Genomic DNA, 144,179 nt, shown 5'->3' with positions numbered 1-144,179 from the left:
TTGAGATTCCTAGAAGATACTTTGTGGAATTGGATAAGATGGAAGTTGAACTGCTGCGAGCCTCAGGGAGAAAAAGTGTTAGCCTGCCCACTCTTAAGCGTCCTTGAAGTAAAAGAAATCTCGAAATTCCCAAGCCTGGTACTTTATCATCTTGCAGCTCCATTGCAACACATAGTGAATTGGATGGATGTCCTTGAGAATTGGGAGTGTAGATTGCTGAAGGGTACTTGTAACAACGTTCCACTGATGGAACTACTAATGATGGGTGAAAGGGTTCCAGCCTTTCCATGCCATATGTGGTCAGACAGATTTGCAGGACTTGGGAAAAAGTGGTCAGACTTGTATTGACTAAGGTGCCATTTGCATCGGGCATGAATATTCAGGCCCTACGCCCATTCTAACTTATTGTACAGTCAATGTTGATAGACAGGTAGCGGGAGGGCGGGTGGGAGACTTTGCAGGACATGTACCCAAATGATCACCTTATCATTCTGACAGATGCCATAGAATCTTTTTGATGAGAGACTGACCAATTCCTAAAGTTTTCAAAAATAGCAGCAATGTCAAGTGGAATATGTCCCTCCTTCCCAGAGGCCCCCAGGGTGTCCAAACATTGGTAACTTGGTTGAACATGGCCGAGGATCAGAGATTGATTTCACTCATCTATAGGCCACTGAGAGAGAACTCACCTTGGTAGAATGACCAACACACCCCAATTTGCATGATGTGTTGGAGGTGCCACTTTCGACCAAGGAATGGGAGGGAATCCATGACGAGGTGAAGACCATCTTTTCAATTGCGTGTTTTAAGTTATTTCACTATATTGTGGTGCATCAGGTTTATCTCACTCCTAGTATTTTCCATGGAGTTTGCTCAGCACGTCCCTCCTCCTGCCCCCGCTGTACCGGGAAGGATTCAGTTTTCATACACATGTTTTGGGGGTACCCTAAATTAGATGAATATAGGGAGGCGATATTCAAGTCCCCGAACGTAACCACTGGTTGGTCCGTTCCCAGAGATGCTGGGCAATGTCTGTTGGAATGGATTCGAATAAAGAAAAAAAAGAAACTGAGTAGGAGGTTCCTCCTTATGGGCCTAGTACTGGCCAAATGCAGGACTGCCATTAGTTGGGTGTCCGTAGTAGCACCAACACTAGCAGAATGGATGAGAGGTATGCTGCATCTCTGGGTGATGAGGAGTGTCACATGCGTAAAACATGCAGGGAAAATAAACTTGCAGATGACCTACAGGCCTGGGGGACAATGCTCACTGAGCTACTGGATCCCCTGGTACACTACCCCCTTAAGCACGATTGTAGAATGGAGTTTAAGAGAGCATGATGTTTGACTGAGGAAGGGGATGAGAAGGGTACCATTGTACTACCTATAATGAGGAATATCTACCATCGGAAGTCCTCCTACACTGTGCCTGGTATATTACATAGTGTTCAATCTTGAATTAGAGCTATTGCCAAAGTCTATAGGGAGGGGAGGGGAGGGGAAGTGGGTGTTGGGCATTGTTGTTGTAATTATATAGGCGGATATTCACTAAAGGCACTCCAGGGCTTCTCAGGCCCCCACAGACTCATATCAGCTAGGGGACTCCTTCCCCAAACGCTTTTAATGCCAGTAGGTGCACTTGCAGTAGATTCCTGAAGGGGGTGTGGCTACCCTCACAGCACTTATAACGCTCACTCCAGTTCCGCAGCGCCGGCTTCACTGGTGGTCCTCTAGGATTTCTCTGGCCCCCACGGACCCTTATCACACCAGGGGACTCCATTGCCCAATGCTCTTTGAGCCAGAAGGTACACCTGCAGCAGACTCTTTAAAGGGGCATGGCCACCCTCACCACACTTATGGTACTCTCTGCAGTCCCGCCGTGCCTGGGAAAAACCCAGGCCAAGGGCAGGCCTGTCCTGCACCTGTCAGCAACAGGAATAGGCAGGGCAGGGCCACCCCCTTGGCTCTTTCTTTAACAAGTCCTTATGCCTGCTAAGAACTGTTTCTCAACAATGTTACCCCTAGTAAATCTAAAAGTGCTGATCCCTTAAGCCGAAGGGTTACATAAACAGTTATTCAAGGACATCCCAGAAAGTGATATTGGTGGGAATGAAGGCTTGAGCCAATAGTTAGGAGCCATAAGTGCTAGGAGCAGCCTGAGCCACCCTGTGAACTTTTACTTATACTGTGATAATTTTCATTATGAATCTTAACTTAGCCTCACAAGGCATGTCCTTGTCTGTTTGCTAGCGATTAGACATTTAGATACCCACACATTTCCTACTTAGCCACTTAGGAACGGCAATGCTGCAGCAATCGCACCAGCTTGAGGCACGGGGCAACATTGACTACTGGCTTGCGCCCCCAGATTAAATAGTGTTTAAATGTGCACTGTAGTTTACCTAAGAGCCTCATTATAGTCTGTGTAAAGATCTGTGGTCAAATGAGAATATGATGAAACAAACTTCATGTGACAAATTGAATGGCCCAAGGGGCACCAGAAAGCTCCCCAGAAACTCAGCAGACAATTGTACATTGGACCAAATCGAGGAGATGATAGCAGAAATAGAGGGCCTACTATCTCTAAAACACAAGGGGGTGTGACCATCGAAGAAAGGGTGAGGGACTGCTCAGAATGGCATTAAGTCATACTTTAGTAGGCCAGAGAATGCTATTCCGTTAGTATACTCTCACAGGGCAGAACACAATTCTCCTCCAACTCTGTATAGAAAAATCTTGAAACCTCCGAGTGAGGCCCCTAAATTGAGCAATTGACAGCTCCCCCGACCCAAACAGTGGATATTGAATGCTCAAATATGTTTGCCGTATTGGGGTTCTTAGAAGATTCTCAGTGTATTGAACTTAGAGGTATTGAACCAATTCTATCTGCTGCTAATGAGGGAAAAGATGACACCAGAAAACAGCTCTGTTCTTTAAGGGAAGACATTATGAGTCTTCTCAATTGTATGGGAAAATTGACTAAGGAACTGAATGAGAAATTGCATAGTCTCTCAGCCCTGGTAGTGAATGTAAAAACCACACTAGAAGAAAACACAAAGCTGGTACCTGAAGCACATTCCAGACAATCCCAGCATTCAGGTAATAAAAACCTTGAGGTCAGTACAGCATTTTCAAGAGCCAAAAATCCAGTCAAATATGGGTAGAAGCCTTGTTGCATAAGTACCACACGTAAGGTAGTACCTTCCACTTGCTATTCCAACACTCAGGGGGCACTCCCAAATCTCCCATTTAGGCAGAAAGATACAGTCCCACACGGCAACCATAGGAAGACCTGCAGTATAGGTTCCAATGAGTATTCAATTAAGCCCCATGACATATTCATGATCAATGTTCCAAAAATTCTGCACTGTATCAGGGAAAAGCACGATTCACTCATTAGCAAAACTATGCATTGTATCAGAAAACTCAAAGTCTGTAGATCCATCATAAGGGAAGACAAACTGTACGCTACATGCCTTAGAGGCACTGCTCTACAATTTGACTGTATACGACTGAAAAAAAGGAATTGTGACCTTGTAGAAGGGGTAATAGCGCTAGAACTCAGATTTAGGCCCCCCATGAGATCACAAATCAAATTCAAGCAAAACACCCCAAATGTGTCATAGCACAACTGAGTGCTAATAACCATAAAGACATGCCCAGTCAACACCTCCCTCCCACAATATTGGAGTCCATGGATGATTTATCCAAGATCGATTGACTGCAGGAAACTCAAATAGGTCCATTGATTACCTTTGTACTTGATAGGAATGCTTCAATTAACCCCGCCAGATCAGGCCCTTCTGCTAGTGGGGGCGGAGAAGCAACCCCTCCCCATCCAGCTAACAATTCAAAATCCTAATAACAACAGAAGCTCACCACCGCAGTACAGTAGTTCATGGGGGTGGGTGGGAGGTGCTCCTGGAGGACACTATTAAACTACTATCATTGAATGTAGATGGACTGTGATCCAAGCTCACTGACCCAGAATGAAGCAACTTTATAGACCAACAACATATTATCCCACTACAGGAGACATGGGCAACTGAACAATTATTCAGGTTTGGATTTATTTCATACAGTGTTAATGCAGCACCATCTACTTTGGTAAGTGCCTCAGGGAGACGTTTGATTTGTTTGAGGCTGAGTCTCTTTCCCAGGGTAAATGTAATTCCCTCCAGCAGCATTGATTTGCTGGGCATTGAGATCAATATACCTATTCCATCAGGGTTTAAATGCATTGCTATATTGAAAATACATATCGGATCTTTCCCAGACCCAACAGTGGACCACCTACTAGACATGATAGGTACATTACACCGGGGTGCTAAAAAAATTAAAGGAAGAGCCTGCAATGTCTGTCTCTCGCATGTCCAGACAGAGCCATACCAGGTGCTCCAGCTAAATGACCTCAAGTAAGATCGAGGACAGCTCAGGGAGGGCAGCAAAATCTAACTTGCATGGCAGCTCAATTAGAGGACATGGCAGTGATTTATGGCTTAAGAATTGGTAATGGAAACACAAGATCAGAATTGTCTGCTTTGCCAGTCTTTAAAAGGGGGATGATAACTAGCAATATACACTACATATTTCTGGTCCACGCACTCTGGCCATTTCTAATTGATATGAAGATTGTGCCAATGATGGACAGTCACCACAAAGTCACCATAAGTACTATATTTCTAGCTATTCTGTTTGTGGATTATAATATGGCACTTAAAGCAAATAGCACTCTGATTGAAATCACACACACTAAAAGGAATCTAAAAGGGTCATCTGTTGCAAATAATACTATGGCCCAGACCCAAATTTATAATCACTTCATGGACAGAATGTCCCTGTTTGAATCACTGGATGTAACCAATATTAAATGTTGTTACATTGCATGAGCCTGCAGATCTCCTTTGGGTCCTGAATGCTCTACATAATGACACATATCCCAGGGAGAGGTGAAACATGGGAGGGGTTCTCACAGGAAAGATACCCATAAAACAGGGGATCAGGCAGTAATTCATGCTTGCACCTTCTCTTTCTAATCTTTACGTCAATATCCGCACAGTTGAATGACTAAAACAGTGGAAGCACAATGCACCTAAGTCTGCAGGAGTTTCTGTCCCACTTTTAATGTTTGTGGATGACACACTTCTTATTTCTAGAACCCTGATTGGTCCACAGGCAGAGCTGGACTCCTTCTCAGCTTACTGTTCAAGTAGGGATCAGGAAATAAATTCCAGCCAAATCAAAGTTTATTTTAATAAACCTTTATTTGTTATTTAGAAGCATCATGACAATAGAACAGGTTCGAAATGTTGACTGCCTAGGAGTAACGCAGGCTGGCAACTTGTCTTAGTGATCACAAGTTGGGAAAAGTAGGACTATCCTTCTCCAGAGGGCATTGGCAATTGGAAGGAAATATAGGTCCACTTCAGGGATCATTTTTATCTCCATCCCTCCGTGTATATAGAGCCACTGCTATTGTAACAGCCTACTTTGGTGCCGAGCTTTGAGGCCACACCGATACCAATGTGCTCATGCACACTGGAAATTCATTTTGTTCTCAACTTACCGCAGAGCACCCCGCTCCTACCGCTAAGACTTGACTTACCAATCAAGAGCATCCACCTTGCAATCTAAAAACCTGTGCAAAATTGTTAAGATAAATGAAATTTGGATTTCCCAACTAAACTATTTAAGGGAGTCATTCAGAAAGACAAGCATGTTTCCTGGGAATGTGTGTCTCAAAGCAGATCTGGAAAGCACAGACTGAGGGTAGCATAAGTGGGTGGTTCTTGAACCATAAATGTTTCCCCTGTTTTGAATTATACCTGGTGAAATGTCTGTATGCAAAATTCATACTGGATGTTTTACCGCTAAAATTATTTACTGAAAAATGGGAAAAAACAGGTTGCCAATCAGAAGGCTACCCACATTGTCCGTGGCGAACAGAGTCGGAGGAACACTTCCTCCCCTTTTATGGCCAAAGTACATTAGGGCCCAGACTAAATGGATTATTCGAGTATGCTGGCTGATTGACATCAGGCAATATTGGAAGCATAAATGATTATGAAAAGTGACAGGAGAGAACAGATTGTGTTTGCTACTTCTTGTTTTTTGACGTGAGCTTGGAGAATTAGAGTGAAAGAGCCACCCACTTAAAGATCTTTACTTCCCCCAAAGAAACTTTGTGGAGCTATATGTACTAAGTTGTTATATGCCACAAAGGACCCAGGTATGACAATGTTTGTGTATGTATTTGCATTTGTTTGATGCTTTTAATGTTGACACTACAACACATATGATATTGCTATCTGGCATCTTAATAATTTTATGCTGATGAATTGCACTTTATTGAAAATCTTTGAGCATAGTTTCTTGCAAAATTACTACATGTAGCTTTATTTAAATATTTAAATATTATTATATTGCATTTTTATTGATGATTTTTATTCTGTAACTATATATATTCTATTTATGTGTTTTGAAATTGGTTTTAAAATTGGTTGGATGTAATATTTGTATGGCTTCTTAGCCAAAATAAAGTAATTAACTAACTAAGTGGATTTTTTGAACTATTCTTGCATTATGCCACTATTTTTTACATTTTTTGCAAAAAATGCCAATAAAAACAATTTTTATAAAGGAAGTTTGTTGCACTCCAATGAACTCTCGACCAGCAGAAAATCACTTAATCAATGCAGTGTCCTCTTTACACATCAGGTTCCAACTAACACTAGTCTATTTTATTGTAATTACAACAATTTGTCACAGTCCCTATCTCAATTCTGCAGTTGATGATGTCGCACGATCTGCACTTCAAACCATTAGCAGGAAAAAAATACCAAAATCAACTCTTTGGTTAATTTTCTATTCCGGGATCTTAGACTACTTCTTAGTCCGAGAACTTCTTTATCTTTTTCCACAAAGGTAAATAAACATCAACAAATTGCAAGCTTATTAATTTAATTCAACATATCAATGCTTTGTCAAATTACATATCACAATTGGCAATACAAATTACGACACATGACCCTATTAATACTCACACCTCCAATTCAGCACCTGCTACAGTCTCAGAAAAAACGCACTCCATTCATTTTCGAACTCAGGCTTTGGACATATGGGCATTGGGTTTTTTATTTACCTTGGGCACTTTTCTTTTCGATTTTGCAGCTCCTCTTTCTCATTATGTAAACTGTTCTCTGCTACCAGCTTACATGGCGCAGGGGACCTTAATAAATATTTCCTTTATGATTTATACTATGTGTCTCCGCATACCAGGAAATAACGTTACTGCTTTTACTAGACTTTAAGGCTATGGATCTTTGTTGTAGGTAAATAATTATTCAGAAGCTGCACATCCCCCTTCAATTTGCATATCACAACTAAATATCAATTATTGGGAGTCAATGATGAGATTTTGGTATGTGTTTAAAGGGTTTTATTAATCTCTTTTAGTAGATATTTCTTTATTAGTCATCAATAAGTAATCAATTCATCAGTAATACTATTCAATTCAATATTTATTAAAGATTTGTATCTCCAATCAGGTCCACATAAACAATACACACAATTATTACATAATAAATATTATAAAACATAAATTAATTTCTTAGTACATTGATACATATCAAAACCCATCATTGCTAGTTTTAGATATTCCCTTACAGAACATAGATGGAAATTGTCAATTACCCTAATGAGTGAGATACAAATAAAGGCTCTCAGCATTAAGACCAATAAGTAGCAAAAAAACATCCTAAGTAAAGCCTCTACCAAAACAAATGGCACAATTTTAGGTCCATACTAAACAGTAGTAGTTTTGTGATAGATTCAGTTTAAAATAATGTACATTACATCAGTTGCTTGGTAAAAACAGAAAAAATGTCTGAAACAACTAGCGTATGTGGATGAACAATACATTTTCCTTTAACAACAAAACCTAAAAATTAAATATATTCTAAGTTTGTGCAAAAACGCATTAAATAGCAGCAACTACATATGCACATTTCTAAAACATTACACATTAGTAATACAATACAGAACAGTTGCATAAGCGCATTGTATATAAGTAGAGCCCCTATTCTAAATATAAAGATGACAAAAGTATCTTGAACCCATTAAGAGTTTGAAATCAAGAGGAGAAAGCATAACGTTTTAAGCAATTCAATAAGTAGTTCTCATAAAGAGAAGTTCAAAACAATCTGTGGTCTCAGAAAATATACTATAAATCTGGCAGAGTACAGAGAACAGGGCGTGTCTGAAAAGTTCTCCAGAGTATGGAGAATGGGAAATCTTTATTTGCCAAAGAAGCTCTCTCTCTCTAGTCTATGAACATGCACTTGTTTGGTTCCCACTTGCAGTTCATGGTTAGGTGTGTCATTTCACAAATGAAATCATCTCTATTTTACATATTCTACCTTACAAAATCTTATTAATGAATACATATTTAACTAAGTTTTAACTACATTCTATTGTATTTTATGGAGCATGATTCTATGGAAAGGTCGAAACCTACGTTTTTTTACTAGATTATTTTGTTTCAACAAATGTTATCATTGAACAATGTACTTATTCACATTACCATGAATGTTGACCAAGGTCAGCAAAAATGAAAAATAAAACAGCATTACAAAGCATTTCTAACTTGTCATGCCTGACTATGGAAGCCTAGTGTTTCTATTTGCCATTTTAAAAATGTGGCTGCTCGTTTTTGGCCTACACATTATTTCTACATGCTAATTGCACACATTTCCATTTATTAAAAATGTCCTATCAGGGTAAAAGAGCATGTGATATTGCTTCCTCTACAGTTAGCATTCCGTTGAGTCAATGTCCATGGTTCTTCTCTTCCTGTTTTCCAGCATCCATAAAAAGACACTAGCTGCTGTGTACCAGTGTTGAGCTAAGTGACACCCTTTAGGGAAGGCTTGTCAAGGTTTGTCACCTTTGTGTATTTCTCAATACACCTCAGATGTGTCACATGATATACAGTTTGCCTAGTTTTGGTGATGGTGGAATTACTAGATGGAGTATTTATCAAATTGGGAAGTATAGGGAACTGATTTCTGTTAAAAACTAAGGGCCAGATGTAGGTAAACACCATATACCGATTCTAAAATACCGAATTTTACCGATTCGGTATTTTAGAATGGGTAAATGGTATGTAGGTATTCATTCTGTAATTTTTACCGAATCGGTAAAATTCGGTAAATACCGATTCAGTATTTACCGATTCGGTATTCCACATTCATTCCTATGGGCCTGGAGGCCCTTAGAAATGAATGGGAATTACCAAATCGGTAAATACCGAATCAGTAAGAGGGGGAAGACCTACAAGGGTGGCAGGGTGTCACATTGACACCTTGTTGCACCCCTGAATAGTGCATGGGTGCACATGTGGCACACATACATGCCTTAAGGGCATGTATGTCTGCGACATGGCACTGTTAAAAAAGCACAAAACTGCTTTTTTAATGGTTTTAGTTATTTACCACCAACTTGTAGTTGGTGGTAAATAATGAATCCTTACAAGTGAAAAGCACTCACTTGAGTGCTTTCTACATTAAGGATTCGGTAAATTACCGAATCGGTATTTAAGAATTCAAAAATTTACCCATTCCTAAATTACCGATTCGGTAAATTACCGAATCCTTAAGTTAGGCCCCGACATCTCAAATGTCTAATACCAGTCGGTAATTTCAGCCGATACCGACCGGTATTAGGCTTCCTACATCTGGCCCTAAGTCACTTAATTACCGTGCCCAGAACCTCCACAGCGGGAAAGTTTCTTGGTAGTGGAAATAGTGTTGCAGATTTTCTCATCAATTGCAAAGAACATTTCTCCTTACTGCAGACATTGTACTCATTTGTTTGTAAATTGCAAGTTGGTATTTTACTTGATGTGCTTGTAGGAATGTCATCCTGAATTAAGGTTTTTACTCATATTGTTCACAATAGCATGTTGTTCTAACTTAGTGAAGCTTAGTGAAGCCTATTAGTGGGGTCAGTTTTATTTTGTCTTTTGTTTTCTAGGTGACAGGATGTGCTGTCAAAATTCCAGCCTTTAGTTTGAGATTCTCTTGTAGCCCTTTTGTGTCATGGGAAAGGCAAGTAAACATATATGTGTAGTGTCCCCAAGAAATCCAGTCAGTAGGGTAGGTAGGGACAAAGTAAACAGTGTGCCACAAACACTGAGACAAAATAGCCTTAAAGATTCCATGTTTTCTTTATTTACAGGTCAAGTGCATGTTTTCCTTTGTTATTTTGGGATGATATTTTAGTTTGTTGCTTTTTCCTTTCCCCCTTTTCCCTGGGGTTAATTATTCTTCCATAGTGCACAACTGGTGCAGCGGAGGTTAAATGGTCACTGGGTATTGTGGGGTCATGCTGTCTCAGCAGTCTTGAGAACATATAAGAACATGTTAAAATGAATAATGTACCCCCAGACCTTGCTTCCATACCATAGCTGGGAAACACATTTGGCCTGATAAATGTTTAAGAGGGCCCTCGGTGATCAGGAACCTAGCCTACACAAAAAACTAGAAACAACCAATCATTCTCTTGACACTTTGTAAGGTGTTTGGCTGTGGCATAGTTTGTATCCTTATTTTTAACAGCTCTTAAGTGTTCCAATATACGTTTCTTTAGCATGCACATAGTGCTTCCTATGTACCTTTTTCCGCATGCACATTTAATTACATAAACCACAAATTCCATTGTGCATGTGATTCTTTTTGTTATTCTTTTGACTTTTCCTTCTGGATCGGTTATCTGTTTTTTATTTGTAGCAATTTTGCAGGCTTTACAATTGGAACATTTCCTGAATCCCATTTGATGTTGTCTTAGCCATGTTTCTTTTGCTGGGGTCTGGAAGTGACTTTGGACTATCTGATCTTTCAAAGACCTTGCTTTTCTGTAGGTCACAACAAATGCACGCGGAAAAAGATAAATTGGAAGCACTACATGCATGCTAAAGAAACGTATATTGGAACACATAAGAGCTGTTAAAAATAAGGATACAAACTTTGCCACAGCCAAAAACTTTGCAAAGTGTCAAGAGAATGTTTGGAGGAAGATGGAGTTTTTCAGACTGGATACAATCTTGCCCCACGAACGCTTGGGTGATAGGAAAAAGAAACTGCGACAAATGGAGTCAAAATACATCATACGAATGCGCACAAAGACTCCGAAAGGTCTGAATAATGACAAGGAAATGTACACTCACCTATGAAGCAGAAACTGGAACAATGCGGACATACAAAATCATATAAAATATAACATAGCAAGACTGCTCTTCAAACTGCAACTCAAAGGCATTGTGTAGAATGTATGAGGGAATGGTAATGGATACTAATCCAACACTAGAATAACACAAGATATGTTATATACTATACATGCACTGTATTAATATGGAAAGTTATTTCATGTATTCTACTTTAAAAATTGATATGGTTAAAAAATACAGATGTCTCCCCATGGCATACACAAGCCTATGAAAATGTAACGAAAATATGTTTCACTGTCAGTTTGGGACATAATGCTTAAACAACTACAACACCCATAATGCAATGGGGTTGTTTTTAACAGAAAATGCTATTTAACAGATGATAATAGTAGTGTTTCCCTACCGTGACAAAGGCCGCCAGGCCGAAACGCGTCGGTTGACAGACTGGCTCTGTGGTGAAAATAAATCCTTTGGAAAAAACAAGAACTGGTGTGTGCGACAAATACTTTGCAGAAAAAAAATTATATATTGCTGGGAGGCAGAGGCTGGCTCCACTGCTGTCCTCACGATGGAGGTACAAACCCCCCGTGTGTGGCCTTTCCAAAGAGGGCAACCCTTGTTTTTTCATGTTTGGCGGCCAGTCCGGTCGCGGAGAGGCCCGTCGCTGACAAAGCGGATCCTTGGTCTTTTCACTTTGAGACCTATGTGGACCGGGGGGCACACAACTGTGAGTGACATTTTTACTGGCTGTGGTGCCATGAATTTACCCTTCAGCGAACCCACTGGGGTTAACATTGATTTGATGGGAGGCGTCCAGCGGCACCCACTTGGATTTTAATGAGCGGGACTACCAAGACCAGAGTGCAACAGTGCACACGCCTACGCGGCGAGACCTCTACGCCCACTGGGGCGGGACTTTACTTGAATAAAGAGGCGTACCTAACTCATTGCAGGTGTTCGTCCTTCTGTTGCCAGTGATCAAGGAAGTTTGTTCCGAAACATGTTTGGCGATTGCTGGGAGGTAGAGGCTGGCTCCACTGCTGTCCTCACGATGGAGGTACAAACCCCCCATGTGTGGCCTTTCCAAAGAGGGCAACCCTTGTTTTTTCATGTTTGGCGGCCAGTCCGGTCGCGGAGAGGCCCGTCGCTGACAAAGCGGATCCTTGGTCTTTTCACTTTGAGACCTATGTGGACCGGGGGGCACACAACTGTGAGTGACATTTTTACTGGCTGTGGTGCCATGAATTTACCCTTCAGCGAACCCACTGGGGTTAACATTGATTTGATGGGAGGCGTCCAGCGGCACCCACTTGGATTTTAATGAGCGGGACTACCAAGACCAGAGTGCAACAGTGCACACGCCTACTCGGCGAGACCTCTACGCCCACTGGGGCGGGACTTTACTTGAATAAAGAGGCGTACCTAACTCATTGCAGGTGTTCGTCCTTCTGTTGCCAGTGATCAAGGAAGTTTGTTCCGAAACATGTTTGGCGATTGCTGGGAGGTAGAGGCTGGCTCCACTGCTGTCCTCACGATGGAGGTACAAACCCCCCGTGTGTGGCCTTTCCAAAGAGGGCAACCCTTGTTTTTTCATATATTTATATATATATACACACATATATATATATATATATATATATATATATATATATATATATATATATATATATTACCTACTGGCGGTCGCCAGTAGGTATATATAGTTAGGATTTTTTCTCTATGGGTTTTTTGAAAATTCTATGTCTAATAACTTTGGCGTTTGTGGACGGAATTGGCTGAAATTTTCAGGAAAATGGCACATTTTGTTTCTGAGCAGCCCTTGAAAATTTGGGGGGGGTTCGTCAAGGGGGGGCCGAGAAAAAAGGGGGGTCCCAAAACGTGTTTTTAACATTGAGTTTTCCATAGGGCGGTTGGCCTCACTTTTAGCCCGAACGGCTGAATGGATTTGCACGAAACTTGGCAAAATTGTAGGGACTGGTAGCCCGATGTGCCTTTTGTAGGTCTCAATATATGTGCTCCAGTGGATTTTGAGAAATTAACGTTTAAAAAAAGATATATATCTGTAACAGCGGACCGGTTAGCGCTCTGGTTCGCGGACTTTTCGCGCAACGGAGCTTTGTGAAGCGAAGCTGATTGGTTCTCCGGCGTCTGTCAACATTCCAAACAGTCCGTAGCGGCCGCCATCTTGTCTCTCGGTAGGATCGAGAGACAAGAGGAGGTCAAAACAAAGGGGGAAATAACTATAAGGGGGCATAGTAGATCCTCGCTGACCCCCTAGGTTTGATGTGGAGGTTTTAAAAGGGCCCCGCGGGGCAAAAAAAAAAAATAAAAATAATAATTGAACGGCTGAATGGATTTGCACGAAACTTGGCAAAATATTAGGGACTGGTAGCCCGATGTGCCTTTGCTAGGTCTCAATATATGTGCTCCAGTGGATTTTGAGAAATTAACGTTCAAAAAAAGATATATATCTGTAACAGCGCTCCGCTTCGCGTAACGGAGGTTTGCGAAGCTGATTGGTCATTCTGTCACTGGGCTATAGTTGGGCTACATCTGGCTGATATTTGGGCTACATTTGTTTTTTTGTGTGTCTGGCGGCCATCTTTGGGCTACATTGGGCTACATTGGGCTTCATTGGGCTACATTCGGCTAATTAGCAAATAGCTCATCGCAAACTAGGAATGGTAAAGAATCGCTATTTATTCCTTAAAGTTCGCTATTTAGGAAATGCAAATAACTTTGATGATACATATGGCGGTTCATCTCTAACAAGATAAGAAGCATAGGGATAGATTTATGATGACTGGCGCATCACCAGGGATGTGTTAGTCATTCTGTGCCGCTGTTCCGTCACCTATGGTGTGCTGCATTTACAATGCGGCGCATCACGGGGCAAAAACAGCACAGATGCGTGATGTATCTGTGCCGTAAAGGTGGCGCATTGCTGGAGTTGTATCGCAAGTGTGATGAAGCTCCAGCAAGGGTCGGGGGTGCCCCTGTCGCAGGGTTTCTGTTCTCACACAGAACTGTGGACAGAGGATTGGAACCTCGGCGAATTAGGGTGTCCCAAAACTCACGTTAGTAATCAAAAACTATTTAGCAAGCTAGGTACAGTGTCACATTGGATATAACAAACTCTCAATGTTTAGACAATCCAGAATATGAACTTATAGTACCTCAGGATACGTGGAACTCATGAACAGTCGGTCGTTATATATTTCTTAGAAACCAGAACATGGAGTTAAGAAGAACACATGTGTATTTGAAATGTTTATTTACTAATGCCGTCTTCTCAGGCGTAGTACCTTAGATAATAAAAGTACACATATTATCAGTAGCAAAATTACCAGCATAGTTACTAGTACATAAAAAGTGAATGGTGATAGTATGTTAACATGCTGTAAATGAATAAGAGTTAGCAACACTTATAAGCAGCCGCGGGCCGTGGAGGGAGTTACGGTGAGGCATGGAGGCGGGGAGGGGGAGAAGCAGGGTGGAGAATACAAGTACACATATTATCAGTAGCAAAATTACCAGCATAGTTACTAGTACATAAAAAGCGAATGGTGACAGTATGTTAACATGCTGTAAATGAATAAGAGTTAGCAACACTTATAAGCAGCCGCGGGCCGTGGAGGGAGTTACGGTGGGGCAGGGAGGCGGGGAGGGGGAGGGGCAAGGTAGAGAGGGCTCCACCCTGCTTCTCCCCCTCCCCGCCTCCCTGCCTCACCGTAACTCCCTCCACGGCCCGCGGCTGCTTATATCTCACCCTCCCTAATACACATATTATATTATTTGCTAAGAAGGTCTCTTTGTGTTGGTTTAGGGCGTGCCCATACTTTAGTGTCTTAGATTTGAAGGAATCACATCAGCATACACCAGCTCTCTCTTCATGTGAACCGCATCAACTGTTGTGTATGTGTGTTCGGCAAAGCAATATAAAACCCGCCTCATGCCCAGAATTGGCAGAAGTTGCACTTATGTTATGAGTATGAAGTCGTGGAGATCAGACCTCATAACAATTCTGTATCGTGTTGTTCTTGAAACTTTAGCACTCGCTGTACAGATATAGTTTAACAAGCAAAGCAGATAGTAGAGCAATAACATATTATTCTCATGTAAACCACGATGAACTACTAGGTGGAAAGCTAAAGCAACAACTAAATGTCGTGTGCAGAAGTTGCAAAAAAGGAAAAATGGCGTTTAAACCGGTAATGAGCCCATGCTAACTTAACACGGTGTAAAGATATCCAGGACCTAGATGACACCTCCTCATGATCCGGAAACGAACTGAATAAGATAATAGAAGTGCCATCTCATGAGAGCAGATTGCAAGTTTATATGTGGACGGTCCGCAAGGTAAAGCATTAAAAACTAGGAAAATTCAATGCTAAAGAAAAATAAAACAGCCAAGTACTTTATCGAGTCTTAAGCCAATAGGCAAGGTAAATAATAAAAACTTGACAATTAAGTCAATGAATTGTCAATGAAATGCTAGTACTCAGCATATGAAACATGAAAAAGGTCTATGACATAACTGTGTATGCAAAATAAGCTGCAACAGCCTCCAACAGGAAGTCACCGTCTTCATCCGAAAACAGTTCAGCCATCCAATTTAAAAGCGGAAAAGAACATACGTGCTCTCCCAGCACCGGATCCTCTATCACCATCAGAGGACAGCTCGGTGGGTTTTCAAGAAAGCTGTGTTCCAAGAAAGACTGTGCTGCCGCCAGTAAATTCCAGGGACCAAGTAGTCCATGCATCAATGCCACAGCCATAATCCTTTCGCCAGGACAAATCAACTCGTGAGTAATGATAGGAGTCATCAGCTGATTAAAGTCGACGTCAGGAGAAACCGGTCCGCAGAGACACAAATCAATGGCCCAATCGAAATCACAGGTCAGGCAGTGAAATACAGGCTGGACACAGGTGAAGTAGGAGAACCGAAAAGATAATCCATATGCCGTGCTTAATATCGCCAACGGCATTGTGCCATAATATTCTAGCATGCGATTGCGGAACAGTGTCAGCAGCTGCAGGGTCGGAGGTTGCATAGGAGGGACATCCATATTTAAAAATGTAAAAAAGTACAAGAGCGTCCGCTGGTAATGCAAGTAAAAATGCAATCCACGAACCAGAGTGGAGAAAATGGAATGAAAGGGAGTAGGGATGACTCCAAAGATTTTCTCAAATGAAGTCACGAGACCACTGGTAACAACTTTAAAAAAGTGTGCCAGGGATTTTGTGGAGGATGCGTTAAAGATAGTCGGAAACATGTTGCTGAAATTGAAAGGCAAACCTGTGTACGGGTGTTCGCTATGTGAAGTACGAAAGTTTCACGGGCCGAACTCAAGGCCACCTCTCTCTGAGACAAAAGAGCTCTTATTCTTGTCATGCTGTTGAAACGTGTCCCAAGGTTGGTATTTGTGGCCAGATTGAAAACTCCCTATGTTCATGTGTGGGAGGAAATAGAACATTTCTGCAGCAAATAACCCGTTCACTTACTGTTACGATAAAAGGAATACTTTTAATTAACTCAGAACAATCTTCATTATTGAGCATCAAATAACTACCATTTTCCAACAACTTGAACGTGGGGATGATAGCAGGAACTGGCGTGCCTTGCATCACGCAAGCCATATTTGGTCGCTGTTTGTTGCATGAATCGTGTAACTGTATGTGCCTACACATTAGTGAATGATCTGGCGTCTCAGTGCATTCCTCTCCATTCAGATAAAGGTCTTGATCATCTTTGAAACATCTGTATGTGTATGGAAGCGACCAGACCTCATGAACAAAAGCACTACCTAAAGGTTCATAAAGACCTATTGGTATATATTTCATACAATTTGAAAACTTATATAAAGCAAAAGGCAGCGTTATTAAACCGTCGATAAGGCATGTTGCCAAAAAACCCGCAATCCTCTGCTGATGATGTCACTGAGCATGTCATGAATGATGTAATATGTGACATCATCAGTAGTGGATTATGGGTAATAGTATCTCTAGTTTACTCCCCTATAGCTGTCTTTCTTTTAACATAAGTGTGTGTTTCCTTCCCTTATACTTACTGTTTTTGGTTCGCTTCCAGTTCGCGTACCAGCGAGCGAACTAGGAAGCGAACTAAGAGAAATAGAGGTTGGCACAGTTCCAAATATTGTACCAATTTTTTAATAACGGGGAGGTAGTTCTGAAAAGAACTTTTTTTTTTATTTTTCTGAACTTTTTTTTACTGTAAGGTTCCCGATTCGCGAAGCGGGAACGAAGAAAAAAAAATATTTAAAAAAATAATTATTCATAAACATATAAAATATATTTTTGGATTTAAAGAAGAATAAATTTTACAGCTACAGATATTAGCTGTTAAAAAACCAATGAAATTCACTGAAAAAACCATAGGTTATAGACCATATATAGTTAGGAATTAGCATTTACAAAACCTTGAAAATTCACTGAAAAAACCATAGGTTATAGACCATATATAGTTAGGAATTAGCATTTACTAAACCTTATTTTACTCACACAAAACCATTGAAATTCCATATATAGTTAGTTGCACTAACTATATATCGCGCACCCGCAATCCACTGCTGATGATGTCACATATTACATCATTCATGACATGGTCAGTGACATCACTGATGACATCACTGATGACATCTCAAATGACATCACTGATGACATCATCTAGTGTCTGTGTGTTTTTGTAAAGTTTAAATACGTTTTACATATTGAAGAATGACTGGATGTATGGAAGACTGAGTGTGTGTGTGGCTGGCTGGGAGGTGTGTGACTCTGTGCATATCAATGTGTACTTGTATCAGTGATTGTATAAGAGAGTAAGTATGTGTTAGTATATGTGTGAAAAGTATGGTGTTCTGTGTTTAACTATAGATGAGGAAATCGAAGTGTGATTGATTCTTCACAGGACTGACTAGGTGTATGAGTGCATATGATAGTGTTCTAATAATAACTGACTGTATGTATGAGTAATTGTATGGGTGAATGAGTGAATGTGTGTGTAGACGTACGAATCAGTGAGTGCGTATGTAGTAACTGGTATTGGTGTGTCATGATGTCATCAGTGATGTCATTTGAGATGTCATCAGTGATGTCATTTCAGATGTCATTAGTGATGTCATCAGTGATGTCACTGAAGTATGGTGTTCTGTGTTTAACTGTATAGATGAAGAAATGGAAGTGTGATTGATTCTTTACAGGACTGACTTGGTGTGTGAGTAACTCCATGGATGAGTGGCAGTGTGTGACTGTCTGCATAGGTGTATGAGTGCATATGATAGTGTTGTAATAATAAGTGACTGTATGTATGAGTTATTGTATGGGTGAATGAGTGAATGTGTGTGTAGACGTAGGAATCAGTGAGTGCGTATGTAGTAACTGGTATTGGTGTGTCATGATGTCATCAGTGATGTCATTTGAGATGTCATCAGTGATGTCATCAGTGATGTCATTTGAGATGTCATCAGTGATGTCATCAGTGATGTCACTGACCATGTCATGAATGATGTAATATGTGACATCATCAGCAGTGGATTGCGGGTGCGCGATATATAGTTAGTGCAACTAACTATATATGGAATTTCAATGGTTTTGTGTGAGTAAAATAAGGTTTAGTAAATGCTAATTCCTAACTATATATGGTCTATAACCTATGGTTTTTTCAGTGAATTTTCAAGGTTTTGTAAATGCTAATTCCTAACTATATATGGTCTATAACCTATGGTTTTTTCAGTGAATATATATATATATATATATATATATATATATATATATATATATATATATATATATAAAATATATATATATATATATATATATATATATATATATATATATATATATATATATATTACCTACTGGCGGTCGCCAGTAGGTATATATAGTTAGGATTTTTTCTCTATGGGTTTTTTGAAAATTCTATGTCTAATAACTTTGGCGTTTGTGGACGGAATCGGCTGAAATTTTCAGGAAAATGGCACATTTTGTTTCTGAGCAGCCCTTGAAAATTTGGGGGGGGTTCGTCCAGTGGGGGCCGAGAAAAAAGGGGGGTCCCAAAACGTGTTTTTAACATTGAGTTTTCCATAGGGCGGTTGGCCTCACTTTTAGCCCGAACGGCTGAATGGATTTGCACGAAACTTGGCAAAATTGTAGGGACTGGTAGCCCGATGTGCCTTTTGTAGGTCTCAATATACGTGCTCCAGTGGATTTTGAGAAATTAACGTTTAAAAAAAGATATATATCTGTAACAGCGGACCGGTTAGCGCTCTGGTTCGCGGACTTTTCGCGCAACGGAGCTTTGTGAAGCGAAGCTGATTGGTTCTCCGGCGTCTGTCAACATTCCAAACAGTCCGTAGCGGCCGCCATCTTGTCTCTCGGTAGGATCGAGAGACAAGAGGAGGTCAAAACAAAGGGGGAAATAACTATAAGGGGGCATAGTAGATCCTCGCTGACCCCCTAGGTTTGATGTGGAGGTTTTAAAAGGGCCCCGCGGGGCAAAAAAAAATAATAATAATAATAATCGAACGGCTGAATGGATTTGCACGAAACTTGGCAAAATTGTAGGGACTGGTAGCCCGATGTGCCTTTGCTAGGTCTCAATATATGTGCTTCAGTGGATTTTGAGAAATTAACGTTCAAAAAAAGATATATATCTGTAACAGCGCACCGCTTCGCGTACTTTTCGCGTTACGGAGCTTTGCGAAGCGAAGCTGATTGGCTCTCCGGTGTCTGTAAACATTCCAAACAGTACGTAGCGGCCGCCATCTTGTCTCTCGGTAGGATCGAGAGACAAGAGGAGGCCAAAGCGAAGGGGCAAATGACCATAAGGGGGCATAGTAGATCCTCGCTGACCCCCTAGGTTTGATGTGGAGGTTTTAAAAGGGCCCCGCGGGGCAAAAAAAAAAAATAATAATAATAATCGAACGGCTGATGACCATAAGGGGGCATAGTAGATCCTCGCTGACCCCCTAGGTTTGATGTGGAGGTTTTAAAAGGGCCCCGCGGGGCAAAAAAAAAAAATAATAATAATAATCGAACGGCTGAATGGATTTGCACGAAACTTGGTAAAATATTAGGGACTGGTAGCCCGATGTGCCTTTGCTATGTCTCAATATATGTGCTTCAGTGCATTTTGAGAAATTAACGTTCAAAAACAAGATATATATCTGTAACAGCGCTCCGCTTCGCGGAGATAAAATTATATGTGTATTACCTAGCTGTTGCTAACACCAGTTAGCGACGGCTAGTAGGAGATAGCGACCATCTTGGGTCCCACTTTGCATGTGAGTGATATTTATCACTAATGACATGCAAAGTGGGCATGCCAAGATGTTAGCGACTGGAAACAGTCGCTAACATCGCTATCTCCTATTATCAACTTTTGGAAATATTCGAGATAAGCGCGAATATCTCCAAAAAGTAACAGCTGCCCTGAGCAGTTCTTAGCCATGTTATCCAATGGGAGGTGGATAACATGGCTAAGAGCATTAGCTCGGTAATGCATGAATATCGCGGAGTTTTCAGCGATATTAATGCATTGCGCTCGTTTTTTATCGTATTTGCAATAAACCTTGATAATAGCAAGGTTTATCTGCGATAATTTCTGACGGTAAAAAAATCTTTGCAATGCATCGTTAGGGATAAATATCGCTTAACTTTGGTAATATGCCCCAACGTCTGTTAACGTTCGATTCGAAGGAAATCAGGAATTGTTGAAAAACATTGTGTGCGCCATCTTGTCTTTTTTCAAATGCCACACTTTTGTCGTGCACGGCAGCCATTTTAGATGCCTTGACCAGATCCACTCTGTGCACGCTGTCGATCCTTAGCATGGCTCCCCACCCTCGCAAGCATCTCCCCCAGGCAGTGGTCACCCCCGCTCTCTGTTTTATGCATGGGTAATAAACCTCCCCCCATCTGCGCTGTTCTTCCCTGAGAATCACACCCTGTGCCCGCCCGACACCTCCCTTTCGCCCTATTCACTACCGCACCCTCTGACACTCCTTTTCCTCTGTGTCCGATTGTCCAGGCCGGTCCTAGGCTATCAGCTAGCCCTGCAGATGTAGTTTATGGCCACAGCTGTAAAGAATCACCCGTCTTCAAAGGAGTTATAGTAGATCAAGGCCCACACTCGATGAGATCCGTCACAGCAGAAGCGTTGCTATTATCTGAAAACCATCCTGTATTGTGATTGGGGAGGGGACCGAGCGTGAAGCGGAAGATTCCAGGGATGACTCTTTGTACATCAAAGTTTTTACAATTATGTGTCACATTAAAAATATATAGCACTCCGACAAAGTAGTAAGATTATAAAACTTTAATAATTTATAAATATATACAAGAAAACAAAAATAGTAATAACATATAAACATTTTTAGAGAAAAACAACGAAGTAGCGGTCGGCTGTGCGAATAGTCCCAACGCAGCACAACGTCCAGATTTCCGGCGTGGGGCGTCGCGGGGGGTGGGTGATCAGTAGCAAACTGTTGTGCGAATAGTTCCAAGGCAGCAGAACGCGCCGAAATCTAGATGACACGAAAGTGATGTCTAGTAAGTTGCCACCCAGCAAATAACGGCGTGGGGCGTCGCGGAGGGTGGGTCATCAGTAGCAAACTGTTGTGCGAATAGTTCCAAGGCAGCAGAACGATGGCACCAAGGTGATGTCCAGTAAGTTGCCGCACTGGTTTTGGTATCCTACAATGCTGCTCCGAATAACGGCGTGGAGCGCCCCGGGGGAGGCGGCGTGAACGGGCCTCTCCAGGTGGAGTCTCATCTGTTTTAGTGGGGCGCCCCTTTACCGTTTCAGTTGCCATTCCGTCCGCTTTTGGTCCACTGTGTCAAAATCCGCCATTCAGCTGAGTTGCGCCCACTCTTGCGGTGCAGCGATAGGCGGCTGTCACAGGACTCTCAAAATGGCGGCAGGCTGTTTCCTTTTTGGGCCTGGTCCACTGAAATGGCCCTGGGACACCTTGGAAATCGGACGCTTGTCTGCTAGGTCTTGGACCCCATTCTCGAAAGCGTCCCCTCCGCCTTGAGAATTCATCAAAAGTTTTGGGGGCTCCGACTCCTGCAGGCTTCTGGTGGGGAGCGGCTGCCATGATTGCTCGCGGAATGACCACGACTGAGCTACGAGATGGTGGTGCTTTCATGCTGACGCCAGCTTCAGTCTGAAACATCCAGAAACAAGGTGGGGCTTTCATCGTTTGGGGGAAAAAAAAAGTTTTCATCCAATGAAAAGTGTTGTTTTTAGGTCATATGATCAAGCCTTCCATCATTAGGAAACCAAAAGTAAAATGAACCAATGAAAAGTTTTATAAACAAGTCACATGACCTGTTATGCGGCATAGGGTATAAAATGCGGAGAAAATACGTTGGCACGTGAGGCGGCGTCAGTAGCGGACCGATGTGCGAATAGGCCGAAGGCAATACAACGCGCCAAGATCCGGATGGCACCGAGGTGGTGTCATAGTTGAGAGTTCTGAGCAGCGGTTGTAACACTGTCTGAAGCTTATTTGCAGCTGCTGCAGCTTCACTACGCGCCAAGATCCGGATGGCACCGAGGTGGTGTGTAGGAAGTTGCCGCACTGGTGTGGCCATCCTACAATGCTGAAAGTCGGCGTGGGGCGCCCCGTTGGCCTGTGAGTTTGCGTCAGTAGCGGACCGATGTGCGAATAGGCCGAAGGCAGCACAACACGCCAAGATCCGGATGGCACCGAGGTGGTGTCTAGTAAGTTGTCGCACTTCTGTGGCCATCCTACAATGTTGAAAGTCGGCGTGGGGCGCCCCGTTGGCCTGTGAGATGGTGTCAGTAGCGGACTGATGTGTGAATGGGGCCAAAGGGAGCGCAACAATATTTTCTACTATATTTCCGGTGTAGAAGACACCACAAGGCGCTGAGATGCCAAGATCCGGATGGCACCGAGGTGGTGTGTAGCAAGTTGCCGCACTGGTGTGGCCATCCTACAATGCTGAAAGTCGGCGTGGGGCGCCCCGTTGGCCTGTGAGATGGCGTCAGTAGCGGACCGATGTGCGAATAGGCCGAAGGCAGCACAACAATATTTTCTGACTGACACCACAAGGCGCTGAGATGCCAAGATCCGGATGGCACCAAGGTGATGTCTAAGTTGCGGACTGATGTGCGAATGGGGCCAAAGGCAGCGTAACAATATTTTTTGTATGGAAGATACCACTAGGCGTTGAGATGCCAAGATTCGGATGGCACTGAGGTGATGTCTAGCAAGTTGGTGTGGTCATCCTACAATGCTGAAACTCGGCGTGGGTCACCCCATTAGCCTGTGAGATGGCGTCAGTAGCCGACCGATGTGCGAATAGGCCGAAGGCAGCACAACGCGCCAAGATCCGGATGTCACCGTGGTGGTTTCATAGTTGAGAGGCACTTCATCTGCAGTGGGGCGCCGAGATCCGGATGGCACCGAGGTGATGTCTAGCAAGTTGCTGTACTGGTGTGGTCATCCTACAATGCTGAAACTCGGCGTGGGTCGCCCCATTAGCCTGTGGGATGGCGTCAGTAGCGGACCGATGTGCGAATAGGCCGAAGGCAGCACAACGCGCCAAGATCCGGATGTCACCGTGGTGGTTTCATAGTTGAGAGGCACTTCATCTGCAGTGGGGCGCCGAGATCCGGATGGCACCGAGGTGATGTCTAGCAAGTTGCTGTACTGGTGTGGTCATCCTACAATGCTGAAACTCGGCGTGGGTCGCCCCATTAGCCTGTGAGATGGCGTCAGTAGCGGACCGATGTGCGAATAGGCCGAAGGCAGCACAACGCGCCAAGATCCGGATGTCACCGTGGTGGTTTCATAGTTGAGAGGCACTTCATCTGCAGTGGGGCGCCGAGATCCGGATGGCACCGAGGTGATGTCTAGCAAGTTGCTGTACTTGTGTGGTCATCCTACAATGCTGAAACTCGGCGTGGGTCGCCCCATTAGCCTGTGAGATAGCTGTTCTTTGGATTTGGGCCTGGCTCGTCTGCTGTAGTGGGGCGCCCCTTTACCGTTTCAGTTGCCATTCAGCTGAGTTTCGGCTGCTCTTGATGCTACAGCGACAGGCGGCTGCAACAGGACTCTCAAAATGGCGGCCTGTTCTTTGGATTTGGGCCTGGTCCACTAAAATGGCCCTGGGACACCTTAGAACTCGGACGCTCGATTTTTTTTTCCTTTCCTGTACATGCAAAAAAAGGTAAATGCCCGGTACGTTACACGCTTCATCTGCCACGATGAACTCTCCAGAGGAACCGAAAAAAAATATAGTTGTGGTAACTATACCATGCATCGTCATATGGAGAGGTGGCACCAATTAATTATAGTGCTGCATAAAAGAGAGATTTGGAGGAGAACCCGTGACCTGCTAGTACATTCATCAAAGAAGTGGCACTGAGAGCTTCAGAGGCAAGGGAAACGGTCCCAAATATTTAGAAGAACTTTGGAAAGATTAAAATGACATGTTTAGATTGTGGCAAATTAATTTCATGTGGACAGATGAGTGTTACTCTAATAAATACAGCATATGAACATCATCATAGTCGATGGTTGGTAGAGACATTTTGACTATATCCTGGACCTGCCCGTCCTCGCCCAAAATGGCGCCAGAATAAATGGGACTCGTAACTCCTTGTTGTGTACTGGTTGCAGAACCTTGAAATCACGAGATACGTATGCAGTTTTGAAGCACATGGCGGGCGGGGACGAGAATTGATTGAATATTTCGACATCCCTATTGATATTAAGTTCTGATGTGTTATTGATTACTGTACTGTTGAAAGTTCGAATTAACGTCACCCATGGTACTTGCCCGCAAATGTATATCTAGATAATTTTATTGTAACTGGCCCTGTCGTATTTTAATTATAAAATGTACGTCCACCGATTCCGTAACTGTTAGACACCTTAGTTCTTGCAACCTAATGGCCCGCCCGTTACGTTCCTCTACAGTGTAAATGTCTATTCATCATATACGATTACAGTTTGCTCCGTGGCCGGCCCACGTGGTTATAGGCTCGTATTTGTATAATGAAATTTTCACAATAAAGGTTTTTAAAAGAAAACATGGTAGTAGTATATACATTGGTAAAGTTTTTAATAATAGTCACTGTTTTAGAATCATTAAAAGGCAAGTGAAATAAAGCAGACCAATTACATGAAGGGTAAAAGGTATAATACGAAGGAACGCAGTAAAGATAAATGGTCAAGGGCTGTTGTGTTTTCTATTCCTGCAACATAAAGTGATCGATAAGAATCTCATATTCAGGCGTATCGGCGACTAAGACAGCAGGTCGACCCTCTTTTGCTCAACGGCTCCGTCATGGGACGAAGAAACGCTCTTTTTCTCGAAAAAAGAATATATTTTACTTGCAGGACAGTTGTAAAATTTCCGGGAAAGTACATTAGCCTGGAACATTATAACATATATTTAAGAAAAAATAATGTTCGGAAGTAATGAAAAGCGTAATTTTTAGGTCATATGACCAAGCCTTTCATCATTACAATAAGAAAAGTAAAATGAACCAATGAAAAGTTTTATTAACAAGTCACATGACTTGTTATGCTTACGTTACGCGCTGCGCGCCCCGGATGACTTCCGGATGCGCTAACGCGGCGCGTCATATGACGCATTACGCGACAACGCAGGTACAGAATATAGTCAAAATGTCTCCACCAACCAGCGGTCGGAACACAACCCCTTTCAGCAGGCTAAATAGTTCTGTTAAATGACAACAGAAGGGACAGGCAACAAGAACCATCAGTCAAAGAGGGGAGGGCTAGTTCTTCTCTACCGGGTTACATTGGGGCGCTACCGGAACTGATCGAATTGGTAGTCTACAGTGTTTCTGGATGTTTCAGACTGAAGCTGGGGTTAGCATGAGAGCAGCACCATTTCGTAGCTCCGTCGTGGTCATTCCGCAACCAATCATGGCAGCCGTTCTTTATCGTTATTTTGGGCGGGGTGGGTGGCGGAGCCGAGCTGTTTTGCAGCCATCATTGTGTGGAGTTCAGTTCATCTCACTAGTTTTGTATTTGTCATGAGGGGTTGTTCCTAATGTTTCTATTTTAGCGAGGTCAAAAAGAGATCCTATTAGTGGCCTACTGATTTTGCTCGATTCCTTTTCTTTTTTTTTACACGATTTTTCGTTATCTGCAAAGACTAAACAGAGTATTGCGACTCTGTGTTTGTTTGTAAATAGAGAATGAACCAAAGAGAACTAATTCTAAAACAGTAAATACTTGGATAACAATGAATCAAATGGAGAGAGAAGCAGGCACGACGGATTACAATGGGGGCAAAGACCTGCGTTAACTACCTTTCACTATCTGCAAAGAGAGAGTACTCCTAATAGAAATGAGGGGGGGGGGCACCATTCAAAGCAGATCAGTGTGCATAAACACGAAAATGTTTTCACTTACCACGTACTTGACATTCGACAGCTTATGATATTTGCTATTAAAAAACCATTGAAATTCACTGAAAAAACCATAGGTTATAGACCATATATAGTTAGGAATTAGCATTTACAAAACCTTGAAAATTCACTGAAAAAACCATAGGTTATAGACCATATATAGTTAGGAATTAGCATTTAAAAAACCTTATTTTACTCACACAAAACCATTGAAATTCCATATATAGTTAGTTGCACTAACTATATATCGCGCACCTGCAATCCACTGCTGATGATGTCACATATTACATCATTCATGACATGGTCAGTGACATCACTGATGACATCACTGATGACATCTCAAATGACATCACTGATGACATCACTGATGACAACATCCAGTGACTGTATGTTTCTGTAAAGTTAAAATGTGTCTTACATATTGAAGAATGAGTGGAAGTATAAGTGTCTGGACAAAGGATTTAGTAGGTGCATGACTGAATGCATGAGTGAGTGATTAAATGTGTCTCACTGAGTGCATGGGTTAGTGACTAAAGTGTCTTAATTTGTGCATCATTATGTCTGTTGTTCTGTAAACTGCTGCATGTTTTGATCAGTAGCTATATAATTAACTATATGGGTTACTGATTGATTGTCCAAGTATTTGTATGGGAGACTGAGTGTGTGTGTGGCTGGCTGGGAGGTGTGTGACTCTGTGCAGATCAATGTGTACTTGTATCAATGATTGTATAACAAGGTAAGTATGTGTTAGTATATGTTTGAAAATGTAAGGTGCTCTATGTTTAACTGTATAGACAAGAAAATGGAAGTGTCATTGATTCTTTACAGGACTGACTAGGTGTGTGAGTAACTCCATGGATGAGTGGCAGACTGTGAGTGTCTGTATAGGTGTATGAGTGCATATGATAGTGTTGTAAAGATGAGTGATTGTATGTATGAATGATAGTATGGGTGAATGAGTGAAGGTGTGTGTAGACGTAGGAATCAGTGAGTGCGTATGTAGTAACTAGTATTGGTGTGTCAATGGTTTCAAAAATTATATTCTGTATTTAACACTGGGTGAAACAGAGGTTATATTAAAATGTGAGGAGATGCATTGTATTGTCACATGAATGATATCATCAGTGATGTGGTCATTGGTGTCAAATGAGATGTCATCAGTGATGTCATCAGTGATGTCATTTGAGATGTCATCAGTGATGTCATCAGTGATGTCACTGACCATGTCATGAATGATGTAATATGTGACATCATCAGCAGTGGATTGCAGGTGCGCGATATATAGTTAGTGCAACTAACTATATATGGAATTTCAATGGTTTTGTGTGAGTAAAATAAGGTTTTTTAAATGCTAATTCCTAACTATATATGGTCTATAACCTATGGTTTTTTCAGTGAATATATATATATATATATATATATATATATATATATATATATATATATATATATATATATATATATATATATATATATATATATATATATATATATATTACCTACTGGCGGTCGCCAGTAGGTAGGTATAGTTAGGAACAAGTGTCCATAGGAATTATTTTTTTTCATTTTGCTTATAACTTTGGCGTCATTTGATGAATCTTCATGAACTTTTCCAAACTAATTCTTCGTTCATATCAGCTCCTATGTTGAAAGTTTGGGGGTGAAACTTTAGACAAGGCTACGAGTCGAACGGGTGAACGGAATTACCCCAAATTTAGCAGGGAGAAGGGTCTTCATCTAGAAAGCACGCTTTTGATACTTGGTGTAAATCCATTCAGTAGTTTTGGAGAAATATTGAAATTTATAGATATCGATATTTGGGAATTCTGCCATCTGATTGGCTGAGGCGTTACGAGCACGAGCTTGCTGCTTATTGGCTGTGAGTGGTGCGAGTGGTTGCAACTAGGATGTGTTGACCGCCATTTTGTTATTGTTCAAGCGAGCAAAGAGAAAAAAGGGTGAAAAAGTAGGAAAGAGGAGGGAAGTCGCACTGTAACCTCTGTGGGGTGTTTAGGGTGTGCTATACAAGGGGTGTGAAGCGAACTACTCATACCTACCGGTCTGAAAGTGCTGGGCTACGGAAATGAAGTGAGGTATTGCCTAGAGTCTAATGCTGCTAAGGTGAGCTGCTGCGGGACTCGGGGATTAAAGAGTGAGACCAAACAGTGTGTCTTATGCTGTGAAGTCATATGCCCTGGCCGCTGCACCACACCTGTGGAAGTAATGTCAGCATGTGGTTATACCTACTAGGACAAACTACTGACCCCTACTGGTCCAAAAGTCCTGGGGTATGGAAAATATGTGAGGTATTGTCTAGAGTCTCATGCTGCTAAGCTGAGCTGCTGCCGGACTCGGGATGAAAGCGTAAGTCCAAACTGTGTGTCATATGCTGTGAAGTCATGTGCTCTGGCAGCTGTGCCACATCTGTCCAAGTAGTGTCTGCATGTACTTGGAGGAACTTTTGTTTCGAACATTGTAACTTGTGTATGGTGCTTAGGGGGTGTTATACAGGGAGTGCGAAGGTAAATTTGCAAGTATCAAATCAATTCGGTATTTGTAAATTGCAAACTACTCACTCCTATGGGTCTGATGGCGCTGGGGCGTAAGCTGAGCTGCTGCCGGACTCGAGGATAAATCAGCTGAACTACTGACCCCTTCCGATCTGAAAGTGTGGGTTATGGAAATTACGGAAGATATTGCCTAGAGTGGCATGCTGCTAAATTGAGCTGCTGCTGGACTCGGGGATGAAACTGTGAGCCCAAACTGTTTGTCCTATGCTGTGAAGTCATGTGCTCTGGGCGCTGTGCCACACCTGTCCAAGTAGTGTCAGCAATACTTTATAGATAGTAGGAGGAAGTTTTGTTTGGAACACAGTAACTTGTATGATGCTTAGGTGGTGTTATACAGGGAGTGCGAAGGTAAATCAATACGGTATTTATAAAGGGCAAACTACTCACCTCTATGGGTCTGAAGGTCCTGGAGGCCGGCGTGGAAATTATATGAGCTATTAAGTGTGCTATTGCCCAGAGTCACATGGTGCTGTGCTGCTGTCGGAGCAGGGGATTGAACCGTGAGCCCTGTGCTCTGAGCTTATGTTTTCTGGCCGCTGCGGCACACCTGTCCAAGTAGTCAGCATGTGTGCATACGTACTAGGAGGAACTTTTGTAAATGTAAATGTACAGGAATTTATATAGCGCAAATCACCGAGCGGTTTCTAAGCACTTGCTTAGGGAACCCGTCCTGGTATTCCCCTGTGAGATAACCCCGGCAGGGTATCCGCAAGGTGAAAGCCAGGCATCCCACCGCGAGGGGCTGTTGTGGAGATTAAGCAAGCTATTGCCCAGAGTCGCAGAGTGTGAACCCGTGAATTGAATAGGCACCGGAGCGAGAATTGTCGAGTCCATGGACATTTTAGGACTCAAGACCCCGCCGAGCCGGGAATTGAACCCTGGTCCCGGGCTGACCTCTGCTTCCAGGTCTGCCTCCTCTAACCAGTGAGCCACACTTCTCCACAAAACTTTTGTTTTTAACAGTGTGACGTCTGTAGGGAGATTGGGGGTACTACAGAGGGAGTGTGAAGTTCAATTGTGCTGTTTCGAATCAATCCGGTATTTGTAAAGTACAAACTACTCACTCGTACGGATCTGCAGGCCCTGGGGGCCGGTGTGGAAATTAAGCGAGCTATTGCCCAGAGTCACATGGTGCTATCCTGAGCTGTCGCTAGAGCCGGTGATCAAAGCGAGAGCTCTGTGCTGCAAAGTCAGATGTTCTGGCCGCTGTGCCACAGCTGTGTGGAGAATACATTTTGGCAAGGGTCCGAGAGTGGCCGTTACCTGGCCTTAAAATAGCAGGCCAAAGTTGTCAGTTATAGGGTGGATCTAAAAAAATACCTTGTGTTCATTAGTTGGAGCTGCATGTAGGTGCGGATGCACAACTTCAGGTTATTCAGAAAAACTCTGTTTCCTTGATTTGTGAAGTGTACTCAATCACTTCTGTAGATATCAGCCATATCAAAACCTATGTTGTTGTTGATTCTATGATCTCTGAGGTATGCAGACACAGCTTTGTTGACATTCTTCCTAGATTTTTCAGTCTGAGGACAAAATTGTTTTGACCATTTCCACTTCTGTCTTTGGCATATATTGGAATATACAAAGACAGTTTGAAGCAAAAGTAACATCAATTATCCAAAGGTGTCCTTCATAGGCATTTCCAAACCTACCCCAGTCAATGTGCCTAGGTCATTTCCACCACAGTGCACAATCATGAGGTCAGGGTGTGGAAGATGCAAGAGGTTTTAACCAAAAGTTGCACTTGGTGCCACTTCAATGCTCTCTGTGCAAACCATTCAATGTCCACATTTTGTAAACCTAGGTCTAAGTTAATACGTCTCTGTTCTGCATACCACTTGCACCAGAAAACATAGCTATGTCCTACAATCCACACTAGCATTTTGAAGGTATGGCTGGAAGGGTTGTAAAAATGGCTGTAGCTCATGCAGTTCCTTCATTGAATAAGAGATATGTTGAAAGATGGGGAACAACTTTCTTTTGCCATACAAAAATATACCTGATTGGGAGATGAAAAGCACTGTTTTTTAAAAGTAGGGTGCACATTCGTTTTGTGGAAAAGCATCTTTGTGATTGGTTAAGAAAAAGCAGTTTCAACGTGTAGTACATATCATAGGATAACATTTGCTCAACTCAACCACACCTGCTACTTGCAATTGGAAGGCACTGTTTGAACTTAAAAGAATCGTGAACTTCTAACCTGCATGTGCCATTAAATGTTCAAGAAAATGTTGCAAAAAAATATTGTTAGGTTTAAAAAAATTGATGAAATTTTAACCTGCACGTGTTGTAGAATGTTCTAGAAAGAGTGTTGATAGAATACGTTGCTCTTCTGACTTCTATGTGTCCTTGAATATTAAAAAAACTGTTTATATGGAAAATTAAAAAGGAACCAATAGAGAGAAGTCTTGAAACCTAAAAGAATCAAGGAACTATTCTATTTTGTTCAATTCATGTATTTATGAGTGGAGCAACACAATTACAGACAGAACAGCATCAGAAAGAGGAAGAAGCAGGGAGTGGGGGGACGAGGGAGCTGTACACAATTTGATTTGATTTGATTTGAAAGGAATTTGTTAAGCGCGGCTAACACCATTAGGTTTCTTGGCGCTGTGCTGGGAAGTAAAAAAAATAAATGGAAAGAAAACAGAATCTAAGGGTACGAGATAGTAAAGAGAAAAGTTTTAAGGAGTGATCTAAAGCCAGAGTATGAAGGTGCTAATCTGAGGGAAAGAGGAAGGGAGTTCCAGAAGGATGGGGCCAAAAGAGAGAACCTAAGGCCCCCGTGTTTTTTCCTCTTGAACCTAGGGATGGATAGCAGGGCCATTTGGGATGAGCGTAAGGTACGGGACGGAGTATAAGAGTGAAGAAGAGAGGAGATAAAGGAAGGACCTGAACCAGAGAGAGACTTATAAATGGTACAGCCTAACTTGAATTGGCAGCGGGCAGAAACCGGCAGCCAATGAAGACTCTTTAAAAGTGGGCGAACATGCTGATCTCTAGGCTGGTGAAAAATCAGGCGAGCAGCCTGATTTTGTATCAGCTGGAGTCTTCTCTGTTGGTACTCAGGAATACCGACGTATAGCGCGTTGGCGTAGTCGAGTCGACTGATCACTAACGCCAAGAGTGCCAACGTGAGCGCTTCGGTGGTAAGAAGACGAGATATTTTCCGGAGTTTCCTGAGTTGGAAGTGGCTGGCGGACACCACTGCACTAATGTGGGGGGTCATTGAAAGATCATTGCTGATAATGACACCCAGGCTTTTAGCAGAATGGACTGGAGAGGGAGGGCTTCCAAGACTGGCAGGCCAGATGGACGGTTGCCATGGGTTGGAGGCTCCCCCGACAAGAATTAGTTCAGTCTTGTCGGGGTTAAGCTTAAGATGATTTGAGCTCATCCAGTCACTGATGAAGCAGAGTGTGTTTTGAAAAGTGGAAATGGAGTCCTCAGAAAAATCAATATCAAAGATTAATTGGATATCGTCCGCGTAGTTGAACGCAGTAACGTTCAACTCGCGGAGAGCACGAAGTAACGGGGCCAAATACAAATTAAAAAGAAGAGGGGATAATGAAGAGCCCTGGGGAACACCACAGGACAGCTCAACCTGAGTGGCGGAGAACTGAGATAGCCTGACAGCTTGTTGTCGTCCCGTCAGAAAGGACTGAACCCAGTCAAGGGCGGTCCCTCGGATGCCGGCCTCCTCGACACAGTCGACCAGGATCCCATGGTCGACCGTGTCAAAGGCGGCCGATAAATCCAGAAGGACCAGGGCTTGTCGGATGTTAACATCAGCCCCTCTGCGCAGTTCATCCATCACGGAGAGAATGACAGCCTCCGTTGAGTGCGCAGGTCTAAACCCTGCCTGCTTAGAATCCAGGACACACGAGTCCTCAATGAAGGAACTAAGTGTGGAAGTCACATGCGATTCCAGAACTTTGCTGAGGAAGGGGAGAAGGGATATAGGGCGGTAGTTGCTCAGGGTGGAGGGGTCTGCTGAGGGTTTTTTTAAAATGGCGACCACCTCGGCTTGTTTAAAGGAGCAGGGGACGGCCCCAGTGACCAGAGAACTATTAATAAGGGCCAGTGGGGGTTCAGGACAGGAGATGAAAGCTGCTCGAAGAACCAGAGGGGGGCAGCAATCACGGGGAGAGCCAGAAGAAATTTTGTGCAGAAGCGAAAAAAAAGTGGTCATCGGAATGGGGGGGATAGTAGTAAGAGTGTGGGAGTTGGAGTATTTAGAGAACTCAGGGGATAAGGAATGAGCAGGTAAAGTTTGGGCAGCAATACTAGCTTTGATTTTAGCTATTTTTTCAATAAAAAAAATATTCAGAGAATCGCAGAGAGTTTGAGAGGGAAGTGGCCCTGGTGTGAGCCTGGCTGGGTTAGATAGTTCCTCCACAATGGCAAATATGTCTTTCGACTTATTTGTGGAATCCATAATTTTGGTGGAAAAGTAGGAGGATTTAGCAGAGGCTATAGCGATTTTATATTTTTTCAGTAAAGAGGAAAATACCTCCTTATTCTCAGGGGAATAACCTCGACGCCAACGTCGTTCTGCTTGGCGGAGGCCTGATTTGAGAGCTCTCAGGTCCTCGGTGAACCACCTTTGAGCATCGTGGCCGCGTCTGGCTCTGACTAATTTTAGTGGAGCTACAGCGTCAGCGGCGGAGGTGAGCCAGCGATTGAGGTTTAGTGACTGGGTATCAATAGAGACAGGTGGATCAGGAGAAGGAGGGGCAGAGGAGCAAAGAATAGAATGAAAAGTATTTGAGTCAGACCTATTCCAATTGCGGGCCAGGAAATTCATCTCTTGAGGCTTGACAGTAGGGCAGGGAATCCCTAGCGTAAATGTAATTAAAGAATGGTCTGACCACAGGCAAGGCAGAATAAGGGGAGCTGAAATGTCCAAGCCAGATGACCACACCTGGTCCAAGATGTGCCCTTTTGAGTGCGTAGGCAAGGAAATATGCTGAGTGCAATTCAGACCTGACATGAGGTCCGTAAAGGCTAATGAACTGGGGGATTCGTGGGGGTCAGAGGGCCAGTAGTTAAAATCGCCTAAGACTAATATGTTAGAATTATTAATGGAGAGCTGGGCGATGAGGTCCCCAAACTGAGCAGGAAAATTGGGCATAGGTGAAGGAGGACGGTAGGTCAGAGCACATATAAGGGAGGATCCTGGCAGTTCCAGCCGGATTACCAGGCAATCAACTAAGGGAATGCTGGTGGTAGGCACTGTAGAGAAGCGAATCGAGTGCTTAAAAAGGGCGGCAACTCCCCCTCCGGCTTTGCCGGAGGCACGGTTAACTTGTAATATATGATAACCGGGGGGGGGTGGCAGCCAAGATATCAGGGGCGGAATCGTCAGTTAGCCAGGTCTCGGTCAAAAATAGGATGTCAGGTTGTTCTGACTCCAAAAGGTGGAAAATGTCAAGTTGGTGACTGACCAGAGACCGGGTATTGAGGTAGAAGACTGAAAAGGAATGATGGGGAAGTTTTGACAGCAAGTAAGGGCCGGGTCTGGGGTCGAGGACCAGAGGCCTCGAGATAGTAGGTGGCCGTGTTATTTCGGGGAAAGAGCAACGGGTAGTAAGCAGGCCTAAAGAGACCAACCTAGGAACAGACCCAGGTGGAGGAAGCGCAGGATTGTGACATGCAACAAGTGATGCGCGGGTATACGTAAGAAAAGGGACAGAGTGGAGAGCCCCTAGCCCCGGTCGGCCGCGGACGGGCGCAGACGGGCTTAACTCTGGCGCAACTCCGGCGCGCCTACGTCGCGCCCGCTGCGCTCGTCCGCTGCGCTGACACATGGGGAACGTCTAAAATAGGCAGTGACGCGTTGGGGAGGAGTCGGGAAGGCGGGGTGGGGTGGAGTTAAAAACAAAATGCCGCTCGCCGCTCTTGATCAGCGGGACGGTGAAGAAGTTACCGGGTAGGCTGCTAGCAGTCAGCAGAGTGAAATAAAAGTAGCCAAGTTATAATTTCACCACTCAGCGCGAAGCCCTCCGCCCTCTGCCACAGGGCTTGGACAACGCGCGAGGTGAGGAGGCAGAGCCTAAATAGGCAGTGACGCGTTGGGGAGGAGTCGGGAAGGCGGGGTGGGGTGGAGTTAAAAACAAAATGCCGTTCGCCGCTCTTGATCAGCGGGACGGTGAAGAAGTTACCGGGTAGGCTGCTAGCAGTCAGCAGAGTGAAATAAAAGTAGCCAAGTTATAATTTCACCACTCAGCGCGAAGCCCTCCGCCCTCTGCCACAGGGCTTGGACAACGCGCGAGGTGAGGAGGCAGAGCCTAAATAGGCAGTGACGCGTTGGGGAGGAGTCGGGAAGGCGGGGTGGGGTGGAGTTAAAAACAAAATGCCGTTCGCCGCTCTTGATCAGCGGGACGGTGAAGAAGTTACCGGGTAGGCTGCTAGCAGTCAGCAGAGTGAAATAAAAGTAGCCAAGTTATAATTTCACCACTCAGCGCGAAGCCCTCCGCCCTCTGCCACAGGGCTTGGACAACGCGCGAGGTGAGGAGGCAGAGCCTAAATAGGCAGTGACGCGTTGGGGAGGAGTCGGGAAGGCGGGGTGGGGTGGAGTTAAAAACAAAATGCCGTTCGCCGCTCTTGATCAGCGGGACGGTGAAGAAGTTACCGGGTAGGCTGCTAGCAGTCAGCAGAGTGAAATAAAAGTAGCCAAGTTATAATTTCACCACTCAGCGCGAAGCCCTCCGCCCTCTGCCACAGGGCTTGGACACAATGGCACATATGCACAACTAAGTACAGCACAAGTATAGACAAACAATTAAGCATGGGCCAAAAATCCGTTACGCTCGGAAAATTTGCGGATTTTCGGCAATTTCGCGAAATTGCTGAAAATTCGCAAATTCGATAGCGGGCGGACTTTTTTATTTGTTTATGGCCAGCTCACTCACTTCGGAGCAATGGCATAGTAACACACACATGGTCACTGGAGACAACTCTTCTGGCACTTTATGCAGCTGTAGTGTAGTAAAAGCACTATACATTTACCCAACGAGGTAGCACTTACTGATTAGCCAGTAGAAAGTACTCCAGGTGAGTAGAGGTATCGCACAAAATGGTGGCATCTTCTTGGATAAATGTGAAGGGCAGGTTTCATTCTGGCACGATGCTACTGTCACAAAAATTAAACCTCAACTGGAAGCACTTACAGCAGGTGCCCGAGTTGAAGCTCAAGTTCAGTAATGCATTCATCAGCCCAAAAACAATTGTGAGCTTTTTCGAGGCAGGGCAGGTGTGCTTTCTCCCCATATCTACTGTCGGAAATTAGCTGTGATGCTGGATAGAGGCCTTTGCATCCTTGACTTTCATGAGCGCAATCCCCGTGCAGTTCCTGTGACCAGGAGCTTCTTTTTCCTCATCTGCTGCTCTGATCGGTCTCTGAACTTTTTTACACACAGAAGGCATGTGAATTCGCATAAAAGGCCCGTCGGTTTGACCCCGCCCACACACTCGCGGTGTCACCGTCTTCCCGCCATTTACCCACTATGATGGACAGCTCACTCAAGGGACCCCTGCACCCTTTGGCGCAATGGCATAGTAACACACACATGGTCACTAGAGACAACTCTTCTGGCACTTTACGCAGCTGTAGTGTTAGAAAAAGCACTATACATTTACCCAACGATATAGCACTTACTGATTAGCCAGAAAGTACTCTACTCTAAAAATCTGCGAGTTCGCGGATTTCTTCGCGAACTCGCCGATTTTTTTGCCGATTTTGCGTGACTCGATACGCAAAATTCGCCCATACGTACAAACAATGGCCAAAATGAAACACACCAACAAGGAGCACACGCCACACAACCCGCCAACATCACACCACTGAAAGATCATAGAAGTGAAAACCACACTGCCTGAAAGGGAGAAGGGTGAACAAAAAGCAACATGAAGGGACATCTCACACATAATGCAGCACATACGAAGCAGAGTACATCAACATCCAACCCAATGCTGTCCAAACACAAACATTCGTACAATCGAATACAGGAGACAAATGTACTCGTCTATGGCGGATAAGTGTCCAAAAGCGTCAGTACGAAAGAGGCACATGAAAACGCATAGGTACAAACCCACAGTCCATATGGGGGAGCAGTTCACATTTGGCAGGCAGCCAGAGAGTGCGTGACACACACATTGAGACATAACACATTTGGAGACAAGTGGGAGCAGTAGGCACCTTTGTATTTAGCACGCTGTGAGCGCATATTTGTTTTTTAATTTGCCGCATTTGTAACTGAAGTTTTAAAAATTTGCATTATCGTACCGAATCTTGGGGGGAACTACTGTTGGGAATTTAGTGTGTCACAGGCTAGGCGGGCAAGCAGAGGCACCTCTCCGGTCCACCACGGTCCATACACATGACTGCTTGAGTGGAGAGAGGAAGCCTAAAACAAAGAGGGACACGCACAAGCGCCATTTTGGGTAGTTAGCGCTTTAGTGCTCTGAGGCCTTCTAGATATAAATTGCAACACGGTTGCAGGCGCGCAGCGGAGCAGAAGGCACCTTTGTATTTAGCACGCTGTGAGCCGCATATTTGCTTTTTAATTTGCCGCATTTGTAACTGAAGTTTTAAAAATTTGCATTATCGTACCGAATCTTGGGGGGAACTACTGTTGGGAATTTAGTGTGTCACACGCTAGGCGGGCAAGCGGAGGCACCTCTACGGTCCACCGCGGTCCATACACATGACTGCTTGAGTGGAGAGAGGAAGCCTAAAACAAAGAGGGACACGCACAAGCGCCATTTTGGGTGGTTAGCGCTTTAGTGCTCTGAGGCCTTCTAGATATAAATTGTAACACGGTTGCGGGCGCGCAGCAGGCGTGCGCTGGCACACCCGTCTGCGCCCGTCTGCACCTGGACGCTGACAGCAGGCAGAAAACTCTGCCCTTTATCTAGCGAAGCCATGCCTACCTCAACCTATTCAAGAGAAAAGCTGATGGAAATCAGGACTAATATTACCATGCCAGTATGCGAAGGGACTCTCTGCTTGGAGAAGGGATACCATGTTAGGTGCTGTCCTGATTTTAACTGGTCAGTAGCTCAGTCTCAAAGAAGATTAAGCCCTCATATTAGGAAATCGATTCCCAAGGAAGGAACACAGAAAGAGAAGGGGCAAGACACTATTTTGCAGGCCCTGTATATCAATGCAAGGTCCATACCCAAACATGCTACAGAAGTCTCGGATCTTCTATATGATCAGAAACCAGACATCTGTTTCTTCACAGAGACATGGTTACATTCACACTCAACCCCCTTTCTAGCTATCGCATTTCCAGCAGAATACACGGTAGCAAGACTGGATAGAATAGGCAAGAGGGGAGGAGGACTGGTGATAGCCACTCGTGCAACTTTCAATATAAAAATTTTGGATACTGTCTCATCGCCTAGCGTGGAATTGATGATATTCTCTCTGGAACCCTCCCTAGGTTTTAAGGTAACGGGGGCGATAGTGTATCACCCTCTGGGGGAAAATAAGAAGTCCTTTCCCCAAGAGTCTGCAATCCAACCCATATAGCGGGGCACATACCTGATAATATTTTCTCAAACATGCACAATCTCTCAACTGAGCCACCACAAGTAGTAAGTTGGTCGGACCATCTATTCCTGAGTTTTTCCTTCACCGCCCCGAAACGTCCTTGTCAGTCTCAAGGGCTTAAACTAGCCAGGAGACTATGGAAGAAGGTCCCATCAAAATCATTTGGTACAGTATTCTCTCCTCCGTCTTTCAGTGACTGCAATGACAGTAATACAGCTCTGAATAAATTGGAGACAGCAATGACATCAGCCTTCGATATCATTGCCCCAACCAAAGTAAATATAGTCTGTGATAGGATCACTCCAGCCCCTTGGTACTCTGAAAATTTAAAGATGGAGAAATCCTCTTGTCGAGTCAGAGAACATAAATGGAGGAAATCAAAATTAGGGGAAGACAGACTAACCTATAACATAGAACATATCTAGCCATCCGGATAGAGGAGGCACAATGCTCATCTAAGGAGCTCTTCAGGATTCTTAAAGAATTTACCACTCCCAGAGCCAACAATATTTCTTGACTTCCAACACAGGAATTATGCAAGGAGATAGCTAGGCACTTTAAAAAAAAATGACACAATCTATGACTCCTTTGATCAGGACTTGGAGACCAGCAAAGAAATTCTAATCTCTGATAATCTTCCCTTATGCAGAATAGAGGCATTCGCTACAATTACCACGGAGCAAGTTCTAGCACTACTGGCACATATTAAGTCAGGATCCCCGTCAGATGGGGCGCCCCCCTACATCATCTCTGAACTGGCGCGGGAGTTGACAAACCCAATTAGGGAAATCTGTAATATGTCATTAGAGACCTCCTCCATCCCATTGAAATGGAAGAAGGCATACATTAAACCATTGCCCAAGAAGCCATCAGCGGATCGTGCTGATCTACAAAATTACAGACCCGTTTCTCTTCTCCCGGGTTGCTAAAAAATAATGGAGACCTTGGTAGACGGACAACTTTAAGATTATCTGGAACGCATAACTTTCTTGACCCCTCGCAGTCAGGCTTCCGTGCGGGATATAGTACTGAATCCGCCTTAACTGATGTAACTGACTCGATTAGGTCTCTGTTAGATGAGGGAACGCCCACAATGCTAGTCCTGCTGGATCTGTCGGCAGCCTTTGACACCATCTCTCACAGAATCCTTTGGGATAAACTGCAGGAGATTGGTGTCAGAGGAATGGCATTGAAGTGGCTGAAGAGTTTTCTATCTGACAGATCCCAATGTGTACAACTGGACTCCTTTGTATCTCAGACCACAATGGCGGATAAGGGGGTCCCACAGAGCTCCATTTTAAGCCCCACCCTGTTCAATATCTACGTGTCATCTCTGGCCACCATTATTAGATCGTGCAGGTTTCAAACCATCTCCTATGCGGACGACACTTAGGTGATAGTCCCCTTAGAGAAGGACCCTGGGGTTACCAGAGAGAGATTTAAGATCTGTATGCTAAAGATAGCCACATGGATGAGAAAGAACTTCCTACAGCTTAACTCTAACAAAATGGAGATCTTATTGTTTGGGAAAGCTGAAGACTTATGGACGGAGGGTTGGTGGCCAGCGGAACTAGCCCAAACAAATTGGCAAAAAACGTGGGTGTTATAATGGATAATAAGCTCTCTATGGAGGAGCATGTTAAGATCCTATCAGGTAAGTGCTTCGGACTGATGCACATGTTAAAAATAATTTTTCAATGGATCCACCTTTCCACCAGAATGGTCCTAATGCAGGCACTGTTAGGCAGTAGACTTGACTATGGAAACGCTCTACTAGTAGGGATGAGGGAGGATCTGCTTTCAAGGCTACAAGTCGTGCAAAATACCGCAGCACGTTTAGAATTGAATAAGCCAGCACGAACCCCTTCCCTTCCTTTGTTGAGAGAGTTACATTGGCTCCCTATAAAGAAAAGAGCAGTTTTCAAACTATTATGCCTAGTGTTTAAAGCCCTTTGTGGGTTATGGTCAAGATACTTACCCAATAAAGTAGAAAGGTATACTCCGGCCCGTCATTTAAGATCTAGTGGCCAAATCCTTCTCCGACCTCAGAGAATTAAGAAAGTGAAAATGGGGGGCCATGCCTTTCCTTATCTAGTCCCTAAGTACTCTCTGCCAGGCTCCTTTTAAAAAATTACTTAAAACCTGGTTATTTTAAGAAGTACCCCATATAATAGGTAGTCTGCTCCCAGGGCGCAGAGATAGCCCCTTGGGGTTGATTTGTGCGCCATATAAAAGATAAATAAATACAAGTGAAAATTTGGAAACTTTATTAAAAAAAGTGTGTGTCAATGCGGCCAAGAGTAGTGCCACGATATGCAGACAAATGCAGTAGCATGCCTGAATAAGGAACGTAGGAAAACGTCCATGTTCACCTCGGGGTGGTCCATCACCAACCCACGTCAGTGTCAAGCAGCGTTGGTTGTCAGTGCCTTGGACATAATTCGACACTAATGCAGACATGTCCACTGTTGTTTTGGGACATGTGAGCAGCAGATGTACAATGTGCAACGATGCGGCGGGACACGTGCAATGTGGCACATCGAGTCGTGGTCCATGAACACGAGTGGAGCTGCATAAGCCACTATCTCCAATGAGTGATGGTTGGCTACAATATTTGACATGTCGTCGACGTAATCCATCAGGTGACCGGGACAGATGTGCTGATTCCAACCATTGCCCCCAATGTGCACCAAAGCAGAATCGGGAAGTGGGTCAATTTGATCACTGCATACTATGACACGGGACATCTCCCACGCCCAGTTCCCAACATGCATGCCAAAAATCCATGCATGCCATAATGGGCATCACCATGACACTCCTGGCTGTGGGCCAACAGGATGCGCACACACCCGTTGTAATCCATGTCAGCTGCCTACTCATTGGAGAGGCACATGTCCATGCACCACTCGGATAGGCATGTGCGACATTGCAATGCAGGTTAACGCAGGTGACGTCCGCAATGCGGAAGCTCAGCCAGTATGTGATCCGCAGTTCTGCCAAAGGCAGTGCACCCATGACATGCAGCAGACATGCAAGGTATAGGTGGATGTGAATGGAGTTGGCTATGTGTTCGGGATGCTCTGCCATTGCGTCAGTGGCTCTGCTTGTAGCTGCACTGACTTGCCATGTGCTAGTGTTGTGGATGAAATGGCATAGTTTGGTGCAATGAGTCGGGTGTTTGTGCAATGAGTGCTGGGCAGGGGTGTGGTGAGAGTACATGTGAAGGCCATTTCACACACCCTAACTACAACAAAGGACTTTCGAGTGTGGGATGTGTACTCGTTGTTCACAAATCAGGGAGTGCGTAGTGTGGGAGACGATTCAAATATTATCGTAGCTGTCAGGGGGGCTGGCCACTTGCAAGTTCCTTCTTGGAGCAGCAGATGTGCTAGGGCAAGATAGCTTGTCTACAAAGAACCTTTCATCCCTACAGTAACAGCTCCAACTGCATTCATACAGGATGTGTACAAAGGTCGGTCATGGGTGTTGTGGGATGTCTGCGACCCTGGTCATCATGGGTGAGATTCCCAGCACATGGGTGGGTTCACTGTGAATTTTCGTTGCCAAACAGCTGCTCCTCCCTCCCACGAGCCCCCACACTTTTGCTTGGGGCACTGTTGTATTCCATGCACTCGTTCGGCACACCATTGTAATGCCTATTCGCGCATGTCCTGCTGCATTCGAACTACACCATGACAGTGCCGTTTGGAGGTGGTCCATGCCACTTTACAACATCGACTGCTGTGGCCCTTGTGGGAGGCCACACCAGAACACAGAGACACACTTACGGCACTTCCTGCACACAGACATGTCCGAGACACCTCATTCCCCTTGCTGGATAGGCACACCCCTGCGCTGACCTGTTTACGCCGGACCAGCACATGCGGCTTGTGCATGCAGGAGGATGCGTGCGTAGCTCCAAGTCCAGGGTCACTGCCAACGCTGAGGTGACATGGTAACTTCCTGTGAACACAGCACACTGTGATGTTGCAGTGCCCGTGCCTATCATGCTAACAGAATGACCACAGGGACACACTAGCTCAGATGCGGGTTTTGGGGGTGTTGGCGGCCCTGGGGTTGTTGCAATGAGTATTGCGGCCCTCATGGGTATCCCTGTATCATGCTCATTGACTTTATGGCACCTGTGGATGTTCCGGTGTGGCTCTTGGCTTTGTTCCCTTTCATGCTGAAGGTAGATTACTGGGGATCATAACCCGGTGACCTGCACTTAATCTCCAATTCACCTTATTATTTAAATTCAGTACTATTGTCCATTTCCTGAACATCCTCCTGCAAACTACTTGATTTGTATAGTTCTTGCCACTATTATCTATTTGATTTTTATATTTTGCAGTTTGTTTTCATTACCTTTTATCTGCTTCTATGGAACGTTTGGCCCAATTATTATTGGGGGTCATAACCTGTGACCTGCACCTGATCTCCAATCATCATGTTATATTTGTTCAGAAACTATTTGTCCTTTTCCCGAACATCATCTTCCTAATTACTTGAAGTGTATAGCTTTTGCACCTGTATATCTATCTTGATTTGTATACATGGTGTTTCACTATCTTTTTATCTATTATGTATGCCATGTTTGCTTCATGTTATCTTCTCATGTAAAGTGCTCTGATACCTCTGGGTCTAGCCAGCGCTATATAAAACTTTTAAAATATATATTTTTTTAAAGTAGTCATCCTGCTTAACACCAGCAGAAAGCAGGTGTAAAATCCCTGGTGCTAACTTGGCTTATTGCCGGAATATGTTTCGCATTGCAGTTGTTGTGATGTGATATTTTCGTGTGCAGAACAATAAACAAACTGGGCAGTGTATCCCGTCAAGATCCATCACCTTATTCACTATTCCCAATCAATATAAATACAATGAGATTTCTTCATTGATTTTGTGTGTACACTGTAACTGCACCCACTACCACAAGGCAATTTAATACAGGATTTTAGTATTTAGAATAAATCGCAAAGGTGCACCTCGTGTCTTTTTGCAAGGGAACGCCTACTCTGCATTTCATTATCAGCACTCGAATGCAACTAAAGTTGAGATAAATCTAACACACTATTTAGAAGTTGGTGCAAACTGCAGACATCACCAGTATTCCCGTGCTAACTGCCCCAAAATTTAACACCATGGTGGACACCACCCAATAACAGTAATAAGAACAAGAACAAGAAAGAGTCACACAGCAGTTAAGAAAACAACCAAAAAAGTTATAAATTTTTTTATTCAAACTTTCTTTTTTTATAAACATATATATATAAACTATTTTAAATGTTTATTTTTTTATGAACATATATATATATACACGATAAACTAATAAACAAACTTTAACAAAAATAATACAAAACAACAAGGCAGAACACTCCTGTGGGGACTATGGATGTCGACGACAGAGCCTGGAAAATAAAGCACAAAATAAGGACGTGTGTAATGCGCAGGAGTGAGACACAGAGAAACAGAGAAGGAAAAAATAGCCAGAGAGGGAAGGAAAGAAAGGGAGTGAGAGAGGGAGAAGGAAGTGAGAGATAGAAGGAAAGGAATGAAGAGAGTAAGAGAGAGAGTGAAGAGAGGGAAGTGAGACACATGTGCCGGATGGGTGTGATGTGTGTGCAAACCTGCCCTCAGGGAGTGGCCGTGAGATGTTGAGAACTAGACCACTGACCTGCACACCAACAGAGAGTACGCCTGCAAAAGGCACCTATGTGGGGTCAACGTCGGAACGTAATCGGAGTGGCGTGGCGTACGACGGAACAGGGCAGGGATAGCCACAATGACACGGACGGCTCGTAGTACTGCATCTGTGAGTCGAGCGGACGGACCACAGCTGTCACTCTGCGAGCCTCGGTGCAAACTGTTCATAGCTCACACTGCATAAGTATTGAAGCATCATTTTGTGATTCAGTCCTTCAGCTGGCATCTGTCTGAGGCATTTGTGAAAACATATCAGAGTTCTTTCTGTGAGAGATACCCCTTTGATGCTGCCTCTCTCCTCATCAGCAGGTAACGCACCCTCTTCCCACATTACCAACATACCCCAAACAATCTTCTTGGGCCCGGAAGTGTCCCTGTGTGGTTGGACAAAGAAGAATCTTAGTCATGTATAGAAATGTATTTAAAGAAAAGAACAACAAATAAGACTGAAGGGAGTCTGGTGCTCTGGTCACTGCCACGGACTTGGGGTCACTGCCTTTCAGGACTCAGGACCCAGTTACACATTTGGGATTGGCTTGTGTTGAACAGAGTTTGTGGCAGCTCGTGTCACCGGCAATACATATGGAAATATGCCTCACTGATCGAAGGGAGTCTTCTGCTGTGGTTGTCTCATGGAGTTGGGGGTAACTGCCTTCAGGACTCGGAACACAGTTCCACATGTGGGATCGTCTTGTGTTGAAGACGGATAGTGGCACCATGTGTCGCCGGTCTTCCACAGTGTAGGCCAGAGGTAGTGGTGAGCAAGGGCTCACAGCCACGTGCATACGTGGTAAACAACCATTACAACGCAACTTTTACAACGGACTACTTTTACAACGCAGGATCCATTACAACGAAGTACCATTACATCGCATTTTTTTACAACGCAAATACCTTTACAACGCATACATTACAACGTAAGTATAGGTAAGTATATAATATTTTTAAAAATGTAAGTTATTAAATTTAATATAATTTAATTTTATTTAATTTTAATTAAAAAAAAATTAAAACCCAAACCTAGCCCTGAACCCTAAAAATACCCCTCTACCCAAAAACCCAAACCTACCCCTGAACCCTAAAAATACCCCTTTACCCAAAAACCCAAACCTAGCCCTGAACCCTAAAAATACCCCTTTACCCAAAAACCCATTGTGTGCATTAATATTGATGGGTGACTTGCCTCCTTTATACATAGTTGGTTGCCACATCTCCCATCATTCAGCTATTGTGTGGCTGAGGGGCCATGGTGTTTTGGGAAGGTCCATTGTCCTGTTTTGCACTGCCTCTGTGATAGTAGGGGAGGTGGTCCGGGGGGCGAGGTTCTGGTGGTGGTGGCTCTGGATATAGTTGTGGCCTTGTTGGGTTTCGGAGCTGCATGATCAGTAGCTCTATCACGTGTTGGTCTTTAGATGTGGCTGTGAGTTGGGTCCAATTCAAGCAGTAGATAAAAGACATCCTAATGACCAGTTAAAGGTTGATGTTAATTTGTTACTGCTAACTCGGCTTATTGCCTGCTGTTTGGATCGCATTGCAGATTTGGCTGGCAGTTGAAAAGATGGGGAAGTGGAGTTTTGGTGTTTTTTTGTACGGGAACGCCTACTTTGCATATCATTAGCATTAGTTGTGGCTCTCGTTTGTGGCGATTTTAGTGGCGGAAGGTATCGATGGAAAAGTGGTGAGATTTGCAGTTTTCACCAGGTTGAGAATTGGATGAGGCAGAGAAACTGAATGAAAGGAGTTCCCGCCCAAAACAGACTGCCTTTATGCTCAAGTCCGATGCCCTAGATGAAGCTACTGCGAAACGCGTCGGGTTGGACTGTGTCATTTGTGCACTGTATTGCCTGAAGGCTATTGTTTCCTGAATAAACGGACTGTGGCAATACTTACCAGTGAAGTGGTGTCTTCTAAAGCAGGCGACTTTTTTGGTTGGATGTAATGCGGCTTGCCTGAGAAGACACCCAGGTGCAGTTCCTGCACCCCTGCTGCTCCGTCAACCGGCGGATCAGCTTAAGGAACACTGATGCCGTTTATTTTTGTGAAGTTTCCAGTGGCACCGAAAGCAATTCCAGTCACGATCCACTTGGATGTACTTTTCAATATTGGTGAGCGAATGGCAGATGAACTCACATGAGGAATACCTGGGACTCAAAATACCAGCTGGCCATGGGGTGCGTGCCACGCCCCCGAGGCAGAGAAACTGAATGAAAGGAGTTCCCGCCCAAAACAGACTGCCTTTATGCTCAAGTCCGATGCCCTAGATGAAGCTACGGCGAAACGCGTCGGGTTGGACTGTGTCATTTGTGCACTGTATTGCCTGAAGGCTGCTGTTTCCTGAATAAACGAACTGTGGCAATACTTACCAGTGAAGTGGTGTCTTCTACAGCAGGCGACTTTTTTGGTTGGATGTAATGCGGCTTGCCTGAGCCGCGGAAGACGCCCAGGTGCAGTTCCTGCACCCCTGCTGCTCCGTCAACCGGCGGATCAGCTTAAGGAACACTGATGCCGTTTATTTTTGTGAAGTTTCCAGTGGCACCGAAAGCAATTCCAGTCACGATCCACTTGGATGTACTTTTCAATATTGGTGAGCGAATGGCAGATGAACTCACATGAGGAATACGTGGCACTCAAAATACCAGCTGGCCACGGGGTGCGTGCCACGCCCCCGAGGCAGAGAAACTGAATGAAAGGAGTTCCCACCCAAAACAGACTGCCTTTATGCTGAAGTCCGATGCCCTAGATGAAGCTACGGCGAAACGCATCGGGTTGGACTGTGTCATTTGTGCACTGTATTGTCTGAAGGCTGCTGTTTCCTGAATAAACGAACTGTGGCAATACTTACCAATGAAGTGGTGTCTTCTACAGCAGGCGACTTTTTTGGTTGGATGTAATGCGGCTTGCCTGAGCCGCGGAAGACGCCCAGGTGCAGTTCCTGCACCCCTGCTGCTCCGTCAACTGGCGGATCAGCTTAAGGAACACTGATGCCGTTTATTTTTGTGAAGTTTCCAGTGGCACCGAAAGCAATTCCAGTCACGATCCACTTGGATGTACTTTTCAATATTGGTAAGCGAATGGCAGATGAACTCACATGAGGAATACGTGGGACTCAAAATACCAGCTGGCCACGGGGTGCGTGCCACGCCCCCGAGGCAGAGAAACTGAATGAAAGGAGTTCCCGCCCAAAACAGACTGCCTTTATGCTCAAGTCCGATGCCCTAGATGAAGCTACGGCGAAACGCGTCGGGTTGGACAGTGTCATTTGTGCACTGTATTGCCTGAAGGCTGCTGTTTCCTGAATAAACGAACTGTGGCAATACTTACCAGTGAAGTGGTGTCTTCTACATCAGGCGACTTTTTTGGTTGGATGTAATGCGGCTTACCTGAGCCGCGGAAGACGCCCAGGTGCAGTTCCTGCACCCCTGCTGCTCCGTCAACCGGCGGATCAGCTTAAGGAACACTGATGCCGTTTATTTTTGTGAAGTTTCCAGTGGCACCGAAAGCAATTCCAGTCACGATCCACTTGGATGTACTTTTCAATATTGGTGAGCGAATGGCAGATGAACTCACATGAGGAATACGTGGGACTCAAAATACCAGCTGGCCACGGGGTGCGTGCCACGCCCCCGAGGCAGAGAAACTGAATGAAAGGAGTTCCCACCCAAAACAGACTGCCTTTATGCTCAAGTCCGATGCCCTAGATGAAGCTACGGCGAAACGCACTGTATTGCCTGAAGGCTGCTGTTTCCTGAATAAACAAACTGTGCCAATACTTACCAGTGAAGTGGTGTCTTCTACTTTGAGGGAGACATAGGTCCAGAGCACAATTTAGGTAGTAAGACAATGAAATATAGACCACAATAGGCTCTATATAGTATTTTTCCTTGTCCAGCCGGACAAGAAACTTTAATAGTTAATTTGATGGCTGTCTTATTTACAGTATAAACATACAGCAACGAATCATTGAAGTATAGCACACTCCTGTGCCATACCATGGGGAAACAGAAGGAAAAATAAGAGAATAGGAAAGGGTGTATCAGGCAAAAAAGAGACAGGTCACTGTTTAAATCAGAGCAATTTGTTAGTGTACCCTGAAGCGGCGCATACAACATTAAATGTACAATCCATCAAATGTATGCCCACTCAAAAGAGTCGACGTTTCGATCCCGCACTTAAAATATCAAGGGATCATCTTCAGGACTTAGTTAATTGTTTGCCTGGTTGGAACATTATTAATAGCCTTTGGAAGTAATGTACCAAGGAGGGGTGTAGCGCCCGGCAACGTTGGTGCTAGTGGTAACAGCAAGGCACAAATTACGTGGTGCTACTGCTCAAATATGGGGCAAACACTTGGCCACGATGGAGTGTGCACGTATGCCCGCTGTGGTCGTCAGTGCCGTGTATGGCGCTGGTGGGGCGGTGTCCTTAGTATCCTTTAGTTGTAATAGGATCCCTTGGTAGGGGGTTACGTATATATTAAGGACGGTGAGGCTTGATGGCCAAAACCGGCAGCGGTCGTAAAATTTGGCGATCCGCTTGTGTAGACAGTGCTACTCCGTGCAGAGGTACAGCCGTCTGTTCAAGGCTTGCAGAGAGGGATGCAGCGTTTGGGGACCCAAGGAAGCGCAGCTGCACTACAGTACTGTGGAGTTGAGGCCAGTTTGCAAACTATGGAACATTGTTATCTTTTCCCACCTCATTCCCGCACATACCTACCAGAATTTGCCACTGCATGCTGGGACTTGTAGGCGTTGTCGACAGGACAGGCTACAGGAGGCATACACGCTGGGACGTTATAGGCGTGGGAGGAGCTATGGTCTACAAACGAGGAGAGGGTAGGTCATAAACCCTCAACTCACGCCCCCACACATGAGCACTTGCACCTGGCGCTGAAGAGGCAGAACACGCCGAAATGAATCCGCCGTAGAGGGTGCGCCATGGACATTATGAGACTTTCTGGCTTGTGCAGCACTTTAAAGCGCTTTTCCCAAGAATTCCCCTGTGGTGGCCTTTCTCTTTCTTTGAAGGAGTGGATGTGGATATATATATATATACACAAGTTCGGGGATGTGGAGATGATGTAGAACCTGCCTGTGTAATGTAATGTAACAAGAACTTTGAAATTAACATTGGATTATCGTATGCATTTGATGGTACCTGAAGTCGACTAAGTGCTTTTCTGATGATTTTAATTTTAATTATTGTTAACTGTTTCACTTTTATTTTCACTGATTTTGAAGACTCATAGCCGTGATAGGACCTAGATGATGATACTTATAATATAGGAGTTCTGATTGGCCCATTGCTTTATATTTCAGGTATGGAAGCATGATGAAATGAAGGGAAACCTCACTGGGGTGTTGAGCACTGAAGATCGTGTGGACTTGTGACTATAATCTCTCACTTGAGACTTTTTCAAATTATGAACTGTACAAATAACCACTGATGTATGGATTTAGACCTAAATTTCCTAGTGGGAAGGTCACCGTTTACAGATTAAGAAAATGACCATGTATTTGGATGTACTGGCTCACTTGAGTTTACTCATTCTGTGAACACTAACTTATGTTTTGATTGTGGTGACAGCTTATGGAACAGGTTATAAGCCACAGTTTACGTTTGATAAAATTACAAATGATTTACCTTCATAATACGTTTAATTTACCCTTATACCTGATTTAGATGACAGGAGTGTCTTTAGTCATTAAGGTTTTGGTAGGTTGAAACGGATGCGTGGGGCACAATGATGTTATTACTACACTCCAAGATGGCCGCGATATTAGGGCCTTGAGTCCCTTGTTTATTTTGAGCACTTTCTCACGTGAAACTTTATGTATTGTTTGGAAGGTTGACATTGTAATTACCCGTGACCAAGGCGAAGTTGTCGCTGAAACGCGTTGGGTTTTTCCATGTTTATTTTTCACGATGCTGCAACTAAAAGAATAAATACTTTTTGAAATGCACGCACAAGACTGGGATTGAGTATCTTTTGTCGCTGTCAAGGAGAGTGCATTGCGTAGCTGTTGTGGCTACACGCTGTGAACCTGCATTCTACACAGGGTAACCTTCGCCCCTGATTTTGCACCGTTGTCTTAAGGGTCCCGGCATTTTGTGTGAAGGAAGTGGAACTGTATATATACACATATATATATATATATATATTCACTGAAAAAACCATAGGTTATAGACCATATATAGTTAGGAATTAGCATTTAGAAAACCTTATTTTACTCACACAAAACCATTGAAATTCCATATATAGTTAGTTGCACTAACTATATATCGCGCACCCGCAATCCACTGCTGATGATGTCACATATTACATCATTCATGACATGGTCAGTGACATCACTGATGACATCACTGATGACATCTCAAATGACATCACTGATGACATCACTGATAACAACATCCAGTGATTTTTTGTTTCTATAAAGTTTAAATATGTCTTACATATTGAAGAATGAGTGGATGTGTAAGTGTCTGGACGAAGGATTTAGTAGGTGCATGACTGACTGTATGAGTGAGTGATTAAATGTGTCTCACTGACTGCATGGGTTAGTGACTAAACTGTCTTAATTTGTGCATCATTATGTCTGTTGTTCTGTAAACTGCTGCATGTGTTGATCAGTAGCTATATGAGTAACTATATGGGTTATTGATTGATTGCCCAAGTATTTGTATGGGAGACTGAGTGTGTGTGTGGCTAGCTGGGAGGTGTGTGACTCTGTGCAGATCAATCTGTACTTGTATCAATGATTGTATAAGAAGGTAAGTATGTGTTAGTATATGTTTGAAAATGTAAGGTGCTCTATGTTTAACTGTATAGACAAGAAAATGGAAGTTTCATTGATTCTTTACAGGACTGACTAGGTGTGTGAGTAACTCCATGGATGAGTGGCAGACTGTGAGTGTCTGTATAGGTGTATGAGTGCATATGATAGTGTTGTAAAGATGAGTGATTGTATGTATGAATGATTGTATGGGTGAATGAGTGAAGGTGTGTGTAGACGTAGCAATCAGTGAGTGCGTATGTAGTAACTAGTATTGGTGTGTCAATGGTTTCAAAAATTATACTCTCTTTTTAACACTGGGTGAAACAGAGGTTATATTAAAATGTGAGGAGATGCATTGTATTGTCACATGAATGATATCATCAGTGATGTGGTCATTGATGTCAAATGAGATGTCATCAGTGATGTCATCAGTGATGTCATTTGAGATGTCATCAGTGATGTCATCAGTGATGTCACTGACCATGTCATGAATGATGTAATATGTGACATCATCAGCAGTGGATTGCGGGTGCGCGATATATAGTTAGTGCAACTAACTATATATGGAATTTCAATGGTTTTGTGTGAGTAAAATAAGGTTTTCTAAATGCTAATTCCTAACTATATATGGTCTATAACCTATGGTTTTTTCAGTGAATTTACAAGGTTTTGTAAATGCTAATTCCTAACTATATATGGTCTATAACCTATGGTTTTTTCTGTGAATTTCATTGGTTTTTTAACAGCTAATATCTGTAGCTGTAAAATGTATTCTTCTTTAAATCCAAAAATATATTTTATATGTTTATGAATAATTTTATTTTTTTAATATTTTTTTTTCTTCGTTCCCGCTTCGCGAATCGGGAAGCTTCCCGTTAGCTGACCTTGATGCCGCGAAATAGACCGCGAGCCGGTAAACGTTTCTTTACCGCAAGTGCCGCGTTAGAAAACAACATCGTGACGCCTCCCGTCCGCATGACGTTTCACGTTGTCGCGTGATACGTCATATGACGTGCTACGTTAGCGAACTGGCACGCGAAGCGAGTCGCAAAGCGCAGGTTTCTGGAAGCAAACCGGGAGGCCCTGCAAAGCGCTTAACGTAAACACAGCAAGTCATGTGACTTGGTAATAACACTTTTCATTGGTTCATTTCACTTTTGGTTTCCTAATGATGTAAGACTAGGTCATGTAATCTAAAATGAACACTTTTGATTGGTTGAGAACTCTTGTTTTTCCCAAATGATGAAAATCCCTCCTTCTTTCCTCACTCTGACTTTCATCATTGTGAGAGAAAGACCCTTTGTGATCACTGAGCAATGGCTTCTTTAGTAGCTTCAGCTGGTGCTTCCCCACCACCTCCACCACATCCAAGGAAAAGTGGACCACCTGCTCAAGTTATAATTCAACAAGAAGAAGAAGAAGAGGAACAGGACGACGAGCACGAAGAGAGGCAGTTTTTGCCTGAGCAGCCCAGGACGTCTCACCGGAAAGAAAACTTCATTTGGCAATTTTTTAAAATTCCCAAAGGTCAGAAAAAAGTAAATGCAAGATACGTAACTTGCCTTATATGTCAAGATAGACTGTCCAGAGGAACCGAGAAAAAATACAGTTTCGGAAACTACACAATGCATCGCCATATGACTAGGTGGCATCCTAACAACTACAGTGCTGCACAGTTTCGGAACGACCTAGATAATCTCCCTATTATGGCCAGAAGATCTGTTGTACCGGAAGTAACGGGACCAGAGGGCAGGGAGATGGTGCCAAATATACAAATGAAATTTGGTGAAGTAAAACACACCTGCGTATTTTGCGATGGATTCATTTCCTACGGAGAAAAAAGCATCACTCTGATCAACAGAGCTATTGACTATCATATGCAAGTTTGTACGAAACGCCCAAAATAATAAATACTTCTTTTTTTGTTTTGTTGCTCCTGTTGAGCCCTTTACAATGAATCGTTTTCATTGCCCCCTCCAAGAAAAACCCAAAAAAATATAAAACTGTTCAGAAAAATTCAAAAAAAGTAAAAAAATGTTCCGAAAAATAATAAAAAAAATATAAAACAACAAAAACAATAAAAAAAAAAGTTCTTTTCAGAACTACCTCCCCGTTATTAAAAAATTGGTACAATATTTGGAACTGTGCCAACCTCTATTTCTCTTAGTTCGCTTCCCAGTTCGCTCGCCGGTACGCGAACTAGAAGCGAACCAAAAACAGTAAGTATAAGGGAAGGAAACAGACACTTATGTTAAAAGAAAGACAGCTATAGGGGAGTAAACTAGAGATACTATTACCCGTAATCCACTGCTGATGATGTCACATATTACATCATTCATGACATGCTCAGTGACATCATCAGCAGAGGATTGCGGGTTTTTTGGCAACGTGCCTTATCCACGGTTTAATAACGCTGCCTTTTGCTTTATATACGTTTTCAAATTGTATGAAATATATACCAATAGGTCGTTATGAACCTTTAGGTAGTGCTTTTCTTCATGAGGTCTGGTCGCTTCCATACACATACAGATGTTTCAAAGATGATCAAGAAGTTTATCTGAATGGAGAGGAATGCACTGAGACGCCAGATCATTCACTAATGTGTAGGCACATACAGTTACACGGTTCATGCAACAAACACCGACCAAATATGGCTTGCGTGTTGCAAGGCACGCTAGTTCCTGCTATCATCCCCACGTTCAAGTTGTTGGAAAATGGTAGTTATTTGATGCTCAATAATGAAGATTGTTCTGAGTTAATTAAAAGTATTCCTTTTATCGTAACAGTAAGTGAACGGGTTATTTGCTGCAGAAATGTTCTATTTCCTCCCACACATGAACATAGGGAGTTTTCAATCTGGCCACAAATACCAACCTTGGGACAGATTTCAACGGCATGGCAAGAATAAGAGCTCTTTTGTCTCAGAGAGAGGTGGCCTTGAGTTCGGCCCGTGAAACTTTCGTGCTTCACATAGCGAACACCCGTACAGAGGTGCAGACCCTTTTCAATTCAGATTTGCCTTTCAATTTCAGCAAGATGGTTCCAACTATCTTTAACGCATCCTCCACAAAGACCCTGGCACACTTTTTTAAAGTTGTTACCAGTGGTCTCGTGACTTCATTTGAGAAAATCTTTGGAGTCATCCCTGCTTCCTTTCATTCTATTTTCTCCACTCTGGTTCGTGGATTGGCATTTTTACTTGCATTACCAGCAGACGCTCTTGTGCTTTTTTACATTTTTAAATATGGATGTCCCTCCTATGCAACCTCCCACCCTGCAGCTGCTGACACTGTTCCGCAATCGCATGCTAGAATATTATGGCACAATGCCGTTGGCGATATTAAGCACGGCATATGGATTATCTTTTCGATTCTCCTACTTCACCTGTGTCCAGCCTGTATTTCACTGCCTGACCTGTGATTTCGATTGGGCCATTGATTTGTGTCTCTGCGGACCGGTTTCTCCTGACGTCGACTTTAATCAGCTGATGACTCCTATCATTACTCACGAGTTGGTTTGTCCTGGCGAAAGGATTATGGCTGTGGCATTGATGCATGGACTACTTGGTCCCTGGAATTTACTGGCGGCAGCACAGTCTTTCTTGGAACAGAGCTTTCTTGAAAACCCACCGAGCTGTCCTCTGATGGTGATAGAGGATCCGGTGCTGGGAGAGCACGTATGTTCTTTTCCGCTTTTAAATTGGATGGCTGAACTGTTTTCGGATGAAGACGGTGACTTCCTATTGGAGGCTGTTGCAGCTTATTTTGCATACACAGTTATGTCATAGACCTTTTTCATGTTTGATATGCTGAGTACTAGCATTTCATTGACAATTCATTGACTTATTTGTCAAGTTTTTATTATTTACCTTGCCTATTGGCTTAAGACTCGATAAAGTACTTGGCTGTTTTATTTTTCTTTAGCATTAAATTTTCCTAGTTTTTAATGCTTTACCTTGCGGACCGTCCACATATAAACTTGCAATCTGCTCTCATGAGATGGCACTTCTATTATCTTATTCAGTTCGTTTCCGGATCATGGGGAGGTGTCATATAGGTCCTGGATATCTTTACACCGTGTTAAGTTAGCATGGGCTCATTACCGGTTTAAACGCCATTTTTCCTTTTTTGCAACTTCTGCACACGACACTTAGTTGTTGCTTTAGCTTTCCACCTAGTAGTTCATCGTGGTTTACATGAGAATAATATGTTATTGCTCTACTATCTGCTTTGCTTGTTAAACTATATCTGTACAGCGAGTGCTAAAGTTTCAAGAACAACACGATACAGAATTGTTATGAGGTCTGATCTCCACGACTTCATACTCATAACATAAGTGCAACTTCTGCCAATTCTGGGCATGAGGCGGGTTTTATATTGCTTTGCCGAACACACATACACAACAGTTGATGCGGTTCACATGAAGAGAGAGCTGGTGTATGCTGATGTGATTCCTTCAAATCTAAGACACTAAAGTATGGGCACGCCCTAAACCAACACAAAGAGACCTTCTTAGCAAATAATATAATATGTGTATTAGGGAGGGTGAGATATAAGCAGCCGCGGGCCGTGGAGGGAGTTACGGTGAGGCAGGGAGGCGGGGAGGGGGAGAAGCAGGGTGGAGCCCTCTCTACCTTGCCCCTCCCCCTCCCCGCCTCCCTGCCCCACCGTAACTCCCTCCACGGCCCGCGGCTGCTTATAAGTGTTGCTAACTCTTATTCATTTACAGCATGTTAACATACTGTCACCATTCGCTTTTTATGTACTAGTAACTATGCTGGTAATTTTGCTACTGATAATATGTGTACTTGTATTCTCCATCCTGCTTCTCCCCCTCCCCGCCTCCCTGCCTCACCGTAACTCCCTCCACGGCCCGCGGCTGCTTATAAGTGTTGCTAACTCTTATTCATTTACAGCATGTTAACATACTATCACCATTCGCTTTTTATGTACTAGTAACTATGCTGGTAATTTTGCTACTGATAATATGTGTACTTGTATTATCTAAGATACTACGCCTGAGAAGACGGCATTAGTAAATAAACATTTCAAATACACATGTGTTCTTCTTAACTCCATGTTCTGGTTTCTAAGAAATATATAACGACCGACTCTTCATGAGTTCCACGTATCCTGAGGTACTATAAGTTCATATTCTGGATTGTCTAAACATTGAGAGTTTGTTATATCCAATGTGACACTGTACCTAGCTTGCTAAGGAGTTTTTGATTACTAACGTGAGTTTTGGGACACCCTAATTCGCCGAGGTTCCAATCCTCTGTCCACAGTTCTGTGTGAGAACAGAAACCCTGCGACAGGGGCACCCCCAACCCTTGCTGGAGCTTCATCACACTTGCGATACAACTCCAGCAATGCGCCACCTTTACGGCACAGATACATCACGCATCTGTGCTGTTTTTGCCCCATGATGCGCCGCATTGTAAATGCAGCACACCATAGGTGACGGAACAGCGGCACAGAATGACTAACACATCCCTGGTGATGCGCCAGTCATCATAAATGTATCCCTATGCTTCTTATCTTGTTAGAGATGAACCGCCATATGTATCATCAACGTTTTTTGCATTTCCTAAATAGCGAACTTTAAGGAATAAATAGCGATTCTTTACCATTCCTAGTTTGCGATTAGCTATTTGCTAATTACAAATTACCCATTCATTTCCTTCATTTCCATAGGGCGGTTGGACTCACTTTTAGCTCGAACGGCTGAATGGATTTCCACGAAACTTGGCAAAATTGTAGGGACTGGTAGCCCGATGTGCCTTTGCTATGTCTCAAGATATATGCTCCAGTGGTTTTTACGAAAATTAACTTTGAAAAATATATATTGGGCTACATTGGCCTATATATATGTTGGATCCCAAATGTAGCCCAATGTAGCCCAATGAAGCCCAATGTAGCCCAATGTAGCCCAAAGATGGCCGCCAGACACACAAAAAAACAAATGTAGCCCAAATATCAGCCAGATGTAGCCCAACTATAGCCCAGTGACAGAATGACCAATCAGCTTCGCAAACCTCCGTTACGCGAAGCGGAGCGCTGTTACAGATATATATCTTTTTTTGAACGTTAATTTCTCAAAATCCACTGGAGCACATATATTGAGACCTAGCAAAGGCACATCGGGCTACCAGTCCCTAATATTTTGCCAAGTTTCGTGCAAATCCATTCAGCCGTTCGATTATTATTATTATTATTTTTTTTTGCCCCGCGGGGCCCTTTTAAAACCTCCACATCAAACCTAGGGGGTCAGCGAGGATCTACTATGCCCCCTTATAGTTATTTCCCCCTTTGTTTTGACCTCCTCTTGTCTCTCGATCCTACCGAGAGACAAGATGGCGGCCGCTACGGACTTTTTGGAATGTTGACAGACGCCGGAGAACCAATCAGCTTCGCTTCACAAAGCTCCGTTGCGCGTAAAGTACGCGTCCTGGGACGCTGCCAGGTCCGCTGTTACAGATATATATCTTTTTTTAAACGTTAATTTCTCAAAATCCACTGGAGCACATATATTGAGACCTACAAAAGGCACATCGGGCTACCAGTCCCTACAATTTTGCCAAGTTTCGTGCAAATCCATTCAGCCGTTCGGGCTAAAAGTGAGGCCAACCGCCCTATGGAAAACTCAATGTTAAAAACACGTTTTGGGACCCCCCTTTTTTCTCGGCCCCCCCTTGACGAACCCCCCCCAAATTTTCAAGGGCTGCTCAGAAACAAAATGTGCCATTTTCCTGAAAATTTCAGCCAATTCCGTCCACAAACGCCAAAGTTATTAGACATAGAATTTTCAAAAATCCCATAGAGAAAAAATCCTAACTATATATACCTACTGGCGACCGCCAGTAGGTAATATATATATATATATATATATATATATATATATATATATATATATATATATATATATATATATATATATATATATATATATATATATATATATATATATATATATATATATATATGTCTCACAGGACTTCGCCACGCAACTTCCACTCATAGGATAAGGAGGAAAACGGACCCGGATTGCAGTGCATAGGTATTTATTAGATGCCAGCACCTCCTCCAGAAGGCGTTTCGACCTTCGAGAGGTCTTGTTCACATAACGCGCATGCGGAATGCCCTCATGAATTTAAAGTGCTAGTGCAGTAACTCGTGACCAATCACATGGTATATTGATAGACATAGAAGAATGAATTCATATAAATCATAAAACCCACCAATTTGATATAAATACAGTCTATAAGAAAATGTTGGCATATAGCATTTCAGAAACCTTAAAAAATGTCAATGTGTTAAAAGGTAAGCCAGTTCATTAACATAAAAAAAAACGTGTTGCACTCTTTATAAGAGAGCTATACAATTGTGTGAGATGGCATGACTGTAAACAGGTATATTGTACCATGCTAATGCATTTGTATAAACTGTAAACAGTAATGTGCAGACTCTATTGTTTTAGTTAAAAAACATAAAAGATAGAGCTATAACTCAATAAGACCAAGTGCAATTTACTATTATGTTACTCAATGGAGCCCACAGTGGGCATTAAATCAATTCTTCCATCACTAAGTTTAAAGTGCCAGTGATAGTAGTGCCACCCGATTGAACCGATCACGGCTTATAAAGTTCTAAGTGCTAAATCTGAAGACTTTAAAAGTGAGGCAGCATATGTGCAGATTAAAAATGGTCATGAGCAATAAATCTTAAATCTGTACAGTTGAGCCAGAAAGATGTTGGTAGTTATTAAAGCGATACAAAAGGGGGATGATGGACGGAGCGTTTGAACAAATCAAACACTCACCCACAGTCAACTGATCTGGGTTTAATCCATCACCATTCTTTAGTTCACTCAGCCACCCCAGTTCAGACATGGCTATATGCAAATCAGTCTGACCCTGTGCCTCGTGGGAACAGTCCTGCCCGAACTGCCAAGCCATGTCTTCCCTGGACCGGAAACAAGCATCCTGGGACCGGTTTCGGATTCATAATCCTCATCAGCCAGGCTATCTTGAATCCAGTGGCCAAGTGAACAAGGGACTCACGTCTGAGCATACCCTGCCACACTTAGGGTGAACGAAGCGATACAAAAGGGGATGATGGACGGAGCGTTTGAACAAATCAAACACTCACCCCCAGTCAACTGATCTGGGTTTAATCCATCACCATTCTTTAGTTCACTCAGCCACCCCAGTTCAGACATGGCTATATGCAAATCAGTCTGACCCTGTGCCTCGTGGGAACAGTCCAGCCCGAACTGCCAAGCCATGTCTTCCCTGGACCGTAAACAAGCATCCTGGGACCGGTTTCGGATTCATAATCCTCATCAGCCAGGCTATCTTGAATCCAGTGGCCAAGTGAACAAGGGACTCACGTCTGAGCATACCCTGCCACACTTAGGGCGAACAAAGCAATACAAAAGGGGATGATGGACGGAGCGTTTTAACAAATCAAATACTCACCCCCAGTCAACTGATCTGGGTTTAATCCATCAGCATTCTTTAGTTCACTCAGCCACCCCAGTTCAGACATGGCTATATGCAAATCAGTCTGACCCTGTGCCTCGTGGGAACAGTCCAGCCCGAACTGCCAAGCCATGTCTTCCCTGGACCGGAAACAAGCATCCTGGGACCGGTTTCGGATTCATAATCCTCATCAGCCAGGCTATCTTGAATCCAGTGGCCAAGTGAACAAGGGACTAACGTCTGAGCATACGCTGCCACACTTAGGGCGAACAAAGCGATACTAAAGGGGATGATGGACGGAGCGTTTGAACAAATCAAACACTCACCCCCAGTCAACAGATCTGGGTTTAATCCATCACCATTCTTTAGTTCACTCAGCCACCCCAGTTCAGACATGGCTATATGCAAATCAGTCTGACCCTGTGCCTCGTGGGAACAGTCCAGCCCGAACTGCCAAGCCATGTCTTCCCTGGACCGGAAACAAGCATCCTGGGACCGGTTTCGAATTCATAATCCTCATCAGCCAGGCTATCTTGAATCCAGTGGCCAAGTGAACAAGGGACTCACGTTTGAGCATGCCCTGCCACACTTAGGGCGAACAAGGCGATACAAAAGGGGATGATGGACGGAGCGTTTGAACAAATCAAACACTCACCCCCAGTCAACTGATCTGGGTTTAATCCTTCACCATTCTTAAGTTCACTCAGCCACCCCAGTTCAGACATGGCTATATGCAAATCAGTCTGACCCTGTGCCTCGTGGGAACAGTCCAGCCCGAACTGCCAAGCCATGTCTTCCCTGGACCGGAAACAAGCATCCTGGGACCGGTTTCGGATTCATAATCCTCATCAGCCAGGCTATCTTGAATCCAGTGGCCAAGTGAACAAGGGACTCACGTCTGAGCATACCCTGCCACACTTAGGGCGAACAAAGCGATACAAAAGGGGATGATGGATTGTACCATGCTAATGCATTTGTATAAACTGTAAACAGTAATGTTCAGACTCTATTGTTTTAGTTAAAAAACATAAAAGATAGAGCTATACCTCAATAAGACCAAGTGCAATTTACTATTATGTTACTCAATGGAGCCCACAGTGGGCATTTAATCAATTCTTCCATCACTAAGTTTAAAGTGCCAGTGCTAGTAGTGCCACCCGATTGAACCGATCACGGCTTATAAAGTGCTAAGTGCTAAATCTGAAGACTTTAAAAGTGAGGCAGCATATGTGCAGATTAAAAATGGCCATGAGCAATAAATCTTAAATCCGTACAGTTGAGCCAGAAAGATGTTGGTAGTTATTAAAGGCAGGTGTAAAAATCCTCACTGGAGTTAAGACCTGTAGGAACTTTTGTGTCTATCTCCAGGATATCAAAATATGAAGTAGAGATGCCACGGTCCACTAGGTGTGTTTCTGTACTAATCACTAAGAACCAAAAGGATTACACAAACAAATGAGGAGTTACATCTGGCTGAGAAATTCCCATCAGCCCACCCTTCTGGCGGAATCTCATCATGTGGGAGTTGTTAAACAATCCGACCACCGCCCAAAACCATCAGTTGGTACAGAAACACACCTAGTGGACCGTGGCATCTCTACTTCATATTTTGATTTGACAATAGGAGGGAATTGAGATGCCAGGTCAGTAAAAATATTCCCTTTGACCCTCTTACAAGTATTTGATTAATATCTCCAGGATATACCTTGTTTCCAATTGGCGTAAGCGTGCTCCTCGGTTTCCTCCACTTTTTAATGGCGGGATTGTATCAATCACATAGTATTTTAGATGCTCAGGATTTTTCCTATGTGTGTCCTTGAAATGCCTCGCAACAGGGTACAATGGGTCACAATTACTGATAGCCCTAATGAGCTGGAGTATCCTCTTGTGGACCTGAAGCTTGGTATTACCAACATATCGTAGGCCACATGGATACTCCAGCACATATTCCTCGTACTCTTTTTTAAATGTTAACAACTTGGTAATAGGTACTGTTTTAGATCTAAATGGGCTAGTGTATGCCGTTTTACTACTAGCAACTTTTTTATTCTTTGCATGAGGAACATTTCACAAATACCTTGCGGGAGGACAACCGGCTCTTAACTTTTGTAATCTCTGGGCTACTTTTTACCAGCATACTGCTCATAGAGCGTGCTTTTCTAAATGTGAGGTCAGGCGTTTTTGATATTTGCTCAACAAGTACCGGATCATAACACACCAACCCCCAGTTTTTATTGAATATTTTATGAATAGATTGATGTTGCCGGTTACATGTCAGGATCATTCGCGTTACTTGGTTGGTAGTACTTTGACTTGTATCTTGGGGGTTAGGCTTAGTGGACAGAATGACCTCTCTCTCAATATTGGATGTCTTAGCAATGGCTCTGTCAACAACCTTCGAGGAGTAGCCCCTAGCAAGGAACCATTCCTTGCTCTCTTGCTGAGCCAACCTATAGTCACGAGGGGTGCTGCAAATACGCTTAATACGCAGCATCTCCCCATAAGGTATGCTTTGGATAACGTATCTGGGATGATGGCTGGTAGCGTGTATTAATGTGTTTCCAGCCGTAGGTTTTCTATACATCCGAGTTTCAATTTTATCGTCACATATGTACACTTCAATATAAAAAAACCAGACCTTTTGTCTGCTCATATGCGCAGTAAATTACAGGTTGAGGTTGTTACAATTGATCTGTTCTATGAATTGGAGCAGCAGATCTTCGGGGCCCCTCCAAATGAAGAACAGATCATCAATGTACCTGTACCATTGACATACATGTTGACTCAGAATATCTGCATACTTAATTTTGAGGACTTGCTCCTCCTATTGGCACACATGCAAACAAGCATAGCTAGGGGAAAAGCAAGCCCCCATCGCCACTCCCCTAGTCTGCTGGTAGACATGGTTTTGAAAAAGAAAACAGTTGTTTTCTTAGCATGTTGTTATCATTGTAACAAGCATTTTGTTGTGCATACATAGGCACATAGGTCTCTCATTTAGGTAGTGTTCAATACCCTTGATTCCATCCTGATGTTGTATGCGTGTATGAAGTGACGTGACGTTCAAGGTGATCAGGATGCCTTCCGAGTCCCAGGTCACATCACTTATCTTTCTCAAAAAGTCACTATATATATATATATATCCAAATGGTATCGTTGTCACAAATCCAGGAAACAATACATCACAACCACATGTTAATCCTTTAGCGTAATTTTATTAACTCTGCCAAGTCACTCTACGCTTTTGGAAGTGTACTGCTCCTTGCTCACAAACTTTGTGTTGGATATATATCTTTTACACTGTGACCAAGACCTGCTGGTCGAAACGCGTAGGTGGGGAGAGAGCTGTTGATGGCAGAAGCCTTGAAAATAAACCTTTAATGAAATAACTTATCTTGGAGAGTGGGAGCGTATTCTGTTTGGTGGCTAATTGAACTTGGGGAAGGTCCGTCGCCACAGCTCGCCCCAGCTTTGAGAAGCGCGCCCTCCGCTGGGGACGAATTTGGTGACTAAATATATATATATATACATGGGTTACAACTCCCAGCACCTCCTTTCGACGAACTGAAGGAAAACGGACCACCAGGACAAATCAAATGGCAATATTCTTTTTATTTCTCACTTCTCATCTCCATGACACGTTTCGGGCATCCAGTCCCCTTGATCACATAATATATATTTATGTTCGAATAACAATGAGATCAAGACCGTGAGGTAACTTTCTAAACTTATGCTGGGCACTGGCCAAGGACAGACTGGTTGCTACGAATTTGAATCATGAAATAAAGCACTGCATTATTAATTCTACATTTGGTGGTCCGTACCTGTTGTTGCCTTGCGAAGGGATGTGGCAAAACGGGATTGTGTTACATATATATATATATATATATATATACATATATATATTATTCGGACACTCTGTTATCTAATACTTTATATATGGAGGATGATCTTGATTTTCTTGCGAAAAAGAGGAGCTCCAAGATAGGTGTACCCGTACGGGTATTGGATATTTAGTGCACCTTCTAAACTATCCACTTGTCTGTGGTTTCAGTTAACCTGAAGCTGCAACAATTAAAACTCTTTGCATGATGTACTATAAGCAGGAGAGCATAGGCAAATGGGCCCAAAATAAAGATGGTAATAGATGCAGCTGTCCTAGGCCTAGAGTATGTGCTGCAGATATAAGGGCTTATGTACAAGCCCCTTGCGATACTGGTCTGTCATTTTTAATATGGGAAAAAGTGACATACCAGCGGCGCAAGGGACTTGTAAATAAGGCCCATTAGTACATATGTGTGCTAGCTGCCCACTCTTAGCGCAGTATTGGCGTGATGTGGTATTGTATTAACTCAGCTCTTACATGATCCTCAATTAACAATCAGAGATATTATGTTAAGCCGAAAAGTAGATATATCCCAACACATGTCTGCGACTATCGCTGTGGCAATTATTATTGCCCGGCTATGTATTGCCCAGGAGTGGAAGGAGGAAGCAGCCTCCACTGTCGATCAATGGTGGGCACTACTGGGGCCGGTCGGAGTGACAGAGGTTGTAATTCTACATCTTATGGGCAAAAAGGGTTTGAAGTGCATAAATCAAATCTGGGGGCTTATTTACAAGCCCCTTGCGCCCCTGGTGTTTCAATTTTATTTAATATGGGAAAAAGTGAGGGACCAGCGGTGCAAGGATCTTGTAATGTTAGTGTTTGTTAGGTCTCCCCTCACTTATTTATTTCTGTGTATATGTGGTCTGATTAATTGATCTTTGCTATTAATATTAATCAGGTTTGGGGAACAAGGACTTCCTGGCTTTTAATTATGATTCCGGGTTATTTCCCTCTGTTCTGTTTGATAGTGTTTCCTTCTTTTTTACACATCCGACTCAACTAAACATGTAACTAACAAAACAGAGTTAAATTCGCCTTTCAAAACTGAGGTTTTTACTTTTGTCTTTGTGTTTTAAATCGTTATGCATTATTTATATTAACCTCTGTGTTGCCAATGATATTTCAACCTAATGTAAATCTCGAATGTTAGTGAATAGCTATGCATTAGTAATTATAGCGACTTGCTCTTCGTTGTTACAACACATCACCGTGTGTGTACGCCAGTGGAATTGAACGTTATCCCATAGTACTTACATTTCTCAATGTATGGCCAAAATGCTTTTTACGTCACAATATGAAATCAAATGAAGCATGATGGATTACACTCTATCCAAATAACATTCAGTTTATGTAGTCCTTTAAAGTACATTTGACCAGGAAGTACCTAAAGTACTTTTTTGTAAGAGTCACTATGTTTTATGTGCATCCATCTATAATATCTTGGTTACAGTAAGAACATCTCTATACAATCAGTTGACATGCGCTATGATTTGTTAATTCTCCAGGTTCCTGTATCTGAGCACATGCATGTTTTAAAGTTCAGGGCCGTATTCTGACGAAGTTAAGCATATTGGCACTGCACATCTGTATAGGATGCGAGACATTTTCCTTCTAGCTGCTGGAGAGTAGCATAAAGGAGTCATTCGGTATAATGGGAGCACGATTCCCCGCACAGATTTCCAGCTGTAGCAGCAGTGTGTTGGAATAAAAAACATAATTGCAGGCTTAACAAGGAGTTTCATAGAGTGTTAACAGTCTTCAGCTTCACCTTGGGCTGCTCACCAACAAAGTGCTTATTAACTGCGGGTAATCACTATTTTTAGGTAGGGCTTCATAATACATTTTATTGAGTTATGGTCGTATTTTTGACATCGTCAACCATTTTCCATTGCAGTTGTTAAATATCTGTACATATTGCTTTTCCCATAAACCACTACATTTGGGTTACAATTGCCATAAAGTCATATTAAAACCACTGACGATGACTTTATGTCTGCATTTGTAACATGCTAAATCTGCTCCATTTCCAATTAAATTAGTAACCACATAAAGGGGTGCTTGCACATTATTCAGTTTAATCACAGAATAGTTTAAGTGAATGAGGCTAGCCTACAATAAAATTGTGTGTAACTATTATGCACTTGTGGAATTTCATTATTAGGTAATGTATAATTGCAGATTTTTAGACATTTAAAGTTAGCTTGTACATACATATTCTTTACTCGAATATGGTTTTGGAACTTCCAGTTGCATCATCCAGCTGTACTTGTAATTTCTTTTATACAGCACTTGATACACCTAATAGGGAGTTTAATACAATTATGGATTAGGTAGTAGACTGCTCCTGGACGTGCTGGGTTCAGAGGATGTTGAGCTGCAGTGTGGTATACATAAGATGTGTTTTAGTTTTGTGCATGATATGACCGAGTGATCCTCTTATCCAGACTTTTAGGCACTGTTCTTAAAGGGTGGTAGGGCGTGGATGGTGTCATGTGTAATGAATAGTTTAATGCACTTCTAATGATGTTGCAGTTCTGTAGCTGTGCTTATGTTTGGAGTGGAATGAATTAGACTGAGATATTCATGAGCATGTGGTGACTAACCCTGGGCAAAGCACTACGCTACGCTCACATAGTTTGCGAAGTTTGCGCTACTTTGCACTACGCGAACTGCGCATAGCGTAGCGTAGTGCAGTGGTCATTTTTTGCTTGCTCGCGGTCCTCAGCGTCAAGTTGGCGACCGCAAGCAAGCAAAATGACATCCCGGCAATTCTTTTTCCTCGTTCGCAATCAGCAACATCGAGTTGCCGATCATGAGCGTGGAAAATAAACCTCCCGGCGAGATTGTCAATGCGGGGAGGTCAGGTTTCTCATTGCCAGTGGTCGCATATGCTCGCGATGAGAAACTACCAGTCTGCGTTGAGAAAGCTGCTGCTCGAGTTAAAATCTACTCGAGCGGCAGAAAACTACAGCTCGCACTGTGCAAGATGCCGTTTTCAATGATTGCACAGTGCTGGATGCTTGTCCGTACTGTGCAATAATTGAAAACGGCATCTTGCACAGTGCGAACAGAATACTACGCAGTTCGCATAGCTCGCGTAGTGCGAAGTGCACTTTGAGTAGCTTCGCGTAGCGCTACTTCGCAAACTATGCCCAGCCCTAGTGGTGACACTGAATACCACGACGAGGAACTGGTTCTGTTTCTTGGATGGAAATCGTCCTAAATTATCTAAGATCCATATTTTTCATATTGGCAATAGCATTTGTTTAATGGTTTGTGTGATTCTGCATCATTAGCTCAGAACGAGTCAGCTGTATTCCTTCCCCTTAAATTTCAAGTGAGCTTGGATGTTTCTTGTCTTCACTAGGAGCGAGCTCCAGGACATAGCGAGTTGTCTAGAGAAGAAGGTTTCAGTTCTGTGTTTCTTCTTGTAGGTGAGAATATGATCTGTGCATATCTATGAAACGTAACTTGGTTAAACAGCTGGGCACCCTTTAAAGGCCGCTTTGGCCTTTGAAGAGTGCATTAAATTCAGAGCATCTGGTTTACAGAGCTAATGAAGCACCGGAGATGTGGTGCCAGAATTACATTGTCAGAATATTGTCTAGCATATATTTTGTGTCCTAATAATAGGACAATATTTTTGTAACCAATATTTGGGACACAAAACGTATATCAGATCATATTTCTATGAATGATATTCTGACATAAAACCCTGCTTGGGCCACTGGTATGATGCTGGTGGAATTGTGGGATCTGGTCATACACTAAATAGCATATACTTGGCTTATTAAACCCCTTAAGTGCTGCTGTCGGCCATTGGACGTCGCGAGCACTACCTTCGTAGTGCTGCACACGTCCAACGGCCGACGCAGCCCCGCCCGTTTTTGAGGAAGTGCCGTACTGCCGCAAAATCGCGGCCGCGGACAACGGGTTAAGCAATTTTTTGTTTATCAACACTTGAGAAGAACTTTGGCAATAAGTGCACACATTGATGAGAGAAAAGTAAACAATGATGTTATAATAATGTAAAGCTCCATGTGAAAATAGGAAAGACTATTGCCCTCATTACGATGGTGGTCAGACGAGCGGCTGACTATGGTCGTTTCGGTCTCGAGACCCTCCAACAAGGAGTCTGCGGTCCGACAGCCCAACTATGATACAACCGCCGTGCAAGTGATCCTAAACACGCCAATTTCTATTGTGGCTTGTGCTGCATTCTGGAGAGGGATGCAGCACAAGCAGCAGTAGAAACTGGCATGGTTTAAACATCCATGCACCGTGTGCCACCCACCAAGTGGTGCCTGGCACACGGTGCATGGATGTTTGGGGAGGCAACCACATGTGTCCTCCAGGCCAAATAGCGGAGACCCGCATGTGACGGGGGCCCTGCAGGGAGCCCTCAAATATACTTTCTGACAGTCTTTTAATGGCAGTCAGACTGACATGAAAAGACGGTAGGAAACTGACATCATAATCTCTACGGCGGTGCCGCCGCAGGCACCACCTCCATTGTAGGGATTAGGCTCTGACCCCCAGCCCAACAGGCTCCCTGAGCCTGTCGGAGGCGGTGGTCTTTCCCTGATTCAATGCGCGCAAACTGTCAATATCCTAATCTGGCGGTTGGACCGCTGCCTCAGATGTCAGATGGACCACCCCTGACGGCCTATTAGTGGCGATCCGCCCTATATCATAACTAAGCCCTATGTGTGGCATACTCCTTAACCATTTGAACACTGGTCTTTAATTTAAGTACAATCCTTTATATACATTTTTCAGAATGAACAATGATAACACACATCAGACTAACAGACATAATAAAAAGTAAAAAAGCTGTAAAGTAAAAAGAAATATGAAATTAAAAGCTTTCTAACAGTAGAAAAAAGAATAATCAAAGAGTTGCACTGAGTAATCACTACTTCTGTAACAGTATTAAAATTGAAAACAATATATGTCAGGATATAGTATGGGATGGTACTGCATTAATGTGAAGGTCCTGAATCCTGTGCTACTCCAAATCTCCTGTATTTGCATGCACAGCCTAACACTTAAAAACTCGATCTTTGAAAAATTTCTGCTTATTTGTTTGTTTTTAATTCCTGCCCACTCCTACCTGTTTCTGGGGCTCTGTTCCTTCTCCTGACCCCTGCGCAGTCGAGGTGAACGCTGCTGCGGGTACAGGCTCTTCCCACTCGCCGCCATCAGTGAGCCTCCCCCAGGCCACACCCACCTGTACGAGGCCACGCCCACTCGCCTTCTTAATCGGAGCTGACTACGAGCTCTGCCCCTTACCTGGTCACTCCTGAGGCTTCCCCGGGAACACAGCCTAACACTTAAAAACTCGATCTTTTAAACATTTCTGCTTAATTGTTTGTTTTTAATTCCTGCCCACTCCTACCTGTTTCTGGGGCTCTGTTCCTTCTCCTGACCCCTGCGCAGTCGAGGTGAACGCTGCTGCGGGTACAGGCTCTCCCCACTCGCCGCCATCAGCGAGCCTCCCCTCAGGCCACGCCCACCTGTACGAGGCCACGCCCTGAACATCGTCACAAAAACATGTGCTTACCACGTACGCGCAGCGGACGGGCGCAGCGGGCGCGCCGTTTGCGCGCCGAAGGCGCGCCTAAGGCAAGCCTGTCTGCGCCCGTCCGCGACGGGCCGGGACCAGGGGCCACAGACTCTGCCCATCCGCTGGCCTACTCTTCAGCCCAACTCTCTGCACATCCTGCCGCCTCTCCTCTTTCCCCTTCCTTGTTGCAACACCTCAATTCCTTTGGTATTCTTGCCCCCCACCCTCTCTGTTCTTTCCCACCCACTCACAGCTCCACCCTTCCTTCCTCTGATTCGCTGCTCGCCCCTTGTTCCTCACCTGCCCCTCCTGCAGCTACCGCTTGTTTGCTTAACACCCGCTCTGCAGTCAAGCATCAGATGGAACTCTTTAACCTCTTGAACACTGACTCTCCAGACTACTTATTTCTTACCGAAACCTGGTTCTCCACTGACTCTCTCCCGGATCTTCTGGCCATTCTCCCTGATACCTATTATGCCCTCCGAGCTGATCGCCCGGCTGGTAAGGCGGGGGGTGGTGTGGCGATGATCATTCGCTCCACCTTGAAATTTCAACTCCTTGCTTACCCCCCATACCTAGCGTGGACTACCTGGTGGCGCGATCTCTCAACCTCCCCGTTCCCCTCACTGTTGTCCTTATGTACCGTCCCCCCCAAGCCATGCCTTTATTTTTCGCCGCCTTACAGGATCTCCTCTCCACCTTGGCGGTTAACAATTCCTCGGTTGTTCTGCTTGGTGATTTTAACTACTGGCCAGGTGACCCGAGGGAAGATCTTTCTTCTAAAGACTTTTCTGCTACCTTTCAGTGCCTGAACTTTTTGCCCCACATCTCGGCCCCCACCCATGCCCAGGGCCACATCCTGGACCAAATCTGGTCATTGCGCCGTGATGTTTCACCCCCTTCTATACTCCCTTGCATTTGGTCTGATCATTCCATTATTTCATTTTCTATTCTTTTGGCTTCGACTGACAAGCTGCCTCTACCCAAAAACATACTAGTTCGCAGCTGGAACCAAACGGACCATAACTCCCTTTCGATCTCCCTGGCCTCCTCAGCGCCTGATCTTACTGATCTCTCCTTGGACTCGCAGTCTGAAGTCATTAGCACCTGGCTCTCCTCCTCCTGCGACCAGGTCGCCCCGCTCAAGAAGGTCAAATCCGTCCGCCCCCATGACGCCCATAAATGGTTCACCAGGGAGCTCAAAGACCTGAAACTCGATCTTAGGCGATCGGAACGCCATTGGAGACGACACTATTGCCCCACTCTCCGTGCTAAATATAGACTTCTCCTCAACGATTACAAAAAAGCGATCCTTGCGGCCTAAACTAAATACTTCACCGAGAGAGTTGCTCACTCTGCCAATAAACCCCGAGAAATTTTCTCACTGGTCCACAACCTTGCCACCTCTGATCGCACCAGCACTAGCCTTGTTCCATCTCAGACCCTCTGCTCTTCACTCAATGATTACTTCATTGACAAGATTGCCAACATAAAGGCCAATATTCCTATGGGGCATCAATCTGGTGTCTCCTGCCCCCTCTTCCTACCCTCCTTCTCTCTGGATCACTTTCCCCCCATTTCCTTGGACCGTTTCCTCAATCTGCTCACAAAAATCAAGTCCGGCTCTCCGGTGGACTGCGCTCCGGCTCGGATTCTCAAAACTCTTTTCTCCAGTTGCCCTGCTCCTCCTCTTGCCCTTCTCAACGCTTCCCTGGCTCTGGGTTCTGTTCCTTCCTCCTTCAAAACCGCCATAGTTTTACCTATTCTTAAAAAACCTGGTCTTGACCCCTCTCTTCTCTCTAATTTCAGGCCCATCTCTCTTCTCCCTTACCTGGGTAAGATCCTTGAAAGCTACGTTATAACTTGTCTGTCCACTTATGTCGAGGAGCACCACCTCTTGGCCTCCCATCAGGCGGGTTTTCGCCCAGGACACTCCACGGAGACAGTAGTCATCGCGGTCCTGGACGAACTTAAGGGGAAAGCTGACATCAATCTACCCCAAGCCCTGGTCCTCCTCGATTTGTCCGTTGCGTTTGACACGGTTGATCATTCCATCCTTCTCGACCGTGTCAGCGCAGCGGGCGTTCGGGGCGCAGCCTTTTCCTGGTTGGCGTCCTTTCTCCAGGGCAGGTCCATCTCTCGGGTTACTCCGCTCCCCCCCTTTTGGTCTCCTGTGGGGTCCCCCAAGGTTCCTCCCTCTCCCCTCTTCTTTTCAATCTGTATATTCACCCTCTTATCATTTCTCTTCGCGAGCTGGGGGTCTCTGTGTACAATTACGCGGACGACCTCCAGCTCGTCTTCGATCTTTCTTCCCCTTCTGACTCTCTTCCCAACTTCTGTTCTACCTTAGTCTTTATTTCTGAATGGATGAGCATCAACCACTTGAAGCTCAATCCGGACAAAACGGAGCTTGTCCTCACGGGTGGCCCCTTAAATCCATGGTCCCTGGTCCACTGGCCCCCTTCCTTTGGCTCCCCCCCTTCACCGGTCTCCTCCGTTCGGACCCTGGGCATCAAGGTCAGTCATGACCTAACTATGCATGCCCAAGTCAGTTCCGTTGTTTCTTCTTGCTTTCTATCCCTTTGCCTCATTCGGAAGATCTCCCGGTATTTCTCTGCGGACGCCCTCAAATCCATAGTCATGGCTCTTATTACCTCCCGCCTTGACTATGTGAACGGCCTGTACGTGGGCATACCCGCTTATGAAACCCGCCGTCTTCAGGCCATTCAAAATCAGGCAGCCCTCCTTATTCTTCATCTCCCCAAATCTTCTCACATTACCCCCGCACTTAAGTCCCTCCATTGGCTCCCAGTACACCTTAGATCTTTTTTCAAATTGGCCTGCCTGGTATTTCGGGCGCACACCCACTCAGCTCCCCTCTTTATCAGTTCTCTCATCACCCCCTACGCCCCTAGCCGCACTCTCGGCTCCTCCTCTCTGTCCCTTCTGCACGTCCCCCGTTTCCGTAAATCGAGAACGGGGGGCACCCGTTTCTCGGTTCTGGCCCCTCGGTTCTGTAACAGTCTTCCTCTTTCCATTCGTTTCATTCCCATCTACACCCACTTCCGTAAAGCCCTCAAAACATTCCTGTTTTCTCAGGCATTCCCCTGCTAGTTCCCTCGGATCCCCTCGCTGAGTCTGGTCTAGTCCCCAGCGCCAGGAAGCCGCTTGGCCGCAGTGCGCTTTATTAAGTTTCTTATTTCATTTAATTTGAGGAGAAAAAGAAAATGGAGGGCTGCGCCAAGGGTAGGTACCATCTGGACAAAACTCTGGCATCTAAAAGAAATGTGCAATTTTAAGAACCTACCTAAAGGTAATATAGACTATGGGCCCGATTATGTGTTTGCCTCATGGGATACGGTTGGCAAATTTATATCAGGGGGCTCAGGCCCAAGCCATTATAAACTCGCAGCTAGCAGGAAGAGTTGATATAAGGCGTGGAACCCGCAAGGAATGTCCTCTATCCCCTGCTCTGTTTTCATTTTTCATAGAATCTCTTGCTGCAAAAATAAGGGCCAATCTGCAGATACAAGCACCTTTGGAAGGAATGCCCAAACTAAAACTGTTTGCAGATGACATTATTCTTTATCTTAGGCCAGGGCAACTTTGACTGAATTAATGCAGTTCGAAGCAATTGGAGGGTATAAAATTAACCATGTAAAACGGAAATGTTATTACTCAATGCAAGTAGTCAAATTCTGCCTGAGTCTCTGCAACGGCAAGCCCAATCTCCTGATCCTATCTGCTATTTAGGGATCTACCAAGATTAGAAACCTATTAGATAGATGGGCTCTTCTTTCACTCACAATAATCGGCAGGGTAGCTCTTATAAAAATTTCCATCCTACAATTACTAATATTTCTATTTTTGAGTGTTACTATGAAAATTAATATCTCATATTTTAAACAGTTGGAAGTTATGATTCAACAATTTATTTGGAAAAAAAAGCATGACGAGTGAGACTTCCAGTGCCTCAACTTGATATCAGACAAGGGGGGTTGGCACTTCAAGAGAAACAAACTTACTATGAAACCGCTTTTGTGGATTTAATGGCTTGAATGTTACATTGTAGGGAATCATTGGATAGCTTTTTTATTGATAAGATGGTACAGGAAGCAGAATCACAGACTCCAGTTTTTATTAAAATGGCCAAACTTCCGAAAAAGGCTCGTTATAAGACACTACAGGGGTTAGGGGAAATAATTTGTTCATTTTATCATACGAAGGCGAATACAGGGGGGTATGAGTTTTTGAGTGTAATATATTGGGCCTGTATATCAGAAATAATCAGATACGATTTTGGGAAAGTGAAGGTTTTAAGGCATTAGGCCATTTTGTGGTTGTGGGAGATGTATAAAATGGCAGGAGATTCAGGATAGATGTGGAACCAGCTGCAATTCGTACTTTTTTGGAATTCTTCAGATTACTCAACTTGTAAAGAAATTTCGCTTTCCTTTGAGTATAGCCTCAACCTCCTTATTACCAGCCTTTTTTAGAGCCAAGATAATGGGGTGTCGGAAATTGGTATAGATTATTATGAGATCAAAGGGAAAGCCCTTTAATAACAAGGTTTCTAGATAAAATCTCCCAAGAAACTCAGTGTACGTTCTCAGAATTAGTGGGGCAGGAGCTTTCGCTGCATGGTAATAAAACATTAAGAGCTGCTAATTTTAAATGAATGGCATTTTTATCACGTTGGATGTCTTATTATACACCAAGGGCCTTATATAAGATGTATGCCGAGGTAGAGGACAAGTGCTTTCACTGCCAACAAATGGGGCAGGGGGGTTTTGATACATATTTTCTTTACATGTCCATGGGGAGTAAGAGGAAGATGGCGGACTGAGGACGCCGCCGTGCAGTCGCAGCTGTGAGAAGCTCCCTACTCCCTGCTGAACCGGTGCGCAATGACTACTGGAATTAGCGCTTGAAGGGGTTAATCGAACCGCAGAAACGCTTGTGGAGAGCTATGGAGAACGCTGAACAACTTGGAAGCAATTAAAACATGAAAGGCATTGAATCTGTTTAACAACTGAGGAGAGACATCGGACATCTACAGCGAACCTGCCAAAATATCACAGCGAGTGTCATTTGGTGGACGGATTGAAAACAAGTGGGCGAGACAGAAAGCAAAGTACGGAACGAAAAGCTGAACCGGAGTTTGAGGTTCACGCGTGTACAGGCAGCGGCTGCTACGGATATATCTCCCGTTTGCCTGGTGACTCTTACTCTGGATTTTCAACGAAGTAGAGGACGGGTGCTTTCGAATACATGCAGCGGCTGCTCCGGGCATACCTCCTCCTCGCACGGCGTTTCATCCCGCGGCTTGCTGGAGGAACAACGCTCGGCTGGTCTGGTCTGGACCTGGGACGCTGGTCGGAGGATCGTATTCACAACGCCCAAGCGAACACGGACCCATCATTAAGTAAGTGCTCGCAAATGGCCCCTAAGATATATCGGAGGGATACTAGAGCCAATAAAACCAATGCTATGGAGGGAGCTGAGGCTTCGGGGGTTGTGGATACGTTGAACACTTTGAAATTAAACACGGCGACACCAATGCCTAAAGCTGCTAAAATTACTTCTGCTGCCTCTGCAACAAGTACAGAAGTGGGTAACAATATAACAGCCCCACCAGCATTGGGTAAAAAAGCACTTCGACCTCCCGTACTGGTTTTACCGGTTCTTGGGTCTGCGAATGTCCATACTGATGAAGTAGGAGAAGGCTCTACTAACTCGTACCCCACAAATGGTGCTAACAAGGGGAAGAGGTTACAGCTATACCCTCGTATGTCCCGGAGGGGGCGGCTCCATTGGTAAATATGGATGGGGAAAGAGTGAGGGGAGAAGACAATGGTTCTGAAACGATCCCTTCTACCTGTTTAACGGGTGCTCCTTCTTCTGCCTTAGAGACTGTCTCAGACCTTCCAGCCTCTGATATATGCGAAACCAATCCCCCTAAGGAAAACCTACAAGAATTGGAGAAATAGAGGGCGAAGCCTCAAACGAGGAATATGAGGAGATGACTGAAACTGCTTCTTTATCAGACAGTGCTGAACATTTTGCCGGCAAGAGAGATAAGGCTAAGTCTAAATCTAAATCTAAGAATAAAATGAAAACCGAAAAAAAGGGAAAGTACTGGGTTTATTGAGCACATCTGTACCAATTTTAGTGCCAGCAGCAAAGAAATCACATCTTGTTGAGAAAAGCCCCCTCAGGAAGTGGATTCAAGCCAAGGGCTTGATAAAGAGCATGACGCTCCGGCTCTCTGGTGTAAGCTCGCCAGAACAAGACATTATCCAAACTTCTGTTATGCCTATAGAAGATACTACATCCGTAAAGGACACCCTCCAGGTGTCCGTACCTGATATGAATACCATAACACTACAAAAGTCTGCAGGAGCCAATCAACTGGCTAATACCCCGAAAGCGTTAGAAGCCCCAGAAAATGATGGCACTCAGATGGACTCATCCGCTAAGAAACTCTCCCTTCATAACCCAATGGTGCTGGAGGAGATGGTTGATATTGCTTCCTCTGCTAGTCCAAGTCAATTAACAAGGCCGCTAACCCCACTTGCTCTACTAGCTGATGATTTACTCGAAGGAGCGGACAATACTAGCATTGGTAGAACACTGGAAGAAGAGATGGAAAATACGATTTCGCCATTTGATATTATCTTACAGACTTTGACTGGTAATAGGAAGGAGGCGCAAGAACATTTTTTACAACTGAGAGAGGATAATACCAAACTGCAGAACTCGTTACAGGATATAGATGAAAAGATGGGCTGGATGTCGCATGAAATTAGGGATCTACAACAACGAGTGGTTAAGATAGAGGAAGGGGCAGCAGGAATGAGTATTGCTGTTAGCCAACATGATGACAAGTTGTTAGCATTACAGTTAAAAGTTGAGGATCTCGAAAACCGCCAAAGGCGGTCTAATCTTAGGCTTTTCGGTATTCCAGAGGGGGTCGAGGGGGGGACCCGAGGGCATTCATGGTAAGGTTATTCCAGCAGGCTTTCACAGATCTCTCAGACTGGGATTGGGATTCTCAGTTACAGAGAGTCCATAGGTTACCAATAACCCAGAGAAATAAACAAAATAAATTCCCTCGTCCATTTCTAATCCATTTCGGGAATTATTTGCTAAGGCAGGCCGTTTCTTTAAAAGCAAGACCCAATCTACCAGTTACGGTAGGTGAGATTTCCTTTTTCGTTAAATCGGATCTTAGTAAGGCCACAATGGACAGACGTTGGCAATTACGTAAGCTAATTGATCCATTTAAGGCTCTAGGGGGTCAAGTATACTTGCAGGAACCGGCTAGGCTAAAAGTGCTTAAGGGAGGGCACACGTATTTTTTTACAGATGTAAGGGAAGCCGAGGAGGTATTAGCCTCATTTCGTAACTAAGAGAGATACTATTTGAAAGTAAAACCATGTGTTCTTTTCCGGTTGGGTAGGGAGTGGGTGAAGCCGCAGGCTGCTTCTTGAGGGTAGCTGCCACTACAGCGGCAGAAAGCATTTATTTGGGGGGTGCCCTCTTGTTGGAGGACGGAGGGGGCAGGAGGGATGGGGTTGGTTGGGGAGGGGGGTAGGTGGTGGGGGAGGGGGGTATATCTGGAAAAAGCAACACAGGAAAATGAAAACGAAACTTCAGAGCAACCAGAGAGAAATGTACTATGTATTGCAATGTTACAGATTGATAGGATTGGCAAGGTATATGTCATTCTTTTTTTTTATTACATGCCTCGAATAAAATGCCTGGCCTAGAACATTGCTGGCCTAAATAGTAAAAGGAAAAGACGTTTGGTTCGGGAAGAAATAGCTTTGTATAAGCCTAATTTTGTTTTTTTATCTGAGACACATGTTGCTTATGCAGATAGGAAAATTCTGGGACATTTGGGGTATGAGGTGATAACTTGCTCGACATTCAATGCATCAATAAGGGGGGTTGCTATCCTAAAAGATAAACGTGTTAAGGTAGAAGTTGGGAAGAGCACCTGCGATAAGAACGGGAGGTGGGCCATAGCTCAATTACTGATTGAAAAAATTAAATATGTCTTTTGTATAGTCTATGGGTCAAACCTTGATGATGCTTACATTTTTGATCAGTTGAATGTAGAACTACTGCAATGTAAAATTAGAAAGGCGATCTCTTCCTTGCCAGCTGGGAAAGCATCTGGAGAAGATATGATTCCATTAGAAATGTATAAGTTGTGTGTTGAGGAGCTTATACCTCTCGTTTATCAAGTTATTAACTACATTGGGGAAAACAGGGAAGCCCCGAGATCTTGGAATAAGGTAAAATTGGTCTTTTTTTAAAAAAAAAGGAAAATCACCTGATGAGTGCGGTTCTTACCGCCCCATCTCGTTAATTAATGCGGATGCTAAAATATTTGCTAAAGTGTTAGCCACCCGTTTAGCACCTATAATACCGAAAATAGTCAGCCCAAACCAACCTGGGTTTGTAATGGGCAGGGACACCACAGCACATATTAATTTGGCTGTGACAGCCTTTGTCATAGCTGAAAAGGAATCCTTCCCACTCGGTATGATTATGCTTGATGCAGAAAAGGCTTTTGATCGAGTGGGGTGGGATTACTTGTGGCTAGTTATGACTGGCCTTGGCTTCAGGGGTACATTTTTGAATTGGATACAGTCACTATATGACAATCCCACGGCCAAAATTAGTTATGCTGGTTTATTATCAGCCTCTTTCACTATTGCCCGGGGAACCTGCCAGGGGTGCCCCCTGTCACCTCTTTTATTTGCATTATCAATAGAACCATTTCTTCATGCATTACAAGTACAATCTCTTATTACTCCCTTTAAGTTTGGCCCTCATTTACTGAAGCTCACAGCTTATGCTGATGACGTCGCCATCTATTCAACTGATATTGGAAAGGAGATGCAGGGCATTACACTAGAAGCTAGTAGATTCGGGGACGTCTCTGGTTATAAATTAAACTTAAATAAAACGCAAATAATTGCTAATTATAAACCAGGTGGTCTAACTACTGGACTGTGTCTGGCGGCAACATACCTAGGGCTTAAGCTATCTGCAAATATTAATGATTTAATTAAATTAAATTACGATGACCTAGTTAAAAACACTATAACTCTGTTAAAAATATGGCACAAACTCCCCTTAAATATTATTAGTAGAATTAATCTGATCCGTATGATAATCTTACCCAAAGTTCTTTATTTTTTCCACTCTATTCCTCTGGCATTATGTAATTCTTTTTTTAAAAAAATGGATGGGGTCTTCAGCAGCTTTATTTGGGGGTATCGTAAAGCTCGTAGATCTATGACACTTCTAAAAGGGGCTTTTGACATAGGAGGGTTGAACTTCCCGGACTTCAAGCTATACTTTTGGGCAGCATTTGTAGGATGTTTACGATATTTAATTAATTCTGAGGGCGCAGACAATCGACCTTACTTTCTTACATTTATGTTTGATTTGTATGCGAAAATGTTTTTGTGGAGGGTCAATGACCCCAATTACTACAAAAGGGTGCGTTTTAAGACAGCTAGGGATTTAGTTAAAATCTGGCGCAATATTCAGGCCTTCTGCAATGTGACTTTTTTCATCCTAAACTGATCTTGTCGGGAAATCCTGGCTTACCAGGAATATTCAGTGATGGATTAACTAACATATGGGGAGCGCATGGAATATAAAGTCTTGGGGATCTGTATGGAGCACAAGGGCTCTTGAGCTTTGAAACACTTAGAACACTTTATAATATCCCTGACTCTATGAGGTTCAAGTACATGCAGATATTTGATTTTTTTACTCGTAAAATGAAACTACAGAATATTTCTCATTCTAGCATATGGGATAACCTCTACTCGCAGGAAAATAAGTCACTAATTAGTGGTTGTTATAAATGTTTTAATACTTATAGAAACATGGACTGCAGTATTCTAGCAGAGAAGGGGAGCAGGATGTTAGGGATCAATATTACTCCGGTTGTAATTAATTCATCTCTACGTAATATAAACAATCTGGTCTCTTCGTCAAGTTTAAGACTGTTGCAATTTAAAATAACTTGCATGCTCTATCATACTCCAGAAAGAATATCTAAATGGGCTTCGAACAGTATATACAGTGAACGAACTAAATGCCCTAAGTGCGCGTTAGCTGCAGCAGATCTGGTGCACATGTGTATACCTGCCCTAAGCTATTAGAATTTTGGGCATCTCTTGAGAACATAATGACATTGAAATTAGGGGGCCCATTCTCTTTAGATTCAGTGCTAGTTATGTTAGATACTAATGTTAGGAACAGCCCACAAAGATCCTTAATTACTATTATGGTAACGTGCGCCAAACTCATAATTGCGCGCGCCTGGATCTCTCCTAATTCCCCACATATAATGGAATGGTGGTCACTGCTTAATGAAATTCATAGTATGGAATTGGCGTTGGCTAGGCTCAGGGGTACTAAGTCTCTAGCTAAATTTGATAAGATCTGGGGGTCTCTCCGATTCTAGGTGAAAATGACTTATTACCGAGATAACTGTTGATTTATGTTGTATACCAGTATGTATATATGTATTTATTTTGTCTGGATTCAATTAGAATTTGCCAAATGATTTAATGTCAATTCTGTATATGTTTAGACTACCTCTTTTCTTTTCTTTTTTTTTGCTTGCTTTGCTCTGTTTGTATACTCCTGTTTCCTGTGCTGCTAATAAAAAGATGAAAAAAAAAAATACATGTCCTTTTTTAACCCAGTTCTGGGATGAAGTGTCTTCCGCTTTTAATAAAGGTTTTCAGAGAAAATTAAAACCAGAGCCAGAGATTGCATTGTTTATGTTTATAAGGCAAAGTTAGAATACTCTAATCTCCAAAGGAAAGAAAGCATTTATAGCGATCTTTGTTTTGGTGGCTCGCTCGTTCCTTGATTCTTCAGAACTGGAGGACATCGAAAATTCCAACCTACCATGAGTGGTATAGAAAAATGCAACGTACTAAAACTTTGGAGGAAGCATATGCAAAAAGGGTAAGGGCTATTAGTAAATTCTTGGCAGTTTGGAAATTTATGGATAAAATAGAAAGTAAAAGGTTCTGTAGTTTAGATTGAAGTGGGATGAGTAACGTTTATTAGTGGATCAAATATGGTTTATTATGTAAAAGCTGCTACGCATCACACTTTATTCTATGTATTTAGGATGGATGAGGGACCCCCAGAAAGCCTGCATATAACAACTTGATTATGGTAAAATGGTTTTGCACAGCACTTTGTTATTCATTATTCGCACGTTGCACTTTTTTGATAGGTGAAGGATTTATACTTGTATGTGATGAAGAGGGAGAGAAATTGATTCCAGTTAGAAGTTAAGATGTCATATTGAATTTTAATTGTATAAAGTAATAATAACTGCTTGTTTTGTAAAATTGCTCAATGTAAGTTTTAATTCTGCTCACAATATAAAAAGTTTATATATATGGAAATGCATTTAAGCCTTGCTCACCTGTTCTCCCAGGATGCATATGATTAAGACCTGTTGAGGTCGAAACTGGTAATGCTTTTCCTGCTGAATAAAAGCGGTTCCTCTGATGTCCAACTGGGCTTGATTTCTGCGCTAGAAGTGGCGTAAAATATTTTTTATAGTTATATCTATATATATATATATATATTCAAAGCTCCTGAAACTCCCTCCCGTCCTGGAAAGAGAATGAAAGCACTCCAGGTTTTAGACAAAGATGTTTATTCTTCACACGGCAACGAAGAAGACAGACGCGTTTCGGACAGTAGTCCTTCCTCAGTGTCGCCGGCATTAACTCAGTGACGCTTGTTTAAAGCAGATCACAGAAACAAAAGGTGGACTATAAATGCATGCACCATAGAGTTTTAGCGTTTCTTAAAGTGTTCGAAAATTGGGTTAAATGTGGCAGACATATTGTACTATACATAGTAGAAACGAGTATATATGCTGAATAGGATTCATACATGTCATAATACTCTCAAAACAATGTTTCCACATAAATCTTTATGAAATCAATAAAGCACTCATAAGTATAGTACTGACTGATCACCATTGCCAGAAACTTGAATGTATATCGCCGTGAATCGGCGTTGCACTGGCTATAAAACCCAAAAGAAATAGTTCTCGCAGCCCAATTGCCACTGCTGCTTCCAAAAAATATAGGAGATACAAATAATCTAGCCGTGGATCGGCATTGCTCCGGTAACATAGAAAAATTTTATCCGGAGAATAACGAGTAAGATAGCACATCAAGTGATATTTACAAATCATCATTAAAAAGGTCATGCAGATTCCCAATGTGTGCGAAAGAATCAAGCTGTGAAGATTACAATACATCAGTATATGTAGATATTCTTATTCATACACTGGTTGGACTGACATTATTCTATGTACATTTATTGTTCTAATCACATTAGATCAATGTGCTTCATTCACTAAAGTGCTAAGTTACAAACAACAATTAAGAACGGGATTCAGTTTACGAAAAGTGAGATATGGAAAGAAAAGGAAACAATTGCAAAAACCATATTGTCAGGAACATGTGGAATTTGGAATTTATCATGCAAGATCCAGACTGTAGCAAGTAAATAAATTGTTTTCATTATTTATTTACCAAGATGTACTGTCAGTTCTTCACCTATGTTTAGTCCCATGGGATTCTTGGTTTGTAGATCAATAATGAATCTGGATTCAAGTCTACGGAGACGGAGTAATCTGTCTCCACCCCTAGGATTAGCCGGTACATGGTCAATGCCGAAATAGCGTAATAGCTCCCTATTACTTCCATGTTTCTCGGCAAAATGACGTGCCACAGGGTATGCTGGATCTTTATTCATGATAGCCCTTTGGTGTTCAAGTATTCGTAGCTTCACACTATTCACAATGCTTCCGATATACTGAAGACCACAAGGGCAAATCAAACAATACACCACAAATGGTGTCGTGCACGTGATGAATTTATTTATCATTTTAGGTTTGTTTAATCCTGGTACATTGAAAGACAAGGTCCTTCTGCTGTTATCGCAGGCTTTGCACTTACCGCACGGAAAGAAACCTTTCATTTCCTTCAATGTGCCTGTAGATTTGGGTGGTAGTGGCATGAGATGACTTTGTACCAAGGCGTCCTTGATGGATTTTGACTTCCTAAACGTTATGAGTGGTTTCTCTGGGACGTCTTTGCCTATAACCGGGTCTGTTTTTAAGATGTGCCAATTCTTGTTGAGGATATGGCGTAACTGCGAAACCTCATCAGAGTACGTGGTTATCAGGCGAAAATTGCTTTTGGAGTCTGCATCATCCATGGAGCGGGGCATTTGGGTGAGGAGTTGGTGTCTGTTGAGGTCGAAACTGGTAATGCTTTTCCTGCTGAATAAAAGCGGTTCCTCTGATGTCCAACTGGGCTTGATTTCTGCGCCAGAAGTGGCGTAAAATATTTTTTATATATATATCTATATATATATATATATATATATATATATATAGATATATATATATATGAAGAAACCCCTTTCCCGGAAAAGAAAGGGCGGAGGCCAGAGGGGAGTTCTTTGGAGGTTCTTTAATTCACAAATGCATAAGTTAATGGCGGCGAATGCATTTCGGCATATCTGTTGCCTTCCTCAGCGCCCTGCATCAACTGGAAGTCTCGCAATGTTTCCCACAATCCTGCTTCGCTAAATGATGCGGTCGGCATCGGACTCCTCCCCAAGTTGAGTAAGCTCACCTGTTGGAGGTCATGTGAGCATGAATGAACTCCAACTCCCAGCAGGCAACATGATCATGCTGCTGGGCCGGTGGTGTGGGGGGCAAGTAAGTACAGCCACAGTTCCAATGTCTTTTGCAGGTTGGGGTGATCCAACTCCTTTTACTGCACCAGTGTCCCAAAGCGCCTCCTCGGGTCCCCTCGGACCGCTGTAACCTTGCAAACAGGGAAATCCATGTGCGGGGACAGCCGTATCGCTATACAACGTCCTAACGGGGGTAAAATACCACCCACCGCACTTCTCTTCCTCACTTGCTTCGGTGGACACCGGACATCTCGATCCCTCGAGACAATGAATTCACTGCAAGCAGTGCGTTTGCCAGTCTTGTCCGGGTCACTTACACAGCGGGGCCATCCGTAACACGCTCCTGGCTGTGTGCGGAATACATGAAGAAAACCCTTTCCCGGAAAAGAAAGGGCGGAGGCCAGAGGGGAGTTCTTTGGAGGTTCTTTAATTCACAAATGCATAAGTTAATGGCGGCGAATGCATTTCGGCATATCTGTTGCCTTCCTCAGCGCCCTGCATCAACTGGAAGTCTCGCAATGTTTCCCACAATCCTGCTTCGCTAAATGATGCGGTCGGCATCGGACTCCTCCCCAAGTTGAGTAAGCTCACCTGTTGGAGGTCATGTGAGCATGAATGAACTCCAACTCCCAGCAGGCAACATGATCATGCTGCTGGGCTGGTGGTGTGGGGGGCAAGTAAGTACAGCCACAGTTCCAATGTCTTTTGCAGGTTGGGGTGATCCAACTCCTTTTACTGCACCAGTGTCCCAAAGCGCCTCCTCGGGTCCCCTCGGACCGCTGTAACCTTGCAAACAGGGAAATCCATGTGCGGGGACAGCCGTATCGCTATACAACGTCCTAACGAGGGTAAAATACCACCCACCGCACTTCTCTTCCTCACTTGCTTCGGTGGACACCGGACATCTCGATCCCTCGAGACAATGAATTCACTGCAAGCAGTGCGTTTGCCAGTCTTGTCCGGGTCACTTACACAGCGGGGCCATCCGTAACACGCTCCTGGCTGTGTGCGGAATACATGAAGAAACCCCTTTCCCGGAAAAGAAAGGGCGGAGGCCAGAGGGGAGTTCTTTGGAGGTTCTTTAATTCACAAATGCATAAGTTAATGGCGGCGAATGCATTTCGGCATATCTGTTGCCTTCCTCAGCGCCCTGCATCAACTGGAAGTCTCGCAATGTTTCCCACAATCCTGCTTCGCTAAATGATGCGGTCGGCATCGGACTCCTCCCCAAGTTGAGTAAGCTCACCTGTTGGAGGTCCCAAAACGTGTTTTCTCCATGTTCATTTCGATAGGGTGGTTGGACTCACTTTTAGCCCGAACTGCTGAATGGTTTTCCACCAAACTTGGCAAAATTGTAGGGACTGGTAGCCCGATGTGCCTTTGCTATGTCTCAAGATATGTGCTCCAGTGGATTTTGAGTAATTTAGGTTAAAAAAATATATATATCTATAGCAGCTTACCCGTGAGCTCACCCGTACGCTTACGGTACGCTTACCGTACGCGTACCGTACGTGCACGTACGCGTACCGTACGCGTACCTCTAGTGCGCGAGCTGCATTCTGATTGGCTGCCAATGTCTGTCAACACTCCAAAACAGAAACTGTTGGCAGCCATCTTGTGCCTCGGTAGACTGAGGCACAGGAAAGCAGAAAAACAAATGTGTAGAACTCAAAAAGGGGGCAGGGTAGAAGCATCCTGACCCCCTAGGCCTGCTCAGGGGGTTCCACAAGGTCCCCCATGGCCCAAAAAAAAAAGAAAAATCGGAAAGTCGCGGGGTACGCTTACGGTACGCGTACGGTATGCGCACGGTACGCGTACCCGTACGGTGCGCGTACCTCATTTTTTTTAAAGAAAAAAAAAGATTTGGGGGTCTTGTAGAAACACCCTGACCCCCCTAGGGCTGTTCAGGTGGTCCCATACGGATATTAACATATATATATATATATATATTATCCGCTAATAGAATTAGCATTTAAAAAACCTTGCGAGTTCACTGAAAAAACCTAAGGTTTCAGGCCTTATATAGTTAGGAATTAGCATTTAAAAAACCTTTGAAATTCACTGAAAAAAACATAGGTTTCACACCAGTTATAGTTAGGAATTAGCATTTAAAAAACCTATGAAATTCACTGAAAAAACCATAGGTTTCACACCAGTTATAGTTAGGAATTAGCATTTAAAAAAACTATTAAATTCACTGAAAAAAACATAGGTTTGACACCAGTTATAGTTGGCTGAACATTTTACTCATACACACACACACCCCACACACATACCCCCACCCACACACACCCCACCCCCCCCCCACACACACACCCCACACATACCTCACACACCCACACCTCCACCCACACCCAAACACCCCACACACCCACACACACACCTTACACACCCACACCCCCACCTACACCCACACAACCCACACACCCCCACCCACACACACCTCACTCCCCCCACACACACACACACACCTCACAGACACACCCCACACATCCCCCACACACACCTTACCCCCCCACACACACACACCTCTGACACACACCCCCCCCACACACACACACACACCACACACACCTCACACACACACACACACGCACACACACACCCACACACTCCTCACACACACACACCCACACACACCCCCCCACACATACACACCCACACACACACCCCACACACACACACACACATCCTACACACACACACCCCACACACATACCCCCCCCACACACACCCCCCACCCCCCCACACACACACACCACACACACACTCATTATTTTTTTTTTTTTTTTGAGGGGGTGCGCGCCCCGGTACATGTATCGGTACACGTACCGGTACGCATACCCTGGAGAAAGAAAGAAAGACGGAGTTTTTTAAAAATGTAGCATTTTTATATAAATTGGAGGTAGTTCTGAAAAGATTTTAGCATTTAAAAAAACTATGAAATTCACTGAAAAAACCATAGGTTTCACACCAGTTATAGTTAGGAATTAGCATTTAAAAAACCTATTAAATTCACTGAAAAAACCATAGGTTTGACACCAGTTATAGTTGGCTGAACATTTTACTCATACACACACACACCCCACACACATACCCCCACCCACACACACCCCACACCCCTCCACACACACACCCCACACATACCTCACACACCCACACCTCCACCCACACCCAAACACCCCACACACCCACACACACACCTTACACACCCACACCCCCACCTACACCCACACACCCCACCCACTCCCACCCACACACACCTCACCCCCCCACACACACGCACCTCTGACACCCTCCCCCCCACACACACACACACCACACACACACCTCACACACACACACACACACACTCCTCACACTCACCCCCCCACACACACCCCCCCACACACCCACACCCACACGCACACCCCACACACACACCCACACATCCTACACACACACACACCCACACACACACCCCACACACACACCCACACATCCTACACACACACACCCCACACACATACCCCCCCCCCACCCCCTCCACACACACACACCACACACACACACACTCATTATTTTTTATTTATTTTTGAGGGGGTGCGCGCCCCGGTACACGTATCGGTACACGTACCGGTACGCATACCCTGGAGAAAGAAAGAAAGACGGAGTTTTTTAGAAATGTAGCATTTTTATATAAATTGGAGGTAGTTCTGAAAAGAACTGTTTTTTTATTCTTATTGTTGTAAAAAAATATATATTGTTTTTTGGAACTTTTTTACTTTTTTTCGCTTTTCTGAACAATTTTATATTTTTTTTGTAGTTTTTCTGGGGTCAAACAAAACACAGGGTATTGCAAACAGCTCAACTGGAGCAAAAAAAATAGAACAAATTAAAGTTGCTTGCTGCAGTGATGGTTGTCTGCAGCTCAATTGAGTAAAGTGATGCTTTGCTCACCATATGAAATTGTTTTGTTGCAATATTTGCAAACAAATTTAAAATTTGCAAACCTGGTTTGTACATTAGAGACCATCTCCCTAGCCTCTGCACCCGATGGAGTGGGTTGATTGGAGGCGCTTGAAGAAAAAGGATGGGGAGGGTTCTTGGTCAGTTCCCTGACCTCTGCTGCCGAATAATTGTTCGGGTGCTTCCTCTGCATATGTCGAATCATAGTGTGGTTCCCAAAAGAATACTTCTTCTTTGGGTTCCCTCTTGACAGTTGTTGGCCACAGATGAGGCAAGTCACCTTAGCTGCATTCACCTTTTTTGCACCCCTTGGCATCTTGTAAAAGTTCCAAATAAAATGATCCTTGGGTCTGTATGGGGATTGTCCTCAGGCAGAAAGTCCCTCTCCTCCTCCTCCTGTTCGTCCTCCTCTTCTTCTTGACCACCAATGTGGACTTGTGGTGGTCCTTGTGGTGGTGGTGGAGGTGGTGCAGATGCACCTGCAGCTGCTACTAGTGAAGCCATTTCTCACAGAATGAATGCAGGTCTTCTTCACTCAAACAACAAAGTGAAAATGAGGAAAAAAAGTGGGGTCTTTCATCATTTGGAAAACAAAACTGTTGTGAACCAAGCAAAAGTGTTATTTTCAGGTCTCATGACCTGGGCTTTCTCATCATTTGGAAACCAAAAGTGTTCTGAACCAATCAAAAGTGTTATTTTCAGGTCACATGACCCGACGCGCTTACAGTACGCGCCCCGGGGCGCGCGCGTAGTCGCGCCCCAGGGCGCGCCCGGCGGCGCTTACGTTGCGCAATCGTATGCGCTCGGGTGCTTCCGGGTGCGCTTACGTAGTGCGTCATATGACGCATCACGCGGCTACGCGATACGTCATGATGTTGTTTTCGTTCGCGGGAATAGAGCTAACGGGACGCTCACCGTTACGCGCCCCGGAGCGCGCCGAAGCACTGCGCTTACCGGTGAGCGCATCGGTACGCGCCCCAGGAGCGCTCTGGGGCAAAAAAAAAAAAAATACTATTTCATAATTATACAATATAAAATTCGTTATAAAAATATTACTTTTCATACCTATAGAGATTTGCTATTAAAAAACCATTGAAATTCACTGAAAAAACCATAGGTTTCACACCAGTTATAGTTAGGAATTAGCATTTAAAAAACCTATTAAATTCACTGAAAAAACCATAGGTTTCACACCAGTTATAGTTAGCTGGAAATTTTACTCGCATAAAACCATTGAAATTCCCACGTTATAGTTAGTTGGACTCACTATAACTTGCGCGTGCAATGCACTGCTGATGACGTCACATATTACATCACTCATGACATGGTCAGTGACATCACTCATGACATCACTGATGACACCATCCTTGTGACACAGTGACAGACCTCCTTTCACTGTAATGTAACCCTTGAAACACATATTCAAAAATAGAAACTAACATTTTCAAAAAAATGGAGATACCCATATCAGTTACAACAACCAATTCAGTAATTCCACCATCTATATACACATCCACTTATTCACAAACAGTTCTGCATAGTCACTCATACATATACTCACTCATCATATGTAGTGATACACCTATACATCCTGTTACACACCGACAGTCATCCAAAAGTTACTCACACACATACTCACACATGCAAATATACTATTGAACATCCATTTATTTGCATTTACAGCTATACACACACAACCACCTTACTTCTAAGGAAACTTACACATACTTACTCTCTTAAACAATCACTTATAGAAACACATACTTATTTAAACAGGAACTCTTACAATCTCATACTCTCACATATACTCACTTACATACATCAATATTCACATATACTAGATTAAAACATATGTAGTTACTGATAAAAACACTAGTGAGACAGTCATTCACTCACTAACACACACATATACACACTCATCCACCCATACAGTCCTGCACATATGCTGTCTTCAAAACACATACAGAGAGTCAGTTATTCATGCATCTATGTGCTAAGTAATACCCCCACCAAACCATACAAACACTAATACTGATACTAAAACAAACATCTAATAACCCATATACAGACACGTAGCTACTCACCAACCCATGCAGCCACTTATACAGAAAGTGAAACATTAATCCTTATATTTAAATATTTAAACATTACTCACTAATATACGTATTGCCTAAGATACACTTAATAAGCCAGTTAACCAATCAATTTTTTTTTAAACATTTTTGTAACATCTAAACACTTATTTAAACATTTATTTTTCCATCAACTTTTACATATACATATATAACACATATTTATTTCTCGGAAAGACACACATTCACTGGATGGTGTCATGAGTGATGTCACTGACCATGTCATGAGTGATGTAATATGTGACGTCATCAGCAGTGCATTCCACGCGCAAGTTATAGTGAGTCCAACTAACTATAACGTGGGAATTTCAATGGTTTTATGCGAGTAAAATTTCAAGCTAACTATAACTGGTGTGAAACCTATGGTTTTTTCAGTGAATATATATATATATATATATATATATATATATGAGATCTGCCTTCTAAAAGACTGTTTTAGTCAATGAAACAAATAGTATCCAAGAACTTGGAAGAAGAGAGACCACAACATCCACTCACTAAGTGCTTTGGTGAAGGCTCTGAAAATGAGTACAACATGTAGGATGGTAATAAGAAGTTAATATTTTGAAAAAAGGAAAGCAGTTGGAGTCTTATACTAACAGTAGTAAGCAAATGGGTCCATAACAATTTAGAAAGCTGTTGTGCAAATTCAGATCTCTTTTCAAAAGAAAACATATTCATATATATGCATGGGACACTTGAAGTCTCAGAGGCTTTGTAAATTATTTTTGTAGACTCATAAACTCACCTCCACTTTAATATGGATAATTTTACATTTCCAACATTTGTGAATTGGAGCCTCTTGGATCTTAAGCTCATACAAATGTAAATTAAAAACTAGAGCTACTAAATACACATAGCTGTTATTAAAATATATGAACACAATTAAAAGCCTCAAAATACAAAAGCATAAGCATACTTAATACAAAATACGGGTCGATCGAGCCCGATTGAAGTCAATGGAAAGACAGTGATGATTTCACCGACCATCTTACAGAGAGCCATCATGTACAAAGCGAACGAGGTAATGCAGGAATCAACATGCCGAGTAAACTGCGCAAGACGGGGGCTGACAATGTTTGAATGAACTTTCACTGCAATCCACACAGCACCCTGCTGAATTGAGGCTAAACCCTTTCTTTGAAAAATGATGAAGGAGAGTTACGAGATAAACAACACATGTGGGACTTCAGGTACCATGATGCCGAGCAAACCGCCACAATGAGGGTGTCCACTAGAGGGCTGGCACAGACTTTAAAAATTGCACCTGTAACCCATTTTGAACTCTCACGGATTGAGGCAACACCTTTGAAAAAGTTTTTAGCAAAATGATATGCGTCAGGTGCCTCATACTGCCTAAGAAATATGCTGCCTGCATCCTGTGCATCGTGTGCGTCTCCTTATCTCTCCAAACTGGGAGAGATCTTTGTTTGATACATAGCGACATGGTTCTGTCGCAGAGAACACGCACCACCAGTGAGAGCTCCAAAAGTTTCCCCGATTTGAACCGCTACTGCACGTCTTGGCGAAACCGAAAACGAGGGGAAACAGGCTGCCGCCTGACACCAGAGTCGGGTATGGTTCCCCCGCAGTCCCATGAAAGTTTGGGAAGTGACATGGGAGTTAAACAGACCTGGAAACTTGAAACTTGGACGTTCCAGGAAAGACAGTGATGATTTCACCGACCATCTTGCAGAGAGCCATCATTTATTTATTTATTTATTTTTATATTTATTTTTCGCATTTGTTAAGCGCGCTGTCACCATTGCAGGCATCCTGGCGCTGACTAGATCAGAGGGAGGCAAGAAAGTGAACACAGGGGCGGGAATTATCGGGCGGTTAACTTGGGGAATAGCCAGGTTTTAATCCTTCTCCTGAATGGAAGAAGTTCAGTAATATGCCTAATTTCGGCAGGGAGCGTATTCCAAAGTTTGGCAGCTGCTACCTCGAAGGATTTGCCTCCGGATCTGACTTTCTTGAATCTGGGAACCACTACCAGCTTGGCCTCAGAAGAACGGAGCTGCCTAGCTGGAGTGTACCAGGCAAATTCCGATTGTAGGGAAGCCGGGCCAATTCCATAGAGCGCCCTGAATACTATACAAAGGGCCTTGAATTGTATTCTCTGCCTTACCGGTAGCCAGTGTAGTTTGCTCATGTACACAGCGAACGAGGTAATGCAGGAATCAACATGCCGAGTAAACCGCGCAAGACGGGGGCTGACAATGTTTGAATGAACTTTCACTGCAATCCACACGGCACCCTGCTGAATTGAGGCTAAACCCTTTCTTTGAAAAATGATAAAGGAGAGTTACGAGATAAACAAAACATGTGGGACTTCAGGTACCATGATGCCGAGCAAACACCACAATGAGGGTGTCCACTAGAGGGCTGGCACAGACTTTAAAAATTGCACCTGTAACCCATTTTGAACTCTCACGGATTGAGGCAAAACCTTTGAAAAAGTTTTTAGCAAAAACGAAACGCGTCAGGTGCCTCATACTGCCTAATAAATATGCTGCCTGCATCCTGTGCATCGTGTGCGTCTCCTTATCTCTCCAAACTGGGAGAGATCTTTGTTTGATACATAGCGACGTGGTTCTGTCGCAGAGAACACGCACCACCAGTGAGAGCGCCAAAAGTTTCCCCGATTTGAACCGCTACTGCACGTCTTGGCGAAACCGAAAATGAGGGGAAACAGGCTGCCGCCTGACACCGGAGTCGGGTATGGTTCCCCCGCAGTCCCATGAAAGTTTGGGAAGCGACATGGGAGTTACACAGACCTGGAAACTTGAAACTTGGACGTTCCAGGAAAGACAGTGATGATTTCACCGACCATCTTGCAGAGAGCCATCATGTACACAGCAAACGAGGTAATGCAGGAATCAACATGCCGAGTAAACCGCGCAAGACGGGGGCTGACAATGTTTGAATGAACTTTCACTGCAATCCACACGGCACCCTGCTGAATTGAGGCTAAACCCTTTCTTTGAAAAATGATGAAGGAGAGTTACGAGATAAACAACACATGTGGGACTTCAGGTACCATGATGCAGAGCAAACCGCCACAATGAGGGTGTCCACTAGAGGGCTGGCACCGACTTTAAAAATTGCATCTGTAACCCATTTTGAACTCTCACGGATTGAGGCAACACCTTTGAAAAAGTTTTTAGCAAAAACGAAACGCGTCAGGTGCCTCATACTGCCTAATAAATATGCTGCCTGCATCCTGTGCATCGTGTGCGTCTCCTTATCTCTCCAAACTGGGAGAGATCTTTGTTTGATATACATATATATATATATATATATATATATATATATATATATATATATATATATATATATTACCTACTGGCGGTCGCCAGTAGGTATATATAGTTAGGATTTTTTCTCTATGGGATTTTTGAAAATTCTATGTCTAATAACTTTGGCGTTTGTGGACGGAATTGGCTGAAATTTTCAGGAAAATGGCACATTTTGTTTCTGAGCAGCCCCTGAAAAGTGGGGGGGGGTTCGTCCAGGGGGGGTCGAGAAAAAAGGGGGGTCCCAAAACGTGTTTTTAACATTGAGTTTTCCATAGGGCGGTTGGCCTCACTTTTAGCCCGAACGGCTGAATGGATTTGCACGAAACTTGGCAAAATTGTAGGGACTGGTAGCCCGATGTGCCTTTTGTAGGTCTCAATATATGTGCTACAGTGGATTTTGAGAAATTAACGTTTAAAAAAAGATATATATCTGTAACAGCGGACCGGGCAGCGCTCCAGTACGTGTACTTTTCGCGCAACGGAGCTATGTGAAGCGAAGCTGATTGGTTCTCCGGCGTCTGTAAACATTCCAAACAGTCCGTAGCGGCCGCCATCTTGTCTCTCGGTAGGATCGAGAGACAAGAGGAGGCCAAAGCGAAGGGGCCAATGACCATAAGGGGGCATAGTAGATCCTCGCTGACCCCCTAGGTTTGATGTGGAGGTTTTAAAAGGGCCCCGCGGGGCAAAAAAAAAAAATAATAATAATAATCGAACGGCTGAATGGATTTGCACGAAACTTGGTAAAATATTAGGGACTGGTAGCCCGATGTGCCTTTGCTAGGTCTCAATATATGTGCTCCAGTGGATTTTGAGAAATTAACGTTCAAAAAAAGATATATATCTGTAACAGCGCTCCGCTTCGCGTAACGGAGGTTTGCGAAGCTGATTGGTCATTCTGTCACTGGGCTATAGTTGGGCTACATCTGGCTGATATTTGGGCTACATTTGTTTTTTTTGTCTCTGGCGGCCATCTTTGGGCTACATTGGGCTACATTGGGCTTCATTGGGCTACATTGGGCTACATTTGGGCTCCAACATATATATAGGCCAATGTAGCCCAATATATATTTTTCAAAGTTAATTTTCGTAAAAACCACTGGAGCATATATCTTGAGACATAGCAAAGGCACATCGGGCTACCAGTCCCTACAATTTTGCCAAGTTTCGTGGAAATCCATTCAGCCGTTCGAGCTAAAAGTGAGTCCAACTATGGAAATGAAGGAAATGAATGGGTAATTTGTAATTAGCAAATAGCTCATCGCAAACTAGGAATGGTAAAGAATCGCTATTTATTCCTTAAAGTTCGCTATTTAGGAAATGCTAAAAACTTTGATGATACATATGGCGGTTCATCTCTAACAAGATAAGAAGCATAGGGATAGATTTATGATGACTGGCGCATCACCAGGGATGTGTTAGTCATTCTGTGCCGCTGTTCCGTCACCTATGGTGTGCTGCATTTACAATGCGGCGCATCATGGGGCAAAAACAGCACAGATGCGTGATGTATCTGTGCCGTAAAGGTGGCGCATTGCTGGAGTTGTATCGCAAGTGTGATGAAGATCCAGCAAGGGTCGGGGGTGCCCCTGTCGCAGGGTTTCTGTTCTCACACAGAACTGTGGACAGAGGATTGGAACCTCGGCGAATTAGGGTGTCCCAAAACTCACCTTAGTAATCAAAAACCCCTTAGCAAGCTAGGTACAGTGTCACATTGGATATAACAAACTCTCAATGTTTAGACAATCCAGAATATGAACTTATAGTACCTCAGGATACGTGGAACTCATGAACAGTCGGTCGTTATATATTTCTTAGAAACCAGAACATGGAGTTGAGAAGAACACATGTGTATTTGAAATGTTTATTTACTAATGCCGTCTTCTCAGGCGTAGTATCTTAGATAATACAAGTACACATATTATCAGTAGCAAAATTACCAGCATAGTTACTAGTACATAAAAAGCGAATGGTGACAGTATGTTAACATGCTGTAAATGAATAAGAGTTAGCAACACTTATAAGCAACCACGGGCCGTGGAGGGAGTTACGGTGGGGCAGGGAGGCGGGGAGGGGGAGGGGCAGGGTGGAGAGGGCTCCACCCTGCCCCTCCCCCTCCCCGCCTCCCTGCCCCACCGTAACTCCCTCCACGGCCCGCGGCTGCTTATATCTCACCCTCCCTAATACACATATTATATTATTTGCTAAGAAGGTCTGTTTGTGTTGGTTTAGGGCGTGCCCATACTTTAGTGTCTTAGATTTGAAGGAATCACATCAGCATACACCAGCTCTCTCTTCATGTGAACCGCATCAACTGTTGTGTATGTGTGTTCGGCAAAGCAATATAAAACCCGCCTCATGCCCAGAATTGGCAAAAGCTGCACTTATGTTATGAGTATGAAGTCGTGGAGATCAGACCTCATAACAATTCTGTATCGTGTTGTTCTTGAAACTTCAGCACTCGCTGTACAGATATAGTTTAACAAGCAAAGCAGATAGTAGAGCAATAACATATTATTCTCATGTAAACCACGATGAACTACTAGGTTGAAAGCTAAAGCAACAACTAAGTGTTGTGTGCAGAAGTTGCAAAAAAGGAAAAATGGCGTTTAAACTGGTAATGAGCCCATGCTAACTTAACACGGTGTAAAGATATCCAGGACCTAGATGACACCTCCCCATGATCCGGAAACGAACTGAATAAGATAATAGAAGTGCCATCTCATGAGAGCAGATTGCAACTTTATATGTGGACGGTCCGCAAGGTAAAACATTAAAAACTAGGAAAATTTAATGCTAAAGAAAAATAAAACAGCCAAGTACTTTATCGAGTCTTAAGCCAATAGGCAAGCTAAATAATAAAAACTTGACAAATAAGTCAATGAATTGTCAATGAAATTCTAGTACTCAGCATATCAAACATGAAAAAGGTCTATGACATAACTGTGTATGCAAAATAAGCTGCAACAGCCTCCAATAGGAAGTCACCGTCTTCATCCGAAAAGAGTTCAGCCATCCAATTTAAAAGCGGAAAAGAACATACGTGCTCTCCCAGCACCGGATCCTCTATCACCATCAGAGGACAGCTCGGTGGGTTTTCAAGAAAGCTCTGTTCCAAGAAAGACTGTGTTGCCGCCAGTAAATTCCAGGGACCAATTAGTCCATGCATCAATGCCACAGCCATAATCCTTTCGCCAGGACAAACCAACTCGTGAGTAATGATAGGAGTCATCAGCTGATTAAAGTCGACGTCAGGAGAAACCGGTCCGCAGAGACACAAATCAATGGCCCAATCGAAATCACAGGTCAGGCAGTGAAATACAGGCTGGACACAGGTGAAGTAGGAGAATCGAAAAGATAATCCATATGCCGTGCTTAATATCGCCAACGGCATTGTGCCATAATATTCTAGCATGCGATTGCGGAACAGTGTCAGCAGCTGCAGGGCGGGAGCTTGCACAGGAGGGACATCCATATTTAAAAATGTAAAAAAGCACAAGAGCGTCCGCTGGTAATGCAAGTAAAAATGGGAATCCACGAAGCAGAGTGGAAAAAATAGAATGAAAGAAAGCAGGGATGACTCCAAAGATTTTCTCAAATGAAGTCACGAGACCACTGGTAACAACTTTAAAAAAGTGCGCCAGGGCCTTTGTGGAGGACGCGTCAAAGATAGTCCGAACCATGTCGCTGAAATGCAAAGGCGAATCAGTATTTAAAAGGGTCTGCACCTCTGTACGGGTGTTCGCTATGTGAAGCACGAACGTTTCACGGGCCGAACTCAAGGCCACCTCTCTCTGAGACAAAAGAGCTCTTATTCTTGCCATGCCGTTGAAATGTGCTCCCAAGGTTGGTATTTGTGGCCAGATTGAAAACTCCCTATGTTCATGTGTGGGAGGAAATAGAACATTTCTGCAGCAAATAACCCGTTCACTTACTGTTACGATAAAAGGAATACTTTTAATTAACCCAGAACAATATTCATTATTGAGCATCAAATAACTACCATTTTCCAACAACTTGAACGTGGGGATGATAGCAGGAACTGGCGTGCCTTGCAACACGCAAGCCATATTTGGTCGGTGTTTGTTGCATGAACCGTGTAACTGTATGTGCCTACACATTAGTGAATGATCTGGCGTCTCAGTGCATTCCTCTCCATTCAGATAAACTTCTTGATCATCTTTGAAACATCTGTATGTGTATGGAAGCGACCAGACCTCATGAAGAAAAGCACTACCTAAAGGTTCATAACGACCTATTGGTATATATTTCATACAATTTGAAAACTTATATAAAGCAAAAGGCAGCGTTATTAAACCGTGGATAAGGCACGTTGCCAAAAAACCCGCAATCCTCTGCTGATGATGTCACTGAGCATGTCATGAATGATGTAATATGTGACATCATCAGCAGTGGATTACGGGTAATAGTATCTCTAGTTTACTCCCCTATAGCTGTCTTTCTTTTAACATAAGTGTCTGTTTCCTTCCCTTATACTTACTGTTTTTTTTTTTTTTTTTAAATTTTTTGTTCACTTCCGGTTCGCGTACCGGCGAGCGAACTGGGAAGCGAACTACGAGAAATAGAGGTTGGCACAGTTCCAAATATTGTACCAATTTTTTAATAACGGGGAGGTAGTTCTGAAAAGAACTTTTTTTTAAATTGTTTTTGTTGTTTTATATTTTTTTTATTATTTTTCTGAACATTTTTTTACTTTTTTTGAATTTTTCTGAACAGTTTTATATTTTTTGGGGTTTTTCTTGCAGGGGGCAATGAAAACGATTCATTGTAAAGGGCTCAACAGGAGCAACAAAACAAAAAAAAAGTATTTATTATTTGAGGCATTTCGTACAAACTTGCATATGATAGTCAATAGCTCTGTTGATCAGAGTGATGCTTCTTTCTCCGTAGCAAATGAATCCATTGCAATGTACGCAGACGTGTTTTACTTCATGAAATCTCGTTTGAATATTTGGCACCATCTCCCTGCCCTCTGGTCCCGTTACTTCCGGTACAACAGATCTTCTGGCCATAATAGGGAGATTATCTAGGTCGTTACGAAACTGTGCAGCACTGTAGTTGTTAGGATGCCACCTAGTCATATGGCGATGCATTGTGTAGTTTCCGAAACTGTATTTTTTGTCGGTCCCTCTGGACAGTCTATCTTGACATATAAGGCAAGTTACGTATCTTGCATTTACTTTTTTCTGACCTTTGGGAATTTTAAAAAATTGCCAAATGAAGTTTTCTTTCAGGTGAGACGTCCTGGGCTCCTCAGGCAAAAAGTGCCTCTCTTCGTGCTCGTCGTCCTGTTCTTCTTCTTCCTCTTCTTGCTGAATTATAACTTGAGCAGGTGGTCCACTCTTCCTTGGATGTGGTGGAGGTGGTGGGGAAGCACCAGCTGAAGCTACTAAAGAAGCCATTGCTCACTGGTAACAAAGGGTCTTTCTCTCACAAAGATGAAAGTCAGAGTGAGGAAAGAAGGAGGGGTTTTCATCATTTGGGAAAAACAATAGTTCTCAACCAATGAAAAGTGTTCATTTTAGATTATATGACCTAGTCTTACATCATTAGGAAACCAAAAGCGAAATGAACCAATGAAAAGTGTTATTACCAAGTCACATGACCTGCTGTGTTTACGTTAAGCGCTTTGCAGGGCCTCCAGGTTTGCTTCCAGAAACCTGTGCTTTGCGACTCGGTAAGCGTACCAGTTCGCTAACATAGCACGTCATATGACGTATCACGCGACAACGCGAAACGTCATGCGGACGGGAGGCGTCACGATGTTGTTTTCTAACGCGGCAGTTGCGGTAAAGAAACGTTTACCGGCTCGCGGTCTATTTCGCGGCATCAAGGTCAGCTAACGGGAAGCTTCCCGATTCGCGAAGCGGGAAAGAAGAAAAAAAAATATTAAAAAAAAAAATTATTAATAAACATATAAAATATATTTTTGGATTTAAAGAAGAATACATTTTACAGCTACAGATATTAGCTGTTAAAAAACCAATGAAATTCACTGAAAAAACCATAGGTTATAGACCATATATAGTTAGGAATTAGCATTTACAAAACCTTGAAAATTCACTGAAAAAAACATAGGTTATAGACCATATATAGTTAGGAATTAGCATTTAGAAAACCTTATTTTACTCACACAAAACCATTGAAATTCCATATATAGTTAGTTGCACTAACTATATATCGCGCACCCGCAATCCACTGCTGATGATGTCACATATTACATCATTCATGACATGGTCAGTGACATCACTGATGACATCACTGATGACATCTCAAATGACATCACTGATGACATCACTGATGACATCTCAAATGACATCACTGATGACATCATGACACACCAATACCAGTTACTACATACGCACTCACTGATTCCTACGTCTACACACACATTCACTCATTCACCCATACAATCACTCATACATACAGTCACTCATTATTACAACACTATCATATGCACTCATACACCTATGCAGACAGTCACACACTGCCACTCATCCATGGAGTTACTCACACACCAAGTCAGTCCTGTAAAGAATCAATCACACTTCCATTTCTTCATCTATACAGTTAAACACAGAACACCATACTTCAGTGACATCACTGATGACATCACTAATGACATCTGAAATGACATCACTGATGACATCTCAAATGACATCACTGATGACATCATGACACACCAATACCAGTTACTACATACGCACTCACTGATTCGTACGTCTACACACACATTCACTCATTCACCCATACAATTACTCATACATACAGTCAGTTATTATTAGAACACTATCATATGCACTCATACACCTAGTCAGTCCTGTGAAGAATCAATCACACTTCGATTTCCTCATCTATAGTTAAACACAGAACACCATACTTTTCACACATATACTAACACATACTTACTCTCTTATACAATCACTGATACAAGTACACATTGATATGCACAGCGTCACACACCTCCCAGCCAGCCACACACACACTCAGTCTTCCATCCATCCAGTCATTCTTCAATATGTAAAACGTATTTAAACTTTACAAAAACACACAGACACTAGATGATGTCATCAGTGATGTCATCAGTGATGTCACTGACCATGTCATGAATGATGTAATATGTGACATCATCAGCAGTGGATTGCGGGTGCGCGATATATAGTTAGTGCAACTAACTATATATGGAATTTCAATGGTTTTGTGTGAGTAAAATAAGGTTTTCTAAATGCTAATTCCTAACTATATATGGTCTATAACCTATGGTTTTTTCAGTGAATATATATATATATGAGATCTGCCTTCTAAAAGACCGTTTTAGTCAATGAAACAAATAGTATCCAAGAACTTGGAAGAAGAGAGGCCACAATATCCACTCACTAAGTGCTTTGGTGAAGGCTTGAAAATGAGTACAACATGTAGGATGGTAATAAGAAGTTAATATTTTGAAAAAAGGAAAGCAGTTGGAGTCTTATACTAACAGTAGTAAGCAATTGGGTCCATAACAATTTAGAAAGCTGTTGTGCAAATTCAGATCTCTTTACCAAAGAAAACATATTCATATATATGCATGGGACACTTGAAGTCTCAGAGGCTTTGTAAATTATTTTTGTAGACTCATAAACTCACCTCCACTTTAATATGGAAAGTTTTACATTTCCAACATTTGTGAATTGGAGCCTCTTGGATCTTAAGCTCATACAAATGTAAATGAAAAACTAGAGCTACTAAATACACATAGCTGTTATTAAAATATATGAACACAATTAAAAGCCTCAAAATAGAAAAGCATAAGCATACTTAATACAAAATACGGGTCGATCGAGCCCAATTGAAGTCAATGGGAGCCTGTTGTACGACACGTACATAGGCTCCCACTGTCGAAAAAGGTATGTTGCGCACAAGTGCGCCCCCTGTAGTGGGGACGCGTCTATGCCACCCGCACTGTACATGCATATGCAGGGGGGACACTTGGGTCCCCCGTGATCGACTCTTATGACTGCGTGTCGGAGGCTCTGACTCGATCCGGCTGTCCGAATCGTGCATCGTACTGGCTCGGTTGGAAATCACCTCCATTGCACTGCACGGTTTGCTTATGGATGAGACGTACGGAGCGGTTCGGACCCGGAAACGATTCAGTCGGAAATTTCACGTTTCTCGCATCGGCTGTACGAGTCAGTCGGAAAACACGCGTACGGTTAGTACTTTTTAGAATAGCTTTGTAGAGCATTGCAGATCAGAACGACTCGTTTTGTTTTTCCAAGCAGAATATCCATGGGAGCATGGATGTTAATTCACTATAAATGTCAATTCTCTTGGAGCTAGGGTATTATCACATTGTGCAAACTACAGAAGTTAAAACGTGTCTAAGGCTTCTTTTGTAAGACTGGATTGCAACAATTAGATTTAAAATATCTTTCACAGTAACAATTCAAACTCCCCACCAATACTTTCTTTCATCCATTTGGGAAGAGGAAATTGGCAATTCACCTTGACTCTATTTGTTTTTTCTTCTTAACAAAGGTGCTTCATATAACTGACAAACCTGTAATGCATGTACCAAAAGTAAGAATTCTTTCCTGGGTATCTTGGGCCAATAAAATACATCTATCTACAACATATTTGAAGGCATTTGCATAAATATATTTTCCATTGTCCCACCAAGCCTAAAGACTTTGATGAAGATTTACCTACTTTTCCCGTAGCGCACTGCAGCAGCCGCAAATGCTGTGCTGCGTTACATGACAAGAAGAGGGGAGGGGAGAGCCCTTTTTTTACTAAAATAAGGCATTGTCCTTCCCTCTCACTAGCACTGGCGCTGAAATCAGCTGCTGTGTGCAATGGAGACACCTTTGCGCCATGGTGCAAGGGTATCTCCATGAATGTAGCATAGGTTTTGTACTGGAAGTACAAAATACTAAGCTGAGATGCACTTCAAACATTTTCCCTTTTTCTTTGTATGCGTGCTGTACATTGCAGCACACATGCAAAGTTCGAAAATGAAGGAGAAAAAAAAGCATTTTTCCTTCCTTGCGCCGACTTGAAAAGGGCGGAGTTTACTCATGCTAAACCCAACATTACTAAATTAGGTTTTGTGTGATAAACCTTGGGTGGCTGCATGGGAATGCCCATGCTCCACCCTTGGTGTGCCCCAATGCCGCATATTAATGCACTGCTTTGCATTACTTTTCTGTTATTTTCAGCACTAAACAAATTTAGCGCTGGAAAGTAAATTGGAAAAAAACGGATTCGCTCCATTTTGTGTCACTTTTGTGACGCAAACACAGTGCAAAATCTTATTAAATCTCCACCTTTGAATCTACACTTTTTTCTTATTTAAATTGTAAGACCTGTCTCAAGGTACACACAGTGTAACTACTTAATGCAAAATAAAGCAAAAGAGAGGTAAAAAAACTCTATTGTGTGAATAAAAAAGTAGGCACAAATTATCACTTACAAATGTTGGAATTTTCAAAATACACCACGATTTAGGAAAAACAATAAACTTGACTGATTTAGTCCTGGAAAATAATTCAGCAGCATTCTGTGCAATTAATATATCTCTCTGTATCAGGAGAGGGGGTACAGATTTAACTTTAAAAAGTCATCTTTTAACCCCTCCAGCCCCTACATACCTAGGAATATGTGTACATTGGTGGATAATGTATGCCTGAGATCCTGAATCATATATAGCTCTCTGTGCCTCAGCCCTGCACTTGTTTGACATCATAGGCAACGTCGGTTTAGCTCCCATGGCTAAGACTTAGGTCATGGGGTCATGACCTTCATGTAGCTGCACTATTTGAAACATTTTGCCAAACAGTTTTTAAATGAATTCTTGGGTGGCTACTCTGTTTCTTGTTTGCTGCAAACCTTCATTTAAGAAAGCATGAGAATTAGCATTTAATAAAATCCCTATATTTCTAATAGCCTTTAAAGTCCTCTTATGATAGTAAGGTGTACATGCAGCCCACTGTGATAAAGTTTCAGCATATTTCAAATTTCTCATGGTCAAAGGAAACTATTTTGTGGACATTAATAGGCGGCCCAAGTAGTCAGGGAACTGATATGCAGTTTAGTAACTGGGAAAAAACATATTTCAGAAAATACAATTAAAAAGTTTCTAATTTTCAAATCATAAACCTGTTGATTTTTTGCAGAGGATAAACTTTGCACATTTTGGGTTAGGATTAAGGAGCAAACATATTTTGCTTGTGAACACTCTACTTTTCTATTTTGAAACGACACTTGTTTTGAGTAAGTAAGCTTTGTAAAGAACCAAAAGAGGTATACAATACACCCATGCGAGAATGCAATTTATGTATGGGTGACTTTCCACCTGTCTTTGTAATTTGGGCCTCTAGTAGCTGTATTTTGGCACAGCACAAAACTGTTTCAAATTTGATTTCCCTACCTTTCACCTATGTCAAGAAAAGAGTGTGTACAACAGAACAATATTGTAACAACAGATAAAAGAGGTCCTTTAAGTTCCCCCACAAACCGGATAATAAATCTAAAGATAGCCGGTGCTCGCAGTGCTCTGATTTTTCAAAAACCAGGAGAAGCAATGAAGTGTTTATTTTTAATAGCGTGCGATAAAACACAACTCATAAACACCGTGGATAAATTAAAAATGACAATAGGGAAAGCAAATAAACATGTCTGACACCCGAGGACTTAAATCTCTGTTAATGGCTTCCCCTGAAGTGGATTCCTTCCCAGTTCTCTGGAGTGATATTGTACAGCAGCTTTTGGCTCAGGCGCAATGTGTTATGCATCAGTGTTTAAGAGCATATTGTGCGCCATTATTGCCCTGTCTCTGGAGGACTACAAACTGCATTACTTTGAATTACCAAATCAAAACTTTATGTGCAGCAGTTCCCCCACAAGGGCTTTAGCATTTTTATGTCATAATCTCTCTATTATCTCCCTTCCTCGCATGCTTTATAACCATTAAGTTATTGAAAAATTCTCAACAGATGTCAGCTAAAGATGAATGCTGCTGTGTCGATGGGCGGCGAGGCTGAAATCTGGATATTGTTCAACTTTACTAAAAATGTCAGGAAGAGTACATTCAGCTGTAAAAATAGAGATATCTTTAAACGTCAACCTCAACAAGACTGGTGGTGTTCACATTTTCACTTTAGAGAAGGTGCAGTTTTAACTTAATGGCTGGAAATTATCAATGGGACATCTATGAAATAAAAAACGGGGAGTTAAATTGCATGTCCTTCTGATTATGATAATGGCATTGTCTGCAATGTTGTTCTTGATGTTTATAAGGTAGAAAACCTGTGTAAACGCTCCAACTAAGAGGCTGTGCTTAGGGAAATCATTAAAATTAGCATTTCCACTCGAATCTGAAAAAATGTAAGTGGATGCACAGTTAAGAATAGTAAATCTTCACTTGCCTGTGCTGACGTACCTTCACGTACTAGTGGTAGTCAATATTTGTGCAGGCGATAGGTCGATATTAGAAACTCGTATTGTAGTAGAACACCTTTGGCAGGCTGCTTGGTATTCAGATATCTTATACGAAAAAAAGAGTCTATTTTTTTTCTCTGAGAAACAAATGCAGTCATTCTCTTTGTGAATAATGGTTTACGATCATTGTCGTAATAATGAGCAGGTCAGTGGAAATAATTCGTTTTGGTAGGAGAATGTAAGCCATAACCCTTCTCATAGGATAACACTGGTGAATCCATTAACCTCTACAAGGGAGGATTGTGATGCTTATGATTTGTGAACTATTGAGTACCATTAAAACAGTGATCATCATAGTTATAGCAAGCAGTATCTTTTGAGTATAATTGGGTGGTTCTGTGTTATTGGTGTGTGATTTACCATTTAGGTGATCAATTTTTGTATGTTTTCCTTTTTTTCTGCCTATGAGCAATTTCAAGGAGTTATTAAAATAACAACCAGGGCTGTAATTTCCATCTTTATTGAGACTGTAATCACTGTGTTACACAGTATCTAGCATTAACCTTCATAACATCTCCCATGAGCAAGGACTTGATTTCTTCAACTAGCTCCCTAAATAATCTAGGAAGATTGTCAGTCTCATCTTTCTGTATAAGTACTCAGCATCTGCCAGGAATGTAGAAAAGGTTTGTGCAATCTGTCAGGAACGAAATCTGAGTTCAGGACAAGACAAGGTAATAGAGGTGCTTCTGTATGCAGAGACAAAAGGTTTCTGTAGAATAGGTTAGATATAAACAAGAGAGTATCTGAAGGCTGGGAGGGAAGCAGGACAGAAGCAGGTAAGAACAACCAGTGAAGAGATATGTCTATAGGAGAAACTATGAAACTAACACAAGCACAAACAATAGGAAAGTAAAAGCAGGGAAACGATAGACAAACAATAATAAATTATAGTTTATCTGCTCCTCTGAGGTGATTTCCCTAGGAAGTGAAAAAGATCCTCCAAGGCGGCAATGAGCAGATTCCTCTCACAGTTCAGAGAGAAACACACCAGAACAGAAGGTCTGGGTGGTTCTCTGTACGAAAGTCACAAGCCTTGGAGGCTAACTAGCACCCTTGGAAGCAATGAAAATAATTAATACACATAAACATATAAACACAGAAGACGATCAAAGAGAGCAGTACAAGGTACACAGAATAGCGACTGGGCTCAGGACAAATCTGGACTGGAATGGAGGTCAGGAACAGGACTTGAATACACTAAACTGATTGTACTTGAAACCTGCACACTAACTAAGGCTGGATAGGAATCAGGCCCCCATTGGCAAACCAAAGCAGCCCTGAAAATTTTTGTCAGACCTGCACATACACATATACATTTTTAGAAGATGTATTTAATTGCAAAAATTGTTTTAATCAAACAATTAAAAAAGTTAACATTTGTAAAGCTTTGCTTTCTAATATTAATTCTAACTGTGGCTAATTAAAAACAAGTGGTAAACTACAGAACAATCACTTTCACAATGTAGAGACTGATAAACTTACTGGTGATTAATGCATGGCCTAGTTTGTGCTTGAGCAGACTCCGCCCACCCTCCTAGTATGATATTTTAACTGAGGCAAGAACTCAAGTTCCAGATTTTTCCAGATACAATGCTGAGAGTTGTATAGATTTTTCTTACATTGTGGAATTACATCATAGGCTTAGATTGGACATTAAAAATACCACAATAGATTATTTCTCTTTCGCCCTCATGAGCTACTTTGCTGATTGTGCACTCACAACTGTTGCGAGACCCTCAGGACAGTGGGCCACAAGATATAATTGGATATACTTCCATAACACATACTACTCTTTTTTTCTCAGCGTTGGTTAAAGGCACTATACACTTTATATTAAAAAAAACTGAATGATTACTGTTTTATTGTGTCTGATCCAGGACATTGTATTTTAACTGACTTGACCTGGACGACCCTTGATTTGATGTGGCCTTATGGATTTTTAAACGTGTTAAGCTGTTTCTTTTTGGGCCCTTTGGTTAAAGGCACTATGCTCTTTATAAAGATAAGACATTGTTTACTCATAGGGTGAGGTGTCATGTTTCGTAAAATTGCAACAAAACTGATGTATAACTTAACTGAAGGTTATTAAGGCTGATTGAGGATTACACATTTTAAATGATTGATTTGGAGGGCCTTGATGGGTCCCCATGATGTTTTTTTAATATGTAAATGCTGCTGTTTCCTGAGACCTACTTTCTGTGTTGTCTTTTTTTCATTTGTGACTATTATAGTTTGACAAAAACAGAATAAAGTTCTACTTGACTTGGTACTATTGTGCTCTTAAAATATTAATTTAGGCCTCAATTACAAGTTTGGTGGTAAAAACCACCAAACGTGCATACATGTTAAATGCCATTTCCACAGGGTTCGATAAATAACATTCATGTTAAATAACACTAAGGTCCTGATTATGAGTCAGACGACGGACAATTACCCTATGCAGGGGTAAATAGTGCATGACTTTAACAAACTTCCTGATCATGAGTTAAAAAGCATGTGTTTCTTTGCGTATACTATACAGCCCACATTTGTTATTTAACACATGCACTATTTAAAACGTGATATTTACCTCATAGCAAAATTAATACCATCCAAAATTACCACCAGTCAAAAACAGGTGGTACATTTCCTGACACTGTAGAGAATGAAAGAAAAGCTTCAAAACAATAGATCACAATAATGAAAAAACCATAGGGCCAGGTGTATTAAGAAATCATTTTGTAATTCCCTAATTGCTAGGCCCTGCAATTTGCAATTTGGAAATCGCAAAACGGCATGTATGAAAGTATGTTGAACACTTTCTGTGATTCCCAGTTGGTCACAAATGACCTACCTAATGAATATTAATGAGGTAGGTCGCAATTTGTGACCCATCAGGAATCACAAAACTCATAGGGATGGTGGCCAGCTGAGGTCAGCAGACCACCATTTCTGTGATCGCTTTTAAAAAAAACAATCTTTTTTGTAAAGCAGCCCGTTTTCCTTAAAGGAAATCTGGCTGCTTTACTAAAGAAAAATGAAAAGTTTTCATTACAATTTTTTAAGAACAGGCCGTGTCCATGGAATCACTGCTCTCAAATCAAAGTTTTTGCATACATTCACAAAGGGGAAGGGGTCCCTTGTGGACACCCTCCCGTTTGTGACTGGGTTACCACCAACTTGAAGTTGTTGACAACTGCGAATGTTTTGCAACTGCATTCACTGTCACAAAACAATCATACATGCCCGCCGATTCGATATTTAGAAGGGATGCCCTAAACACGCCCCTTTCAAAAACCGAATCACAAACCCTATTTTGGGATTTAGTAACCTGTTACCGAATCCCAAAATAGGGTTTCATACATGGGGAAAGAGCTTTTTGCATTCGAAAACTGCCTGTTTGCAAACACAAAATTACTTGATACATATGGCCCATTTCAAACTGTTTGAGCTAAGAAAAAACAAATCTCAAACACACCTGCACACAGGGCCAGAACTTCTTAAACAGGTGAATCGCTTACAGGTTGTTTACAGCAGCTCACATTTTCATTCTGCAGCACACAACCATGACTGCAGCACTGCAAGGCCATAATATCATGCTATGCAACATCAATCAATCATTCAGTAGATTTCGCAACAATAGACAGATTATGGCTCTGCTCACTTTCTTTGCATTGATTGGACCTTTCTTCAAATACGACTGTGTAAAATGACTATGTGTGAGTATCTAACAGATTATTGTGTCAGTAACCAACACTCAGACACACCGACCAGTTACTCTGTTAAAATCAATCCATGTGGTATATTCAGGGGCTAATATATTTACAAAATTGACTTTATGAGTGTATCAATCACCTATGCCTAGTACTAGCCATGACATTGCATTTATCATGTTTTGACAGGATTGGGTTGTATATTTAAGGAGACATGTTTAAAATGTGACATTTGGGAGTTTTTCAATTCGATGATTTTTGTATATGTATTTCCTGATCAATTTCAGTTTGGCTCATGATCCATAATTTAATGTATTGTTTGGGGTATTGTTAATGTCACACACACACACATACTATCCGGAGATTAGAGAGATAGAGTCTGTCTTCCCTTCTTGACACTCGCGTGCATACTGGCATCCAGCTGCTGCACTTCACCGGGCATGACGTAGGCTCCCACCTCACGCCGGTTGTGACTTTATTTGAATGTGTCATCCGCTCTGACAGCGCTTTCTTTCCATTTATTTGGAAGCGAGTTCCAGCTACGAGGGTGAGTGCTTTAATCTTCAGCCCCCTATTTTTTAAAACAGTCTGTAGGCCTATTTTTAAATCACTTCAACACTGCAGAATCGTGTTTACTTTCCCAGTTTTTGATTATTCACCGGCTTTACGACCTATAGCGCTTTGTCGGCACGAACTTTCAAGCAGTATTTTCTCTACCCTTTGTTTAGGGATGACACCTTTTAATTAAGCAGGCTACTCTAGGTAAGCATCGTAACACGATGTCCACAACTTGCTCATTCTAGTTCAAGAGGCACAAACTCTTCCTTTTAATTTGGTATCTTGTTGATTAACACTGTACGCCTGCGGGGTCGCCTCGGGAGTGAACCGTGCTTCTCCCACTATAGCCTCTCATGATGTTCCCTGTCATTCAAAATGTCAAGGGCAATTAGGAGGGCATAACCATGCATTTTTGAATACTCTCATATGCGCTTGATCTTTTATGGAGTAACACTGCGCCTCCGCAGTGTCACTTCGGGAGTGAACCGCGCCTCTTCTGGTTAGTTTTCTCATGCGGCTCCTTTTCATTTACAATGTCAAGGATAACTAGGCGGGCACAACAATGCTTTTTGAATAGTCTCACTATGCGCTTGGTTTATTAAATTGACAGTTCTGACTTCAGATGCTAATGCAACCCGGGTCCCAGCATTGATTTTGTTTCCCTCCTCTGCTTCCTCTGTAGATTAATTGATTCAATCGGCTGAAGTAATTTGGAGTGCTTTCACGTTTTGACCGATGGTTTGTTGACCACGGGTTTCCTAGCAGTATTCACACCGCTATGGAGTAGTATTAACATGGAGTTTATCCCATTGTTGCGTAAGTTGACCTCACTTCCCAGTTTGGGTACCTATCCATTGACCCCTAAATCATCTGAGGCTCTACTGACAGACTCCTTATTCCTACAGGTGTTCATCACTCTCTCCCTCTTACACCTTGGAGTCACTGAGCCCTACCGCCCTCAATGACATCATGCGCCTATGAGGACTCTCTTTAATCAAACACGGTAATTACAGTGACTCATACCTGCCTATGTCCTCATCTTAATTCGTACTTGACAATTCCCCTTTTGATTTCATTTGTAGGTGCCCCACCCCTTTCACTTACACTACTGTCCTGAGGAAGACCCCGCCAGTAAGGTTTCAAAAACACCTACATATTCTCAGGGGTCGAAACGTTGACATATTACTGATGCCGGTACCGCCAACAGTGCATGCCGCACTGTGACTTTTTGCTTTACATGGCTGTGTAATTCCATTGTAATTTGTTTTGATATGGACTATGTGAAGAATGTGTGGCATTGAATAGCATGCCAAATAAGTTAATTGTGATAACCACTAGTAGCTTTCACTCACTTCACTACCTCACTTAAGTCACAGCCCCCTTTTGTTTCCCCCTCCACCCAGTCGGGCACACCAATTATGGTTTTTAATGTCTTCTGTATAATAATGTTTCGAAAAATCGGCATTGTGTGTTCAGTGTGATTAAATAACACTTGAGCACTATTTAACTCCCTGTTTGATTCATTATTTATTATATAACTGCATTGGTTTTTTTTTACACTGTTTGGATGTAACAGTACTGGGACCATTACGTTCTATACAGCTTGATACTCAGGTCCCAGTGATTTTGGGTATACCCTTCTCTTTAACATATGGTGATATTTGGGCTGACTCATAATGACTATAATGATATTTGAACTGACTCATAGGCACATTGCTATGGGGATATTTGGGCTGACTAATAGGTATGTGAGTATGGTGATAGTTGGGCTGATGCATAAACACATGGATATGGGGATATTTGGGCTGGCTCATCAGAATTTAGGAACTGTATTTATACGGCACTCAAATCATAAGGCAGTGCTTGACTTACCCACTGGTTGAAGAGGATGGACCCTCTTCTGGGATCCCACTCACCTGAACATCTCCATGTCCCGGCCAAGCATCTTCTAAATTGTGACTCTCCTGTGGATCTCTGACACTGCAGACATCTACTCCCCTGCATATCCAGTGACACAATCAACTCCATCCCTGGAACACTGCATGACTCCCCTGCAAATTTCTCACACTGCTGACATCTTCTCCTCTGTAAATCCAGCGATGCAGTGAGCACCATCCCTTCAATGCTGAAACTGAAAACAAAGGAAGGGTGATTAGTGTTGCGATAAGTAGTGGCGCCTCCAAGATTTAACGTAATTCTTGGTAGAACAAATTATTAAAACAGTGCTACAGAAAAGAGGAATACCCAAACCTCCAAACCAGACCGTAGTTCACAAACAGTAAATACAAAGGATCTGTGCACACGTCCTTTCGCTGACAGTATAAGTACTGTACGTAGTTAGACAACCAAAAACAAAACACAATGAGAGATGTTGATAGAAGTATTCTTTCCATTTAGGTTTATTCCAGGTGCCCAGCCAACACGTGTTTCGTCGGGGAGTTATCCAAGATTTTTCAGGGCTCTAACGGGCAGCTTATCAAAACGTCGAAAAATACTCTCCGCCAGGTTTTGCTTCTGTCCCGGCTGTGGTTTATTTTAGGCAATGTGGTTAGCAAGGACTGTATCCTAGACTGGGAAGTACCAGATAGCAGAGCGCAGTAATTAAACTCCTGATTCATGCAGCCAGTACACCGCCTCCATTTCTTCTCCCGTATGTGTCGCGGAAGTGAACGCTGCACCTAAAATGAGAAAACATGGTGAAGTAGCAATCCTTAAGGTTAGTGCACTAATAGAAATCGTATCAACGAAAGACTTTCTTTTATGATGCTGAAAATCAGAAAACAGGATAAAACTCTTCAACATTAAGACATTGTGGGTATTAACATGCATATTAATGCCTTGGTATTAGCACCCAGTGACATTCTTATGTTTCATCCTTTATTGTGCTGTAGTCTTTGAATCCAAAAGCACACTTTTGCGCATCTAATGCCTAGTGTTGAACAAACAAGGTGAACCTTAGTGTGTGATGTGTAAACACGATCTAATTCTGCTGGGAGTGCCCACAACTCCAAGGATAACAGTTGATTATTGGAAGTGTATGCAGTAATAGATTCATTATCATCTGAGTGACTATTAGTACACATGTCAAAGGACGTAGGGAATATTTCACGACTACTCATTTTTAAAAATTCTCTCTACTTAAATGTGCAATACAGCTCACTGTGCACTAAATTATGCACATATCATGACAATGCTCTCCAGGACTAAGAACAGATGTACATATGACTCCAAGAAGAGAGCAGCTGAGCTTGAAGGCACGCAAGTCTATCTGTTTGTTAATTTGCCCCAAAACACCCTTCTCTTCTGGGACAGCAGTTGATTCAAGGTTACACAATTCCCTGATCTGACGCCACCCTAGGAGAGAGAATATTCAGTTTCGTCTCTGCAGACAAGAGCAATGTGAGTGGCATGATAAAATGACAGGCCTGAGAGAGGTTTAGATGGCTACTTAAGTGGGTGGCACCATCAGTGCTGCAAGCTCAATAGTGGCATTCAATTTATAGGCCCTGGGTACATGTTTTACCTCTTTACTTCTGACTTGTAAGTAATGCCAACTGGGTGTAACCCCCCTCTACCATGTTTAGAGGAGAGAGCCTATGCACTTTTACACTGGTTAGCAGTGGTAAATTGCACAGAGTGCTAAGACCAACAAAACGAAGTCAGTAAAAGTAGGAGGAATGAAGGCAAAAAGTTTGGGGATCACCTTTCAGAAAAGGCAAGGTCCAACAAATTGTAACTATCCAAAATATACTCAACAACTCAGTGGGAACTTGAGATGGTTGGGAGACATTTATGGGACCAATTCAGAAAGGAATGTTCAACAAAAAACAGATTTTTCTGTGCCTGTCAGTAATTCACAGAAAGAATCTAGGGCATATTATCAATCAGGGCGTTAAAATTATCGCCATTTTACCGGCAGAAAACTGCTGCTAAAACAGCGATAATGGGCTTGATAATATGCTCTGGAAAATTCCAATACAAGCCCATGTTCACACCAGAACATGGGTTTCTATTGGAATTCACAAGGCCATATTATCAAGCCCATTATCGCCACTTTAGCGGCAGTTTTCTGCCGCTAAAACTGGCGATAATTTTTAACGCCCTGCTTGATAACATGCCCCTAGAGAGGTATAAATCGAATTATTGCTGTGGCTTTCTTCCGCATGGTGCATAGAAGCAATAGCAGTGAGACACACTCAAGGGGTGTAAGTATCAAGGCATGCATTGCCTTGAACTCCAACAAAACTCATGAGTTTGTTGCCATTCAAAAGCTGATTTGATAGTCAAAGCTTTACTCTTGTAAAGGGCTGGAGAAACACCCCTTCCAGTTTAGGAAGTGGAGCAGATTGCATTCGAACCTGATGGAGCCCAAACTTGCATTATTTCACTAGATCTTCTGTGGGTTTTCCTGCATGCTAATTGCAACTTGGTGGGATTTATGTCTATACCGTTGATACTCACGACCACATGGCAGCCCGCTGCTTCAGAGGTTTGCCCCTGCCTAATAAAAACGGGTGCTTGTTCACATATTCTGCCACATTGTGAATGGTGTGTCCTAATTCACAGAACACCATCCACCAAAATCTCAAAAGGTGCACAGAATTTGCAAATTCTAGCACGCACAAGCTCAGTAAGTGAGGCTGCAAGCATATTCCACCTCAACTATTTGATGATAGAGTAAACTTTACCCTACGATGATTTTTCACACAGGCCTTGGCAATTTATTGTCAAAATTAAGAACTATTTATCATGTTCACCTAAGTGAAATATTGTCAAGAATAAATTCCTTCACAAACAAGCTCAGACTAATCTTTATATTGCCTCAGGAATGAAAAATAACATCATTTTTTAGCATATATATTAAAAAACAACAATTCAAGCTCAGTCTTATCAGTTCCGCGTTTCGGCATATTTAATTTTCTTTCCAAAAGATTGTGGTGGCAACATCTATTGTTTCCAATGGGTTTTCATATCACTGAGAGAAAATTCAATTGTTACCTTGTACTGGTGTATCTTATAAAGTTTTATTTGATAAGCATAATATAAGCATAATAATTGAAGGATAATTTGAGATATCTTTAATATCTAGGCTTATACATACGCTAAGAACAATTTTTCAGCAGGCCATTATCCAAACTCTTATTATGTTAATGGCTTCATATATTGATGTGATGTTTCTTCTGACTATTAAAATAATGCAAACTGCGGCAAGAAAATGTAAGTACTTTGACGTATATACACAACTATTTGTGTGTTTACGTTTAAATTCGTCCATTGTAAAACATGTTACCTGGTTCAAGAGCTCATATTGTTTTGTATAATTGTAAAGACAAGCACTAAGAACGCCAGAAAATAGTCGGGCATTTCACATACTGAAGCATTGTTTTTCAGAGAAAGATGCTTCAAAGTTCCCTTTGGAAGTATTCTTTACGTTTGTTTATTTCAGCTTTCTGTGGTTTATTGCCATGCCACCATAGCATTTTACAATCACTTTAGTATGCTTTGGAGCACATTAATCCTACATATAAACATTGGATTAGTGAGTCCCTGTTCAAGAAGGTATTTCCCTGTGGCTCTCAGATACACACTCCTGGGTGGCGCACCTGTAAGCAGTGGCATACACAAATGCATTTCGGTATATACTAAGTAGTACTCCTGCAATATTCATTTATGTACTATGATATGACTTTGTGAATTGGCCCCATAACATCTTAAATGAGAATAACATTAGGCTATTGAGGCAATATTCCAGTGGCATAGCAAGGGGGGAGCGGTCCGCGCCGGGCGGCAGGAGTTTTGGGGGCAGCGGATCCCCCTCGCTTTTACCTGTGCTTGGGGCAGCAGCAAACGCAGGATTCGCCTGCACCCCCCGTCCCCCCACTATTACATACGGCCGACGCGGGGTAACCGCAGTAGGGACCGCCACGGGTGGCCAATGGTCTAGCTACGCCACTGCAATATTCATATTCAACTAGTGCAAATAGAAGTGACTGTGTCCTCTCTGTACTTATGTTAATAGGGCTTTGGATAGTTTGGGTGCCCTTTCACAGCGACGTTTAAGAGTGTGTAAAAGAGTCCTCCTGTAGTACTACTACATTCCATACTCAGAAATGCATTTGTGAATCGGTCCCAGTGATTTTTGTGGAGAAGGAGTCTCATTCATTTGGCACTTTGTTACTGTGGCAATTCTCGACACAAACGATGGAGGTAGACAAATCAAAAATTATGACAAGTTTTAAGTAAACTAATATCTATGTGAGTAGATGCGTGCAAAGTTTTTAATTACACAAAAGTAGTTTAGCAAATTCCTCAATTACTGTCCTTCCTGTACTTTGGGCAGCTTCTCACTTTTCCTATGCCTGCACACTTGGAGTGTGTTCTCTCACGAGTGTTAGTTGCCACCTATATCTCATGAGCATTTTGTAGTCAAGTGCATACTTTACTTAGCTTTCTCTTGGAAATACACTAAAACTGTGTTGCAAAGGTCACTCACAATCATTTTCTAAAACAGTGCATAGCTTGCTTATGTATTCCTTACAGATAATGCAATACTAGTTACCCTTATGTAAAACATGCTCATGAAAGTTGCGATTTTATTTTAAATGCCTAATTTTGTATATTTTGGTAGTTTTTATGAGAAAGCGATGACAGTTCCAAAGCTTTTCTCCCATGCTTTTGTGCTAGAATAGTTGTTCCTGAGCACTGTTCAAGGAGGCAGTTTCTGCAGGTATTTGAAGTGCTTGTTCGGGAATGTCACCGGCTTTAAATGCCACTTGGGCGAAGATCCAACGAATAAAAGTTGAAGAGAGGTAGAGGAGAAATTAGTATAGTGTCCGGCAACAATGGTATTGGTTCAACCAATTACCCGTTACCTTACCCTTTTCTAGCATTCACTGAGAGCCCAATGTGAAAAGAATGTAAATGTCTTTCTGGAATCGCACCTAATGGAGGAGAGGCATGCCCTGACAAGGCTTATAAGTTTACCAAATAAACACCCTGATAGATTTGAAAAAGCAGCGGCAGATATCAACATTACCCCAGTTCCAATTCCTCAGATAGTTTAAGACAACTAGGACGAAATGCACCCAAAACTCCATTAGCGATGACCCCCAAGGAATCCTAACCTCCATATTCATCAAAGTCCGGTTTTGCGAGTCCTTAATAGCGATTTTTAAGGAATCGCTATTAAAGACTCGCAAAACGGGATGCATGTAGAAATCGCGATATTGTTTGCAATTTCTACTGCTTCCTTATTTGCGATTCGGTAATAGCTAATCGCAAATAAGGAATGGCTTTCCCATTCATTCCTATGGGCCTAAAGGCCCATAGGAATGAATGGGAAAGCCATTCCTTATTTGCGATTAGCTATTACCTAAAGGCCCATAGGAATGAATGGGGAGTCATTCCTTATTTGCAATTAGCAATTAGCGAATCGCAAATAAGGAAGCGATTTCAAGGGTGCCAGGGTGTCCAAAGGACACCCTGTAGCACCCCTGAAATGGTAAGGTACACTGGTGTTGCGCACACACATGTCCAAAGGACATGTGTGTGTGTGTAACATACAACTTAGAAAAATGCACTGAAGTGCATTTTTCTAAGTTTTCGCTATTTACCACGTAGTTAGACTTCGCGGTAAATAGCGGCCCCAGATTGCGAATTCGCAATTTTAAAATGGTTCATGAATTGCATTTAAGGAATCTCAAATTGAGATTCCTTAAATTCAATTATTCGCAATTTAGCGATTTCTAAGATTGCGATTTTTGCATTTGGGATGATGAATCCCAAATGCAAAAATAGCGCTCGCAAAGGGCCAGATTCACAGAATCTGGCCCTTTGCGAGCCGATTTCGGCTTGATGAATCTGGCTGTAAATCCTTGTTCATCAACATTCGAAAGAGTTAGGCATTTTAAACAAAGAGCTGAATCGCGCAGACAGCACAAAATACGCTCCTCCAAATACATCAGAGCATGGAAAATCACTACTTTTTCACAAAAAATGTCTGAAAAATCACACAGATCCTACTGACGAAGTTAACTACCCAACAAACATGAAATTCAGCTGATAAACTCATCTGAAGCTTCTTCCCGCCAAACCACACTTGGAAAGCAGAGTCACTTCTGATGGGAAGTTATTTCCCTTCCCAGTGCCTTCAAAATACTCTCTCAGGCTCATGAGCATTTAGAGTCCTGATGACGATCCCAGAACTAAATTGGGGTGGAAACGTCATTGACTAACCAAACCACAGGCCTGCTTTGGAATTCATAATTCATTGTGACAGGCAGCGTGGTTCTTGTTATTTTGATACACGAGATGATCACATTTATCACATGTGGATCACTTATGAAAGAGCACCTATCACTTTACTTCGCACTGGCACTCCCTGCGCCATTTGTTGAGATCTGAATGAACGTTTGATTAAAATGATCAATTGACTTCATAGATCTGTGCATGCTTCTGTAACTGTGGACCATTGTTCCTAGCTCTACCATCCCTCTCAAGGCAATAGGGTATAGTGGTTCACAATCAGCGAGCTACTTCATTATAATTAATGAGCTGGGTCGAATTGCGACGCACTACAATTTGGTATTTTGTGAACAGACCTTATATAGCACATAGGCCGGTTGGAAAAATACCAATGCATTTTGTAAAAGTCGGTGCACAAACTGCAACTTTGTTTACTGAATACATTTTTAGTTCGAGTCCCAAAGAAATTAGCAGGGGCTTTTGTAGAAAGATTGCAGACTTCCATGTATCATGGAAACATTAGCTGCTGATGCTTTTCTTTAGCAGGGACATCATGGCGCTTGCCCAGAGCCAGATGCAGGGAAGGTTGATGTTTTTTTTGCCTTTGGAGCTGTCCTTATGCCTCTCAAGCATTGCTCTTCAGGCTCCATAATGAGACCTTCTTCCAATCCCTGGTGAATTTTATATACTTTGCCTTTTATGTGAAAATATATCCTTCCTTCCATTTCGCAGTTCAGAAATGTATGCTGGGCAGAGCTTGGGCTCACACCCCTGGGCACTTCCTCACTACAGTGTGTGCACATTTAAAACGTCCTTTGTGAATAGGAAAAAAAAACTCAGTATCTTTACTGCAGGCAGAAAATATAACTGCTGTGTGGCCCATGCAATCCTCTGTAAGCCATTTCTTTGTACAATAGACCCTGGATATTTGAACATTTTACACGATGTCAAGCGGGTAACGTTTTTATTCTTTATTTGAAAAAAAAAGCAATATCACCACAACCTTTCTCCCCTGTTGGTCGTCACCTTCATGTTCCACTCCTCTTCCTTCCGAGGCAAAGAATTAATCTGTATGAGAATTTATCTTTTCTATTTATCTTAACCCCTTCAGTGCTAATGACAAGGGTAACTCGTCATGTAGGGCCCATTGATTTCAATGGAAAGTCAATGGACCTACATGCACACCCCTTAGCAGCCAAGTGGAAGGAGGTTTGAACTTGCCAAGTGTTTCCGATGATTTGAGATGGATGTAGGTTACTTTTACCTTCTGTTATTACATACTAATTTGTGACAGGACGTAGACAGGTTAAATTGATGCAGATATCGCGATTTCAAGTCGGAGGCAGAGGGCTGTCATAAATGATAGATTTAAAAAGCCTAAAGAGAGATATGAAAAAACGTGACGCTCCGTGACAAATTCATTCCATGCCACTCACGGGGTGACCTCTGCAGTGCGAACTGTCTCCTCATAAAATCTGTTCTGTATATTCCCTTGGTTCCTTTCTTACAGGTTCACTGAGAGATTTTGAGATATTTCCATTGGAATTTGATTAAGAAATTTCTGCAATGGGGTGGTCTTCTTTCAATAATTAAATACTGTTTTCAAATAATGTATTTACTTTGCCACCCCATGACATTTTCAGAAAATTCAGTCTGTTCAAATTTGCATTTTTCCATTAGTAGCTTTACATTTGTTTCGTTAAAAACAAACACCCACCTTCCTTCCTTCCTTCCTTCCTTCCTTCCTTCCTTCCTTCCTTCCTTCCTTCCTTCCTTCCTTCCTTCCTTCCTTCCTTCCTTCCTTCCTTCCTTCCTTCCTTCCTTCCTTCCTTCCTTCCTTCCTTCCTTCCTTCCTTCCTTCCTTCCTTCCTTCCTTCCTTCCTTCCTTCCTTCCTTCCTTCCTCCCTCCCTCCCTCCCTCCCTCCCCCCTCTCTCCTCTCCCTTCCCTTCCCTTCCTTTCCATCCTCCCTCCCTCCCTTCCTTTCCATCCCCACCAGACAACAACTCAGAATATGTTTTGGAAAACACACGCTTTTCTATTACAAGCTAACTTCCAATCTAACACTCAGTCCTTACATCATGTGCCTTCAAACTTTTCTGTAAGAAGAGCTATTCCTTGCAAATGAAAAGCATTCCCAGCTACTAACATATATTATCAATTTTCAAAGAATTACTGTTTTTGGATTGAAATGTCCACTACATGGTGCACAGACATGTACCCCAGCACTGAGTGCCCGAATATAGATGAGAATCTGGTATTCTGTCTTTTTATTTGACCCAGCTAGCATGCTGCCCTAGCTTGTCAGCTGAGACCCAGGCCTGTTCGGACAAGACACAGCCTTCTACTGTGACATAGGAGGGCACCTAAGTCTGGCCCGAAGCAACATAGGACCAAAGCCCATGTCTTGGGGTTAATGAGCTACAGCAGTGGTAGCAACATACTGATTTTTGACTGAGATGATTGCAATTTACCAGCTTACTTTTGTACTTTTTGTGAAACATAATTTTTATTGGTTTGAAAGACAATCACATTAAGTATAACAGTGACATAATGTGCTTATGTCTCTGTCCATGTAGCATACAGTGGGCACATACAAACATCATTATTATCAAATTCACAGCCATTTTTTTCACCAACCTGTGTGAAATTGTTTCAGTAATGGTTTGGCTAACTAAGGACAGTGTAGGTGTGTCCGAACACAATGGGGCATGTGAATTCCTAGGGACCTGAGCAATAATGTCCAACACAAACAATACTATAGCATAATGTCAAAAGGGATTTTTGGTCCCACTGCTATTTACAATGTATATCAATAGGCTGAAACAGTATTTAAAGGAGCTTTGCTGGGATGTACCAATGGTGGGAACCAGAATGGTCCGGGCATTATTGTATGCGGATGACTCTGTTTTATTTGCATGGACATCAAATAGCCTACAGTTATTATTAAATCTCTTTTGTGAATTTATGGAGGTCTTAGGATTTAAAAATAATTATGTAATGTGAAAAAACAGCGCTGTGTGTATATATATATATATATATATATATAGATACATATTACCTACTGGCGGTCGCCAGTAGGTAGTTATGTTTAGGACCAAGTTTCCATAGGAAGAGCATTTTTTGTTTTGCTTATAACTTTGGCGTAGTTTAATGAATCTTCATGAAATTTTCAAAACTAATTCTTTGTTTATATCAGCTCCTATGTTAGGAGTTTGGGTGTGCTTCATCAAGGGGGTGGCCGAGAAAAAAGGGGGGTTCCAAAACATGTTTTCTCCATGTTAATTTCCATAGAAAACTTTAGACAAGGCTACAGGGTGAACGGAATTACCCCAAATTTGGCAGGGAGAAGGGTCTTGGTCTAAAAAGCAAACTTTTGTTTATTTTGTGTAAAATGTTGGAGAAATATCAAAATTTACAGATAGCGATATTTTGGAATTCTGCCATCTGATTGGCTGAGGCGTTACAAGCACGAGCTTGCTGCTTATCGGCTGCGAGCGGTTGCAACTAGGAAGTGTTGGCAGCCATTTTGTGATTCTGTTGAAGCAAGTAAGGGTGAAAAAGGCCGAAAAAAGTAGGAAAGAGGAGGGTAGGAGCACTGCAACCTCTGTGGGGTGCCACCAGGCAGGTCGCTCCCCTCGCCACTACACAGCCCCCCTGTGTGCCCTGAGCCCGCTGCTCCCGCTCAAACTGGTTTGTGCACGTTTTTTCTATCACTGACGGTTTACTCCCTCTGTGCTGTCTTTGTAATCACTGCACTGCTTCATTGTGTTCTTCTCATCCCTGTGGGATTAGCATGGTTGTATTTTTTGTATTTTTGTGCCCCTCTGTGCCCCACTTTTCCTTCTGTATCCCCCGCTGTCCCCAACCTCGTTTTTCCCCGCCGCTGCGTACCCTGCGGCCCCGCCCCCTGAGCTCCCTTTCGCCGCCCCACTCCCACCTCCCACCTGCTCCTCCCTCCCACATCCCCTCATATGGAGGCCGCGCAGTGGTAAAGAAAGCGACCCTTGACCCTGTCACCAGGCAGGTCACTCCCCTTGCCTCCACACAGCCCTCCTGTGTGCCCTGAGCCCGCTGCTCCCGCTCAAACTGGTCTGTGCCCATTTTTTCTATCACTGCTGGTTTACTCCCTCTGTGCTGTCTTCATAATCACTGCACTACTTCAACGTCTTCTTCTCATCCCTGCGCGATTAGCTTGGTTGTATTTTTTGTATTTTTGTGCCCCTCTGCTTCCCACTTTTCCTTCTGTATACCCCGCTCTCCTCAACCTCGTTTTTCCCCGCCGCTGCGTCCCTGTGGCCCCGCACCCCTGAGCTCCCATTTGCTGCCCCGCTCCCCCTCCCAGCTGCTCCTCCCTCCCACATCCCCTCATATGTAGGCCACGCCGTGGTGGAGAGAGTGACCCTCGACCCTATCACCAGGCAGGTCGTTCCCCTCACCACCACACAGCCCTACTGTGTGCCCTGAGCCTGCTGCTGCCGCTAGAACTGGTTTGTGCCCGTTTTTTTATCACTGCCGGTGTACTCCCTCTGTGCTGTCTTCGTAATCACAGCACTAATTCATTGTGTTCTTCTCATCTCTGCATGATTAGCATTGTTGTATTTTTTTGTATTTTTGTGCCCCTCTGTGCCCTCTGTACCCCACTTTTCTTTCTGTATCCCCCGCTCGCGCCAACTTGTTTTTCCCCGCTGCTGCATCCCCTGCGGACCGCCCACCTGAGCTCCCATTCGCCGCCCCGCTTCCACCTCCCAGCTGCTCCTCCCTCCCACATCTCCTCATATGGAGGCCACGCAGCAGGCACGCCACTGGGGCGCCAAGCACGCCGTCGCACTCTGGGACCTACTCTACACCAACGCCCCAGACGTCGCCTTCCTGACGGAGGCCTCGTTGAACCCATCATTGGCACCCGACATCGCCATTGCCATCCCGGAAGGCTACAAGATCACCCACATGGACCGCAGCCAAGGAGTGGGAGGAGGAATTTCCATCATCCACAGAAACACTCTCAAAATCTCGACAGACACCGAAGACAACCTCAGCACCGCTGAACACCTGCACTTCCAGATCCACACCGACCCCAACACCGCCCTCAGAGGCACCCTCATCTTCAGACCCCCTGGAGCCCGACCGCAGTCCATCGCCGACTTCATCAGCATATACCACCTCGCCTCCACGGACTACATCATCCACGGGGACCTGAACTTCCACCTCAAGAACAACAACTCCAACTCCTCCACCCTGATCGACAACCTTGCCAACCTTGGACTCAGACAACTGGTCACAACACCCACCCACTCCGCCGGCCACACACTTGACCCCTTCTTCTCAGCAAGGTCCGATGTCTTCTTCCACCGCACCACCAAACTCACCTGGACTGACCACCGCTGCATCCACTTCACCTTCCGAAAACCCACCACACACCACTGCACCCAGCAGATGCCTCGCCGCAGCTGAAGCAAGGTCACCGAGGATCAGCTATCCACCGCCCTCGCCCAGAGCCCACCCGCAGACCCGACCAACCCCGACTCCGCAGCCCGCAACCTCAGACAAGGGACCGACAACTGTGCCAACACCCTCGCCCCTCTCAAGAAACCCCCCAACACCCACACCAGCAAGAGAGCCAGCTGGTTCACCGAAGACCACCAGGCCTCAAAGCGATGCTGCCGAAAACTCAGAAAAAGCTGGATCCATGAACGAACACCGGAAAGCTTCACATCCCTCAAGAACACCACCCACAGACACCACCGCCTCATCAGATCTACCAAAAGGACCTCCTTCAAAGACCGCCTAGACAACAATGCACACAACAGCGAAGAGCTCTTCAGCATCGTGAAGGAACTCTCCAACCCCAGCTCCAACACCAGCGACATTCCTCCGTCACAAGACCTGTGTGACTCGCTGGCCACCTTCTTCCATCCCAAGATCGGAGACATCCACCACCGCTTCGATGCCATCACCCCCCGGCAATCACCGAGACTAATGCTCCCACGACAACCACCACCGGCACGAACCGCCTGCTCGCCTGGACCAACATCAACGACAACAACACCATCAAGAGCATGAACACCATCCACTCTGGATACCCAGAAGACCCCTGCCCACACCACATCTTCAACAAAGCCAGCAGTACCATCGCACCCCATCTCCAGAAAACCATCAACATCTCCTTCGAGACAGTGACCTTCCCAGAGAGCTGGAAGCACGCAGAGATCAATGCCTTACTCAAGAAACACAAGGCGCAAGGCGGACCCAAAAACCTCAAGAACTTCCAACCCTTCTCCCTGCTCCCGTTTCCGGTGAAGGTCATCAAAAAGGCCATCAACAAACAACTGACCAGCTTCCTTGAAAAGAACAACATCCTGGACCCATCCCAGTCCGTGTTCTGCAGCAACCACAGCACCGAAACTGCCCTCATTGCTGCCACCGACGACATCAGGACCCTGCTTGACAATGGAGAAACCACAGCCCTCATCCTCCTGGACCTGTCAGCCGCCTTCGACACGGTCTCCCACCACACACTAAGAACACGCCTCCACAACGCCGGAATCCAAGAGAAGGACTTGGACTGGACCACCTCCTTCCTCTCTGGCAGAACTCAGAGCGTCCGCCTCCCCCCTTGTACTCCAATGCCACCGAACTCATCTGCAGAGTACCCCAAGGCTCATCCCTCAGCCCAACATTGTTCAACGTCTACATGGCACTGCTCTCCACGTCTACATGGCACCGCTCTCCCACGTCGCACGACGGCACGACCTCAACATCATCTCATACACCTATGACACCCAGCTGATCCTCTCCCTTACCAAAGACCCCCACATTGCCAAAACCAACCTCCACGAAGGAATGAAGGCCGTCGTCGACTGGATGAGAAACAGCCAACTGAAGCTGAACTCAGACAAGACGAAGGTCCTTATCCTTGGACCCACCCCTTCAGCCTGGGACGACACCTGGTGGCCGACCATGCTAGGAACACCCCCTACACCCAACGACCACGCACACAACCTAGGGATCATCCTCGACTCCACCCTCTCCATGAAGAAACAGGTCAACGCCGTCTCCTCCTCCTGCTTCAACACCTTCCGCATGCTTCGCAGGATCTTCAAGTGGATCCCCACCGAAACCAGAAGTGCGGTCACCCAGGCCCTCGTCAGCAGTAGACTGGACTACGGAAACGCACTCTATGCAGGAGTCCCGGCGAAACTCCTGAAATGGCTCCAATGCATCCAGAACGCATCTGCACGCCTGATCCTCGACATCCCTCGCCACAGCCACATCACACCCCACCTGAAAGACCTGCACTGACTCCCCATCATCAAGAGGATAACCTTCAAGCTCCTCATCCACGCACACAAGGCACTCCACGACACCGAACCAGTGTATCTCAACAGCCGACTCAGCCTCTACACCCCGACATGCCAGCTCCGATCCACAGACCTCGCTCTCGCCACCGCCCCCCGCATCCAAAGAGTAACCGTTGACAGCAGATCCTTCTCCCACCTCACCGCCAAGATGGAACACCTTCCCCATCCACCTGCGGCAGACTGAAGACCTCCTAACCTTCAGGAGACTCCTCAAAACCTGGCTCTTCGAACAGTAGCAACGTTCCCCCCAGCACCTTGAGACCCTCACGGGTATGTAGTGGGCTTTATAAATGCTACGATTGATTGACTGATAGGGTGTGCTATACAGGGGGTGCGAAGCGAACTACTCATACCTACCGGTCTGAAAGTGCTGGGCTACGGAAATTAAGTGAGGTATTGCCTAGAGTCTGATGCTGCTAAAGTGAGCTGCTGCGGGACTAGGGTATTAAAGCATGAGCCCAAACTGTGTGTCTTATGCTGTGAAGTCATGTGCCCTGGCCGCTGCACCACACCTGTGGAAGTAGTGGCAGCATGTGTTTATACCTACTAGGATGAACTACTGACCCCTACTGGTCTGAAAGTCCTGGGGTACGAAAAATATGTGAGGTATTGTCTAGAGTCTCATGCTACTAAGCTGAGCTGCTGCTGGACTCGGGGATGAAAGCGTGAGTCCAAACTGTGTGTCATATGCTGTGAAGTCATGTGCTCTGGCCGCTGTGACACATCTGTTCAAGTAGTGTCAGCATGTAGTTATAACTACTCAGAAGAACTTTTGTTTTGAACATTGTAACTTGTGTATGGTGCTTTGGGGGTGTTTTACAGGGAGTGCAAAGGTAAATTTGCGAGTATCAAAACAATTCGGTATTTGTAAAGTGCAAACTACTCACTCCTACGGGTCTGATGGTGCTGGGGGCATAAGCTGAGCTGCTGCCGGACTCAGGGATAAATCCGCTGAACTACTGACCCCTACCGTTCTGAAAGTGCGAGGTACGGAAATTAAGTGAGGTATTGCCTAGAGTGTCATGCTGCCAAATTGAGCTGCTACTGGACTCGGGAATGAAACTGTCAGCCCAAACTGTGTGTCCTATGCTGTGAAGTCATGTGCTCTGAGCGCTGTGCCACACCTGTCCAAGTAGTGTCAGCAATATTTTATACGTAGTAGGAGGAAGTTTCGTTTGGAACACGGTAACTTGTATATGGTGCTTAGGTGGTGTTATACAGGGAGTGCAAAGGTTAATCAATATGGTATTTGTAAAGCGCAAACTACTCACCCTTATGGGTTTTTACCGGCCCTGGAGGCCGGTGTGGATATTATGTGAGCTATTAAGTGAGCTATTGCCCAGAGTCACATGGTGCTGAGCTGAGCTGCGTAGCTGCCGCAACAGAGAATTAAGCCGTGAGCCCTGTGCTCTGAACTCATGTTTTCTGGCCGCTGCGGCACACCTGTCCAAGTAGCGTTTTTTTTTTTTTTTTATTTGTTTTTATTGCAGAATCTCTGTGAATCGGTGACTAACACTCAGATATTTCTGACATAAGACACCAATAGTACCTCACCCCATTATCAAGTGGACACACGGCCATTCAGCCCACATCCCGGAGGTTGGGCGGCGAATTTGATAGGGTGTCTTTGACTTGTCCCACATACAGTTCTGAGCAATCAAAGAGCATTCCCAGCCTCTGCTTTTCGTGAACTAAACTCCCCCCACCCTCCTTAAACACCAAGAAACACGCTTTAACCTTCCTTTCAGATTGTGAACCTAGAACCTTGTAGCAGCTGCCCCTTCCCACCCGCTCCCCCTCTCGCCCGCGCCACTAGCACACTACATTTTCCACGTGACCAGTCTCCCTTGCCCCATATCGGCCCAGCAACACAATAATGATTTACAGCTTTGTCAATGTCGACGTCCTGTGTACCCCACTGACCCGTCCCGCCCCCGACAAAGAAGCCCACCCTCACAACCCCTCATCCAGCCCGTGGTATTGTCTCCATTTGGACCAAACTCTGCGGAATTTTTTGGGACAGCCCCTGGCCTTGTAAGTCACCCTTTCCGCTGCCATGTAGAGGTCAAGCCCTCTCCTCCATTCCTCAAGGGACGGTGAGTCCGGCGCCCCCCAATGTTTTGCGATGTCCCTTTTCGCCACCACCAATGCTAGGACCAGGAAAATAAGGAGGGGGCGCGTCAGATCTACGTCATTAGTCATGCCCAATAACGCTATCTTGGGGTCTTGTAGGATAGGGACCTCTAGGACCTCCTCCAGTTCTTTAAATATCTGGGTCCAGTATGTTTGTATGACACTACAGGACCCTATCGTATGAAAGAAGTCTCCCACCTCGCTATGACACCTAAGACACCCTGGTTCCTCTATTTTCCCCATTCTACAAAGCTGTTGTCTGTCATAGTAAGTTCTATGGAGTACATTGAACTGAATCAAAAGTAACCGGGACTTGACCGCAACCTCCCTTGGATGCATCAGAACCGTGTCCCAGTCCAGATCCTCCATCATTCCCACATCTGCCTCCCAAGTAGCCCTCAACTTTACTAAGTCACCCAACATGTGGTTAGTTAGTGTTTTATATGTCAGTGAGACCGCCTTTTCTGTAATCTGTTCCTGAAGGAGCCGCCCTTCCAGGGGGCATACTCGGGAATGTCTGTGAGTGTAATGCGTTGGGCATTCCATGCGTGGCGTAGTTGTATATATTTAAAGTGTTGCGTGTTATGGAGCCCAAAGTCAGATTTAAGTACCTGGAACGATTTGAGCTCACCCTTGGCAATTACGTCCCCTATCGTGGAGATGCCTATGTCGTCCCATCTCTGAAAGCCCCGTAATTTGTGGAGTTCCACTAGCCACTGGCAGTGCCACAGTGGAGTCTGTCGTGTAGGCCTTTTATCCCATCCTATACGACGGTTGGCCTTCGTCCAGGCAGCTATCGTTAAGGCTGTCGCCGAGAGGAGTGAGGTACTACGAGAGGGTCCATATAGATATGATAGTAGGTGTTTGGATGCCATTTTCGCTCTTTCCAGAGCGTATGTTGGGTGGTCGGCCGGTGCATGGAGCCAATCATTTATTGGTGTGAGATGTTCAGCCCAATAGTACGCCTCCAGATTAGGAAGTGAGATCCCCCCACTGTACTGATGCCTCTGGAGCGTCGACAGGGCCACTCTGGCATGCTTGCCCAGCCAGAGGAAGGAGCGCATGTCCACGTGTATCCTACGAAAGACCGCTGCTGGAAACGGGTAGTATTCATTTTGCAGAGCGTATAGGTATTTCGGCAGTGTGACCATTTTAAACATGGCCGCCCTGCCTAGGAGTGTCAGCGGGAGCTGCCTCCACCTGATATCTGCCACCGCAGCAAGTATGATCCGTTCTAAATTCTTACTGAAGGAAAGAGGCTCATCCGTGGTTATATAGATCCCGAGATACTGGAAGCCCTCCGAGGTTGTCTGGAGGTTGGCAGGTATCGGGCCCCAGTGGTTCTGGCCCCTCGGGTCGTAGAGTACCGATTTATGCCAGTTTATTTTGTGTCCCGCCATGCTACCATATCGTTCTATTTCTCGGAATAGCTCAGGGATCGAGGTTTCCGGCTTATTGACATAAAGCAGAACATCGTCCGCGTATAGTGAGATTTTTTCAGACTGCGGGTCCGTGGCACTGCTCCTAAAGCCGTTTATTGCCACGTTGTGCCGCACCCTGGCAGCAAGCACCTCTATCGTAAGGGTGAACAAAAGGGGGGACAGGGGCATCCTTGTCGAGTGCCTCTCTGAATCTGGAACTCACGTGATAGCGTCCCGTTCACTCGTACCCTGGCTTTCGGGGCAGTGTAGAGGAGTCGCACCCATTGGATGAAATTCGGCCCAAAACCAAACCTACTTAGAACTGCAAAGAGGAAGGGCCAATGTACTGCGTCGAACGCCTTTTCAGCGTCTAGGGACAGGAACCAGTGAGGGTCGCTATGGCCTCTGACTTCCTGGAGCCAATTATGGGTTCGCCTGAGATTCAATTTAGTGGCTCTGTCAGGTAGGAAACCCGACTGGTCCATATGTATCAGACCCGTGATGACAGTCCTCAGGCGGGCTGCCAAGATGGTGGCTAGGACCTTCACCTCCGTGTTCAGGAGGGAAATGGGTTGATACGAGGCGCATTTATCCCGCGGTCTGCCTTCCTTGTATATTGGGATAATGGTGGCCCTGGTCAAGTCTGGGGGTAGTGCTCCTTCTCCAAGGGCGCCAACAAAGAGGCCCTTAAGGTGCCGCGTTAGTAGGTCCGCCGTGCGCTTAATAAATTCCGCCGGGAAACCGTTGGGACCCGGAGTTTTTCCTGGCCTCACTCTAGCAAGAGCCTCAGTAATGTCGTCCACCAAAATGTCCGCCTCCAGGGCGTCTCTGGATTCGGGTGGCAGGGTCGGTAGGGGCGTTCCGTCGAGATACCGGAGCGTCTCTTCTGGTGTTGCCAGGTCGCGGGCCGCGTAGAATGCCTCAAAATGTGTGGCGAAAGTTTCGGCAATCTCCATGTCATTATTGACCTTTTCGCCCCAAATGGTTCTAACACTATCTATCCATATCTCTGCCCTTTCTTTCCTGCTGAGCCAAGCCATTAGCTTCCCTGACTTGTCCCCCACGTCGTATAACCTGTGTAGCGTGGCGAGAGATTGGGTCTTCGCCTCGTCGGTCACTAGTTCCCTGTATTGTTTCTGTACGTCCAGAAGCCTCCTGAGGGTCTCGGTGTTAGCCCGCGCCAATTGGTCCCTTTCCCTCTCTAGGATGTCCTGTTCCAATGCGGCCACGTCAGCCTGTAGTTTCCGTCTTTCCTCACCCAACCTACAGTTTATCCTATCCCTAAGTACCGGCTTCATGGCTTCCCATAGGGTAACACTGGAGTCCACCGTGCCCATGGTTTCGGCCAGGTACACCTTAATATCGGCCCGTATGCCTCTGAGTATGTTAGTGTTCTGTACATCCCATGCCACCAGGCGCCACGATCCAGGATGCCTTCCCTGGGCCTGTCCCACCCCAACATATAGCGGAGAGTGGTCCGATATACCCCTGGCTCTGTATTCAGCAGTGTCGTCCGCCTTCAGGTATTGGCGGGACATAAAGACGTAGTCAAGTCTCGAAAACACCCCATGCGCCCCTGAATAGTATGAGTACGCTTGTTGTGTTGGATGGAGCCACCGCCAGACGTCTGTGAGACCTATGGCTGACATCTTGCTGTAGAGTGTAGTTTGGTGTCCACTCCTAGCCACATCACCAGATCTGTCCCTGTCTGTATGCATGACATCGTTAAAGTCCCCTCCCACTATTTGTATCGTATCTGAGGTTTCTAGGAGTATGTGTGTAAGCGCCGTGAGTGTACGGGGTTGTAGTTTGGGCGGTGCATATACCGAGACAAGCGTAAAGGTACGTCTATTCCAGGTACCCTGCACTCCCGCGTAGGTTCCCTGGGGATCCAGCCAGGTGCGTGTGACGCAGAATGGGGACGTTTTTTTAACAATGACTGCCACCCCTCTAGAGTCTGAAGTGTATCCCGCATGCGCTAACACCCTGTGCCTCCCCCGAGCGATAAAGGCGCACTGATTGCCCTTGAGGTGCGTTTCCTGTAAAATAGTGAAGTCTGGGTCCACCCTTTTAATGTAGGCATTCACTAGACCTCTTTTGATTTTGGCTCCCAGCCCATTGACATTCCACGTCAGGATGCTCAATCTCCTATCTCCCCCTTGTGGAGTGATTACGGTGCTCGCCATTGGTATGCATAGGATCTACCATCTCCCGGACCCCGGCCTGTATAGGTGAAGCGTGTGGTTAGCGCGTGCTGCTGTCTGTGTTCAATGAAAACGTGTTTCCCCCAACTTTCCCCCCCTGGACCTTCTTCCGAACAAACAAGATAACTCCCTTTCTTCCCCCCCTCCCCACCTCCCTCCCCTTCCAGTACTGTCCCTATACGGGACATGACTTTCGGCAGGAGTAGGCCTGTCGCCCACCCACAAACACCCTCCCTGTTAAATATCCAGGGAACAAAGAGTCAAATAACTATTGAACTTGTGTAACAAAGAAGCGTGTCAACTTGCGTGCTCTCCAGTCCTCTGGCCGGATGCCACTCCCAAGACTCGTATCCATCTTTGTTCAAAGGACGTGGCCGATAGGGGACGTCTGCTCCTCCCTGATGGGCAATCAATGATCCGTAGCCCTGTGATTCACGATTTAGAGTCCTGTGTCTCCGATTCCGGCACGCTCAATTGTCCAGAGATGTCCTGTTCCATCACACAAATCTCTTCCACAAGCGGGTGTGCGGATTGGCTTCCTCCCCCCAGATCTTCTTCTTCAGAAGTGTGTCCTGTCAGGTCTCCATCCTCGTCGTTCTCCGATCGAGCGCGCGATCGCAACCTCGCGGACAGGGAGTCCGTCCTAGCCGTCCCAGTCGGCGAGGCCGAGCGTCCCTTGCGCGTGGGTCTCATATCCCGGCCATGGTAGGGTGTCGCCCGCAATTGTCTCTTCGACTTCCTCGCAATTCTATGTCTTTGCGTCTTAGGAAGGTCCCATTGGGCTACACCATGTTGGGCTCTCTCCGCTACGTCTCTGCTGACTCTGTCCCTGCTGTTCAGGATTGGGCGTTCCTCCAGCCATTGCCATGCGTCTTCCGGGTGAGTGAAGAAAAGCGACTGGTCTTTATAGATCACCTTGAGCTTGGCTGGGAAGAGGAGCATATATGTGATCCGTAGATCTCTGAGTTTCGCTTTGACGGAGTCAAAGGCGCGGCGTTGTTTTTGCACCTCCTGGCTGTAGTCAGGGAAGACCATAATATGAGCGTTTTCCAATCGTATCTCCCCCATCTTCCTTGCCTCCCTGAGGATGAGGTCCCTGTCCGCGAAGTTGAGAAAACGCGCAATGACTGGTCGTGGTCGAGCTCCCTCCGGAGGTTTCGCCAGTAGAGCCCTATGTGCTCTCTCAATGATGAAGCAGGGGGAGAATTGCACCGTAGGGAATGTCTCCAGGAGCCACGTGCGCAGGAAGGATACCATGTCCATTTTCTCGATCCCTTCCCTAAAGCCGACGAAGCGGAGGTTGTTCCGTCGCGCTCTATTTTCAGCATCATCCACCTTCCATAGTAGTTGGCGGTGAGACTCTTTCAGTTCCGCCATGTCCTTGCGTAGGGTAGTGATGGAGTCCTCTGCCTCACCTATTTGCGTCTCAGCGGAACTGACCCTGTCAGAGAGGTTCCGAAAGTCCTGTCGCAGAAGTGTCACCTCCGAGCACACCTCACCTATTTTCACTTCCAGTGCAGCCCTCGATTCCTGAATATCCGTTCGGGACGCTTGGATGGCCTCCATTAGTAGCGCAGTGTCGGAGCGCGCACCAGACGTCTCGCTGGGTCCCACTGCGGCCGTGCGCAGAGCAGTGAAGCTGTCCATTGTTCCCTGCTTGGGCACTTTAGGTAGCCTGTCCCCTTTCCCCATGTCTCGCCGAGACAGGCGGAATAGCCTGAGAGGCTCTCGAAGTCCCACCAGCTGCTGGTCTCACCCGGTCACCGGGGAATATGTATTCGGTGTCTCACCCCCCAAGGAAGTCAGGCGGAGGGGGGGTGGAGGTGAGGGGAGTCCCAGCTCTTGCCACTGGACCACCGGGCCGACCGTCTCTGGCAAGCTGCGGCCTTGAGGACTGGCCGCCTTCAGCGTCTTCGGTTGGTAGTCCAACCTCCGGGTACAGGAGCCGGACCTAGCACAGGGACGGATAAGCGTGCCACCGCCCAGAGAATCACTTCGCAATCCAGGGGTCCCCACTCATGCGGGGCAGTGGTCCAGCCAGTTGGCCTGTCCCGTGTCCCCGGACGCTCTCCCTCCGTGGCCCCCAAGGCGTCCTCTGCCCTGTTCTGGGACTCACCCAGCGCCTCAACTCGCTAGTAGCCCGCTCCCCGCTGCGCCGGTCCCTCCTCCGTTTGTGCCTGTAGGCTCCCCTCCGTAGTAGTCGGGGCTTCGTCTGGGCAGTAGCTACCGGAGGGCCCACACTACCTGATGTGGATGGCCGCCATGTTGGTAAGGTCGGCGAATCACCAGGATAGTCTGGGGGGACCACCTCTTCAGCGTTTGCGGGCTCCAGGTGCCGCCCCGTTCCTCTTCGTCTGCGCCTCCGAGGTGTCGGGGGTTAAGCTCCCTCGGCGAGCTCAGGGGCAATTGCAGGCTCACGTCTTCGGCGCCTCCGCCATGTTGGTAAAGGAGCGGGTCAATCATCGGGGCTCCCTGTCCCCCCCTGCGGCTCCCGGCGGGGTCAGCTCTGTTCGTGCACCCCCTCGGGCATTCTGGGAAGGCGTGCCACTGGCCTGCAGGACGTCCGCCGGTCCAGGGAAGGAGTCCCGATCGGCTCCACTCGCGGCTCCAAAGTCACGCCGCCATCTTGCGGACCGCCGAGTCACCAGGGGGGTCGCCGTCCGGCCGTCGCTGCTCCGTCCACTGCGGCCAGGCTCGCTTTCCGGCGAGTCCGCCAAAGTCAGGGCAGTCAGAGGCACCTCCGATTCCGGTTTTTGCGTAGTTTGGGTAGTTTATTAAGTCGGATTACTAGGCATCCAGCAGGAGCTCCGGAGAAGCACGACCTAGCTCGTCATGCTGCTGGCCACGCCCCCTGTCCAAGTAGTGTTAACATGTGTGCATATGTACTAGGAAGAACTTTTGTTTTAAACAGTGTGACGTCTGTAGTGTGATTGGGGGGTGCTACAGAGGGAGTGTGAAGTTCAATTTGGCTGTCTCAAATCAGTTCCAGTAATTGTAAAATGCAAACTACTCACTTGCACGGGTCTGCAGGCGCTGGGGTCTGGCGTGGAAATTAAGTGAGCTATTGCCCAGAGTCACATAGTGCTATCCTGAACTGTCGCTAGAGCCGGTAATCAAAGTGAGAGCTCTTTGCTGCAAAGTCCGATTGTATGGCCGCTGCGCCACAGCTGTGTGGAGAATACATTTTTGCGAGGGTCCGGGAGTGGCCATTACCTGGCCCTAAAATAGCGGGCCTAAGTTGTCAGTTATAGGGTGGCTCTAAAAAGGGCCCTTGTGTTCATTAGTTGGAGCTACATGCAGGTGCGGAGGCACAACTTCAGGTTATTCAGAAAAACCCCGTTTCCTTGATCTGTGAATTGTACTCCATCACTACTGTAGGAATCAGTCATATCAAAACGTATGTTGTTGTTATAGATCAACCTCATTCTATGGACTCTGAGGTATGCAGACACAGCTTTGTTGACATTCTTCCTAGATTTTTCAATCGGAAGACAAAATTGGTATGGCCATTTCCACTTCTGTCTTTGGCATATATTGGAATATGCAAAGGCAGTTTGAGGCAAAAGTAACATCAATTGTCCAAAGGTGTCCTTCATAAGAATTTCCAAACCTACCCTAGTCAATGTGCCTAGATCATTTCCACCACAATGCACAATCATGAGGTCAGGGTGTGGAAGATGCAAAGAGGTTTTAACTAAAGGCAGCAATTGTTGCCACTTCAATCCTCTCTGTGCAAACCATTTAATGTCCACATTTTGTAAACCTTGGTCTAAGTCAAGACGTCTCTGTTCTGCATATCTCTTGCACCAGGAAACATAGCTATGTTCTACGATCCACTCTAGCATTTTGAAGGGATCACTGAAATAATATCGACTACCAAAATATCGACTACCCAAAATATCGACGAGAAAATATCTACAATCAAAATATCGAGTTTGTATGTACAAACAGGTAAGTACAAAAATATCGAGTACAAAATATCGTTAACAAAAATATTGTTGTAAAAAATATCGACTTTAATAAAAACAATGTTTAATTACATTAATATAAAAAATTAATTACTAAAATATAATTAACAATACTTAAAATAACTTTTAATAATTAAATAATTAATGAAAGTAAAAAAATAATATTTTTTAATCATATTTCTTAAAACATATATATATATATAGTAACAAAATGTAATTAAATAATAGCCAATATTATTAACGTACAAATACAAAAGAGTAAAAATTACTATTCCCACTGCAAAGAGTGCAACAGTGGATATATGACGTTACAACGCAACTTTTACAACGCACTACCATTACAACGTAAGTATTGGTAAGTATATAATAATTTTTTTAATTTAAATTATTTAAAATTATTTAAATATAATTTAATTTAATTTAATTTCATTAAATTAAAATAATGTAAATTTTATTTGACTTTATTTTTACACTGTACACCTGTACCCCTGTACCCCAAAACTGACCCTGAACCTTAAAAAAACCCTTTACCCAAAAACCCAAAACTAACCCTGAACCCTAAAAATACCCCTTTACCCAAAAACTAAAAACTGACCCTGAACCCTAAAAATACCCCTTTACCCAAAAACTAAAAACTGACCCTGAACCCTAAAAATACCCCTTTACCCAAAAACCCAAAACTGACCCTGAACCCTAAAAATACCCCTTTACCCAAAAACTAAAAACTGACCCTGAACCCTAAAAATACCCCTTTACCCAAAAACTAAAAACTGACCCTGAACCCTTAAAATACCCCTTTACCCAAAAACTAAAAACTGACCCAGAACCCTTAAAATACCCCTTTGCCCAAAAACTAAAAACTGACCCTGAACCCTAAAAATACCCCTTTACCCAAAAACTAAAAACTGACCCTGAACCCTTAAAATACCCCTTTACCCAAAAACTAAAAACTGACCCTGAACCCTAAAAATACCCCTTTACCCAAACACTAATAACTGACCCTGAACCCTAAAAATACCCCTTTACCCAAAAACTAAAAACTGACCCTGAACCCTAAAAATACCCCTTTAATTTAACATAATTAGCAATTAATCAATTAAATTAAATTAATTACCAATTACATTTTAATTAATTAACAAATATTATTTAATTACCAATTAATTAAATATTACTACCAATTAATACATTTACATATTTAATAAATAATAATTAAATTACTTCCCACCCTATTCCCCTATAAACCCACAACCCGCTACAGGAAATACATTATTTTAATTTACATAATTAGCAATTAATCAATTAAATTAAATTAATTACCAATTAAATTTTAAATAATTAACATATAATATTTAATTACCAATTAATTAATTATTACTACCAATTAATAAATTTACATATTTAATTAATTATAATTAAATTACTTCCCACCCTATTCCCCTATAAACCCACAACCCGCTACAGAATAAAATGACACAATAATTTAAAAAAAACATTATTTAAAAATAATTATAACATAAAATGACACTTTTCACACATATTATAACATAAAAACACTATAAATAATTACATATTATATAAAAAACGATATTTTTTACTTTCGATATTATTTACAGTCGATATTACTTCACTTACCTTAAAAACGATATTTTGGCTGTCGATATTCTGTCCTGTCGATATTTTCTCCAAACGATATTTAAAACTCGATATTCTGTCCAAACAATATTTTGGAGTCGATATTATGTCTATGCACCATTTTGAAGGTATGACTGGAAGGTATGGAAAGATGTCTGTAGCTCATGCAGTTCCTTCGTAGAGTAAGATATATGTTTAAAGATGGGGGAAAATCATTTTTTTCCACAGAAAACAATAATTGATGGAAAATAAGAACCACTGAGTACTAAAAACTAGGGTGCATATTAGTTGCGTGAAACAGCATGTTTGTCTTGGTTAATAAAGAGCAGTCTAAACGTGGAGTACATACGATAAGATGAAATGTGCTCAGCTGAACCAGACGTTCTACTTGCATTTGGAAGGTACAATTGGAACTTAAAACAATGGTGAACTTTTAACCCACAGGTGCTGTTAAATGTTCGAGAATATGCTGAAAAAAATAACCTTACATTAAAAGAAATTATGAACTTTTAACCTGCAGGTGTCATAGAATGTTCCAGAAAATGTGGTGATAAAATAGGTTGAACTTCTGACCTGTATGTGGCGTCGAATATGAAGAAGCTTTTCATATGGAAAATTCAAAAGTAACCAATAGAGGTAAGTTTTGGAATGTCGATGAAGGAATGAAGTATTCTGATTTGTTCTTTACATGTATTTATATGTGAAGCGACAGAGAAATTGTGCCACTACTGGTTCCATTGAACCAAGCTCTAACGAGAACTCTCCAATGGCTGTCCTTGAACCACCTGAAGCTAAATCCACAGAAAACTGAATTCTTACTGATTACACCAAAGAATGGCAAAGTCAAGATTGCAGAATGGTCCAACCTTATCACTGCTATAAAATGTTCCCTGAAGATTGTCGACTCTACTAAATCTTTGGGAATTACTTTAGACAAAAACTTGAACATGGTAGCACATATCAACACAATGGCAAAGAACGCCCGTTTCCACCTAAGCTACTTACGGAAACTAAAACCATTCCTAAATAAAACAGATTTTAAAACAGCAGTTCAGGCACTGGTCCTCTCAAAGATTGAATATGGTTGCTCCACATTGGACGGGCTACCCAAAATCACAACAGCCCCTCTGAAAGCATGTCTTAACGCAGCTACAAGACTAATATCGGGATCCAAAAAATTCGACCATATCTCCCCGCACCTGAAAGTGCTCAACTGGCTGCCCTTTGAAGCAAACTAGCATGCATCACACATAAAGCATTGCATCACAAAACACCAGGGTATCTAGCACAGAAACTCACGCTCTCAGGGGAACACCGTTTCTCCAGGAGCAAAGCGGATCGGCTATTGAAACCAGCTAGTTTTTTGAAGAAAAGAACTTATGACCGTGTGTTCTCCGGAGCAGCGTCGAGAATCTGGAACACTCTTCCCCCGAGCATTAGAAGAATCCCATCCATCGCAGCATTAAAAAAAGAAGCAAAATCTTTTTAACATGAGGACATTTCTCCCATGAGTCCATTCAACAGAACCGTCAACTACAATCTTCTCATGGCTGTTTCCATGTGTCTGCTAGCTTGTCACTACCCACACATGGGCTTGTTTATATGCTTTACCGTCGTTGATGTGTTTTAAGCTCGCTGGTGGTGTATTCTAAGCTTTCTGACTTTAATGCAATTACTGACTGTTATTTATGTTATACGCTCGTATTAGTTTTTATTGATGGAAAGATTTAGTGATTTGTATTATTTAAGGTCTAAATATTGATATACGTTGTAAAGCGTTCTGATACCCTTTGCAGGGTCATGTTCGCGCTATAGAAAACACAAAAATAAATAAATAAATAAATACATAAATCTGCATACCAACTGCAAAGGTGAGGTAGAAATGAACAAGGTGTGTTATGTGTTCTGTAGTAGTGATTAAGTATTTGAGGTGATATTTTTAAGTTTGAAAGTATTTTTTATTGTATGGTTTTGAAAATGAGGTACAGCGTTAATTTGGGTTTGCTAATGTATTCAGGAGAGATAAACAAAATGTCCCACGTTTGAAAATTATAATTGTTGTGGCAATAGTGGGGAAGGGGGGGGTTGGTGGTAGGAGATGTATGTGTTATTATTTAAAAAGTGAGAAAACCAAACCCAGAAATGTTATGTGGACAGGTTGTGGTCTAATTTTTGACACTGAGAGGGAGATTTGAATATAAGTCGAGGTAGGTTGTTGTACTGTGAGGCCATCTACAGTGTTTGGAGATTACATGGAGAGGAGATGGGGATAGTAAAAGTGATACGTTCCTTTTATATGTACGCATAGTTTGAATCATTTGATCATAGGTTGAGATATAAAATGAACATGGTTTCTGGTTTGCATTTGGGTATAGTTAATAGTTTTAGTAGTTTCTGACTAGTGAAAAATGAAAAGGTAGATGTACTAAAATATATGGTAGTAACCGTATTAATAATTGTCTGTTCTTATGAAATAGAAGTGGGTGGGGAGTGTTTCTTTAGAAGAGTTTTTTTTATAAATGTTTGAGAGATAAAAAAGAAATGAAAATGTTTGGTATATTTTCTGTATAACTTTCTTGACATTAGTAAACTTCATGTGATTATAAGTGATACTAATTGTCAGGCTGTGTCCCTGTGCTGAATATACGTAGGTGTTTAAGTGGTCCGGGTTTTACCGGTGCTCAGCTACACTATCTCTTTTGAGACACTCGTCATTTTTTTCATTCCATTTAATGTCCTTAATATACATACAGTAAAGGGACGGTATATCAAAAGTTTGGGATTACAACTTTGTTTACTCTCCCCACACCTTGCTTTACACTCTAGAGATTGTTTAAACGCCTTTAGCAACATACAGATGTCTAGCTAGTAAAGGTGGTGTAGTGCCACTGGGCCCATTTATAAACCGTGTTATGGGATGGTTTATGTTTTCCTGCCAATTTGCATGTTTGAATACTTTTTGCTGATAAGCATTCTGGCAGACACCTGTTAAAATTAACCCTGTGTATGGGTATAGTGGCGCTACTAGGAATGGTGGGGGTTTCTGTTTAATTTTGTACGATTAAACAAGGGAGGGGGTGGGGGTGGGGGAGCTGGGTATGTTGGTGATTAAAACACAGACTCTAGTAGCGTACAGATGTTTAGCTACTAAAGGCGATGTTGTACCACTGGGACCATTTATAAAGCGCCATATGGCATGGTATATGTTTTACCCGCAAATGTGCATGTTTTAATACGTTTTGCTGATGAGCATTTCGGGAGACATCTGTTGAAATTAAGCCTCTATATGGCAACAGTGGTGCTTTCAGGTTTGCTGGGGCTCTTTGTTTTATTGTGTAAAGTTAAGCAAGTGTGGGTGTGGAAGTGGTGTAGCAGTACTGGGACTATTTATAAACCGCCTTATGATATGGTGTATAATTTACTTGCAAAATTGCAGGTTTTAATACCTTTTGCTGATGAGCGTTCTGGCAGACACCTGTTGAAATTAAGTCTATGTATGGCTATAGTGGCGCTAACGGGAGTGCTGGGGCTCGTTATTTGATTTCATAAGGTTAAGCAAGGGCAGTGGTGGGGTTGGGGGAGGTGGGTATGTTGCTGATTATAATACAGACATTTGTATTGTGCACATGTGTAGCTAGTTAAGGTGATGTAGTGCCCTGGGATCGATTATAAAGCGCTCTACGGCATGGTATATGTTTTACCGGAAATTTACATGTTGTAATACCTTTTGTTGCTCAGTGTTCCAGCAGACACTTGTTGAAATTAAGTACCTGTATTGCTATAGTGGCTCTACCAGGTTTGATGGGTCCCTTTCTCTGATTTCGTAAGGTTAAGCCAGGATGGGGATGAGGGTGCTGTGGCAGTGGGCCCATTTATGAACCGCTTTATGGTATGGTATATGCTTTACTCACAAATTTGCAGGTTTTAATACCTTTTGGTGATGAGTGTTCCAGCAGACAGCTACGCAAATCACACAACATTTCTGTGGATAACAAATCTTCGTGCTGATAGACACTCTTGCACTGTGGTAGAAGGCTGTCAGCATTGATGGCAAATTTTGAAATTTGGTGCCATTGTAGATTTAAATGGAAGCTTGGACCATTTCTTTGTTACTATGGTGCAGTCAAGGCTTTGAGTGGGGAAACAACTGGGGTGCTCTAAAAGGGGCGGGGCAAACCTCTTAAAGGGTTGTGGGCTATCCAAGTAGGGGTGTGGTCTAAATCAAGATAACTAGCATTGTGTGCTTAAGAAAATACTCTCCAATTATCCTACATTTGGAAAACACACTCTTTAAAGGATTTCCCTTCCTCCGACAATGTGGCTCACCTAGCATGATGTGTCAACTTCAGTAGTGAACAAAATGAGCATGCGCACATCAATGTGCATGCTCTCACTGCAGTCCAATAAAAAAAAAGAAAACAGACTACCTTTGCGAGGGCCGAAAATAGAGCCCGATAGAGTCCCATTTCGAGGCTCCCTGAAAATAACTTCCGTTGCTCAGACCTGGCCCACTTAAAGCCCTGCATCCATCCATCCTAAGCACTTCGCCATCCAACCATCTTTCAATCTATCCATACATTCCTACCTACATACATACATGCATCTGTCCCTGCACTTATCCTAAGCATCTATCAGCCCACTCGCCTATGGTAAGCACTGTGCAATCCATCCAGCCATACGCCCATATATCCATACATACATCTGTCCCAGAACCAATTCTAAGCATCTATGAGCCCACCCGTCTATCCTAAGTACTGGTCCATGCATCCATTCATCCTTCCACCTATCCATACATCCAGCCATCTAGCTATCCATTCATCCATCTGGCCATCCATCCACTTCCCCTTTATTCAACTATCCGTCCTTATTTCCGTGCACCCTCCACCTCAATCCTAAATACCGCTTATTATGCTCATCCACCCGTCCTCTTAAGGTGCCGAAAAGGCTGGCGATAAGCATTGACAGGCAGATGTTTCCGATAAAGAACAAGAAAGCTTTGAGTTGCTCTTTGTGGACAATAGTTTATCACCCTTCTCTGGTGGTGTTTTAAACAAGGTTGATCCAGCAAAAGAAATGTAAAGCAGCTTTTCAGTGTAAGACGTTAATTTAGAAACATAATGTTTTGTCCATTCCATATAGGAACATTGCTTTAAACTGGCTGTGACTGACAGATACTGAATGCCTGTAGTTCTTACATGTCACAGACTATACCGGTCAGCTAATTTGGGGAGGTGAGAACCTGCACTTCTATATTTCCATGTGAAGCACAGTATAGGAATATAAAGGTAATTCCAAAGCTACTATCTTCATATTAAAGAGGGGGGTTGAGAACTAAGTGAGCCAGGCAAAGCGTGTGTTTTCGTAGCACTAAAACAAGATACTGTGAAAGGTCCGAGCAGGGTCATCCTGGAGTTGGCTGCCTGTGGTCGTCTCCAGAGGCGCAACCAGAGCGAAATTTTTGGGGAGGCTAATTCTATCAACAATAGGCAGAGTGGGGATGTAGGGGCTCTAAAAAGGGGTGAAAAAGAACAGAGCCTTATTTACAAGCAAATGGTATTTTGAAGACCTGTGAAGGACTCAGGTGTGTGTGCATGGGAAGCTGTCTCAGGGAGTCCAGGGCAATGGGCGCTGCACGCCTGGTGGTCTCTCTGCTAATCACCCCACAATGATGTTGCTCCTGCACTGCAAAAAGAGAAGGGAAATCCTGAGAGAAAATGGCTCTCTTTAAAGGATTTCCTTTCTCCTACAATGCGACTCACCTGGCATGATGTCTCCACTTCACAGTAACGAGCAATGTGCATGCTCTCACAGTCTCACTGCAGTCCAATAATAAAAAAAAAAAATTTGAGGCCCCCAAAAATAAACTGCCGGTGCTCAGACCTCCGCAGACCCCCCCACTTAAAGCTTTGGGTGCAGTGTTATGTTTGCGAAGCTGTAGGTAAAATTGTTAGGCTAATAATGGTAATTTTGTGTGTGCCATTTGGTTGATAACATCATCCTAAGTACATAGATTACAATTTTTAAAAATACTATCTATAAAGTTGTCTGCTGTGGGTTGCAGAGGGAGTGCTGTGGGGTGGTGGGGTACGGAGGAGAGGTGAAAAGTACGAGGTAGTGCAGTTACATATAAATTGTAAAGGTGTATGTAAATAATTAAATAAATACTTGCTGTATGTTCTATGGCACTACCCGTCATCCTACTGCTCCCCTGCCCTTTCCTGCTCCACCACGTTGCTGCACTGCCTCTGGAAGCCGTCAGTAGAACATATGTAATTGTATGTTATCATTTTAATATTATGAACAGATGTAAAAAAATAATTGGATCTATTCTTTATTTTTCAGAATTTATTTTTGTTTGGATTAAAATTTGAAAATGTCTAGAAGAACTAAAAAAAGGAAAGAGAAAATATATATATATTTGAACAGAAGGAAATATTTTCAATTAGAAATAAGTACCACACAATCAGTTTCTTCTGGTGAAAACACTAGACAAAGCAAAAAGAAGAATTTTTCAAGTAAGGAGAAACAAACTTCAATTTCAAATACCAGGGGAAAAAAACTTGATAAAGAAGCAGTATCTGTTACCCGGAGACAAAAACAATTTCAAGAAATTTGTCAGAGACTTTTTCGAACTAGAGTGATTCAGAATTTAATTAAAACATGCTACAAATATAAAAAGAAAGTGCTGCAATTCAAACATAAGCAGCGTATTGAAAGTATAGTGGATACTGCTTTCAATTTAAAACATAAGTTATTCATTGTGATTTTGAAGAGGATCAAAGTGTTGGAAAAAATAATGAAAGTGTTGAAAGAGAAAAGTAGAAGAAAAAGACTTGTGAACAGAACCAACTTTTGCAAAATCTTTAGTGGACATTGGAAACATACTTCTACTAGTGAGACTTTTTTTAATGAGGAAAGTTACTTCCAGGAAAATAGTTTACCATTTGCAGTTGATACTGGAGGTCGTTGCTACAAAGTTCAGGATGGTTGTCTCCTTCCAAAAGAGCAAATGGTGGGTATAAGTGCAGAAGAGTTAATAGCTGAAAAAGTGTAAGGCAAACGTACACAAGCTCCTGTGTATAAGTGGGGTTGTAGCAGTATTTGTAGTATTCGACGGGAATCTATTGATATAATGCAAAATTTGTTATGAGAATATACACAGAAAAGTATTAAACAGAAGAATACGTTGTTACAAGGACTAGATCCATGTAATATAAGAAAATATACTGAGAAGCTTGAGCATTCTCTGGCTTGCCTTTCAAGAAAAGTGGATAAAAGTGTTTTTCATCACCTGAGGATGTTAGCAGTACACCATTCAGAAATGCGGAAGTTTGTAAGGAAACTGTACTATGTAAACAGTCCTGCATCATGTTTACGTGAACTGAATACAGGTCTTTTACATGGTTCTTTATCAGATGTTCAAAAAAAGTGTGATGATATTGAAATGCAATATTTTGGTTCTGAAGAGCAGTCAATAGAAAGTGAAAGTTTGAAAATTACAAATGTTGAAAGAGATGGGAAAGTGATTAGCACTTGTTTGAAGAAGAAATTGGAAAGTTTAATGTAGTGTTCGCTGAAATATCAAAGTATGTTTGTGTTTCTTGTCGACGTACTCATTATAAAAGTCAAACTAGGAATGTTGATATTAGAAAAGTGAAAAGGAGAACAATGGTAAGTGGGAGAAATTTGCAACTTACTTGTTGGTGGAAGCTAGAGCAGTACATAATAACTTAGAATGAGTAGCTATATGAGTCAGTTCTAATTCTTTTCAAACTATAATTCAGATGGAGCCTAAAACAGGTAAACTGCCACCAACAGACTTGCAAAGAGGGCTGAAAGGAAGAGTGGTGTACTTACCTTTGGATTTTAAGAAAAAATATTGAAACTATTGCTGGAGGGAAAGAGGAAAATGAGGCAGTAGTCATTCTAGTAAATGATGTACCAACAAAGGCGGAAAATATGGTAGAAATTTGTGGATGCTAATAAATTTGAAAAGGCTACTTTATATCTTATAGAGAACAATATTTATTACAAAACAGTCAATGTGGATGAGCAGGTAATAAGTTTAGAAGATGAATCTGAAATTTCAATTGGTCAAATAGAAGAAAGTGGACAAGTAAAGAGCTGAAGAGATTTATGAACATTACACAATATGTCCTTTGCATTCAAAAGAAGTAATAGGAACCATCATTGAGTTATTTCAAATGGAAAAAGTACAGGGAACTCCAATGAGTGTATGGAAGAAAAGCTTGGAAGCTTTTTGTTTTCCACAGCTGTTTCCTACTGGAGAAGGTGGACGATATGATGACGGACCTGTAGGGATTCCAGCTTCAGAATATCGGTCAACAAGATTATATTCTGAAGATCCTAGATTTCGACCTTGCATTCCACACATATTTCACTGTTTGTTTGAAAGTGATCTGTCTTCTCTGACGTATGCAGTGTATCACATACCTAAAACTGGAGTTCATCAATCACTTCTTTCTGCGAAAGAATTTGTGGAGAAAGTTCAAGAAACAGATGAAAATTTAGAAGCATAGTTAATCAATCTGATGGCATGTCAACGTGGAACAAATGAGTATTGGTATATTTGTCATGGAGAAGTCAAGTGTATGTTACGGAACTTAGGTACACCAACATGGTTTGACACACTTAGCTGTGCAGAGTATGCATAGGAAGATTTGCTTGAGTTTCTAAGAGAAGCGAATTCCAATATAAAAAATGTTGAAATAAAGACTCCTGGTAAACTGTGTTAATTGGATCCTGTAAATGTGTGCAGATATTTTAATCATAGGTTTCAAGCTATGATGTCTTTTATCTCCAATATAAAGAATCCATCTCTTGGAGAATTTACCAATTTCTTTTGGAGAAAGGAGTACCAAGCAAGAGGTGCACCTCATATACATATGGTATTGGATCAAGGATACACCTACATTTGGAACTGATTCTGATGAAACAGTATTGTCTTTCATCGAACAGTATGTGACATGTGAGATTCCAAGAGAAGAAGGAGATAGAAACTTGAGACAGCAAGTTTTATGTTTCCAAACTCACCATTGTGGAAAGTACTGCAGAAGAAAATACAAGTCTAAAGA

The sequence above is a fragment of the Lissotriton helveticus genome, chromosome 4_1 (assembly GCF_964261635.1).
Source record: "Lissotriton helveticus chromosome 4_1, aLisHel1.1, whole genome shotgun sequence".
Lineage (NCBI taxonomy): Eukaryota > Metazoa > Chordata > Amphibia > Caudata > Salamandridae > Lissotriton > Lissotriton helveticus.
This window is presented reverse-complemented; position numbering follows the sequence as displayed.